Source organism: Pleurodeles waltl, chromosome 8 (genome assembly GCF_031143425.1).
Source record: "Pleurodeles waltl isolate 20211129_DDA chromosome 8, aPleWal1.hap1.20221129, whole genome shotgun sequence".
Lineage (NCBI taxonomy): Eukaryota > Metazoa > Chordata > Amphibia > Caudata > Salamandridae > Pleurodeles > Pleurodeles waltl.
This window is the reverse complement of record NC_090447.1, coordinates 764599291-764743469: the sequence shown is the minus strand read 5'-3', so window position 1 is coordinate 764743469 and position 144179 is coordinate 764599291.

The window sequence follows — 144179 nt, the reverse complement described above, 5'->3', positions numbered from 1 at the left end:
GGTCATTGTGCAGGAGTAGATATATCAAGAAAAATAAGAATAACAAAAGACAAATTGTAAACACTGCCCTGAGCAAACACTTCTTCAAATGATAGACAGTAGGTGGCATAGTAGCACTACATTTCTGGTCCCCTAGGGACGTTGGAATTTGATGTGGTTATTTATGATTAGGAGAGACACAGGACTAACATTTTATTTGTTTACCTACACATGCCTCACATAAGGAGAACTAACTGTCTGATAGGAAAGAATTAAGGGAGAATAAGACCAGAATAAAAAACAGTTATTTCATTTTTTTCTTTTAAAGGCTATTCTAGTAACTACACAGACTCATTTAGTGGGAAAATAAAAAGGAATTACCTCTCATTATGACGAGTAAGGCATTATGCACTATGGAGTACACGTTATTGTACCAAATAATTGGAGGCATGCTAGCCAGCTCTTCAAAACTTTGTTACTCTCTGCAGCTTGGGCAGCTGTAGCTGAAAATGATCTATCTTTAATTCAAAGGTCCTGCTCTTCTCCACATGCCTTTCACTTAGTTTAGTTTCTACCCTGACTCCAAAGAGGGAGATGAATAAATAAGATATGTCACACATGTCAATATGTAAAATATGAATATATATTTTACCCTGTCTGCCGTAAGTAAACGGGGAATATGGTGCACTGCACTGCAGGGAATTAATTGTTTTGGCATGTTTGTCACAGAGTATCCCCTACGCCAAACTTGAAATCAAATTGGGCACATTCTAGTCCCACTTTACTCACTGGTCTCGCCCGCCATCACAAATTCTTTTTTGATTCGCTGGGCAGTAAGGGAAGTGATGAAACGTGACTTACTGTACTGCAGAGTAAGGAAGATGGATTAGGCAGGTAGGTAGAGCTTTTGCTATAGAAGAATAGGGGGGCGTCACTGATCTTTCTACAAAAGAAGACCTCCCTTCCTTATTAATCAAAGCAATTATTCAATCGTCCTTCCCTTCTTCCCCCATGTACACCCATTGCCACCTTGATTTAAGCTTGACTTTTTCTCACCCATTCTTTCACCAAAATTCACAATCCTTTACCCATCCATTCAGTACCCCGACTATTCACCCTTTCTTTCAATCATTCTTTCACCCATCCATCCATTTACCCTATACCAATACTGATCCACCCACGCATCCTTTCCTTTCAGTCTTTTCACTCATCCTCTTTTTTTAACCTTCGGTTCTTTCATGTTTCCATCAAGTCATCATTTTTAGAGTATATTATGTGTACTTTTGCTGTGTTGCAGATAGAAATGATCATAGGTAACTCCACCACCACTGTAGCTATAATGCGGGGGGGGGTTTATGAATCTGATCACGACAACACCCTTGTAGCTAGTGAATAAGAGTGATTGTCAATAAGCAAGCAATGTGACTTACCAGCACCCATCCCTGACACTGCATCACCCCCTGCTCCATCTGCTCATGCAGCGGTCGAACTTGAAGCTGGCTTTACTGGTTGGTGTGACTATAAAGAAACAGTATACAGTTTTTAGATGCCAGGTCCCGTTGTTAATTTTTGAAACCGAAAAAATACAACCGCAATTGTTACAGTTTGTTTAGCACTGTAGTATCTTCCATTAAAAATATCAATTTAGGCATTTTGATAGAATGTTAGAAAAGTCAGGTAGTCAATCCAACCAAAAGCTTTGCATAATAGAGGGGCAGAGCTATAGGCTATGATTGATGTTGACTTGGAGTCATTGAAGAGCAATGAAGTGGTGGAATAGAAAATGATCAATGAAAGATCGTAAAAAAAGATGATGCAGGGATAACAGGAATTAAACAAAACTTGGAAAGGGTACGTGGAAATAAAGGGAGACTGTAAAAAAAAAAGGCAAAATTTAAAGTAGTATAAAAGTAGAGAGAGGTAACGTTAGGGAAAAAAACAATAATAACATAAATAGTAGGACTTACTGGGATGCGCACAGCCATCAGCATCACCGCTGGTGGTCGGCGGCTCCCCAGCTCCTGCCTGTCCTGTTGGTGCAGTACCCCTATTTTTGCCCTTGGGTGCTGATGTAAGATTAGGAAGAAGATAAAAAATACATTAGTGGTACTGTTAATCTCCACAAAATTATTATATTACAGGCAAATGCAATAACATTGTACTTCAATCAGATCGCCTATGGTACAATACTAGAATGATCAACTATCGTTGAGTTAGCTAAGCTCCTAAAATCCCTATTCCAAATGTGTTTAACAAAAACTACATTTGGCACAAATACATTGCATTTGCAATGAATGATCTTTCATTCTATTATCATTTCTCAAGCCCATTGATGGACCAACATAGTCTCCCTTTTTTTGGCAATGCATGCATACTTGCATCACTGTGAAATTGCTTGGGACTGTATGAGCTGCATAAAGTCACAGAGAACACTAACTCATTAATATCACTAATTCACTATGGAGATAGGAGGACAGAAGAGTCTGCGTTGCACTGACTTCTTAAATAATCAGCATAAGCGAGGGCCTACCTATGAGTACTATGAAGTAGCGCCAACATCTGCCTAGCTGCAACTGGATCACATAATACATAATATTCTTAACGTAAACTAAATGTAACTTACCTCTGAGTGGAAGCTGCATGCTATTTGGAAAACACAATAAAAATATAATACTCACAAAGCCACAGGATCTCAGCGCCTAGCAGGTAGAGCAAGTCCTGCTCGTGGTCGATTATATCTACCCAGCGGTGTGTGGACTGCTGGGTGGTGGGCTGGACCTGGGTGGCGGCCAAAACGAACAAAAATACAAAAAGGCACAAAAAATACAAAAAAATGAAAAAACTGTAAAAACAATGAGACACCAAAAGGCACACTAATACAATAAATAAAAAAAATAGGGGTAGATCAAGTGAGGGGTGTATGATTACAAATATTGAAGAAAGATTGAAGTTGAAGGTCCAGCACCATAAACAGAGTCAAAAACAAGATGGACACACCCATGCAAACCACATGTTGCCGTTCTTGCACGATTTTGAACGCAAGTACGTACTTCGCATTGTGTTTGATGTCAAATGCAATGCAAACTGGTACAGAGGAGAACTCTGCCCACTAGCAGAACTCCGCATAGTGTGGCATAGTTTTTTTGTCACTTTGCTGAGTTCCACTGTAGCACGACTCCCTGAACTTCATCCAGGCCTATTCTTTACATCTCACATGGACACTCAGATATTGACTGATAATAACAATGTCTATCCCAACAGGTCTCCTGCGTTCTCTCTCCCTCCAACCATGCCAGCTCAGGCCAACAGCTGTACACAAAATGGCAGATTGTACAACCCAGTACAGTAACCAGCTGAACACATTATGTTGTTTCTCTCAGTCAGAGATTCATTTTCAGACAATAAAGATCGGAAACAGTGAGCAATGATTGCCTTTTTTATTTATGAGCAGTGCAAACTAAAAATAAAGTGCTAACTCATTTCTGTTGAAATTAATTGACTTTACGTAAATTACTGTTTTTTTAAGCAGGTGGAAGACTGTGGATAGGAATACTAAAATTAGACTGTCTTTATAGTAAGCAAATAATGAAATTAAGTATAGAGAAGTAAAATATATTTGATTAAGATGACACAGTTTGGTCAAGTTAAGAAAAAAAGTTACAGTTCAGGTCACTGAGAGGCGCAATCGACATTTAAGCCACCATCACACTTTGTGGGTGGAATGATGCAACGTTCCAGGCCTTTTTCAGAAACATTCTCTAAAGTTCTTTTTTTCACAAAGCTGAATAATGGAAATAGAATTAACATCAGAACACACATTATTTGCTGCCAAAGTAATGACAGTTTTCTGTACGATTTGAAAATTTCAGATAGAATGAATGCATTTTGTCGAATAAGGTGAGTAGCTTACTTAATAGGAGGACATGCTCTTCGCGTCATTGTCTTCAGGCACAGCTCTTTTACCGATGAAAAGAAGCTTCTGCCTGTTTTGGAATTTGTCCTCGAAGAAACATAATCTCATACAATACCTTGAGAGGTTAGCTGAGTCTAAGTGACTCATTAGTCCCTGCCTTTCAGGCAGAGCAGCATGAATCCATAGTTAACAATAGCAGTAATCTACACATCTTTAATGTGATTCCAGCAAAGATGGCAGCATGAAAGCAGCACTGGGATTGGACGGCGCGCCCAGCCAGGGCGCTCCGAGGCAGAGTGGGAGCCTCTGCCTGGTGTCTCCAACCCAGCAGCACAGTGCCGGGCTGTAGAGAGCACAGTATGCATGTGTGTTTGGCCCTCCCTGAGACAGCCGGCCAAACATACATGCACACTGAGGGGGAGTGCCGTGCACTCCCCCGCCATCCCTGTCATCACCTGTGGCCCTGCCCCTTTTACGATAAAACCATAATAAACACAGTTTATTATGGTTTTATCGTAAAAGTTTTGCAGCTGCTGGTGGGATGCAACACTACTCCAGCGGAGGAGCTGCCACTCCTAGATACAGATGTAGCAAGCCTTTGCATGGTGCAAACTGTGAAAATCGCAGTTTGCGCCATGCAAACGGCCGAACGCGATGCACATTCACAAATTGCGAGTCGGTACAGACTCGCAATTTGTGAATGCGACTCGCAAATAGGAAGGGGTGTTCCCTTCCTATTTGCGACTCGCATCGCAATTCAGAATTCGCAAAGCAACTTGCAGTTACCACCAGTGTCACCCATGGGACCCTTTCCCCTTTGTGAATGTCGACAAAAATATTTTTTCAGAGGTATTTTTTATTTTTATTTAAGGAAAATGAAAAAAAGAAACTGCTTTATTGAAAAAGAAGTCACAGACATGGAGGTCTGCTGACTTCAGCAGGCCACCATCCCTGTGAGTGCAGGGACTCGCTATGGGGTCGCAAAATGCGACCCCATACCCCATGAATATTGATGAGGTGGGTCTTTGCGACCCCATAGCGAGTCGCAGACGGAGTCTGAGACACCGTTCTGCATCCGGGATTGTGACTCGGAAATTGCGAGTCGGACAGACTCGCAATTTCCGAGTCGCAATCTCGGACTTTCCTACATGTGGCCCCTACTTCCCTAATTGGAACATTTCTTGTGATTTGAGGTTTTTAATGCACAATTATCATCACTTTTCTGGAATTTTAAAGATGTGACTTGCTATTATAGCATTCCTCTCGGCTAGAGAGGTATTTGTAATTCCTGCTAGCTAAAGTTATTTTAGCGACCTATGAGGGTTTTCCATTAACCCTGGTTGAGACTGGGCATGCATGTCTCCCGAAGATGGAAAATAACAACATGTGAATGTGGTCCCATTTTGGACCTGTTTGCTAAAGTCGATGGTGGTCCCAGCCCACATGTTTAAGAAGGCCACCCAAAGAAAGACTATGTTAACAAGTGGGTGCAGGTCATGGTTGATAGAATTTCAAAATATGCAGTTCGTAAAATGAGCATAGGGTATTTGAATATTGGGAATTGTGTTTTATAGAGAAGAACTGTAAGAACAAATAATGTCATAAAGTGACTAAAGACAGACTACCATACTTGTTGGTCGTTTTTCACATGGAAGGCATCATAAGACTTTCCCAAGATCCTTGTTATGTTATGCTCAGACATGTGCACTCGCAATTTTAAAAATAGCATCGCTACACATATTAAATACAAATACGATTAGTATCAAACAAAACCCTGATGTTGCTAATCTTTTCAGTGCACTATCTGTTTTTTTCTATGAAATGTAACAAGAATGTCCAATTTCACAAGAGCAGTGAGGACTTACCCTAGTGCCAAGCATTTATTGGCAACTTGGCTAATAAACATGGACATCTATTACTCTTTATCTCATGCACAATGTAGAGAATAACTTATTTCATGTAACTATTTGATAAACAGGGTTAGAGTCTTATAACTGCGATGTATACCTGTCAGACAGTTCCACAAAAGATTCTGTTATCAAGTGTGTATAAAATAGGAATACTAGAGCTGAGTCATTTAATTAAATGAATTTGAAAGGTGGAATAGCAAGACTTATTGGGCTACAATGATGTTACATGGTACCTTAAAGATGGAGGGGAGCTTTCTTTACCTCCCTCGTTGTGTCTGGTGTATTGTATTTGGAGTTGATTTGATACAGATATTCCTATTCGATCAGCTGCAAAAGTTTGAAGTGTGTAGGACCATACTTTGCAGATTGTGCTTGGTTGGTGGAGGGTGGATTTGTAGTGTAACCTACAGATTTAGGCCCTCATTTCGAGTCTGGCGGTCCTTAGACCGCCATGTTCGAACATACATATCTACTTGCATTCACTCACTCAGGCAGACTCATTCACTTGCTTGCACTCATTCACATACACATTCACTCTCATGCATGCACTCAGAGATATACCCCCTCCCCCCTGCATTCACACAAACATTCATACACTCACAGACACACACAACACCCGCTCGTCCCCTCGGCATACAAGCCCTTACACAAACACACAGACACCCCCTCCTCCCCGCATTCACACAAACATAAATGCACTCACACAGACACCCCTCCCTCCCCCGCATTCATACACACACGCAGACACCACACACATTAACCCAACACCCCCCCTTTCGGACGATCAACTCACCTGCTTCGATGAGGTGGCCGTCCGGGAGGGGATGGGTCTCTGTGCTTTCCACCGCCGGACCATAACGCCAGGCAGGAAACCGCTGTGCCTTCTTACAGGTGATAATACAGCAGGCAGAGTCCTGTTGGCATGGCGGTACTGGTGGTGGAAACTGCCTCTATTACGACATCGGCCAGGCCTACGGTGTCGGATTCCCACTCAAAATCCGGCGGAAATCGGCACAATGTCATAACATGGCGGTCTTCAGACTGCCAGCACTGGTGGTCTTTTGGCGGTTTCAGCGGTCTTACAAAAAGACTGCCAAAGTCAAAATGAACACCTTAGTTTTTTGTGATATGCATGATGGGCAATGCATTACAGTGTGTGGGAGTGTAGTTAAACAAACATACTGAGAGATAATACACATTGCTCTGTGATTGGTCCAATTGTGCCACTGTGATCGGAGAAGAACAAGAGATACATGTGCATGTGCTGATGCCTTCCATCATTATGAGGAGGCTTTGACTCATTAAGATCCAGAGTCAGGTGTCGTCAATACTCTCCCTGTGATGAAGAATTGTTCTGTCATTTTATTTGTGTGATCCTTTGCATCTCTTGTGCAAGAGCCAAGACTTGAAGGCCTTCCTGAATTCCAGATGGTCTTGTATATTCCTTCACTTTGTCAGGAGGAAGTGCCGTTATGTTGCTGCCTCTACTGCAAATGCTCTACCTTTGTCCACCTTCATGTATGTTACACTGATGTAGGAGGCTGGCCTGGTTTGTAGTGGGTACCTAAGGTACTTACACCTTCTACCAGGTCCAGTTATCCCTTATTACTGAAATGTAGGCAGTGTCTAGCAGCTTAGGCTGTCTAGGGGTAGCTGTAGCAGAGCAGCCAAGGCTGAACTAGGAGACATGCAAAGCGCTAGCAATACCACTATAGTCACTCAGTACTTATAAACAATAAAAGAGAATACTCAATGTTACCAAAAAAAAAGGTACTTTATTTTAGTGACACAAGGCCAAAAATATCTTAGAGGCAATACTCCTACTGGAGGTAAGTATTATACACAATATATACACTAGTAGCCAAAATCAGGTAAGTAAACAGTCATAGAATAGTGCAAACAGCGAAACAGGGACAACACAAACCATATACTAAAATAGTGAAATGCGAATGTCGAATTCCCCCCTAGGCAAGTGTAGTGTGTAGAGGGGCGCTCGGAGTGTATGAAAACACCAAAGGTAAGTAAAGTACCCCACCCCAGAGCCCAGAAAAGCAGGAGTAAAGTACAGCAAGATTCCTCAGAACACACTAAAAGTCATGATGAAGAATTATGCAAGAATCAAGCAAGACTGCAAGCAACCAATGATGGATTCCTGGACCTGAAGACCTGTGGAGAGAGGAGACCAAGTCCAGAAGTTAAAGAAGAGTCCAGGAATAACAGGAGCACCTGCACACCTGGAAGAAGGTGCAAAAGTGGATTCTCTGGTTGAAAGAAAAGTACAGAAATGCATCAAAGAAGATAGCTGCGGGTTTCTGCTGGTGCAAGAGATGTCCCACGTCGAGTTGTTGGATGCAGGCTGATTGCGTTGCTAGATTCCACCAACAAGCCTTGGTTCACACAAGTATGCTGTTTGCGTCAAAGAGGAGCGGCCGGGACCCAGGAGGGACCTGGGGGTCTCAACTCAGACTGAGGAGACAGAGGTGGCACTCAGCACTTCAGAGAGCCCTCAGAAGACCAGACAGCACCCACAGGAGTCCCAGGACATGGGGACAAAGGAGTTGCAAAGTGCGGTCATTGCAACACTACACAAAAGGATGCCACACCGCCGGAGAACAACTCAGTGAACTGCGCATCACAGGATGGAGTGCTGGGGGCTGTGCATGAAGAACTCTTGGAAGAAGTGCACAGAAGCCAAGGGGCTGCAGAGGACGTGATGCATAGGGGTACGGTCTGGCAAGGGGAGGCAAGTTCTTACCTCCACAAAATTTGGACAGCTGGATCTTTGGACAGCCAGGGTCACTTCGGTCCACCACATGTGTTCTAGGGATCACGCTCGTCGACAGGAGAGGAGACACATGGTACCAGTCATCGTCGCAGAGCGGTGCCTGCTGAAGCAGGAAAGTGACTCCATCACTCCACAGGAGATTCCCTCAGTTCTTCTGGTGCAGAGTAATGACAGTCAGTCACCTTGGAAACTGTTGCAGTTGCTGGCTGGAGTTGATTTTTCAGGTCACAGGAGCCTTCCTGGATACTTTGATGCAGGTACAGAGGTTGCTGGAGCAGTCTGCGGTTGATCCGACGGTCAGAAGCTGAAGCAGAGGATGCAGAGGAGTCCTGGAAGAATCTTGCAAACTGAATCTTAGAAAACGCCCAGAGGAGAGACCCTGAATAGCCCTGAGAGGGGGATTGGCTACCTACCCAGATGTGCACCTATCAGGAGGGGTCTCTGAAGTCACCTGCTGGCACTGGCCACTCAGATGCTCCCAGAGGGTCCCTACACCTTGGAATACAAGATGGCTAACGCCAGGGACACTCTGGAGGAGCTCTGGGCCCCACCCCTGGGGTGGTGATGGACAGGGCAGTGGTCACTCCCCTTTTGTTTGTCCACTTTCACGCCAGAGCAGGGACTTGGGGTCCCTAAACCAGTGTAGACTGTATTTTGCAAGGTGGGCACCGTTTGTTCCATTCCAAGAATTTCCAGAGTCTCTGGGAGGCCACCCCTCCCATTCCTGTAATACCTATTTCCAATAGGAGAGGGTGTAATACCCCTCTCCTAAAGGAAATGCATTGCTCTGCCTTCCTGGGATTGAGCTGCTCAAGGGCAGAAAGGGCAGAAACCTGTCTGTGAGGTGGCAGTAGCTGGGGCTGCAGTGGAAACCTCTGAGACCTGGTTTGGTAGTATTGGGGGTCCATGGTGGAGCCCCCAGGGTGCATGGAATTGGCTCCCCAATACCAGATTTGGATTGGGGGGTTTAATTTCACAATCTTAGTTACCAAGTGCACCCTTATAATGATGTCCCCACACTCACGAAGTCCGGGGAATTAGCCCTGGACAATGTGGGGGCACCTTTGCTAGTGCAGGAACTGCCCTCACACACAGTAACTTGGCACCTAGCCTTCATTAAATGAAGGTTAGATATATAGGTCACTTATAAGTTACCTGGTGCAGTGAAAAATGTCTGTAAAATAGTGTGTGCACTATTTCACTCAGGTTGCGATGTCAGTCCTGAAGCAGTGTTTCTATGAGTTCCTTATGGGTGGCAAAAGAAATTCTGCAGCCCATAAGGATCTCTTGGAACCCCAATACCGTGGGTAACTAGGTTCCATATGCTAGGGACTTATAAGGGGGGTCCAGTGTGCCAATCAGAATTGGAATATTCAGTCACTAAACTATAGTGACAAATTTGGTAAACAGAGTGCATAAGCACTGGAGTTCTGGTTAGCACATATAGGCCACTAAATATGAGCACAGGGGTTCCTGACTAGCAGGATCCCAGTGAGACAGTAAAACACACTGACAAACAGGCAGAAATTGGGGGTACTTTCCTACAGCTGGTCAGCATGGATGGCAATCTAAAATGAAGAGTTCTATAATGGGATGAAATGTGCAGTTTTACTTGACTGAATGATGAGCCTATAATGTAGATGGCCCTGTGGGCAATACAGAATGCCTTACAATACCAGCATCTGGACCCAGGTGAATGGTCATGGAGGGTTAGATTGATGTGGTCCGATGTCAGTGTAGGATTTGTTTTACTGCTGAGTTGTAGATTCTTTGAAGTCTACAGAATAGCAAATGGCGGCCCTATCTAAAATCTGTTTTCACACTATGGGTGACTCAGGAAATGGGCATTGATAGTCTGTTGCTTCTGCTGGAAATAAAATTTGTGAAAATGCGTAAAGGAGTGTGCTTGGTGCATGCCTTGAATGTTCCCCCTTTTCTTTCTTTATTCTGTCTGGATGTTCCTGGATTTCAACATGCATCTGTATGGCCAGCCTTTAGTGCTTTTATGTCATTTCTTGATCTCACAAAACCAATCACGTTATCATTTACTTTACTTTACTTTATTGTTGGTAGATTTGTTAAGTACACACCAAAACAAAAATGTTCAATTGGTGAGAATTTCAGCGTGTGCATTTGTGCGTGTTGTAGGAGGCTGGCCTGGCTTATAGTCGGTACCTTGTGGTACTTACACCATGTGCCAGGTCCAGTTATCCCTTATTAGTAGAATATAGGTGTTTCTAGCAGCTTAGGCTGTTAAAGGTAGCTATGGCAAAGCAGCTTAGGCTGAACTAGGAGACATGCAAAGCTCCTACTATACCACTTATATCATATAGCACAATATCATAAGAAAACACAATACTCAGAGTTACTAAAATTAAAGGTACTTTATTTTAGTGACAATATGCCAAAAGTATCTCAGAGAATACCCTCACTTAGGAGGTAAGTAATATACACAAGTTATATGTACGCAAACCCAAAACAGGTAAGTAATAGTAAGAAAAGGAGTGCAAACAATGTATAATCACAATAGGATGCAATAGGTAAACATAGGTCTAGGGGCAACACAAACCATATACTCCAATAGCGGAATGCGAATCACGAATGGATCCCAGACCTATGGGAGATGGTAGAGGGTCGCTGGGACTGTGAGAAAACAGTAAGGGTGTCCAAAATACTCCACCCCAAGACCCTAGAAAGTAGGAGTAAACTTACCCTACTACCCCAGAAAGACACAATAGTCGTGACAGGGGGATTCTGCAAGAACCACAAGCACCAGCAAAACACTGAAGATGGACTCCTGGACCTGAGGACCTGAAAAGGAAGGGGACCAAGTCCAAGAGTCGCGATAGTGTCCGGGGGGGGGGCAGGAACCCATAAAACCCCGGATGAAGGTGCAAAAGGGCTGCCTCTGGGTGGAAGAAGCTGAAGATTCTGCAACAACGAAAAGGGCTAGGAACTTCTCCTTTGGATGGAAGATGTCCTACGGCGTGCTGGATGTTGCAGAAGTGTTTCCACGCAGAAATACCGCAAACAAGCCTGGCTAGCTGCAAGAATCACGGTAGAGGTAGAGGTTTTTTGGTGCTGCTGGGGAACAGGAAGGATGTCCCCCCTTGGAGGAGGAGACAGAGGGGGCGCTCAGCAACTCAGAGAGCACCCACATAAGCAGGCAGCACCCACAGAAGTACCAGAGCAGGCACTTAGAAGATCTGTGAACTCAGAGTCACAAAAGGAGGGTCCCACGACGTCGGAGTCCAACTCAGCGGGTTGAGCACTGCAGGATGGAGTGCTGGGGACCCAGGCTAGGCTGTGTACAAAGGAATCCTTGGAGAAGTGCACAGAAGCCGGAGCAGCTGCAAATCACGCAGTACACAGGTTTGCTGTCTGGGGTGGGGAGGCAAGGACTTACCTCCACCAAATTTGGACAGAAGGGCCACTCGACTGTGGGAGACACTTGGACCCTTCTCCTGTGTCCCAGGGACCACGCTCTTCAGGATAAGAGGGGACCCAGAGGACCGGTGATGCAGTCTTTTGGTGCCTGTGTTAGCAGGGGGAAGATTCCGTTGACCCACGGGAGATTTATTCTTGGCTTCTAGTGCAGGGTGAAGGCAGACAGCCCTGAGAGCATGCACCACCAGGAAACAGTCGAGAAGGCCAGCAGGATGAGGCGCTACAATGTTGCTGGTAGTCGTCTTGCTACTTTGTTACGGTTTTGCAGGCATCCTGGAGCAGTCAGCTGTCGATCCTTGGCAGAAGTCGAAGAGGGAAGTGCAGAGGAACTCTGGTGAGTTCTTGCATTCGTTATCTGAGGAATAGCCCAGAGGAGAGACCCTAAATAGCCAGAAAAGGAGGTTTGACTACCAAGAAAGGAGGTTTGGCTACCAAGAGAGGTAAGCACTTATCAGGAGGGGTCTCTGACGTCACCTGCTGGCACTGGCCACTCAGAGCAGTCCAGTGTGCCCCCAACACCTCTGAATCCAAGATGGCAGAGGTCTGGGACACACTGGAGGAGTTCTGGGCACCTTCCTTTGGGAGGTACTGGTCAGGGGAGTGGTCACTCCCCTTTCCTTTGACCAGTTTCACATCAGAGCAGGGATGGGGGATTCCTGAACTGGTGTAGACTGGCTTATGCAGAGATGGGCACCATCTGTGCCCATCAAAGCATTTCCAGAGGCTGGGGGAGGTTCCTCCTCCCCAGCCCTTCACACCTATTTCCAAAGGGAGAGGGTGTAACATCCTCTCTCAGAGGAAATCCTTTGTTCTGCCTTCCTGGGACTGGGCTGCCCAGACCCCAGGAGGGCACAATCCTGTCTGAGGGGTTGGCAGCAGCAGCAGCTGCAGTGGAAACCCCGGAAAGGCAGCTTGGCAGTACCTGGGTTCTGTGCTAGAGACCCAGGGGATCATGGAATTCCATGATCTTAGACATGTTACATGGCCATGTTCGGAGTTACCATTGTGACGCTACACATAGGTAGTGACCTATGTGCAGTGCACGCGTGTAATGGTGTCCCCGCACTCACAAAGTGGGGACACCTTGGCTAGTGCCAGGGTGCCCACACACTAAGTAACTTGCCACCTAACCTTCACCAAGTGAGGGTTAGACATATTGGTGACTTATAAGTCACTTATGTGCAGTGAAAAATGGCTGTGAAATAACGTGGAAGTTATTTCACTCAGGCTACGGTGGCAGTCTTGTGTAAGAATTGTTTGAGCTCCCTATGGGTGGCAAAAGAAATGCTGCAGCCCATAGGGATCTCCTGGAACCCCAATACCCTGGGTACCTAAGTACCATATACAAGGGAATTATATGGGTGTACCAGTGTGCCAATGAGAATTGGTAAAATTAGTCACTAGCCTGCAGTGACAATTTTAGAAAGCAGAGAGAGCATAAACACTGAGGTTCTGGTTAGCAGAGCCTCAGTGATACAGTTAGGCACCACACAGGGAACACATACAGGGCATACACTATGAGCACTGGGGTCCTGCCTAGCAGGATCCCAGTGACACAAGGGAAAAACAAACATACATACAGTGAAAATGGGGGTAACATGCCAGGCAAGATGGTACTTTCCTATACGTGTATGCTTATCTGACTCAGCATGTGTAACTGTTTCTATATTTTATCTATTTGCATTTAATATTGAGATATGATTCCATTTTCTCTTGCTGTAGTTCACCCAATGACTGTTTAGCAATGTTCACTGTCATCAGTCATTCCCTTTTGTTATCATGAATCGCCCTAAGATTTTCAGAGAATTGTTGTTGTTTCCTTCTTCTAACATAGCACAATCGTTGTATCTAGCACCAACCAGTTAATTCCAGTCTGGTTTCCCAAACCTGACATGAATATGAAGGGGAAACAATTCCACCAGATCAATTTTGTTTGATGTCTGAAGAAAATGATTCTTTATTTTACTGTTTTGCTTAGGAAATTCATGAATATTTTCTTAGTATTTTAAGGATTACCTAGATATTTTAGTTATAATTTTGAACTTGGGTATTCGTGATGTGTAGCCGACCCCTGAAAAGCAGTCTTGTGCTTTACAGACACATGATTTAGGTGGACAGGAAGACAGGTTTTGCACGGGTGTTGTGCACAGTGTCATTTTTGTATGTTGGATTTCCAGGGTGGCTCTGATCAATCTTCCTTTTTCTCAACTTCCATCAATTACATTTTGTTTGCAGTTTCTGCTTTCACAACCTTAAACGTGCTGACATGCGAAGGTTTTGCTGCTGATGCCTGAACACTCAAAACCGAAGTCCTTGAACAAGTAAAGGGAAGCATGGAGCAAATCCTGCATGCCAGACTGATGAAGAAGTCAGAGCTTGGTATTCTTTAACACAAGCTCAGTTTTATGTTATGGGCCAGTAGGCACTTTCCCTAGTTAGCAAAACACTAAGGGGGTCATTACGAGTTTGGCGGATGGAAAACTCTGTCCGCTAAACTCCAGACTGGGTGGCCACGGCCTACGCAGCAACCTCTCTGCCAGAGTTATTATGGGTTTCCCGCTATGTCGGTGGGCGGAAACCTACATTCCCGCTCGCTGGCCTAGCGGGAAAAAGGCATTGTTTCTGGCTCATAATCGGGCTGGTGGCAATGCTGTAGCCTGCAGGGTGCACCAGCACCCTTGCAATGTTCACTGTCTGCAAAGCATTATAATGGTGCTGGGCAGAGGGACCCCTGCACTGCCCATACAAGTGCATGGGCAGTGAAGGGGCTCCCCTATGGCCCCCTGCCCCTGTTCTCAGCCAGCCTTTTCATGGTGGTGTTACCAACATGAAAAGGCTGGTGGAGAATGAGATCGTAATCTCCAGGGCAGCGCCACCTCTAGACTGCTGAGATCCAAGATTATTGTAGGGTTGTAATGTGGCAGTGGGACCACCACACTGGTGACGGTCCAGATCGCCACCACGAGTGTGGCGGTCTATAGACCACCACACTTGTAATGACCTCCTAAATGCCAAGTTTTCAATTTGCTTATGTGTGACATTTTCATGGTTTTTGTATGTTTATGTGTGACATTTCAAGCCTTAATTTATGACACTTTGAGAGACACTTTATTTGAAGCGGAACAAAGCAGTTATGTTCCTGTAATGGAATAGAATGAAAGAATGAGTGATTGTTGACTTATATACTGTAGCGTGGACACGTCACACCATAATTAAGAAGGGCTCTGCAAAACCTTCCTCACACAACTATACACAACAAACATTTATGCAACACACAATCTCTTTGATCAACATAGCGCAAGTCCTAATCCATTATTAGCAGTTGTTTTCAGTGCTCTTACCAGCACAGAGCACCTTTGTGGAACTTGCAAGTTCCAGATGTACATAAAAAATAAACTGGGATTTGTTGGTGACTTGAAGTTAGTAGGACCTAAGGAATGGAGAATGAGGCCACTACAAAGCTATTATAATTTTTCATTTGTTGCTTGATGTCAAACAAGGTTCATTATGCTGGTGTTGAGATACTTGAAGTGGCCATGACACGAACAGTGCTTGATCTGTTTAAGTCTAGGAACACATTTTATATTATACTTCTTTTTTATATCAGGAGTCCGATTAAAATTGATATGTGAACTCCTAATCAACAGCAAAGTGAAACCTTTTTTTTCTGCAGTTTTATGTTGTATGAACTCAACCCAAAACCACTGGAGCATTTTACATGAGCTGCAGTTAAATTACAAAAAGCTACAATCATTTTGTTTCTTTTGAACACCAGGAGATTAAGGCCCTCATTACAACCCTGGCGGTCGGTGTTAAAGTGGCGGTAACACAGCCAACAGGCCGCCGGTAAAAAAAAATTGGATTACGACCACGGCGGAAACAGCCAACACAGACAGCCACTTTAACACACTGACCACCACAGCGGTACCAAGAAGATCGCAGCGGTAACCACCAACAGACAGGCGGAAGGCAATGTACCACCCACCACATCACAACCCGCCTATCCGCCAGCTTTTCCGGGGCGGTACCAACGCCATCAAAAGCACGGCAGAAACAGTCTTTGGAAGGGAAACCACCCACCTCTCGACAGTCAACGAAGAACCAGGACGCCATGGTGCCCGAACTAGAGGTCCTGCCGATGCTGGTCTATGTCCTCATCTACCAGGAACATCAAAGACGCTGGCGATGACGACAGTGAGTACAGCACCTAGTACACAGGGAGGGGGGGAGGAAAAACAGAGTGACACACATGCAACACGCAACACCCCCACCCACAACACTATAAACACAAACAGATCCAACTACATTACAGATACACCCCGTCACCCCCTGGAAGAACGCAAGGACAAAAGGAATTGAGTCAAATTAGTGATATTTCAGAAATAGGAAGATATACTATAGTTTTTGAAAAACAGTATTTACACTAATATATAATATGTACAGAAGTTTGTACATTGTCCATTCACAAATGTCTGTGGGCCACTGGGCCAATATTCTTGGGCCAAGCCCACACTTGACTCCTGCCTCAATATGGAGAGAACACTGCAGGCACATCAGGTCGCAAACACACAGGCACCTCAGGGGGATGGGGAAGGAGGGGCACCTCAGCCGGAAGATGGGACAACGCCACTTCTCCTCGTGGGGGCTCCATGCCCACAGCAATGTCCTGGGGAGTGCAAGGCCACAGTTTCACAAGTGGGTGGTTTGCCAACTGCTTGGTCCTGGGGAGTGCAAAGCCACAGTCTCTCAAGTCTCTCAAGTGGGTGGTTTCCCCACTGCTTGGTCCTGGGGAGTGCAAAGCCACAGTCTCACAAGTCTCTCAAGTGGGTGGGTTGCCCACTGCTTGGTCCTGGGGAGTCCAAAGCCACAGTCTCACAAGTCTCTCAAGCGGGTGGTTCGCCCACTGCTTGCTCCTGTGGAGTGCAAAGCCACAGTCTCTATAGTGGATGCCTTTCTAAACTGGTTCTGAAGGGGGCTTTGTGCCCAGAGTGCTTCATCCTGCCAAGGATAGAGTGAGTAGATGCATCTCTCCACTGGTTCTGGAGTGGCCGCATCTCTCCACCGGTTCTGGAGGGGGCATGGTGCCCAGAGTGCGTCATCCTGCCAAGGATAGAGTGAGTGGATGCATCTCTCCACTGGTTCTGGAGGGGGCTTTGTGCCCAGAGTGCTTCATCCTGCCAAGGATAGAGTTAGTGGATGCATCTCTCCACTGGTTCTGGAGGGGGCATGGTGCTCAGTGATGCAGTAATTGGGGTGTGCCAATACACATTCGCCCACCTGGGTGTCTGAGGCATGAGATTTGCATGGAACAGGTAGCATGATAGCTCATGGAGGCAGGGCTAGACTCCATCCTGCAGCGGCTAAGGCTGCTAAGTGGTGGTAGTTACGGTGCACGTGGGGGTGCTGCCAGTGGTGGTGGGGGGCTCCAGCCTGTCTCCTGTAGCCTTGGACGGCCGCCCACTGGGGCTACTGGTGCTGGTAGTGGTGCTACTATCAGCGGTGCAGGTGGCGGTGCTTGCGGCGGGGCTGCTGGCGGTGCTGGCCATGGTGCAGCTGGCGGTGCTGCCAGTGGTGGAGGGAGGCTCCAGCCCTTCTCCTTCAGCCTCGGACGGCTGCCCACTGGGGATGCTGCTGCTGATAGTAGTGGTGACAGCGGTGGTGCAGGTGGAGGTGCAGGTGGAGGTGCTTGTGGCGGGGCGGCTGGCCGTTCTGCTGGTGGGCATCAGGGCTTCACCTGTATCCTCCGTCGGCTGAAGTGCCTTGCCTTCGGTTATCTGCCCCTTCCTCGCCTTGGCTGATGCTGTTTTGCCCTTGGCTCTATCAGCTGGAGGTTTGGAGGAGGCCTTGCTGTGTGGGTCATGATCCTTGTCCCTGCTGCATGCTGCCCCTTCTTCCCCTTGGCAGGTGGAGGTATGGTTTGGTCCTTTGCAGGGGTTGGTGGTACACTGGCTTTGCTGACAGGTGCCCCCTTTGAGCCTCTGGGAGCTGCATGTTCCACATTGGACGGCAACTTGGTGGCTGAGGTGATGGGCTGTGTTCTGGACACCCTGGCCCGAGGGGAATGACGGGGGGAAGATAGGGAACAGGTCAATGTTAGCTAGAAAAGGATTTTAGACACACTGGGTCGGGAAGAGGGAGAGGGTTTGGGAGTGGAAGAAGAGGGAGTGGTTTTAGGAGGTGTCTGTCTGCTGAGTTTGGGTGAAGGTACATGTGCTGGATGCTGTTGTGAGGTGGATGGCTGTTGGGTGGGTGGGTGCTTGCGTTTGTGTACTTTGGGAGGAGGGGTCACAGACTCACTGGGAGAGGACACAGGGGACGTGTGTATGGTTGTGGGGGTGGTGATTGCTCGTGAGAGGTGTGTTGTGATGGGCATGCTGGTGATTGAGGTAGTAGATGAGGATCTAGTGCATGCAGGTGTGAGTGGAGACAATGCTGGGAGGGAGGTGTACGGCGAGGATGAGGGGGACGCAATGCAGGCAGTGGATGTTGGTGTGATTGCATGGGGATGGTGCGTGTGTGAGTGCCTGTGGGATGATGTGTGGTGCTTGTGTTTGCCTGAACCACTCCTGTGTGTTGTCTTGTGTGCGTGCTGGTCTGAAGATGTGCTTGGGATAGACTGAGGTTGAGGGGATTGGGAATGGGTAGAGGAAGTTGGAGGGGGGAGGCTAGACACAGGGACAATGGCTGCCATCACGGCTGAGGCCAGAGCCTGAAATGCTGTCTGTTGGGCTGCCATGCCAGAGTGAATGCCCTCCAGGTATGCATTTGTTTGTTGCAAATGCCTCTCAATACCCTGGGTGGCATTCAGAATGGTTGACTTTCCAACAGTGAGAGATCTCAGGAGGTCAATAGCCTCCTCACTGAGGGCAGCAGGGTTGACTGGGGCAGGGCCTGAGGTGCCTGGGGCGAAGGAGAGGCCCACCCTCCTGGGTGAGCAGGCACGGGAAAAACGCTGAGGGGCTGCTGGGAGGGCAGTGCTGGTAGGGGGTGGTGGCTGTACCTGTTGTTGGGGTGGGCACAGAGGTGTTCGCCACCGCCAGGGAGCTTCCATCGGAGGAGGAGTCGTTGTCTGTGGTCTCCCCTCCTGTCCCTGTCATGGTGCTCCCCTCGCCCTCCATCCCACTGGTGCCCTCACTCTCGGGGGATTCGGCCGATCTGGGATGCAGCTCCCTCCCTCGCCGGGGCCTCTGCTCCTCCGCCAGGTGATGCTAATGCACATAAGGACAGGGCGACAAAACAAAAAGGGTGGTGAAGAGACAGAGGATACACTTGGTCAATGCCAGCAACACCAATACTGTTCGGGTACACGACACACAGGGAGCAGCCCTATGCACAATGCCTTGCCCAGCCTGTTACTAAGATAGTCACCAGCCCATGGGGTACAATGCCTAACCCCATTAGCTGCACCCCAGACTCCCAAAGGACCTTGCCCAGTAGTAGATGCCCACTGACACTACAGTATTGGTGTAGGTGTGCCTCAGAGCCTGCCCAACAAGGGACCTATCCTGCCATCTTTGCCCTGGCCTAGGGGCACCCATAGCCCCCACCGCCACCCAGGTAACTCTTAACACGCGCACAGCAGGAGTCACATTCAGTACTCAACCCCTTGTGGCTGCTGTGATGCCCTCAAGCGCCCATCCAACTCCGAATAGGCCACTGCCAGGATGCAGAACATCAGGGGGGTCATCGTGCGACGGGCACCCCTTCCTCATTGGGAGGCCAGCCCCAGCTGGACCTCCGCCATCTTCTTTACCCAGCGGCGCAGGTCCTCCCACCTTTTCCGGCAGTGGGTGCTCCGCCTGTCAAAGACCCCCAGGGTCCGCACCTCCTTAGTGATGACGCGCCAAATACCCTTTTTCTGGTGGGCGCTGACATGCAGGGAAAATACAGCAGAAAAGGGAATTAGTCACCCGTCCGGACCGTCACACTCATTGCCCACCAGATGCCACACATCCCCTGAATCACATACATTGACCACCTTACATGCTGCACTCTGCCCAGGACCCTTCAGCCCCCCCTACATGTGGCTTACACACACAGCACTACAGACATTCACTGCCCACGCATCATGCTCACAGTGTACTCACCTGTTTGTCTGGAGGACCGTAGAGTAACGTGTACTGGGGGAGGACCCCATCCACTAGTTTCTCAAACTCCTTCACAGTGAAGGCAGGGTCCCTTTCCCCAGACACTCGAGCCATAGTCACTTCCAGACACGGGTCACAGCGGCACTTGCAGTGTAGGTCCTCTCCTGTTGATGGCCAGGTAGCAAGTGAGTGGATAGATAGAAAATGGCGGTAACGTCCGCACTGGTGTGTACCTTCACCGCCGGCGTACATCGCCATTGGCTCCTGGAACCCATAGGGCCCAATGACATCCAATGCAAAGTTGTGCGGTGGTCAGCGACCGCCTATCGCAACGGCGCACAACGCCGGCACAATTACCTAATTTCCACTTGTCACTCCTCACAGGTCAGGCATCTGCCATTTCAGGAGGCCACAGGGCATGGCACCTAACTGCGTCACAGCAGACATTGGCACGGCAACCGATTTTCGGATTCAGATTTTGTTTCTGTAAAGTAAAAAAAATCACCATTAGTGCAATAGATGTGGAAATGTGACCCTCTGATCACCATTCTCTTCAATAGGCTTCAACCGATGAGGCGGAATATGAGATGGCGGCATCCTCCGGTGTACAGACCCCTGGTGGACCCTGCAACAATGGAGGACAGACATTATCATTACCTACAGACTTGATCATGCCACAATCCAGGAATTATGTGCCAAGTTGGAGCTAGACCTGATCTCAGCTATCTGGCTGCCCATTGGTATCCCCTCTCTATGCAAGTCCTGTCAGTGCTCCATTTCCTGGCAAGTGGTTCCTTCCAAACAACAGTGGCCATGGCGTCAGGGATGTCTCAGCCAATGTTCTCTAATGTGTTGACCAGAGTGTTGTCTGCTCTGCTGAAACACATGTGCAGCTACATCGTGTTCCACCAGGTGGAGGCTTTTGCCACAGTGAAAGCTGACTTTTATGCCCTGGGACATATCCCCAACATCATAGGGGCCATTGATGGTACACATGTGGCATTTGTCCCCCCCCCCCCACCGGAGAAATGAGCAAGTTTTCAAAAACCGAAAAAGCTATCACTCTATGAATGTGCAGATGGTGTGTTTGGCGGACCAGTGGATCTCCCATGTGAATGCCAAATACCCTGGCTCTGTGCATGATGCCTTTATCTTGAGGAATAGCAACATCACATATGTGATGGCCCAACTCCAGAGGTACCGGGTGTGGCTAATAAGTGAGCCCAAGGTCCCCACCCAGTATATACTGGTGTATGAGTATGGAGTTGTCCCTAAGGGTGAGTGTGTGTCTAACAGGTATCCCTCGATAATTACAAGTGACTCTGGTTACCCCAACCTATCATGGCTACTGACCCCAGTGAGGAATGCCAGGACAAGGGCAGAGGAACGTTAGAATGAGGCACATGGGCGTACAAGGAGGATTATAGAACGGACCTTCGGCCTCCTGAAGGCCAGATTCCGGTGCCTCCATCTGAGAGGTGGCTCCCTGTACTACTCACCCAAGAAGGTGTGCCAGATCATCATTGCATGTTGCATGTTGCACAACTTGGCCTTGAGACGCCACATGCCTTTGCTGCAGGAGGATGTGCCTGGAGATAGTCTTGTGGCAGTGGTGGAGCCTGTCGATAGTGAGCAAGAGGAGGCAGAGGAAGAAGAGGTTGACAACCGGAGCAAAATTATTCAGCAATACTTCCAGTGACACACAGGTAAGACATTGTACGTTCAATTTACATTTCAGTTAGTTTTTGGACATGGTACACAACAGCCTCTTACCCTATGTCTCTGGCCACTGACTTTACCCTTTGCCATCTCTATTTTCAGATCCCTGATCCCCACTCTGGCTCCTGCTATGTGTACTGCTGCCCACTACAGGTCATACCAATGTTATTATAAATGGACATATGGACTGAAATGTTTACAGCTTGTTAACCTAATACATATTGCAATCAATTGACAGACTCAGTACTTGAATTTGATCCAAGGGTGTTTATTTCAGTGCTCATAAGTAGAGGGGTATGTGCAATGGGCAGGGGTGATGGTGGAGGAAGGTCCAGTTTGAGTCCAGTCTCTTGGTATCACAGGTGCATTGTCCAAGAGGGCATAGGAAGGGGAGTAATGGCATTTCAAAGGGGACAGGTTGACATAGTGGGACAAAAGGGTGACAATCAGGAGAGTCTTATTTCCTTGCGGGGGTCTTGGCAATGTTCTCTGTCTTCTGCCTGGATCGCAGGGACCGTTTGCATGGTGGTTCTCCTTCTGCAGGGGGTGAGGTGCTGGTGGCCTGTTGGTCCTGTGGCAGTGCCTCCTGTCTATTAGCACCGGTGGAGGTGGAAGGCTGTTCATCTGTGTAGCTAGTGTCAGGGGCCCGTTGTTGTACCACTGCCTCCCTCATGGTCTTTCCCATGTCTGCCAGCAACCCTGCAATGGTGACCAGGATGGTGTATATTTTTGTAAGGTCCTCCCAGATCCCCAGGTACTGTCCCTCCTGCAGCCTCTGGGTCTCCTGCAGCTTAGCCAGTATCTGGCCCATGGTCTCCTGGGAATGGTGGTTTTGAATTGTCCAATGTGATGGTGTCCTGTAAGTGTGTGTGTATTTTGAGCACAGCTGTGTGTACCGCCAACGGTTTACTGCGTTTGAAAACCGCCGCTTTGATTCGTGGGTCGTGATACTGTGGGCTTATCCCTGTTGGTGTAATGGTGTGGGTTTTGGTACCGCCAGTTTATCACTGTCCCTTGGTGTGGCGGAATTGTTGTGTTTCTGTATAGTGGCGGATTTCTCTGTGTGGGTCATAATACCCATAGCGGATTACCGCCACGGTCACGGTATGTTGGCAGCCGTCAGCACAGCGGTAGGCGGCATTTACCACCAGGGTTGTAATGAGAGCCTAAGTGATTTGCACAGAACCATAGGATATTGAGCTGACATCGAGACTCAAACCTGTTTCCCCAGTTCTAAAGTCAGCAGATCAAAACCTAACATATCCTCTCTTATATGTTAACAGCAAAAACACAGGGATATATAGTTTTCTAATGAACATTTCTATTCAAATATTCACTGCATGAAACAACAGGGGTACCAAAATGCATGTTTTAGAAAAACATATTGGCCCTCATTAGGACCTTGGTGGTAAAAACCGCCTACCGACGTGCCGAAGGCTGTCAAGAGACCATCGCTGCGGCTCCCAGCCGTCTGCCATATTATGACGACAGACGGATTTCTGCCAGAAGGATGGAGGAAATCTGGCTGTGGTCATGCCGGCGGACGGCGGTAAGGTGGCGCTGCTGCCAGCAGCTGCACCACGCCATTAGTCTGCCGCCGGCTGTTTTATGAGAATCAACAGAGCCTGTTGGTGTTCTGCTGGCGGATGCTGCTGCTCGCAGCAGGGCCCCGTCTCCTGCCAGAGGACACCCTGGACACAGGTAAGTCTGTGCTCCGACAGGAGAGGGAGGGGTTGTGTGTGTGTGGGGGGGGGGTGTATGTCTGTGCGTGCGTGCATGCGGGTGTGTGTTGCATGTTGTAAGTGTGTGCATGTTTGGGGTGTGAGTGCATGTATGTTGAGTAGTGTGAATGCGTGTATGTATGTAAGTGTGTGCGGATGTGTGTGTGAATGTATGTATGCATGCATGGATGAATGTGGGAATGGGTGTGTGTATGCGTGTGTGCATGTGTGAAGGGAGGGGCATGTATGACGGGAGGGTCTGGAGAGGAAGAGGGGGTGGAGGGAAGCTGTGGTGGGGGAGGAGATGGGGAAGACCCCTATCAGTGACAGGGAAGGGATTCCCTGTCTCTGATAGTGCCTACCGCCATGGTTTTTGTGGTGGTAAGGAAGCCACAAAAACCATGGCACTAGGCGGGGTCATAATCCCGCAGGCGGTCAAGTGATGGCCGCTGGACTTGAGATTGATGTCTCCAGCCCGGCAGCCGTTACGGTCGGTGTGGTACATTGGCGGTTTGGCTTCAGCCAATGTCATATTATGGAGAAAAGTACCGCCAGCCTGTTTCCAGTACTTTCCTCCATATTACCTCTGACCGCCAAGGTCGTAATGACCCCCATTGTCTTCTTTTAAATGTACCCCTATGTACCCAGAGCCAATAACTGAGCTGCACCTTGCAATGGTTTTTTATTGTGAACCGGGTGTACAGTAATTAATTTGAAAATATAAAGAGTGAAAAAGAGATATAAAGGAAGCCAATGTATTTCCGAAATGGGCACAAGATATGGAGTTTAGAAGCAGTGGTTGGTTGCACATCTCTGAATTTGGGGTTAACCATCCTAGAATGTGAATTAGAGAGCATTGCTCAAAACGACTTCTTTCTTACAGAGTGACTTACATTTGGAATGAACAAATGCAGAGAAAGACAATTGGTAATAACACTTATTCTACCATTCTAAGTCGCCTAACAAAAATGGTACCTCACTTGTGTGGTTAGGCCTATTGCCTGCAACAGAAAATGGCCCAAAATGCAACATGGGTACATTACATTTTTAGGTAGCTTGTGTTTTTTGGGGTCCTACGTCAGCTGACACCTAGGAAAACCTAGCAAACCTGTACATTATTTAAACCTAGACACCGCAGGGAATTTAGGATTGGGTGACTTGTGTGGGTCGTACCAGGTTGTTTCACCAAAAATCGCTTGCAAACCTCATACTTTGTCTAAAAAACACATTCTCCTCACATTTCTGTGATGGAAAGTTCTGAAATCTGCACGGCGCCACAAGCTTCCTACCACCCAGCATTCTCCTAATTCTTCTGATGAAAATGGTACCTCACTTGTGTGGGTAGGCTTAGTACCTTTGACAGTAAATGGCTCAAAACACAACATACATACATCACATTTTGCCATGCAAAACTGACCAGTTTTTTGCAAAGTGGGTAGCTGTGGTTTGTGGACCCTACCTCTGCTGACACCTAGGGAAAACTAGCACACCTGTACATTTTTCAAAACTAGACACCTAAGGGAAACCAGGTTAGGGTGAAGTATGTGTCTCTCACCAAAATCCCTTGCAAACCTCAAACTTTGACTGAAAAAGCACATTTACCTCACATTTCTGTGATCAAAAGTTCTGGAATCTGAGGGGAGCCATAAACTTTCTACCACCCAGCATTCCCCTCGGTCTCCCAATAAAAGTGATTCCTCACTTTCACAGGTGGGCCAAGTGCCTGCGACATGGAAGGGCCAGAAACATGTAGAAATTGAGAGGGAAACAAAGCGGGTCCAAAAGAGCAGTTTTTTCATATGTTTTTAGGATGATTCTGCTTTAAGCACCCACACAAGTGGAGCAGAGTCTTTATCAGTACAGATGGAGCAATGCCGGGTGGTAGGAATTTTGTGGATTCATGAGGATTCCAGAAGTTTCCATCACAGAAATGTAGGGAAAATGCATGATTTTACGCAAATTGAAGGTTTGCAGGGCATTATGGGTAAGAACATGGTGCAGGGTGCATGTGATGCACACCACCCTTTACTCCTCTAGATGTTTAATTTTCAGAAGTGTCTGGGTATGGGAGGTTTTTCCAGATGTCAGCATACCCAAGTCCAAAAGGTGCAGCCGTTCACCATTGTAAATAGGACAATTTTGGGAGTAGCAAAGCTCTCTTGGTCTATGTGTAAAATCAAAACCCAAAAGAGTCAAATGTCCTCTTGCTTGCCTTTAGGGTGAGATGCTTTAGTCTGCGGGGGGAGCAAAAAGACTGTGCCTATTTCTGGGAGGGGTGAGGGTTTATAATACCCTTTCAGGGCAGCCCCAAACCAAAATTTACATAAAAAATGTATCCCTGGTTCCTAGTGGGCTTTAAGCCCCTTATGGGGGCAGATTGGGGGCTGTTGCACCCCTCTGCCTGGGGTGGGGGCAGAAAGACTGTACCTATTTCTGAAAGGCTGAGATAATACCCTGAACACAAGGCAGTGAAAGTCAATTGAGCCGATCTGCCCATTTCACTTTCAGTTTCATTAATTCATGTCATTCATACATTGATTGTCATTTCTCTGAAACGAAAGAAACAGCCCCAAGGGATGGAGAAGCTCTCCCCATCTCCTGAGGCTGTTTTTTTCTTTCAAAAAGAAATCCCTCTGGTGCCTGCACCAGAGCGATTTCAAGTGCCATGTGCGTGGACTGCGTGGAGCAATCCGACACACATTAGCACTGTAGTGTCAGATGGCTCCCGGCCGTCTGACACATGGAAACTGTTAACTACTTCTTGCTGGTGCAATCTAGATTTGGCAGGGGGCAAACATGCAATGCAATTGTTGGTTGTTATAGCAGGAGTTCCACAACAGTACCATCCATCGTGCCAGAAGACTCAGGTGGATTCAGATTTCACATGCTGTGTAGACGGGGTCCGCACTAACTACATAAGACACGTTCAGATCAAATCACACCAGATAAACAACAAGAGGAAGGGCCAGACAACCCTCACCAAAAGACAGAGAGAGTGCTCAGCCATGCTTTATACTTAATAGTTAGTCATCGGGAAATAAAACCAAATACCTCAGCTGTTGCCCCACTTAGCCACAGCTGCTAGTGCCGTAACAAGAGAACTGGTGCAGACTGCAGCAAACCATGACCCAGCAGGCACATTCTCAGCTGTATTATTTAAATTGTACATCCTGTGCAGCCCTGCCAAGAGGCAAACATTGCATGACATCCTCACACCTTGCAGCAATGCTGACAATTTATTAAAAAAGCGTTGTCTAACCCAAGATGCAAGGCACTTGGCAGGGCTACATTTCAAAGATTGCTCAATCCCCACTATGCCCCAGTACACATTGCTTCTGTTCTCCATTCTCTTTTCTGCTCTCTTGTACTCCCTCTTTTCTCCCCCAGTTCCTCCCATTAAGTTTCAGAATTCCCTCTTTTTGGCTTGCTTGTCTCTTTATAATTACAGGACTATGTCTGATCTCATGTCCCAGGAGCACATGGCATCACCAGCCCTTCTGGTTACCCTTCAGACATACAACAGATCTCACTAGCTGAATGTGTTTTCCTCCAGGGGTCTGTGGCTCCAGTTGGCCATTTCCAATATTTAAACTGCAGTTTCCTGTTCTGTTTCCTGGATACAACTTTTTGTATTTTCAGGAAACATGACGACATGGTGAAAACTGGTTCCAGACACCCTGCACCATCGCCCACTCTTTGCCTCTTCACCACAAGCCCTATCTGTAATGTGACATGCGTAAGGTATTTTCCTGGTGACTTAACGAGGACTGAGGAGTATCCAGTGTTAATATTGTTGATTATCATTGTTGTCCAAGTACCACAATACTGCTGCATGCCAATCACAGGTGGAAGTTACACTCTTTAGACACAACATTTTTAAGATAACAATGAGCAATCAAGACTTACTTTCTAAGGTGGTAAGGATTAGGACATTCAATATAGTATGATAAAGTAAATAAGACTCATTACCATTAATGTCCAAGCAAATGTTTTAGCTTTTAAGAAGAGAAGTACTTTTATTAAAAGATAGATAACTATAAAAGTTAACAATTGCACACACAGAAAACCAAAAGTTGTGAACTTGTTAAGGCTATGGTAGGTCATATGCACTAAGCTCAACATTGTCTACAACTTTGGCTCTAGCAGAATGATATCCTATGCAATCACAATCAAATTGCTTTGGGGAATTTCTGTGCCTGTGTTTCTAGTAATGTTTTAGAGCTTTTCACATGCTGTGGAGTTTGGTTTGTGTATGGAATGCAGCTGGTGAGACTCTGAATCCTACTTTTGTACTAGGCCAATGCAAGATACCGCATTGGGCAACTCAGGTAGCTGTGACCTTGGTAGTTGAGTTTCCAGAACCCAGGGTAAAAATAAAAAATGCAGCCCAAAAATGTCATGAACCCCAATAAAAGTACACCCATAGAAAAAAGGCATCACCTCAACGAACTCACTGGTGCTCTTGAAGATTGAATGATGAAGCTATTTGCACTCAGCCGTCCAGTCACTGGAGTCTGATTAGAGACACAGACCAAAATTCACTGAAGTCCCATTGTCAGTTTATAACCAAACTGGCTGTGATGTTTGCTCAGTAGGACAGAAGTAGTAGTTGGGCCAGCATGATCAATGAAGTTCCAATGGCACCCACAGCATTAGATGCCTGTGTCCTATGACCTACCAGTTTTAGGGAACATTTTCTGATTGTGGAGGCATCCAATGACCATAGCACCACCTGTTGTCACTATCTTCACCAGTTCAAAGATGGAAGCAGACCTCTGGGTTGGGCTTGACCACATGGATTGGGAAGATGGCTCGAATTGTACTCTCTCCTTCTCTCCACTCTCACAGCAACAATGAGTATTTCCTGGCTCCATCCACAAAGTCAGGTCTTGAAGGTGAGTGATAACCAAATAGAGTTTACAATCCTGGCCCGATGTCTTCTTCTTAGATTGTTGTGCAAGTCACTGTGGTGCAAAAATGATTCGTAACAACCAAGTATTCCCTGACGAGGTCTGTAATATTTTTCCTGATGGCCACAGCAGGAGGCCAAAGAAAGCCAGATGTTCTGCTTTGTTTAAAGTTCATCAAGAAACAGAGTGATGGATGGAATGATTTAATTAAGCCGCATCCCAAGCCACTGTTTTTTGCCCACCATGCCACCTTAGTTTGGGCCCAGCAATAAGCAAATCACCCTTGACCCTGCTCCAATGGGAATAGTCCAGCCTGAACTGCCAGGTAGGGTCCTCTGTGAACTCGAACAGAAACAATGCAGGACCAGGGTTTCCCCTATTATGGGCTTATCAGCCAGGTATAACCTGATTCCAGTAGCACAGTGAGCACAGGGTCCATGTCTGGGCATACCTGTCACACTTAGTACACAAAAAAACAAAGTGATGGTGGATTGCTTGAATTAAAGTTCAAGTAGCCCTCCATTTTGGGGAAGTACTTTCTTGTTGATGTCCAGTTTCCAGGGCTCTGAAGCTAAGAGATCCTAGTTAGATCACTTTGATCTGGTTCTTGTGGTCTTGTGGAATGACCACAGAGAGAGCCCAGAGTCATCTTTTTCTTCTATCAGTAAAACCATCAATAACACAGCAAATAGGGATTAGACAGGTTCCACTCAGCCAGAGACAACCTACTCTGAACATCCAACAGTTATAACGGTTTCTAGGAAGGGAGATACTGAAAGAAATAAAGATAGTCCAACAAGGTCCTATGCATATCTTGTGCTACACACACAAGGGGTCTAAATGGACAACACTATTTAACAAGCCATCTGTGAACAATAAGACAATATAGACAGAAACACTGTTTCATGCATATCTGATACATGATTTAGCCCTGGTCCTCACCCACAGAGCCATTGCAATGCATTGACGATCTTCCCAATGCCTGCCCCACCGCAGATGGGATAAGAGGTTAAAAAATTAGCAATAGTGTAAGAACGGTGTAGGATCTCTTTGAACTTCTGGATCTGACTAGCATGCCAGGTAGATATGCGCTTGACTCTCTATAGCAGGACAGGATCAGATGACACCCCTATTACAACTAATTTGCTCTTCATCTAGCAACAAGGCAACTAATGGTAGTGATAGGCCTCTGCTCTGGCATGCTGAAGAGGCTGAAGGGTAAGCATATGTTCAAGGTTTAATAAAAGAAACAACTGCAGAGTAAGAAAGTGCATGTTCTCCATGTAAAGATACTACTTAGCCAAAGAGCACTTGCAGTTGCTTGATTTTTAGTCAGGCTTTTTTAGTCCCTAGTGAGGGCTGCTTGATGCACTGTGTTGATACCTCTGGATGTTTTGGATTGACTGGAGACTTCCACACAGGCAAGGTAAGCAAATACACTGCCTAAGCACATTCACAAAGAGTTTCACAAGGCTTTTCTGTCCCCAGACAAGGTAAGGCCGGGGCATGGAAGTAGGAAAGTGTAGACGCATCTATATGGGGAAGGGCTCTAGAGGCTTCTCCTACTTCAAAGTAGTAACCGGGTATGAGTAGTGGACAGGCAGACCCAACTCTTCAAATCACTTCTGGGTCATTGGAAAACTCAGAAGAAAGACTGCTGTGCTGCTCTGCTTCAATGAGGACTGCCCTGCTGCCTGAGTGGGAAAGATTGGACCTGCATCTTGAACCCAGAACCACCGAGTAACTCCAAGGGCGGGTTGACTGGCATCCTGATCAGAGCTCAGGGACACAGAAGGCTCCAACTATCTTGAACCCTGCACCTGGTCTCTGCCTGCTGTGAGTCCTAACATTCCTATATATAGTTCCTCTCTAGTCCCGGAACCTTAGAATTGGGTGAAAGGTGCTCTGCCAACTCAGCTGGGATCTCAGCAGAACCTAAGCAGCGTGAATCAAACCCAACACAGCTCTTCACAGCACCTCATCAGAACTGACACAGTGGGAAGCAGCTTTGATGCAAGCCTGCATCACCACCTGCCCAGCTCATCAGAAACGGTGTTGCCAGATGCATCCTTGACATTGGCTTTGCAGCTTCTCATCGGAACTGACAGTGCTATTCATCCTTGATGTAAGCCTACATTGCTGCCCTCGCAGTTTATCAGAACCACCACTATGCAACTCATCTTTGATGTGGACTTTGCATTACTTCTCAGCACCGCCACTAAGTGGCACAATGCTCCAAAACCAGGATTCAGGGTACATTTCTCTGCTGGACTAACTCGGTCCACATATCCAGCGTGTGCTCCATTGCAGTTGGCCTGAACTTGTGACTTTGTACCGGTCCGGTGCGACCAGATAACCAAAGGTGTCACTTTGTGCTTTCAAGCACTATTTTTACCTAAATCTTTAAAATTGTTTATCTCCCATTCAACTAATTTTGGTGTCAAAAAATATATTTAATTTTACTCTATTTTTCTACATTGGTGTGAGATTTTTCTTATGTTGTGTTTTCATTGTATTACTGTTTGCGTTGTGCATTAATACTTGTCATACATGTTGCCTCTAAGTTAAGTCTGCCTGCTTGTGTACCAATCTACCAGAGGATTAAGCACAGGTTAATTTGGGTTTTGCTTGTTTTTCACCCTGACCGACTGTGGTAGCTGCTTAAGAAGTGTTCCATCCCCCTCAGTCAGTAACCTCATTTCCTGCATGTGAGAGATTTTGTGTGAAACTGGCCCCAAAGTATCCAATGCGGTGCAGGTCTTTCAGTGGTTTACTGTCTACTCTCATGGCCTCAACATGATGTAGTGCTGCTTTAGAATGCCATTATTCCTCCAAGCCCATAATGTCCAAGTAAATGGTCTCAGTATTCCCCTAATAAATGGTCATGCAAGAATGCTTCATAATGTATGGGATTCATTTGGTTAGATGAGGGATGTAGAGAAGTTGTCTACATATTATAATGTAATTTTTTCAAATTGTAATTTGGATGGAGTTTTGTGCTGCCCAGTGGGGTTGGCCTATGCACCATGTAGAATCTTTGATAAGCTTATCAAATGGAAGATTTACAGCTACAATGTTACGGAATTACTTATCCAATTTTTGATAAAACCACTCCTTGCATAATATTTGGATCAGAGAATTTAATTTCTGCTTTTTTTTATTTCTGATCATATGTTTTTGCTAGAATTGGCACATGTTTCACCCTGTGGCCTGTAGGCCTTAGCTGTTTAGCTCAAAGCTGTTCAGTCTGTGTATTAGAAGCTTTTAATTTAAGTAGCTCTGGTGTTGGTATTAAGTTACAAAGTTGGTCGACCTTGGTGGTCCTGCCCCGCCATGCCTCTGGTCATGGTAGGACCGCCGACAGCGTGGCGATGCAGGACCCCCAAATAATGTCCACCTCAGTAAACTGGCTGCATTGCAGTCAGTTCACTGCCTGTACCGCCAGGTGGGTGGAACCGCCTGGCGAAAGGTTGACCACCTTCGGCCCAGCAGTCCACCTAACACCACCCCCAGTATAATTATCCTTACCGCCAGGGATTCCGTGGTGACACCCCCACCACAAAATCCCTGGTAGTAAGGATATTGGTGACAGGAATACTCATTCCTGTTGCCACAAAAGGACTCCCCAAACCCCCATCTATGTAGGAGCCCCCCAACTCCCTGACCCCATCAGAAGCCCCACACCCCCAAACAGTGACACACCCCTCCCCTGTCCCCCGTTCTGACCCCCTCAGTCCCCCGATCCCTGATCGGGCCCCCCTTCCACGCATGCACACATCCACACATACATATCCACACTCACTCATTCACACACGGCCACAACACCCCCCCACCCCTCTGCATGCCGGCATTCACACAAGCACAGAGACATTTGCACAGACGTACACAAACACACACAACACCCCCCCACCCCCTCTATTCACACACCCCCGTCAGACGATCACCTTACATGGTGGATGCAGTGGTTGTCTGGGAGGGAACGGGGTCAATGGAGCTTGCTCCACCACCAGCCCCCTGCCAACACAACACCACCACGCCGTTTACAATGTTGTAATACAGCGGGCGGTGTTGTGGTGACGTGGAGGTGGCGATGGAGCAAGCTCCACTAGACCGCTGACTGCTAGTATGGCTGCTGGCTGCTTCCTTGTCAAATAGTGGTGGAGAGCAGCTAGCAGCCATAATATGGCGGTCTGAAGACTGCCAACACTGGGGGTCATATGGCGGGCATGACTTCGGCTGTCTACTAAATAGACCGCCAAAGTCATAATGAGGGCCAAAATGGGGTAGACTAATGTTGTCCCAATACCAATCTGCCATTTGATGGTATGTTGATGCTTTATCACACTGCGGTCTGGAAAAAATCTGTTGCTGTTTTTAGACTTCTTAAAGGATCGCTTGACAACATCTGGAGATTTACAGCTGTGCTGAATTATGAAAAACTGTGGGTGACATTGAGTAAGTTTAACAGGTTTAAATGATGTTATCCAACATGGACACAGTGCATGCTATTCCCTTGTGCACTTCTGTGTCTGCTTCATTTGTAAAAAGTACTAAGCAGAAATTCAGATCTTAGTCAACAAATAATAGTTATTTGCGCTGTTTATAATTTATTGTTGGTTCATGAGCTCATCGAACATCACTTCAATGTATACAATTGACCATATCTCCATGTCTCATTTACTGTACTTCTGCAAATCTTATTGGTCATTTTTTTCATTAACCTAATCCATGTTCCTTCCAAACCCTCTGAGATTATGTTTATTAAGAAGGTGAATTAACCATAGATAAGAAACTGCACAAATTACCATTATTTAACACAATGAGGTTTTCGTTTGCATTATTGAGAGGTTAACATACTCTAAGTGAATGAATATATCCAAAGACAAAGGATACTCCTTTACAGCAAGTTCATAAACTGATCAAAAGCGTAAGGAGTTTTCAGTACATGACTGTGGCTACCTGTCTTCCAGTCAAAAGTGTGAAAAAGTTTGAAGAAGAATCAGTGACTTACTGCAAGAGCAGGGAGTTAAAATTGAACTTCAAGAGCAATCAGTCACTTTGAGTCATGCTGCTTGTAGGGATCCGTACACTGTTCCGGATATGTGTGAAATGGGTTTGCGTTACTTTTTTAAAGCAACCTAATGCAAAGTTTTCTACTGGGATGTACAAACCAATGCAAATCACTATTTGCATTAATTTTCAACCCTAAGTAATGCAACTCATTGAATGCACTTTACATCTAGGGGTTATTCCATGGGTGATGCTTGGGCATTACCATGCAACCACGCTTGGGTTTTGAGGCAAACCCCTACCTACAAAGAAATGTTGACAGGGAATTCTGTCAAAATCTTGCACCTCCCTGAGGCAGGCATAACAGGAAAAAATGTTTTAATTTCTCCTTTTTTTTTAATCTCTTTGAGCTTGTGCTGCATTCTGAACACCACATACAAAAAGAGAAAAAGGTCTTAAAGCATATGCCTTAAAGGGGTCCCTTCCTGCACAAAAACTATGCTAAGTACAATGAAGACATCCTTGCACCACAGAGCAAGAGTGGCTGTGTTTGTGCATACCAGCTACAAGTGCTCCAGCATGAGGAGAAAGCAGAACTGCTCTTTCCTGCACAAAAACTATGCTAATACAATGCTGACATCTTTGCACCATAGGGCAAGGGTGGCTGCATTGGCCCATGGCCTCCACAAGTTCTCCAGGTCAGGAAGAAAGCAGAACTGCTCAAGTTCTAAGTAGATATGGTGCCGTTCTGCTATCTCCAATTCATGCAATGGAGCACAGCAACTGTACTTTCTGCGCTGTACTGCGTTGCGTGAATGTTTTATAATGTGGCCCATTTCTACATAATTCTAAATCTATTGTCACAAATGACATTACAAAGTTACCCGACAGTCATGCAACCTTTACAATTCAGCCCCTGAGGATAGAGTAAAAATTATTTTATCAATTTAACTTACGAATGTATGGGATGAATGGATCTTTCATATTGGGGAGGCAACTGAAAAGTCGCAAGCGAAGGCTTCTCTTGCAGGTGGTCACAAAATATAAATCTTGTTAGAAACCTAGGCCCTCATTCTGACCTTGGCGATCTTTTCGCGAGACCGCCGAGTTACCGCCGCGGTGAAGCCCGCCGACCACGGCGGTATGCCGCTGTGCGCATTCCGACCGCTGGGAGCGTTCCGCCGGGAAACCGCCAGCAGCCACACTGGAGGTCGGCGGAAAAGTGGAGACTGGTCAACCTCCACTGCCACGCCAGCAGAACACCGCCCACAGAATTACGACCCACATATCTGTGTGGCGGTCTTCTGTTGGCGGTGTTCTGTTGGCGGTCACCTCCCCATGGCTCCCGTCGCCTCCCGGAGGACCAACGCACAAGGTAAGTTGACCATCCGTGAGGGGAGGAGGAGGGGGGGTGTTGTGTGATGTGGGCATGCATGGGGGTGTGCGTGTGAGTGTGTAGAGGGGGTGTGTGAGTGCGTGTATGCGGGCGGGGGGTGCTGCTGTGTCTATGGGTAATGTGTGCTGTTCGGCAGGTGCGCATGTCTGCATGTATGTGTGCGGGTATGTGTCCCCGTTGTGTATGTGTGTGTAGGGGGTGTGTATATGTGCATGTTGGGGGTGTGTGCATGTCGGGTGCATGTATGTGCATGTCGGGGTGGGGGTGGGGAGGGGGTTCGTACCACCTCTGGGGGGTGGCAGGGGGGTGGAGGGTGTGGGGGGAAGACTCGGTTGGGTAGTGGGGGGTGGGGGAGACCCCGATCAGTGCCAGGGAAGGAATTCCCTGGCCCCGATAGTGCCTACCGCCATGGTTCGCATGGCGGTTCCCGACCGCCAGAAACCGCGGCGGTAGGCAGGGTCATGATACCGTTGGCGGTCTTGGGACGACCGCCGGGCCGGAGTGCGCAAACTCCAGCCCGGCGGTCATGACCGCCGTGGCGGTCGGAGTGGGGAAGTGGCGGTCGATCGCGGCGGTGACCGCCGTGGTCAGAATGCCATTTTTCTGACCGCCGGTCTGTTCGCGGTCCGACCGCCGCCTCTCCGCCGACCGCCAAGGTGTCTGCATAGATTACAGTTGGCAACAATTTGCTGTTTTTGTGACAAAGTAGCTTATTTGATAAGGTTTCTATGTCAATGATCTAATAAAACCACATGGAATGTCTGAAAAACCTTCAACTACTACATATAGAAAACGGCTGGTAGTAACCATGTGGGTAGAAATGAACAAATTATCATGGTAATTGGACTACTGTCCACTATGTCCCATTTCTGTCTGAAAAGTGTTAACTAACTAAAAAAACTGGAGCGGAAACAACACATCTGCTGTTGCGGTTACCTCACAAATTAGTGTGGGGGTTCCAGTGACCAGGCAAACCAGTTTGATGATTTGATATTTTAGATAACCTTGTAGCCTAGAAGATACCAAACTGGATAAACAAGATGGTTCTTAGCTTTTTTTGTTGTTCTGGTGGTACATTGTCCTAGTAATTCACTTTCTTTAAAAAATCACAACTTAGTGAATATTTGTGATACAGACTGTTACATGTTAAATCTGCTGGTGAGCTACAAGCTCCATGAAGCTCTGCATTGTGCCCTACATAGTGGTTAGTAAGGTCTCCGTCAAGGTAGGACAACTGTTAGAAATGGGGTTTCTACACCCTTGTCCAAATAGGGACCACAATCCTAGTCAAGGTAAGTCACGCACAATCCCAATTATCCTGTGCCCACCCTCTGGTAGTTTGGCACTGAGCAGTCATGCTTAACTTAGAAAGCAATGTGTAAAGTATTTGTGCAATAAATCATACAGTACCACAGTGAAAAGTAGTACTATAAACTATCCTACATACAGAGGTCTCTGTCTCGGGTATAATGCTATGCAGAGAATTCTGCCTCGACTGTGGACATCTTAACACATGTATGCCTATGTTTTAGTAGTAAAAGTATGAAGAATGGGCGAGTGGCTGGAAAATGGGGCATAATTAGGTGCAGTTTAGAGACTATTATGACAGGCCAATCTGCCACGTTTTCTGGGGCGGATTCAACACGAATAAAAACACGGCGGAAGCAGGACTTGGAAGGGAAAACATTCACCTCTACACAACCCATAAAGAACCAGAACGCCATGGAGCCTGAACTCCAAATACTCCTTGCGATAGTATTCCTGCTCCTCTACCAGGAGCACGAAAGACGGCGGCGACGACCACGGTGAGTACTGCACCTACAACACAGGGGAGGGGGAAGGGAAAAGACAGTGACACACACATGCAACACGCAACACCCCCACCCACACCCTCACCCACAACAACATACACACCAATACATGCTGCAACATTACATTTACACACCCCCCACCCCCCTTTCAAGAACGCAAGGACAAAAGGAAATGAGTTGAACGATTGTAATCAATAAAAATCCATTAGTCAAAACTTTATATACAGTATAAACAATTATGTACACCAACCAATCAAGTCCGGGTAGTGCACCATTCATAGTCCGTGGACCACTGGGCCCAAAATGTATGGGCGAGGCCCACACTCGATACCAGACTTGAAACGGAGAGAACACTGCTGGGGCATCAGATTGAAATGAAACAGGTACCGCAGGGGGAAGGGAAGGGGGGCACCTCAGCCAGATGAGTGCACAATGCCAGCTCCACGAGGGGGCTCCATGCCCATTGATGTATCCTGGGGAGTGCAAAGCCACAGTCTCTTAAGTCTCTCCAGTGGGTGGGTTGCCCACTGCTTTATCCTGGGGAGTGCAAAGCCACAGTCTCTCAAGTCTCTCCAGTAGGTGGGTTGCCCACTGCTTTATCCTGGGGAGTACAAAGCCACAGTCTCTCAAGTCTCTCCAGTGGGTGGGTTGCCCACTGCTTTATCCTGGGGAGTGCAAAGCCACAGTCTCTCAAGTTGATAACAGTCTCCACTGGTTCTGGAGGGGGCCTGGTGCCCAGAGTGCTTCATCCTGCCAAGGACTGAGGTAGTGGATGCCTTTCTCCACTGGTTCTGGAGGGGTCTTTGTGCCCAGAGTGCTTCATCCTGCCAAGGACTGAGGTAGCGGATGTGATACTCCACTGGTTCTGGAGGGGGCTTTGTGTCCAGAGTGCTTCATCCTGCCAAGGACTGAGGAAGTGGATGCCTTTCTCCACTGGTTCTGGGGGGGGGGCTTGGTGCCCAGAGTGCTTCATCCTGCCAAGGACTGAGGTAGTGGATGCCTTTCTCCACTGGTTCTGGAAGGGGCTTGGTGCCCAGAGTACTTCATCCTGCCAAGGACTAAGGTAGTGGATGTGAATCTCCACTGGTTCTGGAGGGGGCGTTGTGCCCAGAGTGCTTCATCCTGCCAAGGACTGAGGTAGAGGATGTGAATCTCCACTGGTTCTGTAGGGTGCTTTGTGCCCAGAGTGCTTCATCCTGCCAAGGACTGAGGTAGTCGATGTGAATCTCCACTGGTTCTGGAGGGGGCTTTTTGCCCAGAGTGCTTCATCCTGCCAAGGACTGAGGTAGTGGATGCCTTTCTCCACTGGTTCTGGAGGGGGCTTTGTCCCCAGAGTGCTTCATCCTGCCAAGGACTGAGGTAGTGAATGTGAATCTCCACTGACAGTGGTGCAACATGCAAGCTACCCAGGCCCCTGGAACTGACCACCAGCCTCAAACAAATGACCACTGGGGATGACAGCCATGTCTGCAGTGGTGCCACTGGTTCAGGATGTTGCGGGTCCGCTGGCGGTGCTGGCGGCGGGGTCAGTAGCGGCCGTGCTTGTGGCGGGCTCTGTGGCATCGGTGCTGGCGGCAGTCATTGTGGCGGCCTCACTGACTGTGGTGCTGGTGGCGGGCTCACTGACTGCGGTGCTGGGAGCGGTGTCAGTAGCGGCAGTGCTGGTGACGGGCTCACTGACTACGGTGCTGGTGGCTGGCTCACTGACTGCGGTGCTGGTGAAGGGCACAGTGTCTGCAGTGCTGGTGAAGGGCTCAGTATCTGGGATGTTGGCGGCGGTGCAGGTGGCGGTGCCGGTGGCAGTCTTGTCCGCCGTGCAGGTTGGCGTCGACGTGGACTTGCCTTTCATTTTAAGGCCCTTCCCCACCTTGGATGGTAGCGCAGCTGTCTTGCCACTTTCAACTTTTGTCTTGCTTGAGCCCTTGGTGGCAGTTGTTTCCGCTTTCTCCCTCCGGGATGTGGGCAACTTTTTCTGCTTTGGAGGTGGTGGAATGTCCTTGCCCTCGCTCCTTGGGACACTGGCAGCCTTGTTGCTTGGTGCACTCCAAAATCCCGCTATTGCTGGCAGCACTGTGCCCAGTGATGTGGTGTCTGAGGTGCTGGGTTGGGACCTGGAAAGGTGGGCCCTAGGGGAAGGATGGGGGGGAGGTGTAGGGAAGAGGTCAACATTTGATAAGAAAAGCTTTTTAGACACAGTGGGACGGGTAGATGGAGGGGGTTTGGGAGTGGTGTAAGAGGTAGTGGTTGTAGGAGGTGTTCGTTTGGTGACTTTGGGTGAAGGTGCATGGGCTGTAGGCTGTTGTGAGGTGGATGCCTGTTGGGTGGGTGTGTGACTGCGTTTGTGTACTTTGGGAGGAGGGCTCACAGACACACTGGGAGAGGACACAGGGGATGTGTGAATGGTAGTGAGGGTGGTGAGTGCACATGAGCGGTGTGTGGTGAAAGGCGTGCTGGTGATGGAGGTAGTGGCTGAGGATGTGGTGCATGCAGGTGTGAGTGGAGACGTGATAGGGAGGGAGGAGGGAGACGTGGAGGAGGGGGACACAGTGGAGGCAGTGGATGTTGGTATGTGTGCATGGGTATGATGCTTATGTGAATGCCTGTGGGATGTGTGGTTCCACGTTTGCCAGGGCCACCCTTGTGTGTTGAGATGTGTGCATGCTGGTCTGATGGTGTGCTTGGGATAGGCTGAGGTACTGGCGATTGGGTCTGGGTGGAGGAAGTTGGAGGGGGGAGGCTGGACACGGGTAAAATGGCTGCCATCAGTGCTGAGGCCAGAGCCTGAAATGCTTGCTGTTGGGCTGCCTGGCCAGAATGAATGCCATCCAGGTATGCATTTGTTTGTTGCAACTGTCTCTCTACACCCTGGATGGCATCCAGAATGGTAGACTGCCCAACAGTGAGGGATCTCAGGAGGTCAATGGCCTCCTCACTGAGGGCAGCAGGGCTAACTGGGGCAGAGCCTAAGGTGCCTGGGACGAAGGAGATGCTCACCCTCCTGGGTGAGCGGGCACGGGACACACGCTGAGGGGCTGCTGGGAGGGCGGTTCTGGTAGGGGGGGTGGCAGCTGTACCTGTAGATGCGATGGGCACAGAGGGGCCCGCCACCGCAAGGGAGCTCCCATCAGAGGAGGAGTCGGTGCGGCTGGTCTCTGCTCCTGTCCCCGCCGTGGAGCTCCCCTCACCCTCCGTCCCACTGGTGACTTCAGACTCTGTTGTCTCGCCCTCCAGAGCCATGTGGGATGCAGCTCCCTCCTGCTCCGGTGGCAATGCTCCTCCGCCTGATGATGCTAATGCACACAAGAACAGGGAGGCCACAAAAAGGAGGGGGGAGAAGAAAGACATGTTTAGTGCATGCAATACCGCTACCGTTGGTGGACACTACAGACACAGCAGCCCTCTGCACTACGCCATGCACTTAGAGTTCCCTAATTAATAACAGGGACATGGGGAACATGGCCAATGCCAGATTGCTGCACACATGGAAGTCAAAGGAGCCTGACTAGGTGTAGATGGCTCTTACCACTGGTGAGGTTGGGGTGCCACTTAGCCTGCCTCACAAAGGGTCCTTGCCTACAAAGCCCGCCCTCGCCTAGGGGAACCCACTGCCCACCATCCCCAACCAGACACCTCCTAATGCGCACAGAGTCAGATGGATGTAACGGTACTCACCCCCTTGTGGCTGCTGTGATGCCCTCAAGCGCCCATCCAACTCTGGGTACACCACCGCCAGGATCCGGAACATCAGGGGGGTCATGGTGAGACAGGCACCCCTCCCATATTGGGAGGTCATCCCCAGCTGGGCCTCCGCCGTCTTCTTGCTCCAGCTGTGAATTGCGTCCCATCTTTTACGGCAGTGGGTACTCTGTCTGTGGTGGACCCCCAGGGTCCGGACGTCCTTGGCGATGGCACGCCATATATCCTTCTTCTGGTGGGCGCTGACCTAGAGGAATAGTACAGGGGAAAAGGAAAAACTTTAACCGTCCAGACCGTCACAGTCATTGTCCCACATTCCCACCCTTGCCCTGACGCACATACACTCACCGTCCACTCATGCAGGCCTTATCCCCCCCGTATCTTCCATCCACATTACTGCAAACAGGCATTGCCCATACAGCATGCTCACAGTGAACTCACCTGTTTGTCAGGAGGACCGTAGAGTACCGTGTACTGGGGGAGGACCCCATCCACTAGTTTCTCCAACTCCTCCAATGTGAAGGCAGGGGCCCTTTCCCCAGACACATGAGCCATTGTCGCGTCCAGACTGAGGTCACAGCAGCACTTGCAGTGTAGGTCCTTTCCTGTCGAAGGTCAGGTATCAAGTGAGTGAACAGACAGAAAATGGTGGTCACATCCGTGGCAGTGCGTACCATCACCGCCGGCGTACATCGTCATTGGCTCCTGGGACCCATAGGGTCCAATGTTAACCAATGTAGGATTGCGCCGCGGTCTTTGATCGCCTACCGCGACGGTGTAGAACGCCAGCGCAGTTACCTCATATCCCCTTGTCCCACCTTAGAGGTCAGGCAGCCGCCATTTCAGGGGGCCACATGGCATTATTTTTAAATGCATCACGCATATCTAGGCCTTGCATACACACAGAGACAGGCACATAGCAGAGTGACAAATGTGTGCAATAAATTCTTTTTTCACTACCTCAGTGTTGGCTGACTCTGTGCTCGCTGTTCTCGTCCATAGGGCACGTCCGCTGGGGCAGGTGAGGAGATGGCGGCATCCTCCGGTGTACAGACCGCTGGTGGACCTGTCGACAATGGAAGAGAGACATGTAATAGTCAGACAGACTTGATCGTGCCACAATCCAGGAACTGTGTGCCCAGTTGGAGCCAGACCTGATATCAGCTATCCGCCATCCCACAGGAATCCCCCCTCTAGTGCAGGTCCTGTCAGTACTCCATTTCCTGGCAAGTGGGTCTTTTCAAACTACAGTGGCCATTGCATCAGGGATGTCCCAGCCTATGTTCTCAAACGTGCTGTCCAGAGTGTTGTCTGCCCTACTGAAACACATGCGCAGCTACATCGTTTTCCCTCAGGTGGAGGATTTGCCTACAGTGAAAGGTGACTTCTATGCCCTGGGACATATCCCCAACATCATAGGTGCCACTGATGGGACACATGTGGTCTTGGTACCCCCCGCAGGAGTGAACAGGTGTACAGAAACCAGAAGAGCTATCATTCAATGAATGTGCAGATGGTGTGTTTGGCCGATCAGTACATCTCCCATGTGAACGCCAAGTTTCCTTGCTCAGTGCATGACACTTACATTCTGAGGGATAGCAGCATCCCTTATGTGATGGGGCAACTCCAGAGACACCGTGTGTGGCTAATAGGTGAGGACAAGGACCCTATACCCTGTGAATAGTTGTCTGGGTCTGGGGTTGTCCCTAAGGGTTAGTGTGTGTCTAACAGTTGTCCCTCGACATTTGCAGGTGACTCTGGGTACCCCAACCTGTCATGGCTACTGACCCCAGTGAAAAATCACAGGACAAGGGCAGAGGAACGCTACAATGAGGCACATGGGCAAACTAGGAGGATTATAGAAAGAACCTTCGGCCTCCTGAAGGCAAGGTTCCGGTGCCTCCATATGACAGGCGGTTCTCTGTACTTCTCACCAAAGAAGGTGTGCCAGATCATCGTGGCCTGCTGTATGCTACACAATTTGGCTTTGCGACGACAGGTGCCTTTTCTGCAGGAGGATGGTCCAGAAGGAGGTCTTATGGCAGCTGTGGAGCCTGTGGGCAGTGAAGAAGAGGAGGCAGAAGAAGAGGATATCGACAACAGAAACAACGTGATCCAGCAATACTTCCAGTGAGACACAGGTAAGAAGACATCAGTGCCTCCAACATCTCATTGGATTGTTAGACCTGTCATATGTCTGTCACTTTCACCCAGTGTATGGCCCCTGACCTGTCACTTTGCCTTTCCATTTCACAGATGTGGGTCCAACTGTGTGACCTCTGCTATGTTACCTCATGGACTAGAGCTGTGTGACGTAGGTATGTTGACAATAAAATGGACATTGCTATTTTCCTCAGTTATTGCAAATACACATTTGTGAAAGCACAGACTGACTCCAGATTGTTTTGTGATTCAAGGGTGTTTATTTAAGTGCAAAATACTGGAGGGGGTTGCAAAATGGTCAGGGGTGATGGTGAAGGAATGTCCATGGCAGAGTCCAGTTATTTGTCTCACAGGTGCTTTGTCCAAAGGGGCATAGGAAGTGGAGCTAGGGCAGTTTAAGGATGGACAGGGTGACGAAGTGGGACAGTAGGATGACATTCAGGGTGGTCTCATTTCTTGGTGGGGGTCTTGGCATTGTTCTCTGTCTTTGTCCTGGATCTCAGGGACCGTTTATGAGGTGGTTCTCCATCTGCAGGGGTTGGGGTGCTGGTGTTGTGGTCCTGTGGCGGTGCCTCCTGTCCACTAGCGCCGGCGGAGGTGGTGGGCAGTTCATCATCCAGATTAGTGTCAGGGGCCCCTTGTTGTGCCACAGTGTCCCTCCTGGTGTTCACAAGGTCCTTCAGGACCCCTACAATGGTGACCAGGGTGGTGTTGATGGACTTGAGTTCCTCCCTGATCCCCAAATACTGTTCCTCCTGCAGCTGCTGGGTCTCCTGAAACTTGGCCAGTACCGTTGTCATTGTCTCCTGGAAATGGTGGTACGTTCTCATGATGTTGGATAGGGCCTCGTGGAGAGTGGGTTCCCTGGGCCTGTCTTCCTCCTGTCGCACAGCAGTCCTCCCAGTTCCCCGGATTTCCTGTTCCTCTGTCCCATGAACCGTGTGCCCACTGCCACTGCCCCTAGGTCCCTGCTGTTCTTGGGTTTGTGGGTTTGCCTGGGTTCCCTGTAGTGGTGGACACACTGCTGCTTGACGTGTCCTGGGGACAGAGGTATGGGCCCGATGGGTTGGTGCTGTGCTGGTGTTTCCTGAGGGCGGAGGCTCTGTGGTGGCATGTGCCAGTGTGTGGGGAACCGACTGTCCCGAGGTCCCAGATGGGCCTGGCTGGTCATCTTGTTTTAGTTGGACAGAGCTGCTGTCATCACTGTGGGCCTCTTCTGTGGGGGGGGTGGACATGTCTGGAACTTACTGTCCGGAGACGTTGGGTAGGTGTCCTGCAGGGGTGTAAAGGCATGATTATTGCATCTGTGTGTGCCATTGTGGGAAATGGGTGGGTGACCCTGTACCCCAGTGCTTGCATTCACGTCTAGGTCCTTGTGTGATATTTGGTTTGGGGTCTGTGTGGGTATCTGTAGTGGACATGCTTTGGTGATGGGTGTCCATGCTTTGTTGTTGCATGCAGGGCTTGGTGTTGGGATGGTTGGTTTGTGATAGTGGGACATATGTGAGGTGTTGGAGTGATGGGGGTGAGGGTGAGGGCGGGGGTATATGATAGCATGCAGGTAGGTTGGGGGATATGGTGGTAAAGAGTTGACTTACCAGAGTCCATTCCTCCTGCTACCCCAGCGAGGCCCTCAGGATGCAGGATAGCCAAGACCTGCTCCTCCCATGTTGTTAGTTGTGGGGGAGGAGTTGGGAGTCCGCCGCCATTCCTCTGAACTGCAATCTGGTGTCTTGAGACCACGGAATGCACCTTCCCCTGTAGGTCGTTACACCTCTTCCGGATGTCATCCCTAGTTCTTCGATGCTGTCCCACTGCATTGACCCTGTCGACGATTCTGCGCCATAGCTCCATCTTCCTAGCAATGGAGGTGTGCTGCACCTGTGATCCGAATAGCTGTGGCTCTACCCGGATGATTTCCTCCACCATGACCCTGAGCTCCTCCTCAGAGAACCTGGGGTGTCTTTGCGGTGCCATGGGGTGGGGTCGGTGATGTGTGAGGTGGTGTGTGTTGTGATGTGTGACGGGATGTGTTTGTGTGTGTTGTGTGAGGTGTGTAGATGTTGTGTGAGTGATGGTGTTGTGTGCCTGTGGATGCTAGTTTGTTGATGGTGGTGTCTCTCTCTGGCCTTCTCTCGCAATTGTGGTCGTAAGGGTTTGTGGGTGATGTGGATGTGTGTTTTATATTGTATTGGGTGTGTGGGAGTGGTGTGTGTATGTGTATCAGGTGTGTGTATTTGGAATTGTCCAATGTGGTTGTGTTTAGAAAATGTGTGTATATTTTGAGCACAGCGGTGTGTACCGCCAATGGAATACCGCGGTTTAAAGACCGCTGCGTGGATTTGTGGGTCGTGATAGTGTGGGCATATTCCTGTTGGCTTGACGGTGGAGGTTTTGTTATCGCCAGTTTATCACTGACCTTTGGTGTGGCGGACTTGTGTGGGTGTCTAGATTTTGGCAGATTCCGAGCTGTGGGTCATAATAGCTGTAGCGGAATTCCGCGGCCGCAGCGGTGTGTTGGCGGTCTGCTGCACGGCAGTAAGCGGGATTTACTGCCAATGTTGTAACGAGGGCCATAATGTTAAAATGAATTCTTTTATTCTGACTTTTAAAAAATAAGTATACTTTAAATGTTAAAAATTAGATACAAGTAATAAATTAATGCATTTATTTAAAAAAAAAATCATAACCTTTTGCATTTAAAAACAAATGTAACTTTAAGAAGTGAAATCATTCTAAATTAGTTCTATATATAACATTTAGGCCCTCATTCTGACCCTGGCGGTCGGCGGAGAGACGGCGGTCGGACCGCGAACAGACCGGCGGTATTAAAAATGGCATTCTGACCGCGGCGGTCCCCGCCGCGACCGACCGCCACTTCTCCACTCCGACCGCCACGGCGGTCATGACCGCGGGGCTGGAGTTTGCGCACTCCGGCCCGGCGGTCGTCCCAAGACCGCCAAGGGTATTATGACCCTGCCTACCGCCGCGGTTTCTTGCGGGCGGGACCCGCTGTGCGAACCATGGCGGTAAGCACTATCGGGGCCAGGGAATTCCTTCCCTGGCACTGATAGGGGTCTCCCCCACCCCCCACTACCCACCCGAGTCCTCCCCCCACACCCTCCACCCCCCTGCCACCCCCCAGAGGTGGTACGAACCCCCTCCCCACCCCCACCCCGACATGCACATACATGCACCCCGACATGCACACACCCCCAACATGCACATATACACACCCCCTACACACACATACACAACGGGGACACATACCCGCACACATACATGCAGACATGCGCACCTGCCGAACAGCACACATTACCCATAGACACAGCAGCACCCCCCTCCCACATACACGCACTCACACACCCCCTCTACACACTCACACGCACACCCCCATGCACGCCCACATCACACAACACCCCCCCACCCCCTCCCCTCACGGACGGTCAACTTACCTTGTGCGTTGGTCCTCCGGGAGGCGACGGGAGCCATGGGGAGGTGACCGCCAACAGAAGACCGCCAACAGAAGACCGCCACACAGAAATGTGGGTCGTAATTCTGTGGGCGGTGTTCTGCTGGCGTGGCGGTGGAGGTTGACCAGTCTCCACTTTCCCGCCGACCGCCAGTGTGGCTGCTGGCGGTTTTCCGGCGGAACGCTCCCAGCGGTCAGAATGCGCACAGCGGCATACCGCCGCGGTCGGCGGTCTTCACCGCGGCGGTAACTCGGCGGTCTTGCGAAAAGACCGCCAAGGTCAGAATGAGGGCCTTAGTAATTTTTAATACTTAGTAAATTAATACATACATTTTACTGAATGTGGGTATTGTTTTTAATCTTTAAAGTATTTAATTTAATATTTTAAAATTAAGTATTTACTACAAAATTAAGTTAATAGAGCTGTAGCAGTTTTTGTATTTAGTTCTACATTAAAAATATACACATACATAAGCCTACCTTTGAAAAGTTACTAGTAACTTTACACCCATAAATTAGGCTACCATCCCTGATTCCAGATGGTGGAGACATGTAAATCTACACTATGTAGTACCTTTACACACTGAAATGGTGAAAAACCAAAAGTAGTAAAGTTACTGCAAAGTGTTTGTGTAAATTTATATGTGTAACTCTGGCAGACTGCCTCAATGCCAGCACCAAAAGAAGCAAAGAAATCTTTGCCATTGTAAAAAACTTCACCTAACCATTGGCAGCTTCCAAGTCGATCACTCCTTTGTAGGACCTCAGCTACAGTCTCTCTCAAATCTTCAGCAACAAAATCCCCATCATTTACAGCAACTTCAGCCCACAACCAAATCTGACAGACCATGGCAAACACCTTCCGATCTTATTCAAAGAACCAATGCTACCTCATGGACCACTATCACCCCAGAAGAAACGGCCACCTGCATGAAGTCCATCGAATCAGGGGCCCCATCTGACACAAGTCCCCACCAGCGCTACTCCAGAGTAGGCGGTGGGAGACTGTGTCAAATGCTGTGGAGAGCGCCAGGAGCATGAGGGCCACACTGTTTTCTCTGCCCAGAATTATGCAGACAGCAACAGTGGTAGAGATGAGGGCCATTCCTGTGCTGTGGTTAGGTGTGAAACCAGACTGAATAGTGTCAAGTAGTAGTCACTGAGGTATTCAGTGAGGTGTCAGTTGATGATTTTCTTTCGGACATTGGCTGAGAATGGTAGCAGGGAGATTGGTCTGTAGATGATGAACACTGAAGGGTCAGCAGATGATTTCTTCAGTAATGGGAGGACACTTGTGTGTCTCCAGGCATTTAGGAAGGTTGCGGAAAAGATGGAGGTATTCAGAATTGGTGCGAGCATGGTGCTGATGAGTTTCAGTCCTCTAGAGTACAGATGATCCATCTAGCCAGCATTGCCCACTTTCATGATATTAATGCCCTCTCTTATGTCAAAGACACTCATTCTCTCCCTCACGACAAGACGCCCAGTATCCAGGTCAAGCTTATTGCTGCTTGACTAAAATCAGTCAGTGGATGAAGACTGTCTAAAGTTGAACACCGACACAACCTAAATCATGATCTTTAGAAGGAGCATCTCACAGTGGGACTCCACCTGGTGGACAAAAGAGCTAGCACCAACATCCACCCTACCAACGCGCCAAGAACCTCAGGATCACCATCTACAGCAAACTCAACATGACTGCCCAGGTCAATGCAGTCACCCCCTCATGTTTCCATACCCTGAAGATGCTGAGGAAAATTTTCAAATTGCTCCCAATCAGCACTCTGAAAACTGTCACACACTCCCTGATCACAGGCAAGTTAGACCATGAGGATACCCTGTATGCCGGGATCAACAAAACACTCACCAAAAGGCTGCAGACCATTAAGAACTTTGTGGCCAGAATTAATCTCAACCTCCCATTCCACACTGCACTCACATCACACCACGCCTGAAGGGCTGGCTCCCCATTCACAAACAACCACAATTGAACCTCCTCACCCACACTTTCAAGGCACTACATGACATTGGCCCAGCTAACCACAAAAATAGCACCTGCTTTCACAACCCTTCCATGCTCCTTTGCTTGTCCAGACTCCTCATTACACAAATTCCATGCATGCTGAAAACCAGATCTGGGGGTCAAGCCTTCTTCTTCATCACTCCTAAAGCAAGGAACAACTTGCTGCTGCATATTAGAGCCTTCTCCTCGCTTATTGAATTCTGCAAGTACCTGAAGACATGGCTTTTTGAGTAGTCACACAAGGCCCCTATGTGTGCCTAGACTCACACGTTCTTGGTGCCAGGAAAGTGTACTCTACAAATATGCATAATGAAACATAACATATTTACTTACATGTAAATGTGCCTTTGTGATTAGTTCCCTGTGACGGGCCGGACTGGGCCGACCCGCACACCGCACCGACTTGTTCTGCCGCTGCCTCTCGTGAACCGGATGCACTTTCCTCTTCCTCCAATCACGATATCACAGAGCCATCCCAGCGGGAACCCAGGTGTTTAAAGGGACCACAGACTCTTCCTGGGAGGCTGGCGTTCGGGAGCGATGTAGAAGAGAGGAAGATGACCGATGGGAAAAAGAAGGAAGGCGTGGACGACAGGGAGTCCCGAGACGTATCCAGAGGATCCCCGAGCTGGGCGGAGCCGGCCGCACCGTCAGCAGATTACAGGCCGAAGGAGAACACGAAGAAGCCGGTGATCCCATCCAGGGACGAAGGAGACAGACTCCGGGAAGCAGGACGCGAGTGCCAGCCACACTTCAGGAGAAGCGTGGCAGGCGCAGGTGCGTGGGTTTTTCTGGGGTAGGGTTAGGGAGGACGGGAGGAGACGAAATTACTGTGGAAACAAAAGGGCGAAGGGCACACGTAAACCGATAACGCACGAGGGAGGGTGAATTGGGAGAGAGAGACAGAAAAGGACAAGAGGGAAAGTGAGTGAGCACAAAAGACGGAAAACAGGAAAAAGAGAAGAGATACATAGAAAAGAAAGGAGAAAAATACATGTACTAAAAGTAACAAATAAATGAGCACAGCAGTCAGACAATAGGACAACGAAGTAACGAGACAGAAGAAGGAAAAAAGTAAGGATAGTGAAGAGATCAGGAAATCCCCTCTCATATGAAAAGCAGAGGAAAACAGAGATAGTGGCGAACAAACAAACACAGGAAAGAGAAAGGAAGCACAAAGACCAAGAGATAGCAGAGTGAGACCCAGGGAAAGACAGGGGAAGGAAGAGATAGGAAAGAAAACACGAAATACTTACCAGGCTTATTCTTCTTCTTTCCACATGTGCTTCCCGAGAGACCTAGAGGAAAAGGAAAGAAGAAGACGAAGTCCATAAAGACCGGCCAGAAGAAAAGACACGGAGAGCACGAATACAACAAACAAAACCCCACCAACCATCACAAACCTTTCCATACAGTCAATAAAAAGACCACTTACTTATAGATCTGACGAGTACCGAGTGATCATTGACGTCCATCCTGTAACATTCCCACAGTGTCTTATTCAGACTGTCAAATATAAGGCACAATGAAGTAATTAATTTAGGGGAGCACTACATAAAAATATATGTCTGTCTGGTTTAATACACAATAATATTGCCTCACATACAATACCAATATTGGTCATGTGCATGGAGTGCATTACAAACTAATATCATAGGACATATAATAAACAGGTGTGCTGGTTCACTGTGCAGCTGAATGCCTGATTTTTCCATTTCAGTAATCTGAAGTTCCTCCATATACATCGGAATTTCTCAAGCTTAACACATTAGCTTTAGGCAGATCGGAAGTAAAACACTGAGCGGGGATCGCCTTTCTGCTTCCGATTTATACTGAGTGAAGTTCATGCAGTAACTCATAGAAATTCATAGAAAGTCTGAGTTACGTGTGTGAACGTTATACACTTCAAACAAAAAAAATTGGTTTATAAACTTATAACACTCTAAAGTGACAGAAAAGCATACAATATGTTTGCCAAACGAGTCTTTATCATGTTTGTTCTTGACATCTGCATTACCATTTACGTGCCAGTGAGCGTGTCATGAAAAGCAACTGGGTTTTCGTGATAGGAAAACTAAAGGGAGTACTCAAAAATAATTTTACAGTTCAACCAGCAGCTATGGGGCCTAATTTCCATGCTTGCACTGGGGCCCATGGGCCATGACACACTTGATTAGTGCCCGTCCGCTGCTCCCAACGTGATCGAGGCTTAGAGGAGAGTGTCAAAGATCGTGAGGCAGGATCAGATGGGTGAAGGCTGGAACATGATCATTAACCACAAGAGAAATCTTTACATTTTTGTTGTGTTTGAAAGTCGGACACAAAAGGTTCTGTGCAGCAGGTGCTTTTAAATCTTCAGTTATTGCTAAACACAGTCCCCCCTGAGGTCAATGCCCTCCTACAGGTCAGCGCCCAGTGTGGCCGCACCAGTAGATTTTTCCTCCCAGGAGAAGGAGTTTAGGGGAGCACTCAACAGAGACAGGATCAGTGAGCGGGCATATTTAGAGGCGGGGCAACATGCAGCGAACGCAGCAACCAGGACGAAGGACACCGGAGCGTGATGCACATTCTACTGCCTTCTGACCACAGATCTGAAAGCTCCGACCCCTCATGCAGTGACTGAGGACCACTGTCAGAGAGCCAGGTGCCGGGAGCCAGGTGCCGCTTGTTCCCAAAGTGTGTGGAACGAATGTGGGGAAGTGGAGAGCGCACTGAGCTGAGCCATGTGAATCGGGCAGCATGGTGGCAACCACGTGAAGCGACGGTGAAGTGAGGGTGCCCTCAGAGCCCCAGTGAGACGCAGTGAGTTCCTGTTGTCCATGCACATTTCTGCACATTCTTGCCTACCTACCTACATCCTTGTGGTTCTGTCTGTCTGCCTGCCTACCTCTGAAAGAGATTAAAGAGACTGAAACATTGGTTAAGCAGGGGACCGGTTAGAGCTCAATAGCCTGGCACCACCTAATGGTTTTGAGAAGGGACACCACCTAGTCCCCCAGCAAACGCAATATCTCAAAGGTCATCACAAGGGGCAAGGGGGAGCAGCTGCCAGCGACAACAGATCTTAGCACCTGTGACTAATGTCCAAGACCGAGACTGAGACTGTGGCTGAGATTGCGTCCCAAGCAAAGGGCAAAGGACATAAAAGTTTGAGAAAACAGAAAGCAATAACAGGCCGCGGAGGGTAGCATGCTCATGCCCCTCCACCACAAGTGCAGGTGTGGCAGTGCTCAGTACGCTCAGTCATTGCAGCCCAACCAAGTGGCACCCCACCTGAAGTTCCCGAAGGTTCTACTAGGTTAATTGCAAATGCCCAAGGACCAATAGGAATGAAGGACCAAGAGGGAGATGACAACTAACTAGGCGCCACGGCAGTTCAGCCACCAGTAGTTCAGAACAGAGCACTGAAGGATTGCAAGATTACCCTTAAGCGGAAGGTTCCAAGCTCTAAGAAAATGTATATCCACAATTACTTCACAACAGCATGGCACGGGGTAGGAGAAGGAGAAACCGCTACACTTATGGGGGACCTCGCACCACAGCCGTCCCCGATATTGGAGCTTGACCCAGTACCAAGGCCAACACGAACAGAACAGAAACGAGAACATAGACAAGAAAAAGAACAAGATTCAGCCTGCTGTGTGATAAGCTTTGGTATGGACTCCTCAATAATTGGAGAGTTAGTAGAATTGCCAAACACTGCACTGAAAGAGAATTGGAACAGTCCCAATGATAAAAACAAGATTTGCGAGAGAGCTAATGGAAGCAACATTTGTCCTGGGAGCACCGAGCACGAACTTGAGGTAGCAGGACCAGCACCCACCATAGCGAGAGTCAAACTGGAAAGGAGGCAGCTGGAACCTCCAAGTAATAACAACTGGGAAACAGTGGAAGCGATCCACCAGCAGGCGCAATCACAAATAGAGGAGGTTCCGGCATATGAATTTACAGATAATAGACAATTTTGCTCCACTCCACTACAAGGTATAATAGAAGCTCCATGGGAGGCGGTCGTCCACTGTGAGAAGCAAATATGGGGGTACCAGTTATTGGGAAAGGGACCAAGGGGGCCCAGGAGGAGGCTGCGAGAGAAGAAAATCCCCCCAAAGTCCCCCAACAAGGAAATGGGAGAAGTGGGCAGATCAGATTACATCATAGAGACCATCAATGCTTCCCTCCTAGCTGCTGATAAAGCATTAACCTGGCAGTCACACAAAATGGAGATCCATCTAAAATTAACCCACAAGTTGGCCCAAAGTGTACTAACACTAGACAGCAAACGGAACTCACTTTGTGGGAAATTAGATAACTGGGATAATAGATGGAAAGAGGATAAGACAGTGGAGGGGTCACGAAATGACGAAATAATAGATAAACTAGCGACCCTGCCAGACTTACTAACCAGTATTATCCAGCACTGTAAAACAGCCACCGGAAACAACAACAAAAAAACTGGAAAATGGGCAGTGGAAAACCAGCAGGAGACATTGTCTACTGAACCATCCTACAAAGGGGATTCCACCATTCTTCCAGAAGGGGAGGATGGAAGCAGGGATGCGGAACCAAATAATATGCAACAAACAGCGAAACTCCCAACATTGCATCCCTCTATAGCTACAAACGCTCCTTGGAAACAGTATAGAAGAGCAAGACCCCGATGTAAACCACAAGTTACCGTGTGAGCATGATCCCAGGATTAAGCATCAACCGCAACTAACAAGACAACAGAAAAAGAAGTTTAAAAAAAACAGTTAAAGCCGCAAAAAATACAATAGACAGAGCTACACAGGGAATCACCTTATCTAGGCAGATTGAGACCTACCCAATCTTCCTGCAGAGACCGCAATCAAGTTGACACAGGAAACCTGCGCTCAGGCACACATTAGTATAGCAATCAATCAGGCTGGGGAAGGGAAGCAAAAGTCTCATGAGGACAAAAACATGGAAGACAGCCATAACGCTGGGCCGAAAGAATACAAAGCAGACACTGATCAAGTGCTCTCCAATGGCAAAGACTGCGAAACAGGAAAGGACAACTCAATCCCAGCAGGAGAAGAAGCAGCTTCACTGACCAGTGAAACAGAATCCACGATGGGACTAGAGCAATCAGCCATGGTTGAGCGAGGTGACGTCCCCTGGACTTATCATCTGGATCCATATGGTAGGAGGAGCATCTCATGGGCCAAGCGAGTAGGGACCCGACTACACGTAAACAACAATGCTCCTAAACCACACAAAAGATATAATAGAGAGGTCATGACGAGCCCTGCAACCTGGCACCAAATCCAGGATGTATCCATACAAGGCCCCAGCAACCAACTGATCGGAATGGAACAGGAAGGGAGAGAGGAGGAATATCTCGGGGAATATAGCCAGGAAAAAAAGTCGACAGGAAGACCAACAAAACCGCAGAAGAAATAACTGTATTCATAGAAGCATTGGAGTTCCCTCAGATGAATGCTTGGAGCAGTGAGCACAGACAGCAAATACCTGTACATACCACTATACAAGAACATCCTACTACACATAGGCTAGGGAATGAGTGGGACCACCAAGGGTCTTCAAATACAAACAGTGCCAATCGGAAGGAAACCGATGAACAGCTGACAATAATATTCTCTCTTCTGTATGTATCCCAGGGTCCTCGGGATATACTTAATAGGTCAAACATCTTGAGATTACTGCATAACATACCATCACTCTCGAACCTTACATCAGGGGACCTCTTAACACAAAATTTCAACAAATATGCATGGATTTGCCCAAGAAAGTCTACATTACCATCTTGGTCAAACCAGGGCATGGTTAATAAAATATTCCACAATGGGGGACTCCTGGAAGACTGGGGCATAAAAATCAGCAAACCAGGAAAAGAGCGCTACCCACCTGTGCTGACCATGGGAAACCAAGCTACACACCTGTCTAAAAGATCATTCAGAACTTTGAGGGGCACCCCGGTGGTAAAACCCCTGATAAGAGATAAGAAAATCTCCGTGCAGTTGACAAGGTACATCAGAGAGCCCCAACCACAGAACGCAAGAATTGACCACGGGAAGGCAGGCCTGAGATTGGCTTCCCACAGCCTTGAACACCAAAAGGAAAACTTATTTTTAACACTAGAGGACCCCTACCAACTAACTCAGATAAAGTGATCAAGGTTATCAGTTGGAAACCAGGAAAAGAGTGCTGACCATGGGAAACCAAGCTACACACCTGTCTAAAAGATCATTCAGCACTTTGAGGGGCACCCAGTGGTAAAACCCCTGATAAGAGATAAGAAAATCTCCATGCAGTTGACAGGGTACGTCAGAGAGCCCCAACCAGAGAATGCAAGAATTGATCACGGGAAGGCAGGCCTGGGATTGGCTTCCCACAGCCCTGAACACCAAAAAGAAAACTAATTTTTAACACTATAGGACCCCTACCAACTAACTCAGATAAAGTGATCAAGGTTATCAGTTGGAATGTGGTTAGGCTGGCCTCTCTTATTGCCAGCCCTAACATTGAGGGCTTTCTAAAAAAACGCAGATATCTTGTGCTTCCAGGAAACTTGAATGAAGGAACCACAATCTATACTTGGTTTTGTAACCACTCAGACTCCAGCAAAAAAGAAAAATCTGTTCGGAAGACATACGGGCGGTCTTGCAACATTTGTCAAATTAGATCTAGCAGTTAAACTAGTCCCTTGGGAGAAATCAACCAGTGATGTCCACGTAATAACCATATACGGATAAGCTCTAACCAAAAAACTAACACCAATACCTATCTTAAACTTACATATAATTCCAAATCGAGAAACCAAACAGACAAAGATTAAGTCATTTTTGTCCACACTAAAGGAATACTTATATGAGTATCTTGATCATGAACATTTAATCGCTGGAGATTTCAATACCCAACAACTTGGACAGGTGGCAAGACTCCGTGGAGACTCCTTAAGATCCTCCCTGGAAACCTTCTTTAAAGAATACAAACTGAGATCGTCACATTCCAAGACCACGATGCCAAGCCAACCCATTCCAACATTTAAAAATATTTCCACACTAGACTATATTTTTTAGCCTAGTTTTATGGAACAGATGTCTAAACTATGCGGTGACCGAAAGATCTGAGAGTGAGCACAGCACTGTCACAATGGAAATAGACCTCAAAGGAGCAAGACAACCGTCCTATATGGCCAGCGGCCAGCAGTCCGCAACTAGTTTATGCCCACTGACAAACAGGATCAAATGGAGTGAGAAGGACAAGGTAAAATATGATCTTTGGAAGTAGGTCTATGGACCATCAATTTTTGAAGGCGAGACAAGCAACATCGGCAACAGTGGGCACACACGATAAAGAACTTACATGCTTCACTAAGCTGCCCAGAGCAGCAAGGGTCCACAGAAAACAAAAGACAAAAGGCATGGTGGTTCACCGCAACAAGGGAATGCATACCGAACAAAAGTAAGTGCAGGCAACTAGAAAGAAGATATAGAAGGAACAAATCCACTGCAGAAGAAACCCTTAGGAGACAGGCGAGTAAAGACCACAAGGGAATGACATGGAAACTGAAGCAAAAGGAGACTAAAGAACGCTGGATCCGTCCACATGCATTGCTGCCTCCAAACAAAAGTAGAGTTTTTGGATTATATTACCTTGGAACACGCGTCAGCATGTAAGGCCAATGCAATAGCTGCCAGCGTCTGGGAAAAACATGTGGGTTACCTTTATGTGGATCCAGGATGCACCGAAGTCCAGAGCACTATGGGGTGGCAATTCAATCTAGACGGCCTAGAAAACGCTATGCTAATGGTCACCTCTAAATCTACCAAAATGGTCCTTAGCAGCATCAGGCAGGATGGAGCTCCAGGACCAAATGGCCTTCCTGGGAGCATATTCAGAGAAGACAAAGACTTCTGGGCCGCCCCCTTGACCACTCCTTTTAACAACTGCCTACACCACTCAGTTGTCCCAGAAGCCTGGAAAGGCTCAATATTGCATTACATTTTCAAAAAAGGAGACTCCACCCTCCTGGGAAACTTTAGGTTAATAGCTCTACTGGATGTCGACGGTATGGCCCATGCAAGGGTCCTGCTTCAAGAACTGGAATACTGGACTACTGAAAATAACATTATACCAGCGTATCAAACTGGCTTTAGACAATGCTCATCCACACAAGACAATGTTCTTGCGCTCGCATATTTAAGTATGAAAACATTGAAACCAGCTGCTCAACCCCTTTTTGCGTGCTTCGTCGACTACAGTGCGGCCTTTGACGGTGTAGTACATCACATACTCTGGAAGAAGTTGGCTTCCTGAGGAATACCTGGGAACTTGTTAGTGGCGATAATGGCACCTTACACTGACACATGGGTGAGAGTCAAGATCACGAATACGCATGTGACCAACAGAATACACACCAATAAAGGCCTAAAACAAGGATGTGTCATCTCTCATATCCTTTTTAATCTGTATACGGCTGACCTTGGCAAGGATCTACTTAGAGGAAATACATTTCCTCCGAAACTGAGAAAGACAGTGCTTCCCATAATCCAATATGCAGACAATTTAGTCCAGCTTGCCCAGACTCAGTTAGGGTTGAAAAGGGGTCTGGCCATTGTTAGACCTGACATGCCTTATGGTGGTCACCCCTAACTTTTTGCCTGCCTCCCTCCACTTTTTGGACCTGTTTTTGCTGGCTTTTAGACTCTGCACACTGTACCACTGCTAACCAGTGCTAAAGTGCATATGCTCTCTCCCTTTAAACATGGTAACTTTGGATCATACCCAATTGGAATATTTAATATACTTATAAGTCCCTAGTAATGTGCACTGTATGTGCCTAGGGCCTGTAGATTAAATGCTACTAGTGGGCCTGCAGCACTGGTTGTGCCACCCACTCAAGTAGCCCCTTTACCTTGTCCCAGGCCTGCCATGGCAAGGCCTGTGTGTGCAGTTTCACTGCCACTTCGACTTGGCATTTAAAAGTACTTGCCAAGCCTAAAGCTCCCCTTTTTCTACACATAAGACACCTCTAATGTGTGCCCTAGGTAACCCCTAGAGCAGGGTGCTGTGTGGGTAAAAGGCAGGACATGTGCCTGTGTAGTTTACATGTCCTGGTAGTGTAAAACTCCTAAATTCGTTTTTACACTACTGTGAGGCCTGCTCCCTTCATAGGCTAACATTGGGGCCGCCCTCATACATTGTTGAGGTGGCAGCTGCTGATCTGAGGGGATTAGGCAGGTCATATTTAGTATGGCCAGAATGGTAATACAAAATCCTGCTGACTGGTGAAGTTGGATTTGATATTACTATTTTAGAAATGCCACTTTTAGAAAGTGAGCATTTCTGTGCCTTACAATCCACGTCTGGCTAGGTTTACTTGACAGCTCCTTGTGCATTCACTCAGACACACCCCAAACACAGGGTACTCAGCCTCACTTGCATACATTTGCATTTTGAATGGGTCTTCCTGGGCTGGCAGAGTGGAGGGCCTTCTCTGACACAAAAGACTGCCACACCCCCTACTGGGACCCTGGCAGACAGGATTGAACTGAAAGGGGACCTTTTGCACTTCTAAGCCACTCTTTGAAGTCTCCCCCACTTCAAAGGCACATTTGGGTATAAAACAGGGCCTCTGCCCTACCACCTCAGACACTTGCTGCAGAAGAAACCTGAACCAGAACCTGCATCCTGCCAAAAAGAACTGCCTGGCTGCTCAAAGGACTCACCTGTCTGCTTTCTACAAAGGACTGCTGCCTTGCTGTTCTCCTGCTGCCTTGCTGAACTCTTGTCTGGCTGCAAAAGTGCTCTCCAAGGGCTTGGATAGAGCTTGCCTCCTGTTCCCTGAAGTCTCAGGACCAAAAAGACTTCTCTTTTTCATTTGGACTCCTCGTGCGCCGAAAATTTAGATGCACAGCTTGCTCCGCTGTGAGAAAATCGCTGCACGCCGACTGCCCGACGCGACACCTACGGTGCAACCAGAACTTCGACACACGGCCTCGCATGGACAATGCCGCCCGACTTCCAGAGAGGAAATCGACGCAACGCCTGCCGTGAGAAAGGAAATTCCACGCACAGCCTCCCGGAACGACGCGCAGCCAGATAACAAGCCGAGGAATCCATGCACAGACCCTGGGACATCTGATAATCCCGCGAACCATAGAAGGAGTCGGCCCGCGTGCCAGAAAACGACACACGTCTTCCCCGAGTGAAAAATAACGACGCAAGTCCGTGTGTGAAGGGGCGAAACCGACGCACACACCATTTTTCTTCCCGCAGAACGACGCACGTCTCCCCGCATGGAAAATAACGACACAAGTCCGTGTGTGAAGGGGCGAAACCGACGCACACACCATTTTCCACGCATCTCCTCCTCTGCGGCCCTCTGCCGAGATTTTCCACTCCAAACCAGGTACTTTGTGCTTGAAAGAGACTTTGGGGGTCATTCTGACCTTGCCGGTAAAAGGCCCATACCGCCGGTCAGAACTCCGCCATACTACCGCCGCCGCCGCGGTAAACCGCCACGGTCATTCTGACCACCAACTGTGAATCCGCCAAAAACCCGACATCCAAGGAAGGCCGCCTCATCAGCGGGCCGCGGAAAACTGGAGATGACCAAACCTCCACCGCCATGCCAACACAAACACGCCCATGCCATTCTGACCCACCAATCCACGCGGCGGTCTTTCACCCGCGGTATTCCATTGGCGGTACACACCGCCGCGCTCAAAATACACACACACCTCCAAAACACTGCCACATTGGGCAATTTGAAATACACACACCTGACACACATACCAACAACACTCCCACACATCCATACAACTATAAAACACACACCCACATCACCCACAAACCCCTACGACCGAAGATCAGAGACGAAGGAGAGAGAGACACATCACAGAATAGAGAGCTACATCACACAGAGGCACACTACACCATCACACACACCACATAGAAGCACAAATCACCACACACCAACACACTCATCACCATATACACCACCCCACACCTCATCCACACCACCCCATGGCACCCCAAAGGCACCCACGCTTTTCGGACCAAGAACTCCGGGTCATGGTGGAGGAAATCATAAGAGTTGAACCGCAGCTCTTCGGCTCACAGGCGCAGCACACCACTATAGCCAGGAAGGCGGAGCTATGGCAGCGGATCGTGGACAGGGTCAACGCGGTGGGACAGCATCCCAGAAATCGAGACGACATCCGCAAACGCTGGAACGACTTAAGGGGAAAGGTGCGTTCGATGGTCTCGCGACACAACATCGCAGTGCAGAAGACTGGCGGGGGACCCCCACCCACTCCACCCGAATTCACAGCATGGGAGCAAGAGGTACTAAACATCCTGCATCCTGATGGCCTCGTTGGAGTACACGGAGGAATGGACTCTGGTAAGTACAATCTCAACTACTTCACCACCCCCCCAGCATGCTAACCCCCACCACCACCCTCACCCCCAACCCCCCATCACACATCCTCCCTGAGAATGTCTCTCCAGCACAACCCACCCAACACCAACCCCTGCATGCCACCACAAACTATGGACACCCATCACCCAAGCATGACCACTGCACATACCCCCCCCAAAACACCCCCACAACACCTCCCCCAAGGGAATGGCAGCACTGGGGGACAAGGGCACCAATCAATGGCACGCAATAGCACACACAGAAACAATAACCATACTCTCTTACCCCATGCAGGACCCGAACGCCAACACACCGGCCAGGAGGGTCCAGAAATGTCCATCCCCCCCGGAAGAGGCCCCCAGTGATGACAGCAGCTCTGTCGACCTGGAACCTGATGACCAGCCCGGACCATCGGGGACCTCTGGACAGTCGGTTCCCCACACACAGGCCACAGCAGACCCAACCCCCTCTGGGACCAACAGCACAGCTCCCACCCAGCGGGCCCATGCCTCTGTCTCTAGGACAGGTCAATCAGCGGTGTGTCTGCCACTACAGGGCACCCAGGGTAACCCACCACCCCAACAACAACAGGGACCTGGGGGCAGTGGTAGTGGGCACACCGTCCAGGGGACAGAGGCCGGGGGAAACAGGGCAACTCGGAGGGCTGCTGTGCGACAGGGGGGGGAGGAGAGGCCCAGGGAACCCACTCTCCAAGAGGCCCTCACCACCATCATGGCAGCCTACCACCACTCCCAAGAGACGATGGCGACGGTACTGGCCAGGTTCCAGGAGATCCAGGCACAGCAGGAGGAACGCTACATGGGGTTCACCAATCAACTCACCAACATCTCTACCGCTATGGGGAGCATAGTCCAGGCCCTCATCCGGATAGAAGACACGTTGCGGGACCATGTGGCACCACACAGGGCCCCTGTCACTAGCCAGGAACAGCCTACCACCTCCGCCGGCGCTAGTGGACAGGAGGCCCCACCACAACGACAGGCCACCAGAACCCCACCTCCTGCTGAAGAACAACCACCCCGCAAGAGGAGCCTGAGATCCAAAAAATCGACAGAGTAGGATGTCAAGACCCCCGCCAGCATGAGACACCCCCGGAACTCATCCCACTGTCCCACATTGCCACCCTGTCCAACCTTGAACTGCCCCTGCTCCATCCTTCCACAGGTATATGGACAATGCACCTGTGAGACTGAGAACTGGACTCTGCCATGGCCATTACTCCACCCCCACCCATCACCGTGTTTATATCATGTACCATTATCTAGCACAAAAAATAAATCACTCAATGCACTGAAATCAAACAGGAGTCAGGCTGTATTATTTACAAATGTATAACACATTACCGATCAATTATGTTCTGTTCACTTTGTGCTGAACACATACCGAGATCAATAAGCATTAGTCCATGGGCTAACCAAGCAGTAGTCATGGAGTGGGTCATACAGCACTGAAAAGGGAAGGGAAAATCAAACATCAGTTTAAAAGAACTGGGGGGTCATAGACAAAGTTGAGAAGCAGGAGGCTTGCAGGAAAAGTAAAATGGCGTGGGTGATTCTTACCTGTGTGCTACTGAAAATACTGTTGGATAACTCTGTCCCTGTTGTCTGTGTCCTCCTCTGAGTCTTCCTCCTCTTCACTCTCCGCAGGCTCCACAGCTGCTTCAACACCACCATCTGGACCATCCTCCTGCAGGAAAGGCACCTGACGTCGCAATGCCAGATTGTGAAGCATACAGCAGGCCACGATGATCTGGCACACCTTCTTTGGTGAGTACATCAGGGATCCCCCTGTCATATGCAGGCACCTAAATCTGGCCTTCAGGAGCCCAAAGGTCCTTTCTATGATCCTCCTAGTTCGCCCATGGGCCTCATTGTACCGTTCCTCAGCCCTGGTCCGGGGATTCCTCACTGGGGTCAATAGCCAAGGCAGGTTGGGGTAACCAGAGTCACCTATTAGCCACACACGTTGTCTCTGTAGCTGTTCCATCACATAAGGGATGCTGCTATTACGCATCACATACGCGTCATGCACTGACCCAGGGAACATGGCATTCACATGGGAGATGTACTGGTCAGCCAAACAGACCACCTGGACGTTCATAGAATGGTAACTTTTCCTGTTTCTGTACACCTGCTCATCGTCTTTTGGGGGGACTAAGGCTACATGGGTCCCATCAATGGCACCAATGATGTTGGGAATATGTCCAAGGGTATAAAAATCACCCTTCACAGTGGCCAAATCAACCTCCTCAGGGAATATAATGTAACTCCGCATGTGTTTCGTCAGGGCAGACAACACTCTAGACAAAACTTTGGAAAACATAGGCTGAGACATTCCAGATGACAAGGCCACTGTTGTCTGGAATGAGCCACTTGCAAGAAAATGGAGGACTGACAGAACCTGCACCAGAGGGGGAATTCCTGTGGGTTGGCGGATGGGGGACATCAGGGCTGGCTCCAGCTGGGCACACAGTTCATGGATAGTGGCACGGTCAAGTCGGTATCGTAGTATGATGTGGCGTTCTTCCATTGTCGACAGGTCCACCAGCGGTCGGTACACGCGAGGATTCATCCTTCTCCTCGCAAGTCCCAGCGGACGGTGCCTAGGAATGACAACATGGAGCACAGAGTCAAGCCAATCACTGGTACGTTCACCACAGCTTGCATAGCACACGGTTATCTATGTTTTGAAAGGCGTGTATGTGTGGCAATGCAAGGCCTAGGCCTGTGTGTCGCAGTAGAAATGATGCCATGTGGGCCCTTGAAATGGCGGCTGCCTGACCTGTGAAGTGGGACAATGGGATGTGAGGTCAATGCGCTGGCGGAGCACACCGTGGCGGTAGGCGGTCGAAGACCGCTACACGGAGCCGCATTGGTTAACATTGAAGCCTATGGGTTTCAGGAGCCAATGACGAGGTGCGCCGGCAGTAGCCTTACGCACCGCCACGGTACGCACCGCCGCGGGCGTGACCGCCATTTTCTATCTGCCTAATCACTCGAGACCTGATCATCCACAGGAGAGGACCTATACTGCAAATGCTGCTGTGACCTCGGTCTGGAAGTGACAATGGCTGCTGCGACTGGGGAAAGGGCCCCTGCCTTCACGTCTGAAGAGTTGGAGAAGCTCGTGGATGGGGTCCTCCCCCAGTATGCGTTACTCTACGGTCCTCCAGACCAACAGGTAAGTACACCGGGTGCACATGGAATGGGCGATGCCTGTGTGGAGTGGGGTGGATGTAAGTTGGTGGGGTGGGGGGCGAATGAGGAGTGCAACGCACGACAGATGAGAGCATGTGCTATATGGCAAGGTTGGGGAGGGGGGGGCCAATCACATCTAACATGCAGTAAGTTGATGAATGTTTCCTTCCCACCCTGTACATGTCACATAGGTCAGCGCTCATCAGAAAGTCGAGATTTGGCGTGCCATCGCCAAGGAAGTCCGGCCCCTGGGGGTCCACGTCAGACTGGGCACCCACTGCCGCAAGAGGTGGGAGGACATCCGCCGCGGAACCAGGAAGACCGCCGAGTCACTGCTGGGGATGGCCTCCCAACCTAGGAGGGATGCCAGTCGTACCCTGACCCCCCTGATGTCCCGGATCCTGGCGGTGGCCTACCCTGATTTGGATGGGCGCTTGAGAGCATCACAGCAGACACAAGGGGGTGAGTATCAGCACATTCTGCTATCTTTCTGCGCAGTGGAGGTGTCTGGGTGGGGGAGGAGGGTTGTGGGTGACATTAGGCCAGGGCGCTTTCTGTAGTGTAGTCCTCTCCCTTAGGCATGGCCCTGTGCTCCCAGCCCCCACCTCTGTAGGGTGACAAGTACAGCTATTGATGGTCCAGCCTCACACATCTGCGCGTTTGTCCTCTCTTGACCTGTTGTCTTAGTCAGAAGTACTGAGTAGTGTACCCCGAATGCGCGGCTTAGTGCATGAGGCTCCTGTGTCTGTCCTCTCCGCCAACGGTGTTGACATTGCATGCACTCAACCTGGTCTTCTTTTTTCTCCCCCCACCATTCTTCTTCATCTTCTTGTGCATGTGTGCATTAGCATCATCAGGCGGAGGAGATTTGGCATCGGAGCACGAGGGAGCTGCAAGTCACAAGGCCCCGGTGGGCCCAGGAACAGACACCAAGGGCACCAGTGATCCGGAGGGCGAGGGGAGCACCACAACGGGGACCGGTGGTGAGAGCAGCGACACAGACACGTCCTCGGATGGGTGCTCCCTAGCGGTGGCGGAAACATCCGGGACCCCTGCCTCTACAGGTACAGCCGCCACCCAGCGCACCAGCCCGCCCTCCCTGCAGCCCCTCAGCCTACGCTCCGTGCCCGCTCGCCCAGGAAGGCGGGCGTCTCCTTCGCCCCAGGCACCTCAGCCCCTGCCCCTGTCACCCCTGCTGCCCTCAGTGCGGAGCTCATTGACCTTGTGAGGACGCTCATTGTTGGGCAGACTACCCTTTTGAATGCCATCCAGGGGGTAGAAAGGGAGGTGCATCGGAGCAATGCCTACCTGGAGGGCATTCATTCGGGTCAGGCTGCCCATCAACGATCGTTCACTGCTCTGGCCTCAGCACTGACGGCAGCCATTGTCCCTGTTTCCAGCCTCCCTCTTCTGACTGCCTCCAGCCTGTCTCTGTCTCCTGTTCCTCAGCCTATCCCATCCACACCATCTGACCAGCCTGCACACACCTCAACACCCAAGGGCAGCTCATCCAGACACAAGCACCACAGATCCCACAAACACTCACCCAAGCAACACCCAGATGCAGACATTCCAACAGTCACTGCCAGCCCTTTGTCCCCCTCCTCCTCGTCTCCCTCCTCCCTCCCTGTGACGTCTACACTCACACCTGCATGCACACCAACATCAGCCAGTGCTTCCATCACCACCACACCCTCCTGTACAGTCCGCACGCGTGCAGTCACCACCTCACTGCCATTTACACGTCCCCTGTGTCCTCTTCCAAGACACACAAACGCAGGCAGCCACCCACCCAACAGACATCCACCTCACGACAGCCTACAGCACCAGCACCTTCACCCAATGACAGCACACCTGACTCTCCTACAACCACATCCTCTTCCTCCACTCCCATCACCACTTCTCCTACCCTTTACCTTGGCCCTAAAAAACCTTTCCTGGCTAATCTTAACCTCTTTCCCTCCGATGACCTACCCCCTCCATCTGCAAAGAGTCCCAAGAGCACCACAGCCACCACCAGCCCAGCTTCGGGTGTCACTGTTGTGCATGGGTTCTGGAGTCCACCCTTTGCCAGCAGTGACACCTCAATCAGCAGCAAGGACACATCCAGCCCCCCCCCCCCGGCAAGAGGACCAGGAAACACAAGGGCCGCCATGCGAGGACTGACACGGCTGCCCCCAAGGAGCAAACTTCGCCCACTTCACCAGCCACATCATCTAGGGGAGGCAAGGGCCCGAGAGCCCCATCTAAGGAGCGTAAGGGCAGCAGGGCGGAGAAGTCAGGCAGCAGGAGCGCGGAGCAGGTGGGCCCCACATGCCACATCCCAGCTGGAAAGGAGGACACCAAAGGGCCCAGGACTCCGTCCCCGAAGGGTCCAGAAGCATCACGGTCGGAGGGCGACTGAGCAGGGAGTCCAGGCCAGGTCTGGCTCCCTTGACCTACTGGATGTGCACCGCTGAACAGGGCCCGCCGTGCAGAAGAGCACCGCCGAACAGGGCCCGCCGTGGAGAAGAGCACCGCTGAACAGGGCCCGCCGTGGAGAAGAGCACCGCTGAACAGGGCCCGCCGTGGAGAAGAGCAACGCTGAACAGGGCCCGCCGTGAAGATAGGCACCGCTGAACAGGGCCCGCCGTGAAGATAGGCACCGCTGAACATAGCCCCGCCGTGCAGAAGAGCACCGCTGAACAGGGCCCGCCGTGGAGAAGAGCACCGCTGAACAGGGCCCGCCGTGGAGAAGAGCACCGCTGAACAGGGCCCGCCGTGGAGAAGAGCACCGCTGAACAGGGCCCGCCGTGGAGAAGAGCACCGCTGAACAGGGCCCGCCGTGAAGATAGGCACCGCTGAACAGGGCCCGCCGTGAAGATAGGCACCGCTGAACAGGGCCCCGCCGTGCAGAAGAGCACCGCTGAACAGGGCCCGCCGTGCAGAAGAGCACCGCTGAACAGGGCCCGCCGTGGAGAAGAGCACCGCTGAACAGGGCCCGCCGTGAAGATAGGCACCGCTGAACAGGGCCCCGCCGTGCAGAAGAGCACCGCTGAACAGGGCCCGCCGAGGAGAAGAGCACCGCTGAACAGGGCCCGCCGTGAAGATAGGCACCGCTGAACAGGGCCCCGCCGTGCAGAAGAGCACCGCTGAACAGGGCCCGCCGTGGAGAAGAGCACCGCTGAACAGGGCCCGCCGTGGAGAAGAGCACCGCTGAACAGGGCCCCGCCGTGGAGAAGAGCACCGCTGAACAGGGCCCCGCCGTGCAGAAGAGCACCGCTCCGCTGGGCCCCGCAGTCTCAAGCACCGCTCCGCTGGGCCCCACCGTCTCAAGCACCGCTCCGCTGGGCCCTTCCTCTCAAGCACCGCTCCGCTGGGCCCTTCCTCTCAAGGACCGCTCCGCTGGGCCCCGCCGTCTCAAGCACCGCTCCGCCCTTCCTCTCAAGCACCGCTCCGCTGGGCCCCGCCGTCTCAAGCACCGTTCCGCTGGGCCCCGCCGTCTCAAGCACCGCTCCGCTGGGCCCCGCCGTCTCAAGCACTGCTCCGCTGGGCCCTTCCTCTCAAGCACCGCTCCGCTGGGCCCCGCCGTCTCGAGCACCGCTCCGCTGGGCCCTTCCTCTCAAGCACCGCTCCGCTGGGCCCCGCCGTCTCAAGCACCGCTCCGCTGGGCCCCGCCGTCTCAAGCACCGCTCCGCTGGGCCCTTCCTCTCAAGCACCGCTCCGCTGGGCCCCGCCGTCTCAAGCACCGTTCCGCTGGGCCCCGCCATCTCAAGCACCGCTCCGCTGGGCCCCGCCGTCTCAAGCACCGCTCTGCTGGGCCCTTCCTCTCAAGCACCGCTCCGCTGGGCCCTTCCTCTCAAGCACCGCTCCGCTGGGCCCCGCCGTCTCAAGCACCGCTCCGCTGGGCCCCGCCGTCTCAAGCACCGCTCCGCTGGGCCCTTCCTCTCAAGCACCGCTCCGCTGGGCCCTTCCTCTCAAGCACCGCTCCGCTGGGCCCCGCCGTCTCAAGCACCGCTCCGCTGGGCCCCGCCGTCTCAAGCACCGCTCCGCTGGGCCCCGCTGTCTCAAGCATCGCTCCGCTGGGCCCTTCCTCTCAAGCACCGCTCCGCTGGGCCCCGCCGTCTCAAGCACCGCTCCGCTGGGCCCTTCCTCTCAAGCACCGCTCCGCTGGGCCCCGCCGTCTCAAGTACCGCTCCGCTGGGCCCTTCCTCTCAAGCACTGTTTATGGTTCACTGTGCCCACCATGCCTCCTCCTTGAGCAGTGGACACTGTCATCCACCAGATGGACTGTGGCTTTGCACTCCCCAGGATGGTGAAGTGGGCAACCCACCCACTGTAGAGACTTGAGAGACTGTGGCTTTGCACTCCCCAGGATGGTGAAGTGGGCAACCCACCCACTGTAGAGACTTGAGAGACTGTGGCTTTGCACTCCCCAGGATGGTGAAGTGGGCAACCCACCCACTGTAGAGACTTGAGAGACTGTGGCTTTGCACTCCCCAGGATGGTGAAGTGGGCAACCCACCCACTGTAGAGACTTGAGAGACTGTGGCTTTGCACTCCCCAGGATACATCAATGGGCATGGTGGCCCCTTCGTGGATCTGGCGTCGTGGACTCATGTGGCTGTGGTGCCTCCCCCTTCCCTTCCCCCTGAGGTGCCTGTAATTTTTTCATCAGATGCCCCTGCAGTGTTCTCTCCAAAGAACTCAGGTCTCCTGTGTGGGCTTTGCCCTTGTGTCGCTACACTGTAGCCCACGGACTGTTCAATTTAACTTTCATGTACAGGACTAATTGCCTCGGTTCTCCATGGCAGTGTATATAGTATCATTTTGTTATGGATATTTTGCATAGTTGACCGCTCCATATCAGAGTCTATTTTTTATATAAATGTTTCCTCCCAATTTATTTCTGTCTTTGCATTCTTAAGGGGGGTTTGGGTGGTGTCACTGTGCATTGTTGCTCTGCATTAGTGTGTACATAGTTTGGGGGGGGGTCGCATATGTGTGTGCCGTAAGCTTCCCTCCTCCCCCCTCCCGTGTGTCGTAGGTGCAGTACTCACCGTTGTCGTCTGCGCCGGAGTTCGTACTCGTGGTAGATGAGAAGGTAGACGAGAGCAGGTAGGATGTTTAATTCGGGTTCCATGCTGTCCTCCTTCCTCGTGGAGTGTGTTTTGGTGCGCGTTTTCCCGTTCGTAGTCTGTTTCCGCCGTGTTTTTATCGGCGGGGCTCCCGCCCCGGAAAAGGTGGCGGATTGGTGAGTTGTGATAGTGTGGGCGGTACATTGTCTGCCGCCTGCCTGTTGGCGGTGACCGCCACGCTGTTTGTCTGCACCGCCGCGGCGGTCGGAGTGTTAATGTGGCGGGCTGTGGTGGCGGTTCCCGCCAGGGTCAGAATTCCATTTTTTCGACCGCCGGCCTGTTGGCGGGTTGGCCGCCGCTTTATCACCGACCGCCAGGGTTAGAATCACCCCCTTTGTTTGCTTTTTAAAGGCTTAAGACACTTTATATCACTTTTCAGTGATACTTTTACAAATTCTTATTGCATCTTTTATTGTGTTGATCTACAAATATCCAGATAAATAGTCTATATTTTTCTAAACACTGTGTAGTGCATTTTTGGGGTGCTATATGGTGTTATTGTATGATTTATTGCACAAATACTTTACACATTGCCTTCTAAGTTAAGCCTGACTGCTCGTGCCAAGCTACCAGAGGGTGGGCACAGGATAATTTGGATTGTGTGTGACTTACCCTGACTAGAGTGAGGGTTGTTGCTTGGACAGAGGGTAACCTGACTGCCAACCAAAACCCCCATTTCTAACATTGGTGATCAGCGGTGAGGATAGGACTTGTATTTGTGCAGTGACATACAGTAGCTAAGTATTTCACTACCTACCCACAGTTGAAGGTCAACTTGATTTTTATCTCTTTTTTGCAAATTCGTTTTTCCTGACAATTTTCAAAAACTAAATCCTCAAGTGGGTCTCAAGTGGGAGATTTGGACCTAGACCTGTTGGAGTCATATACTGTCAAACAGCTAAAAGGGTTCTGCAGGGTGATGAGAGTACCCACCCAAGGGGCCTCCAAAAAGGAGGACTTTCAAGTGGCACTGAGGACCTGGGCAGAAGCCCATTTAGAGGAAAGTGAGGAAAAGGAGCCAGAAAATGGCCTCTCAGAGGATTTATTGCCATCAGTGGGTAATGTTACCACTGCAATTGTGCCCCCTTCCAGACCAGGGATCAGTGTCTCTGAGCAAAGCCTGACTGCAGAGTAAAGGAGAGAAGAAAGGGAGTTCCAATTGCAAATGGCAAAACTGAAAATTGAGGCCCAACAGGAGGAAAGGAGGGCAGAGAGAGAAGCCAAACAAGCTGAGGCTGAAAGAGCAGCCAAACAGGTGGAAGCTGAAAGAGCAGCCAAACAGATGGAAGCTGAAAGAGCTGAAGCTGCAGCTGAGAGAGCTTTGGCTGAAAAGAAACTATTGTTGGCTCATGAACTGAGTCTCAAAGAGCTGGAGATCAAGGCAAGACAGTTTGAATCCAGCAGTAATGGTGGCAGCATACAGACAGGACCTGCTGGAGAAAAGAAGGTTTGTATACCCAAAAATGTGGTGCCCAGTTTTGTGGTGGGAGATGACATAGATAAATGGTTAGCTGCTTATGAAGTTGCACTAAGGGCTCATGAGGTTCCTGAAGGGCAATGGGGTACAGCTATGTGGGGTTATGTGCCGCCATTGGGGAGGGACACACTTCTCACATTGGATCAACCTGATCAAAACATATACCCACTTCAGAAAGCCACTTTACTTGCCAAGTTTGGGCTGACCCCTGAGGGATACCGCCAGAGGTTCAGGGACAGCATCAAACAAACCACACAAACATGGGTAGATTTCTTTGACTTTTCCAGTAAGGCACTGAATAGATGGGTGCGGGGCAACAAAGTAGATGATTATAAAGGGTTATATGACTTAATTCTGAGAGAGCATATGCTCAATACTACTTTTACGGAGTTGCGCCAGCACTTGGTAGATAGTAAGCTGACTGATCCCAGGAAGCTTGCTGAGGAGGCGGACCTCTGGGTTAGCACCAGAGTGTCCAAAAAGGTACTTGGGGTGGACACCAACAAAGGTGGTCAGGGTTCCCAACAGAAGAAAGAGGGGGGAGATAAGCTTACAGATAAGGAACTCTCAAAAGGCCCCCAAAAGAATTCCCAGGGAGGGGGTGGCAACCATTCCTTTTCCAGATTTGGGAAAAAGCCAGGGACTTATGATAAATCAGGGAGATCCAACCCCAAATGCTTAGAGTGATACCAGTATGGTCACTATAAAGGCAACCCCCAGTGCTCCAAGAGGGCACCGTCCACTACTGGACAGACCCCTGGGTTGACTAGTGTAGCGCTCGGGGGAGAGATGGACCCAGATAGCTTTGGGGAGCAGGTAGAGATTTCCCATGTGTCCCTGGGAGAAAAAGAAATGGTGCCCAAAGCCCACATGCCCCAAAATACTTCCAAGTACAGGCAGTGGGTCACCATTGATGGGCAAAAGGGAGAGGCTCTGCGTGACACAGGAGCCAGTATGACTACTATCAAGAGTCAGCTGGTGTCAACAGAGCATATAGTCCTTAATACATTCCACCAGGTCATAGTCGCTGACAATCGTGAGAGTCAGCTACCGGTGGCTCTGGTTCCCTTTGAGTGTGGGGGGGGTCTCTGGTACTCTGAAAGTAGCTGTGAGTCCTGCCATGCCTGTAGATTGTCTGTTAGGCAATGATCTTGAGCATACTGCTTGGAAAGAAGTAGAGCTCAGATCTCACCTGGAGATGTTAGGGTTACCTGAGTGGGTCTGCATGACCACACGGTCCATGGCTGCCCGGGAAGGGAGTCAAGGACGTCTGGAGCCTGGAAAAATGTCCCAGACGTCTGCAAAGAGGAAGGGCAAGAGGCGCGGGAAACCCGCCTCAAATGTTCCCACGGTGGTGGACGAGGCCCCTGAGGAGGAGGAGGCCCCTGAGCCCACTGGGTAGGACATAGCTGACCTGGGTAACCTACTTGAACTTGCTGGCTAGCAAGTAGAGGGGGGGCCAACCAGAGCGGAATTCTGCAAGGCGCAGAAGGAATGCCCCGCCCTTGAGGGTCTGAGGAAATAGGCCACAGCCCAAGCAGCAGGTGACGCCTCTGGCACTCACCACATTTACTGGGAGAATGATCTCCTTTACAGTGAGCGTAAGGTTCCAGGTCCTGGGGCAGCCCGTGTGCTGGTGGTCCCCCAGTGTTACCGGAACTTCCTACTGGGTCTGGCTCATGACATCCCCCGGCAGGACACCTGGGCCAAGACAAGACCTTTAACAGGCTTGACACCCACTTCCATTGGCCCAGAATGAGTACAGCGTCAGATAACTTCTGCAGCTTGCCCCACCTGCAAAGCTAGTGGGAAGATAGGGAAACGGCTTAAAGCTCCCCTGCTCCCACTCCCAGTCGTGGCACCCCCTTTGAAAGGGTGGGTATTGACATTGTTGGTCCCTTGGACCCCAAAACTGCCTTGGGCAACCGGTTTATCCTGGTTTTGGTGGACCATGCCACCCGCTATCCAGAGGCAATCCCTCTGAGAACCGTGACTGCGCCAGTGGTGACCAGAGCCCTGTTGGGAATATTTACCCGTGTGGGATTCCCTAAGGAGGTCGTGTCTGACAGGGGCACAAACTTCATGTCTGCATACATGAAGTCCATGTGGGATGAGTGTGGGGTGACCTACCGGTTTACCACCCCTTACCATCCTCAATCAAATGGGCTTGTTGAGAGATTCAACAAGATCCTGAAAGGCATGATTAGTTGCCTGATTGAGGCCATGAGGCGTAAGTGGGACGTCCTCTTACCCTGCCTGTTGTTTGCTTACAGAGAGGTGCCCCAGAAAAGGGTGGGGTTCAGCCCCTTTGAGCTTCTCTATGGTCACCCTGTCAGGGGACCCCTAAGCATTGTGAAGGAGGGCTGGGAGAAAACTCCCAAGTCACCTCCCCAGGATGTGGTCAGCTACATGCTGGCCCTCCGCAACCATACCCAACGCTTCTGGAAGCAGGCCCAGAGTAACCTCGAGGCCAGTCAAGAGGTGATGAAGGAGTGGTATGACCGGAAGACCACTCTGGTTGAGTTCTCACCTGGAGACAAAGTTTGGGTGATGGAGCCAGTAGAGCCCAGGGCTCTCCAGGACTGCTGGACTGGCCCCTTTGAGATCAAGGAGAATAAAGGGGGGGCCACTTACCTAGTGGACCTCAAGACCCCTAGGCACCCCCTAAGGGTGCTCCATCACAACCGGCTCAAACCTCACTTTGAGAGGTCTGAGGTCAGCATGCTCCTGGTCACAGATGAGAGCATGGAAGAGGAGAGTGAACCTCTCCCCGACCTCCTCTCTGTCAAAGAAGGGGATGGGTCAGTAGGGGGTGTCATTCTCTCTGACTCCCTGACTATAACCCAGAGAGGAGACTGCTATGAGCTGTTAGAGCAGTTCTCCCCCCTGTTCTCCCTTACTCCTGGACTGACCCACCTCTGTGTTCATGACATTGACACAGGTGATAGTCCCCCTGTGAAGAACAAAATGTACAGGTTGTCAGATAAGGTGAAGGCCAGCATCAAGGAGGAGGTCTTCAAGATGTTGACTTTAGGGGTTATTGAGAAATCCAGTAGTCCCTGGGCCAGCCCGGTGGTATTGGTTCCTAAGGCTAGTGCCCCAGGTGCGAAGCCAGAACTACGGTTCTGTGTGGACTACCGGGGTTCACAACTCAGTCACCCGGACTGATGCTTACCCCATCCCCCGAGCTGATGAGCTCGTTGACTAACTCAGCGCTGCCAAGTTCCTGAGTACGTTCGATCTTACTTCAGGGTACTGGCAGATCGGCCTGACTGAGGAAGCTAAAGAAAGATCAGCATTTTCCACCCCTGATGGCCAGTACCAATTCCGGGTGATGCCATTTGGACTGAAAAGTGCCCCCGCTACCGCCCAACGGTTGGTTAACGGGGTCCTAGCTGGTAAAGATGCCTACTGTGCAGCTTACCTGGACGACATAGCTGTCTACAGTTCCAGCTGGGAAGAACACCTGCTCCACCTCAAGGAGGTGATTCAGGCTCTGCAACAGGCAGGCCTGACTATCAAGGCTAGTAAGTGCCAAATTGGGCAGGGTTCCGTGGTGTACTTGGGACACCTAGTAGGTGGTGGCAAGGTGCAGCCACTCCAGGCCAAGATTGAAACTATCAAGGCCTGGCAACCACCTAGAACACAGACTGAGGTGAGAGCCTTTTTAGGCCTCACTGGATACTACCGCAGATTTGTCTAGGGCTATGGTACCATTGTGTCCCCCTTGACAGAACTCACTTCCAAGAAACAACCTAGGTTGGTGAATTGGACAGAGGCTTGTCAGAAAGCCTTTGATTCTCTGAAGGAAGCCATGTGCACGGCCCCCGTGCTCAAGGTCCCTGACTACTCCCGGGAATTTATTGTGCAGACAGACGCTTCAGAGCATGGCATAGGGGCTGTTCTAGCACAGCTAAATGAGTAGGGCTCAGACCAACCAGTAGTCTTTATTAGCAGAAGACTATTACCACGGGAACAAAGGTGGAGTGCTATTAAGAGAGAAGCATTTGCTGTGGTCTGGGCACTGAGAAGCTAAGACCCTACCTGTTTGGGACTCACTTCCGGGTCAGACAGACCACAGGCCCCTCAGATGGTTCATGCAGATGAGGGGTGAGAATCCAAAACTCTTGAGGTGGTCCATTTCCCTACAGGGGATGGACTTTATGGTGGAGCATCGCCCAGGGGTTGACCAAGCCAATGCTGATGGTCTCTCCAGATACTTCCGCCTTAGCGATGAGAGCTCCCAGGAGGTCGGGTAGCTCTCCCCACTCTCAGCTGGGGGGGACACATTTAGACCTGACATGCCTTAGGGTGGTCACCCCTAACTTTTTGCCTGCCTCCCTCCACTTTTTGGACCTGTTTTTGCTGGCTTTTAGACTCTGAGCACTTTACCACTGCTAACCAGTGCTAAAGTGCATATGCTCGCTTCCTTTAAACATGGTAACTTTGGATCATACCCAATTGGAATATTTAATATACTTATAAGTCCCTAGTAATGTGCACTGTATGTGCCTAGGGCCTGTAGATTAAATGCTACTAGTGGGCCTTCAGCACTGGTTGTGCCACCCACTCAAGTAGCCCCTTTACCTTGTCCCAGGCCTGCCATGGCAAGGCCTGTGTGTGCAGTTTCACTGCCACTTCGACTTGGCATTTAAAAGTACTTGCCAAACATAAAGCTCCCCTTTTTCTACACATAAGACACCTCTAATGTGTGCCCTAGGTAACCCCTAGAGCAGGGTGCTGTGTGGGTAAAAGGCAGGACATGTACCTATGTAGTTTACATGTCCTGGTAGTGTAAAACTCCTAAATTCGTTTTTACACTACTGTGAGGCCTGCTCCCTTCATAGGCTAACATTGGGGCTGCCCTCATACATTGTTGAGGTGGCAGCTGCTGATTGCACGATTACAACGAAAAAAACACACTGAAGGTAAACGCGGCAAAAACCAAGGTTCTGGTGTTCTGACTTAAGACACATAAACATCAAGGGGTCTGGAAACTTGGCCCACCAAGAATAGATACAGAAGAAAAGTACCATTACCTTGGAGTGTGGATATCCAACACCGGGAAAATAGTACACCTGGCAACAGCACTGAGAACTAAGGCAGAGAGAACCACTTATGCTCTAGCCAGACTCCACCTCCACCTCCGGCTCCAATCACCCACATCAGAATCAATTAGGTGAGTCATAAAAGCGAAACTTCTACCTGTCCTTACTCATGGCCATCTTGCATATCCCGGCAGGCTAACCAGGATACAGGAGAAATGTCAAATGAGAGCATACAAAAGGATATTTCAAATCTCCAAATTCACCAGACATGCAGGGATGCGCCTAGAATTCAATATACCAAGCATGGATATAAACTGTAAAATGGAGATAATTAAGCAATTTCATGGTGTATGTAGGGCCAATACCGATAGTTAGAGGGGGTCGTTGAAAGCTTCTAGTAGCTGGGCCAACTATCTTAGGCTAGCTGAGGAATTCTTTGACCTAGTCCCAGAGTATTAATTGGATCCTGAATATCGAAGGACCACCTGAAAAAGATATTGAAAGATCATGGCTTACAAATCTCCTGAGAAAAGACATCACCATAATTAGAGAAATTAGTGGGGCAGAGGTCTTAGCTGAGTCGTATAGATACGCCAACATCCAGCTGTGTATGAAAGCCTCCCTGGGAGCCCGAGCTTTTCAGAGCATTCTGCACATGCGGCTCCTAACACTACCTGCCTGGGAACTCAGACGCAGCTGGAAGCCAACGTGGGAATATTCTCAGGAATGCATCCTATGGAGCTATCACATTAAATCTATTAGTCACTTAATATGCTGCTGCCTGGGCCTGGCCACAGAGAGACACCGATTTTTAAAAACTCTTTTTTTAACCATGTCTTAAGAACATGTAAAGATGCCATCAAATACCTATTCACTGCTGAGATTCTCATGGAATTGGCCCGCTTTTGAAAAAATGTTACCATCATGAGAAAGACCCTACTGCTAGCACGTGCCTACCAACGTGCAGAAACCAAAAAAGGGGAGGTGGCACCCAAAGCAACATTGCTAACGAAGTGGGTCACTCATCACCCCAAATGCTGACCCCGATCAAGATCAAAGAGGATAACTATCCGTTGCACTTGCATTTACCCATCCGTTCTTACAAGCATTCTTGCGATGATAGAATGTATTATGACACCGGACGGAGCGCCAGATTTTTAGGACAGTGCCACAGGTGAAGGCTCTGATCGGTGGGAGACACTGCACTGCAGGACACTTGCATTTATATTGTAAAGCCTCAGAAAATGTTATAATATTTTATACATTTTGTTTTTCATATTGTCTTACTTTACCTACCTGTGTATGTCTATCGCACCTTTTGAATGCAATAATTATTAGTAATTATGCAATAAAAAATTATTCATTCTTTCACTGGCTACGCTACTGGGTGGGTGGTTCTCGTTTAAAAAGAAAAAAGTAAAACATATCTATTTTACTCTAATGTATGGATACACAGGCCGCAGTTTCATCGTCAGTGCTCAGCTGATTGGTACAGCGCCATTCAAGCTCCGCTGATCTGCTTCCTCCGCGTAGGAGGACATCGTGAAAGCCAATTTAGACGCATTTCTGCAAACGTTTCTGTAGAGTGTTCCCCGATTGCCTCATCATAAACGTGGACCTTTATCATGAATACAGGTGAAGAAAGAACATGTGCAGGTGATCGGCAGAGAGCGCTCCCACCAGCTTCTCCCGGGTGACTCAGCGGAGCTGTGGGCAGCACATTGTACCAGAGCCCCATTAGTCATTGCACTTGCTTTTGAAAGGAAAGATGGCGAGATTACACGGATTCTTCGGCGGCCCATGTATTATTGCGCTTCCGCTGTTTAGCTGATAATATGTTTCTGCCGTTGTGAGCTCAGAGGAGGCCTGAGTGAAAGTAGATTGCCGTGGCCTAACTCCGTGAAAATAACTTACTTTCATCTATATGCACACGATACTGTTTTTTTTATTTACGGAACAATATGTTACAGAGTCCATTACCAGTCAGTCCAGAGATGTCCTCTGCGGGCCTGGCGCCATCGGTGAAAGTAATTCAGTGCCTTCGTTGTTGCTGGTGAATAAAATGAGGCAGCATCAAGTCCTTTTAAAATGTTCAAAAGTCAATCCTTGGTTGAACAGTGATTGGTATCTGAATACGTATATCTCCATTTCTCCCCCAACTCACCAGACTCACTCACAGCTTAGCTCCATCACGCTGGTGCCAACTTGTTGGTTATCAGTGCTTAATTTGAGCTGGTGGCTGCCGGTGTGGCCACTGGCACTTATTTTTGGGGACCAGCACTTATTTTATTTCATTAAACATTTACCTAGAGCAAGAATACAGAAAAGAGGAGGAAAGGAAAGACGGAAAAATTGCCTCAAAGTTAGTAGAAAGCAGGACCCTGCAAGAGTGAGATATTGAGGCAGGGAGTGTTTGGTAACGGATTAAAGAGTTATGCAACAAATTCTAGACTATGCAGCTTTGGTATGTGGCACAACAACCTTTAATAGCATCTGCTACTGGCTTTTGAGCAGAGCTTTGGGCACCAGAGTTAGGCCCTCATTATGACCCTGGCAGTAAATCCCCCTTACCGCCATGCTGACGGCCGCCAACTTACCGCCACAGTGGCGGATATCCGTTCACCATATTATGACACACACACAACAATCCGACAGAATACATCCACAGACACAAATCCGCCAGCCCAAAGGTCAGTGATAAAGTGGCGATATCAAAACCCACACCGTTAAGCCAACAGAACAACGCCCACCACATTATGACCCACGAATCACCACGGTGAATATTCAAGGGCGGTAAACCATTGGTGGTACATGCCACTGCGCTCACAAGGGACACCCACAGACAAAACAACACCACATTGGATAATTCAAACAACACACACCTGACACCCATACACACACCACACCCACACCACTATAAAACACCCACCCACATTACCCACAACACTTTACAATTACAGTTCATTGGCTCAAGACTGACACCAAGACCACTGCCACAACTACATACACATACCACATACAACCATACATCCCTCACGCACCCCACTTCACACACCCCAACACATTACCAAACACACCCTCACCAACACACATCAACTAACACCCATGGCACCACAAAGGCACCCCTGTTTAACTGAGGAGGAGTTAAGGGTCATGGTGGAGGAAATTTTCAGGATAGAGCCACAGCTCTTTGGACCACAGGTGCAGCAGATATCAATAGCCAGGGTGATGGAGCTATGGCGGAGAATTGTGGACAGGGTCAACGCCGTGGGACAGCACCCCAGAACAAGGGACGACATCAGGAAGAGGTGGAACGACCTATGGGGGAAGGTACGTTCCATAGCAGCAAGACACCAGCTCGCTATCCAGAGGGCTGGCGGTGGACCTCCACCTCCTCCCCCACAACTCACAGCATGGGAGGAGCAAGTCTTGGCAATACTGCATCCTGAGGGCCTGGCCAGAGTCGGAGGAGGACTGGACTCTGGTAAGTCAACTTTCAACAATTATCACCCCCCCACCTGCATGCCATCACATACCCTCACCCTCACTCCCATCACTCCACTACATCCCACACACTCCACCATCACATCTCTCAAATCCCAATGCCAAGCACTGCATGCTGTACCAATGCAAGGACACCCCTCAAAGCCCTGCATGGACACTCATCACTAAAGCATGCACAGCATAGGGAAACTAACAGTCCCACCATACACCAACATACACAAGTAAAAGCTGGCAGGGCAACACCAATCATAAAGGGGAAGCCAGGGATGTACAATATGTCATACACATGAATCATAATACATCATTTATGTCCCCACTGGTACCCCAGGCAATGTCACTGGAGATGAGGTGCCAGCACTATCCAGTCCCTCAACTGAAGAGGCCCACAGTGATGACAGTAACTCTGGTCTTCAGGATCTGGACGATATACCTGGCCCATCAGCGACCACAGGACAGCCAGTTACCCAAGCCCAGTCACAGACCACCACACAGCCTCCCCATCAGGAAACAACACCACAGCACCCACCCAGCGTACCCAAAACTCTGTCCCCAGGACACGTCAATCATCAGTGTGCCCATCTGTACAGGGACCCCAGGCCACACCTCACACACAAGACAATCAGGGACCTGGGGTCAGTGGCATTGGGCACACGGTTCAGGGGACAGAGGCACAGGCCAATAGGGACACTGGGAGGACTGCTGTGTGCCAGGGGGAGGACAGGACCAGAGAACCGACTCTCCAGGAGGCGCTCTCTGAGATGCTGGGAGACTCTCAACATTCCCAGCACACGATGGGCCATATCCTAGACAACGTGGAGGAGAACAGGCAGCTGCAGGAGGGACAGTATAAGGGGATCAGGGAGGACTTGCAGGCCATCAACAACACCCTTATCTCCATAGCAGGGGTGCTGGCAGACATGGGCAACATTATGAGGGAGGCAGTGTCACATCAGCGGGCCCCTGCCACTAGCCAGTCCTCTGAACAGCCTTCCACTTCCGCTGCAGCTAGTGGCCAGGAGGCCCCACCACAGGACTCACAGGCCACCAGCAACCCTCCCCCTGCAGAAGGTGAACCACCCTGCAAATGTTCCCTACAATCCAGACAGAAGCCAGAGACACTTGCCAAGACCTCAACCAGGAAATGAGACTCTGCTGATTGTCCCCATTGAGTCCCACTTTGTCACCCTGTCCACCTTGAACTGCCATTGCTCCCCTTCCTACGTCCCCTTGGACAATGCATCTGTGCTACGAACAGACTGAAACAATACCCTGGACTTTCCTCCTTCATCACCCCATCCCATTGCACCTCCCCCTCCATATATTAGCACTACAATAAACACACTTTGATATAAATCGATTTCAAGTATGTCATGTACTTCAAATATGTATTGATTGAAACAGGTATAACCATTGCAAATGAACTGTACATAGAATGAGCATAGCTTCAATGACCTGTAGCTGGCTATTGTGATCACACCAGGAGTATATGTAAAATCACCAACATCTGCAAAATGAATAGCCAGAGGGAACAGTAAGTGGGCATAGAAGTGGGAAATACCAGCATGCCAATGCCACACAGAATACAACCAAAGTCATTGAAATCTAAAGTTGCACTGTCTCACTTGTGTGTCATTGGAAGTACTGACGGATTACAGATTTCCTTTTGCCCACATACTCATCCTCTGCCTCCTGATCCTCACTGTCCACAGGGTCCACTGCTGCCACAGGGGCATCTCCAGTCTCCTCCTCCTGCAGAAAAGGGACATGGCGTCTGAGGGCCAGGTTGTGCAACATGCAGCATGCCACCATTATCTGGCAGACCTTATTGGGTGAGTAGCACAGGGATCCACCTGTCAGGTGGAGGCACCAGAACCTGGCCTTCAGGAGGCCAAAGGTCCTTTCAATGATCCTTCTGGTTCACTCATGTGCCTCATTATAACATTCTTCTGCCCTTATCCTGGCATTCCTCACAGGGGTCAGCAGCCATTATAGGTATCGGTAACCAGAGTCACCTGCAAATATTGAGGGACAACATTTAGCCACACACTATCTTATATGGCCAACACCATAGGCATGCACCATCATATACTGCGTGGGAACCAAGGCTCAACTATCAGCCACACCCTGTGCCTCTGTAGTTGGGACATCACATTTGGGATGCTGCTATTCCTCAGGACAAAGGCATCATGCACCGACCCAGGATACTTAGCATTGATGTGGGAGATGTAGTGGTCCGCCAAGCACACCATCCTCACATTCATAGAGTGGTAACTCTTACAATTCCTGAACACCTGTTCATTCTGGCGGGGCGGGACTAATGCAATATGTGTTCCGTCAATCGCCCCAATTATATTGGGGATATGTCCCATTGCATAAAACCTGGCCTTCACAGTGGACAAATCCTCAACCTGGGAGAATGCAATGTAGCTGCACATGTGTTTTATCAGGGCAGACAACACTCTTGTCAGCACTGTAGAGAACATTGGCCATAACATTTCCACTGTCACTTGGAAAGAACCAGTTGCCTGGAAATGGAAAATTGCTAACACTTGCATAAGTCGGGGTATCCCAGAGGGATGACGGCTAGCAGATATCAGGTCAGGCTCCAATTGGGCACACAGCTCTGTGCTTGTGGCCCTGTCCAGTATATAGGTGAGGATAATGTGCCTGTCCTCCAGTGTAGCCAAATCCACCAGGGGTCTGTACACAGGGGTATGTCTCCATCTCCTATTCATCTGCAACAGTAGGTATCTAAGGGACAAAAGAATGAGGAGGCTGTCACAAACTGAACAATGGAGCCACAACAGTAGTCCGCAATCTGTAAACATGTCAAGGGACAGTGTAATTTGTCAAGTGTGTGTCTATTTATCCTGTGACGCAGCATTATTCCATAGGCCTGCCACCCCCGAAATGGCGTCCGCCTGTCCTGTGTGGAGGGACAAGTGGAAGTGAGGTAATGCTGCTGACGTTGCGCGCGGGGTGGTAGGCAGTTGGGACTGCAGTGCAACTCCTCATTGGGTATAATTGGGCCCTATGGGATACAGTGGCCAATGGTGATTTACGCCAGCAGTGACGGTATACACCACCACGGACGTGACCGTCATTTTCTATCTGATCCCTCACTTGTTTCCTGACCTTCTATAGGAGAGGACCTACACTACATGTGCTGATGCGACCTGTTTCTGGAACTTATTATGTCCCATGTGACAGGGGAAAGGGCCCCAGCCTTCACTTCGGAGGAATTGGAGAGACTGGTGGATGGGGTCCTACCCCAGTACAGACTGCTGTATGGGCCTCCAGACCAACAGATGAGTACACTGTGGGCACGATGCATATGGCATGATTGCATGGAGGTGTCTGTGAAGGCATTGTATAAAGGGGAAGGGATGTCCTCTTGGCTGGGTACACGTTCAGTGGTGGGCTATGTGTGTGCCAATAGTGATGGAAACAGGTATGGTGGGCCATTCGTGTTATTGGCTGGACTGTTTGTCTAATGGTGTTCTCCTGTCTGTATTGCCTCTGCAGGTCAGCGCCCATCAAAAGAAGGGTATATGGTGTGCCATCGCCAAGGAAGTGCACTCCCTGGGGGTCTATGATAGGCAGAGCACCCACTGTCACAAACGGTGGGAGGACCTGAGATGCTGGGCACGGAAGACTGCAGAGGCCCAGCTGGGGATGGCCTCCCAACAAGGAAGAGGTTCCTGTTGGACCCTGACCCCCCTGATGGCCCACATACTGGCGGTGGCCTATCCAGAACTGGGTGGGCATGTGAGGGCATCACAGGAGCCTCAAGAGGGTGACTACAGTGGCCATCATTGAAGGACACGGCTGGAGGGGTAGTATCCGGATAGTGGTTGTGTGTCAGTGGGTGCTCCTAGGCCAGGCCAGATATAGCAGCGTAGGTCCTCTGGTGGCTAAGGGTCTGAAGGGGAAATACTGCCTAGCTAGCTTGTTAGCATCCACTACTGGTCAGGGCTGCATGGGTCCCAGGTGTGCTGCAGTTGGCGGTGTTTGCTCCTCCTCATGCCTTTGTGGCTATCAACATCACTGGTTGTGCAATGCATAGTGGGTAGGCCTGTTCCCTGTGTGTGAGGGTACTGTGTATGCCAACAGTGGTGTTGGTGCAGTCATTGACCCAATGTATCCTTTGTCTCTCTCCACCCCTTTCTTGTTTTGTCATCCTGTCCTTATGTGCATTAGCATCATCTGGCGGAGGAGCAGAGGCACCGGCGATGGCGGGAGGTGCATCCCACAGGACCCTGGAGGCAGAGTCCATCGACGCTGAGGTCACCAGTTGGATGAAGGGCGAGGGGAGCACCATGGCAGAGACTGGAGGGGACAACACAGACTCTGATACCTCCTCCGATCGGAGCACCCTGGTTGCGGTGGTGGACACTTCTGTGACCACCCCAGGTACAGCCGCCAACCCCCATACCAGCACGCCCTTCCAGTAGACCCTTAGTGAGTTGCCCGTGCCCGCTCACCCAGGAGGGTAGGCATCTCCTTCGCCCCAGCCATCTTAGGCCCTGCCCCAGTGAGCCCCGCTGCCCTGAGTGAGGAGGCTATTGACCTCCTGAGATCCATCTCTGTAGGGTGGTCAACCATTGTGAATGCCATCCAGGGGCTGGCAGCCCAGATGCAGCAATCTAATGCATTCCTGGAGGGCATTCACACTGGATTGGCTCTGGCCTCTTCTCTGATGGCAGCCATTGTCCCTGTTTCTACCGTCCCCCCTCCAACTTCCACTTTCCAATTCCATTCTCCTCAACCCTAACCCATCCCAAGCACACAGCCAGACGATCATGCACACAAGACAACACCCAAGAGAGTCACAGGCAAACACAAGCACCACACTTCATTCCACAGGCACTCACACAAACACCATTCAGTTGCAGACACAACAACATGCACTATTTCCACTGTCTCACCCTCCTCCTCCACCTCCCACCCAGTTACGTCCACACTCACACCTGCATGCACTACATCATCATCTACTACCTGCATCATCACCACACCAAGTAGAACACACACCTCAATGGCAGACACCCCCACAACATCCATGCACACGTCCCCTGTGTCCTCTCCCACTGTGTCTGTCCCCCCTCCTAAAGTACACAAACACAAGCACTCAGACATCCAACAGCCATCCACCTCACAACAGCATACAACCCATGTACCTGCACCCAAATCCAGCAAACACCTCCAACAACCACTACCTCATCGTCCACTTCTATTACTTCTTTGTTTTCCCACCCCAATGTCCCTAAAAAGCTTTTCCTTTCCCAGATTGCCCTCTTCCCTAGCCCTCCCCCCTCCTCCTGCACGTATGGCCAGGGTATCAAGAACCCAGCCAAGCAGCTCAGCCAAACAGTCCACGGGCCCAGTTTCAGCAGCACCTACTTGTGGTGGAAAGGATTCCAGGCCACAAATACTGAAGGGGAAGGAGCCTGAACCAGCCACCAAGAAGGGGAAGGAGCCTGCATCAGCCCCCAAGAAGGGGAAGGAGCCTGCACCAGCCACCAAGAAGGGGAAGGAGCCTGCATCAGCCACCAAGAAGGGGAAGGAGCCTGCACCAGCCACCAAGAAGGAGAAGGAGCCTGCATCAGCCAGCAAGAATGGGAAGGAGCCTGCACCAGCCACCAAGAAGGGGAAGGAGCCTGCACCACCCACAAAGAGGGGGAAGGAGCCTGCACCAGCAGCTGTCACAGAGCCCCCACTGCCAGCCGTGGTTGTGCAGTCATTAGAGAATGCAGGGGTTGAGCGGAGCCTCCCACAACCACCACCACAGTGCAGTCATCGGGGGGTGCAGGGGCTGAGCAGGAGCCTCCCACGACCTCCACCACAGTGCAGCCATCGGAAGGTGAAGGGGCTGAGCAGGAGCCTCCCATGACCACCACCACAGTGCAGTCATCGGAGGGTGCAGGGGCTGAGCAGGAGCCTCCCACAACCACCACCACAGTGCAGCCCAAAGAGGGTGCAGGGACTGAGCAGGAACTGAGCAGGAACCTCCCACAGCCACCACCACAGTGTAGCCAACACCGCCAGCAGACACCATATGATCCAGCCTCCATGGGCTGCTGCGTGGCCTGCCCCCACCAGAACCAGTGGGAAAGACACCCACTCCAGAGACTGTGGCCTTGCACTCCCCAGGACCAAGCACAGGGCATGTTGCCCCCTCCAGAACCAGTGGAAAAGACACTCACTCCAGAGACTGTGGCCTTGCACTCCCTAGGACCAAGCACATGGCATGTTGCCCCCTTCAGAACCAGTGGGAAAGACACCCACTTGAGAGACTGTGGCCTTGCACTCTCCAGGACCAAGCACAGGGCATGTTGCCCCCTCCAGAACCAGTGGTCTTGTTTCCGCATCTGGCTGAGATGCACCCCCACCCCTGAGGTGACTGCATATTTGCCAACTGATGCCCCTGCAGTGTTCTCTCCATATTGGTGCAGGGAGTTTGCCCTGTGGCCATGTGGCCCCTGTGAACTATGGACTGGGCAGTGTCTCTTTTTTGTACCTTTGTACAAATCTGTTGCATTGCCACATCGACTTATTATTTTTGATGTTGATCTAATAACAATCACTTTAGTCAATTCCTGTTGTTCTTGCATTATTCATCCAATTATTGTGGACAAATTGTATTCATGTGCAGCTGGTTGTGTGTATGGCGTGTGTGTGTGTGAGGTTTTTGTTGTGCATGTGTCACTCTCGTTTTCCTCCTCCCCACCTTGTGTTCTAAGCGGCTGTACTCACCATTGTTGTCTTCGCCGGCGTTGTTGTTCGTGGTGGAGCACGACGTACAAGATCATTGGGAAAGACTTGCAGTTCTGGATCCATGGCAGTGGTGTTCTTCCCATTGTCTCCAATGGTGAGTACTTTGACTTCTGTGCTCTGTTTCCGCCAGCCTTTTGATGGTGTTGGTACCGCCCCGGAAAAGGTGGCAGTTTATGTTGTCATAATATGGTATGTGGAATTTTGTCTTCTGCCTGGCTGTAGGCGGCTACCGCCGTGGTGGCTGTTGTTTCCGCCCTGGCAGTGGGTGTGGTACATTGGCCGTCTTTTGTAGATATCACTGCCATGGTCCTTATTTGGCGGTACTTACCGCCAGCCTGTTGGCGGTGTTACCGTCACTTTATCACCAACCGCCAGGCTTGTAATGAGGTCCTTAGTCTTTTACAAATTAAGCACTGTTGGTTGGGTCAGATGGTGGGTTTTGGTGAATGGTGGCTGGTGGTGAGAGAGGGAGGGAAGTGGTCTTAAAAAGCGCATCTATGGCATGTGAAAGTGATTAAAAGCAGTTTAAACTGGGACACAAGTGTCCTGCTGCTGTTTGCATGACCTTAATGGCGACAGCTCCTTGCTCCTGTCTAAAGTTTGGGGCCTAGGCATGGGCCTAGCTTGCCCATGCCAAAGTCCAACCCTGGTTTTCTCCCACCTGTTCTCATACCCTACATCTCGTGCATAGAAAACGTAGCTTTTAAGCACATAAAATATTTTTCAGTCAAAGTTTAATGTCAAATGGATGGTTCTGCTGACACCCCCCAGAGTTGGGAGGGTGAGACTGCCCTGGGGGTGGAATGGAGTGACAGCATGGAGACTGAGAGTGACTGAGTGAATACATAGCTAGGGGTCATGAGGAGATGAAGTTAACATGAGAGAGTCTGAACTCTGTGTCCTGCCCCATCCCCGAGCCTACCCAACGTGCCTTTCTTTTGTGTTCTGTGTCCTCCCTCCCCTCTGGCATACACTCCGAACCCCACAAGTGGAGTGGATATGTGGGACCACACCCTTGGCAACATAATGTGCTGACTGCTTGCTTCTGTTCATACATATATATGTTTTTGAAGGTTCTTTGTTGAGTTGTAGTTGTATCATGATAACATACAACTGGACAGCTTATGCAGTCATCCCCATCTTGGGTGTACAGAACTGGATGTGGACATGGATGCTTTGAGTCAACTGTTTTGCCTTATAACGCCTTGATTCTGTAATGCCTTATAATGTCTTGGGTTTTTCACCAATTGCAACAACAAAAAAAGTTTAATGTTAAGTCTGTTCCATATTAGTACAGTCTGACTTGCCTTCCAATGGTGGGTTGTGTTTTCTTCCAAATGCTCCCCAACAGCCATGACTCAGACCTGCCACCCTTGAAAATATTTTAACGTTGTGAGAGAAGTAGCAGAGGCACTGGAAGCACTGGAAGAGTAGGGGCCCAAGAATAAGAGTTGTGGCTTGAATCCTGGCAGTCCAGGGGAAACAGTCTTACACTGCCCCAAAATACTATGAAAGCTTCCAATGATAGTGTCCTGATTGATATTAGCAGCACAGAGCCTCCATGGACAAGCTTAAACCTTATCTATGAAGGGGTTTCCGGCTAACTTTGGGAACACCATATGATATTGGCTCTTTACTGGGAATCCATATGAATAGAGCTGATAATGTGTGACACATAGTGGCACTGTGTGTGTTAATAGGTCTGTACAGTGTATGGGATCAATATCATGAAGATGTGAGTTCACACAGGGTAACACTGTGCACTTCAGTTTTTGCAATTTCTTTCTCTAAAGTGCATATACTTAACATTGAATTTCTCTAATGTGTGTACTGCAAACGGGATGAGCTCCAAAACAGAAAGGACAATGACTGATCACTGGTTGTGAGCTGTGCTGTCTGCAGCTCATGCACTAACTTGATGAAATTCTGAGTTTAGTGTAAGTGCTTAAGAAAATGGAATGCTCTGCCATGTGTTAAGAACACCTTCATGATAGGGCCCATGTTGAGCACAACTTGAAGCTGTTACAGGTCAGGAAGTGCACAATGATCTAAGAGGGTGGACCAATAATACCATCCAGACTTTTTAAGGATGTAATCAATCTTGTGAGCATCCCAGGGGCGTCTCCTCCGCTATGATGGAGGAGCGTTGCTCACTGCCAGCAGCTGCTGCGCAGCAGCTGTAAAATTTTACAAGAAAACAATAATAAACTTTTTTATTATTGTTTTCTTCTAAAAGGGGTGGGGATGCAGGCTGTGATGAGCATGGAGGGGCAGTACATATCACTCCCCCCAATGTGCATGTATGTTTGTCCAGCCTTCTTGGGCCGGCCAGACACGCATGTACACTATGCGCTCTACAACCCAGCAATGCAGGCACCGGAGCAGATGTGGAGTGTGTCGTGGCTAGTCCCTGTTGAGTGTAGTTGAGAAGTCTGGCAGAGAAGTAGAAGGTTATTATGGTGGTTTAGGTAGGCAGATGCTTGGTAGTGGAGAGCCTTGTATGTGTGGATGAGGAGTTTGGAGTTGATCCTTTTCTCGACGGGAAGCCAGTGGAGGTCTCTTAGGTGTTTGGTGATGTGTTCACGGCGGGGGACGTCCAGGATGAGTCTGGTGGAGGCATTTTGGAGGTGCTGTAGTCTCTTCAGGTTTTTCTGGGTAGAGCTGGCATAGAGGGCATTGCCATAGTCAAGTCTCCTGGTTACTAGTGCGTGGGTTACGGTTTTGCGGCAGTCATCAGAGATCCATTTGAAGATCTTCCGGAGAAATCAGAGAGTATGAAAACAGGAGGATGCGGCGGCGTAGAATTGGTGGGTCATGGTGAGCGATGAATCTGGGATGGAGCTGTGGTTGCGTGCATGGTCTGTTGAGGCAGGGTGGTGCCAAGGGTAGCGGGCCACCAGGATTCATCCCAGGCTGATCTGGAGAGTCCCAGGATGAGGATCTCAATCTTGTCAGAGTTGAGCTTGAGGCAGCTCTCTTTCATCCAGGCGGTGACTGCTTCCATTCTGTTGTGGAAATTCTTCTTGGCAATTGTGGGTTTTTCAGTCAGTGAGATGATAAGCTGGTTATCGTCGGCATAGGAGATGATGTTCAGTCTATGGTTCCTGACAATGGATGGGAGCAGGGCTGTTTACATTTTGAAGAGTGTGGGGCTCAGGGAGGAGCGCTATGGAACTCCCCAGTCAATCTCTGTGGGTTCTGATAGGTAAGGTGGTAGTCTGGCTTTGTGTTATGCCAGTCAGGAAGGAGCAAATCCATTGTAGGGCCTTTCCACGATATCAGCTGCGTGGAGCCTGGTGCAGAGGGTGTGATGTGAGACCGTGTTGAAGGTGGCTGATAGGTCCAGTAGGATGATGGCTGCTGTTTGGCTGCGGTCAAGGAGCGAGCGGATGTCATCTGTGGCAGGGAAGAGGGTGGTCTGCGGGCTGTGGTTGCTCCTGAAACCTGATTGGGAGATGTCCAGGATGTTGTTGCCCTTGATGTGTTTGCAGAGCTGTGCCTTGATGGCCTTCTCGAGGCTTGGAAAGGTGGCAGAGAGAAGAGGTGGTAGTTCTTGAGGTCACTGGGGTCAGCTGTGGGTTTCTTCAGGAGTGGGCAGATATCACTGTGCTTCCAGTCCTCGGCAAAGGTAGCCATCTCCATAGAGCATTTGAGAGTGTGAACGAGCTCTGGTGCGAATGAGGTGTTGAATTTGTTGAAAATGTGGGAGGAACTTCAGAGTGGATGACACTCATGATGGAGTGGGTCTCGTCCGTGGTGAGGGTGGTCCAGCAATGCAGGATCTGTGAAGGTTTAGAGGGTCTAAGCTGGAGGGTTGTTGGTGGGCTTGGATGGTCTTGGGGACCGAAACTATCAAAGATGTCTTTGATGGTTCTATGGGAGAAGGTGGCTAGCTGTCACAGAGGTTCTGAGATGGAGGGATGTTTGGCGTCTCCGACTGGGGTTTGGCAAACTCTTTGACCACAGTAAAGAGCTCTTTGGTGTTGTGTGCGGTGGCGCTGATATGGTCCTGTAGGGCGGCTTTCCTGGTGGACCTGATGAGGTGATGGTGAGATTTGATGGTGGATTTGAAAGCCACGGGTCTTCCACGGACTTGCTGTTACTCCATCTTTTTCTAGCCGTCTGCAGGTGCACCTGGAGTCCTTCAGTATGAAGCAGAACAAGCTGGCCTTCTTGAGGTTATGTTTTACTGAGGTCTTTCAGATTGGTGCTAGGGTGTTGGCGCATTTGGAGATCCATTGGTGGAAGTTCCATGCCAAGGTTTTTGCGTCTGTGGTGAGGGGAGGAAGTGACTTTCGGAGGGGGTTAGCAAGCAGAGTTTGAAGAGATAGAAGGTTGGTGTGATGATGGAGAAGTAAATGCAGTGGTGGTCGATCCAGTGTAGTGTGGAGGTGTTGTCGATGGCAATGTTGTTGCAGGTGGAAAAGATGGGGTCGAATGTGTGTCCAGAGATGTGTGCTGGCAAGGTGACCAGTTGCTTCAGGCCTATTGTGGTGAGGTTCTCGAGCAGGAAAGCGGTGTTGATGTTGTTGCAGTTGTAGGCCTGGGCGGAGTTCACGGAGTCTGACTCTGCAGAATTCCGTGGAGTTGATTAAAAACTCTGGGGAGACGGAGTTCCATGACCCATGGAGTTGTGAATGCGCCAGATCTCGGAATCACTAAGTTTAGAACTTCCGAGATTGGGTGCATTCAGGAGAGGGCCATAGGCAGTGAAAGCTGCAGTTTCAGGCATCTTCTGCATCGGCCTGTCCTGTGTGCAGTGCACACAGTGCAGGCCGGTGCACAAGAGCCAGAAACATCGGCTTTCTTCACTGCCTACAGCCCTGGCCTGAATTTAGGCCAGGGCCAAAGGCAGTGAAAACTGCCTGGCATCTTGTGCACCAGCCTGCCCTGTGTGCAGTGCACATGGGACAGGCCGGTGCACAAGAGGCCTGAAACGGCAGCTTTCACTGCCTACGACCCAGGCCTGAATTCAGGCTAGGACCGTAGGCAACGAAAGCTGCCATTTCAGTTCTTGCATGTGCATCAGTGTGCACATGCAATGAAAAAGAAGAGACAAGGACTTACCTGGGTCTTCCAGGGGGTCCTCCTCCCCTTGTTCTATGACAAGTCTGCAGTGGCTGCCTCCCTCTGGCCTCTGCTCCCCAGCTCTGGTGTGCACTGCAGCACAGTTATGAACTGCAGAGCGCAAGGGCAGACTGCCTGCACTTGCGCTGTGCAGATCATAACTGGGCTGCAGTGCACACCGGGTGAGCTCCGCTCCACTGTTGAGGCTAGCAGAGTTTGTGGACTAACTCTGCACTCTAAGTGGAGCCCGGAGTTGCAAAAACTCTGTTAACTCCGCCAATGGAGCAGAGCTCCCCACACATCCCTATGCAGTTGTTGATGTGGTAGTTGAGGTCGCCGAGGAGAAAGTAGTTCCTGGAGGCCAGTGTGTGAGGAGATATAATGTTGACGATGGAGTTACTGAAGGCTGTTTGGGGGCTGGATGGCCTGTAGATGAGGGTTTCATGGAAGGTGGACTTATGGGTAATGTGGATCTGGAAATGTAGGTGCTCTATGAGAGGGGAGTTTTCTTCTGTGTTGGTTGTCCGGAGGAGGGTGGATTTGTGTACAATGGCCAGGCCACTGCCTGGTTGTCTTTGCAGAGCAGTTGTAGTCGCTGGGAATGGTGATGGCAATGTCCAATGCTGATGCTGGGTTTGTCCATGTTTCGGTGAGAAAGGTGATGTCCGGGCCGGATGGAGTCTAGTAGGTCCCAGAGATCTACAGCATACTTGTGGCGGGAGCGTATGTTGAGGAGGATGCAGTTGAGGCACTGCGGGTAGGTGTTTGATGGTCCAATGGTGAGAGGGTCAGGCATTTGTTGTAGGGTGAAGATGCAGTGGCATTACAAGCAGGAGAATGGTCCATGGGTGTCCATGGGTATGTCTGGTTGATGCAAGACTACAGGCAGTAGAGCATCCTGTGTTCAGTGTGCGGAAGGTCTCCGCATTGTAGGGATGGATGGTTGGAGGACCAGGGTTTGTGGTGCTAGGTGTGGTCCAGGCATGGACGGGCTTAGATAGGCTTGCTTTTGGAGTGCCAGTGGCGCGGCTGTGCAGCAGCTGCCATTAGGAAGGGGAGGGAGGTGGGAGGGTCCGGTCAGCTGGGAAGTGGAAGAGTGTGAAACTGCTTTGCAGGGAGGTAGGAAGGTGGGGCTGTAGGGTCCGCAGCCGCTACAGCGGCAGGTAACGGAGTGCAGGGAGAGGGAAAAGCGCTAAGAAATGAGGAAAAAGGGCAGTACAAGAAAAGAGGAGAAAAGGAGAAAAGCGAGTCAAAATGAGAAAGACAGGAAAAATAAAGATGACAGAGCGAAAACACACACACAGAGTTGGCCACTAGCCCTCCAGGGATGAGGCAGAAGTGGGTGCCTGTGGGTAGAGGTAGGCCTTGAACTGAAAGTCAGGCAGGCTCTCAGTTTGCTCACAGCAGAAGCAGAAGCAGCAGCAACAGGTTGAACTGCGCAGAGGACAGCGAGCTGACGCTGGCCAGGAGGTCAGAGGAATGAGGTGATTTTCCACCTAAAGGATTATTTTTGCACATAAATGTCTTTTTTACCCTGAAATGTGTTTTTGCACTTAAATTGTCTACCCATTTTTTCTGACATTGCAGCTAAATATGATTTTGCTCCTCTATGTGACACCACTAGGCTACTTACCTTAAACCAAGGCCATTGTTACATAGATATGATTTTAAACCTAAAATACGAAAACAAACAAATACAATCAGTAGAATAAAAAAAAAAAATTCAAATTGTTAATTAAAAATAGCACAAAAAAGCATAAAGCAGGAGCCACTGTTATCTGGTCGCACTTGACCAGGTCAAAGTCAGAAGTTAAGGCCAACCGCTATGGCGTACGAGTCAGATACGTGGACATGTTTGATCCCGGTGAAAAATGTACCATCTGATTTAAACATTTTTATGGAGAAAAAGTGACTTTTGGTGAGTCATCAGCAGTCCATGCTGCAAACTCGATCCATAGCAAGGCTCGATGACGGTGGCTTGCTGAAAAGTGGGGTTACAATACGGTTGCTGATGAAGGTGGGAAAGGACAAAGGTGTAACGCAAACTACAACAACAGGTTGGGTTTGTTTTTAGAAAAAATAAATACTAACTAAACAATTCCGAGGCCATAGGCCAGTCCAATCATGGAAGGGCCAAAAGGCACCATCCAGGCCCCAAGACTCAACTCCTGACTGCCAAATAACCTCCACAGGTAGGGGCATTAAGGGGGTGGGCAGGCACCTGAGGGATTATCGGGGTGGGGGATGGGAGCGGGGGTTGGGTCCTGGGGGTGGGCTTGGGTGTCAGAGGGGATGTTTTCTGGTTTGGCCTTAGGAGGCGGGTTCTTCTTTGGTTGGTAGACTTCTTGGCTGGGGGAGGGGCATGGGTGCCTGCTGAGGGGGCAGAGGAGGACTCGGAGGTTGAACGGATGGCCTTGGGGAGGGTAACTGAATGTTTGGGGTGGTAACGGGGGCAGGAAGAACAGGAGTAGCGTTAAGAGCACAGAGGAACAAACCGGGACTGTCATCAGAAGGGGAATGGGATTTGGAGGTTGAGGGAGTGGTTGTATGACATGTCGGGGTCTTGGGTGCGTGTTTGTGGGAGGTGTGCTTGTGTGCGGTGGGTGTCTGGTGGATGGGTGAGTGAGTGTGGGTATTTATGGGCTTGGGACTGAGAGACGGAGGTGCTGGAGGATGCAGAGGTGGGTGGGAGTGTGTCTGTTGGGGTGGTGACTGCAGTTATGGTGTATATGCTGCATGTAGGTGTCTCTGTGATCCGGGTGTCTGTGAGTATGACAGGTGTGGTGGCTGGATCTGTGACTGTTGGTGCAGTGTCTGCAGGTGTGCCAGATGTTGTGTGTGTGATGCTGGCGGTGTCAGGGGAAGTTGTGACTCTTGATGTGTCTGCAGGTGGATGTTATTTGTGTGCGTGCTGGTGGTGTGTCTTGTGGTGCTTGTGTTTTTGTGCACTATCAGTGTCTATTCACGTGGGTGTGTGCAAGTCTGTCTGTGTGCTTTGGGTGGATTGGGGAAGTGGGGATTTGGACTGGGAAGAGGAAGGTGGAGGGGGGACAGAAGACAAGGGGTAACTGGATGTCATCAGTGTGGAGGCCAGAGCCTGAAATTATATCTGTAGGCCAGAGATTGCACCATGAATGCCCTCCAGGAATGCATTGCTTTGTTGGATCGGGCTTGCCAGTTCCTGGATGGCATTCACAATGGCTGTCTGACCTACAGAGATCGACCTCAGGAGGTCCATAGCCTTCTCACTGAGAGCAGCAGGGCTAACAGGTGCCAGTGGCAAAGGAGACACCCACCCTCTTGAGTGAGTATGCACGGCCAACTGGGTGAGGAGCAACAGATTGGGTGGTGAGAGGATGGGTGTGGGCGGACAAAGATGGTACAGGGGTGGTCCCCGATGGGTCAGCCACCACTAGGGAGTAGCCACTGGAGAAAGAATCCATGGATAAAGATGTTGATCCAGTATCCCCGTGGCACTCCCCTCACCCTTCCGGCCACTGGGTCCCTCCCACAAGTGCTGATGCTGCCAGAAAAAAGAAAAGTAAGGTTATGACATCAACATGAAGACAGTGCAATTACAAATCAGAGAGGGAAAAAATACCATCATGTCAACTGACCTGCCTCATGAAGTGACAGCAAAGTGCCACTATCATGTGACAATACAAAACATGTATGCCATCTGGAATCCCAAATGAAAAACATTAGCAATGTCTGGTGTCATATGACTACAATAGCATGGATGAAGTCTAGCTAGTACACCAACCATACCACAGCTAGGAGACCACTCCACAGCAAACTTGTGAAACATCCAGCACACCACATGGAACCAGTAGCCAAACTAAGGTATCCTTACCATTACACTGACAGAAGACTATACACACTTCTAAATTGCACTGATATGATGTCTCATGGACAACTGATGGTGCTAAGGAAAGGCAACCAACAATGCTTAAATCATGCATGACTGGATTAGGTGACATGGAAACATTGATTTCACTAGGAACACAACACAACAGCGTACAGCTCCACAAGTATGTACCAAGGCTGGTATTTGTAAGGCCAACTCAGACATGGTACACATCTGAAGTTTCAACAAACTGAATGGAAGTCAGGTCCCATAGCTCATGGAGAGATGTCTCCTGAATACACACATGTATGGTCTAGTAAGGCACAGGATAGGCCCCACAAATGTCTTCCCCCCATAACCATCTGTACTTCTGAGTGGGTCTGTAGTATATAACTGTACATTACAGGAAGGAGGGACACAGACCTTGCAATCACTATCAGGAGGGCACTATGCCTTCATTATGGCATTGGCGGTAAATCCCGCTTACCGCCGCAGTGACGGGCGCCAACATACCGCAGCAGTGGCAAATATCCGTTCACCATATTATGACACACACACCAATCCGACAGAATACAGTCACATACACAAATCCACTAGCCCAAAGGTCAGTGGAAAAGTGGCGATCCCAACACCCATACCGTTAGGCCAACAAAACAACACCCATCATATTATGACCCACGAATCACCACTGCAGATATTCAACGGCGGTAAACCATTGGTGGTACATACCGCCGCGCTCAGAATGGACACCCACATACAAAACAACACTACATTGGCCAATACTAAAAACACACAACTAACAGAAGCCAGAGACACTTGCCAAGACCACCGTCAGGAAATGAGACTCTCCTGATTGTCCCACTTGTGTCCCACACAGTCACCTTGTCCACTTTGAACTGCCTTTGCTCTCCTTCCCTGACCACTTGGACAATGGACCTGTGCTACAGACAGACTGGAACAATACCCTGGACTCTCCTCCATCATCACCCCATTCCATTGCACTTTCCCCTGAATTTCTTAGCACTACAATAAACACCCCTGAACACAACGTGACTACTAGTGTTTTATGTTTTTAAAATGTGCATTTATGGAAAAAGTCACATCTAGTGCAAATGACCTGAACACTGTGAGAGCATACAAATAATGACCTGTAGAGGTCTGTAGTCAGCACATCAGCACACAGTTGTTATATCACCAACATCTGTAAAATGACAAGCCATAGGTGACAGTAAGATTAGATGCAAAGGAAGTTAATGCCATCATGCGACAGCCATGCAGAATACACCAATAGTCATAGGAATGGTCAGTTGCTCTGTCTCGCCTGTGTGTCATTGGAAGTATTAACTGACAACTGATGTTCTGTTGTCCTCATCCTCATCCTCACCCTCTTCATCCTCACTGTCCTCAGGGTCTACTGCTGCCACAGGGGCAACTCCAGTCTCCTCCTCCTGCAGAAAAGGTACATGGTGTCTGGGGGCCAGATTGTGCAACATGCAGCATGCCACTACTATGTGGCTGACCTTCTCGCATGAGTAGGGCAGGGATCCACCTGTCAGATGGAGGCAGCTGAATCTGGCCTTCAGGAGCCCGAAGGTCTTCTCGAATGATCCGTCTGGTTCGTCCATATGGCTCATTATAACGTTCCTTATCCCCTGTCCTGGCATTCCTCACAGGGGTCAGCAGCCACAATAGGTTTGGGTAGCCAGAGTCACCTGCAAGTACTGAGGGACCACATTTAGCCTCACACAATCCTATGAGGGAACACCTGAAGGCGTACACTGACATACAGTGGGTGGCGACCAAGGCTCACCTATTAGCCACACCATGTGCCTCTGTAGTTAGGCCATCACATTTGGGATGCTGCTATTCCTCAAAACAAAGGCATCATGCACTGACCCAGGATACTTAGCATTGACGTGGGAGATGTACTGGTCCGCCGGGCACACCATCGGTACATTCAGTGAGTGGAAACTCTTACGATTCCTGAACACCTGTTCATTCTGGCGGGGGGAACAAACGCAATATGTGTCCCGTCAATCGCCCCAATAATATTGGAGATATGTCCCATTGCATAGAATCTGGCCTTCACAGTGGCCAAATCTTCCAACCGGGGAAAGAAATCTAGCTGCACATGTGTCTTACCAGGGCAGAAAAACACTCTTGCCAGCACAATTGACACAATTGGCTGTTATATTCACTTGGAAAGAACCAGTTGCCAAGAAATGGAGCACTGATAGCACTTGCACAAGAGGGGGGATCCTAGTCGGATGACGGATAGATGAGATCAGGTCTGGCTCCAATTGGGCACACAGCTCTGTGATTGTGGCCCTGTCCAGCCTATAGGTGAGTATAATGTGCCTGTCCTCCAGTGTAGCCAAGTCCACGAGGGGTCTGTACACGGGGGTATGCCTCCACCTCCTATTCATCCACTGCATTAGGTATCTAAGAGATACAAGAGTGAGTAGACTGTCACAATTGGAACAATGGAAACACAACTTCAGTGCTCATGGTGCATTTATGTAATGGGACAGGTTTAATGGCGGGGTATGTGCCAATCTAATCTGTGACGCAGTTAATGCCAATATGACCGCTGCCCCCCCCAAAATGGTGACCGCCTGTCCTGTGTGTAGGGACAGGTGGAAGTGAGGTGACTGCTGACATTGGGCTTTGTAGCGGAAGGCGGTTTTGCACCGCCGTGCAATTCCTCATTGAATAATATGGGTCTCTATGGAGTACAGTGGCCAATGGGGATCTGCACAGACGGTGACGGTGTACACCGTCGTGGACTTGACTGCCATTTTCTCTCTGATTCCTCACTTGTTTCCTGACCTTCAACAAGAGAACACCTACACTACGTGTGCTGCTGTGACCTGTGTCTGGAACCCACCAAGGCCCGTGTGACCGGGGAAAGGGCCCCTGCCTTCACTTCGGAGGAGGTGGAGCGACTGGTGGATCGCATCCTACCCCAGTACAGACTGCTATATGGGCCTCCAGATCAACTTGCGAGTACACATTGAGCACGATGCATGTGGGAAGGATGCATGGAGATGTGTGTGCAAGCATTGTGTCATCGGGGGCAGGGGGAATGTCTTGTGGTGGTGTACATGGTGTGCGCCGGGCAATGTGTGTGCCAATGCTGATAGAAACAGGAATGGTGGGACATTTGTGTGACAGGCTGGACTGTTTGTTTAATGGTGTTCTCCTGTCTGTATTGCCTCTGCAGTTCAGCGCCCATCAAAAGAAGGGATTATGGCGTGCCATCGCAAGGACGTGTGGACCCTGGGGGTCTATGGCAGGCAGAGCACCCACTGTCGGAAACGGTGGGAGGACCTTAGACACTAGGCATGGAAGACCGCAGAGGTCCAGCTGGGGATGGCTTCCCAAGGAGGAAGGGGTGCCCGTTGGAACTCGACCCCCCTGATGGCATGCACACAGGCAGTGGCCTACCCAGAGCTGGATGGACGCTTGAGGGAATCACAGCAGCCACAAGGGGGTTAGTACAGTGGGTATTATCCCAAAAATTGGCAGGTGGGGTGGGATCCGGGTGGTAGATGTGAGTTAGTGGGTGCTCCTAGGGCCAGGCCAGACATTGCAGCCTGGGTCAACTCTAGGGTAGTGGGTGTATGGCAAATGCAGGTAACCTAGCTTGTTAGCATTCCATTTCAGGCAGGGCTTTGTGGGTACCAGAAGGAGTGCAGTTTGCGGTGTGTGGCCCTCATCTTGCCTTAACATCTATCCATAGCATAGGTCTTAAGCCTGATCCCTGTGTGTGATGTTGCTGTGTATGCCAACTGTGGTGTTGGTGTAGACAATGACCCAATGTTTCCTTTTTCTCTCCCTCCCCTTTTTTGTTCTGTCATCCTGTCCTTGTGTGCATTAGCATCATCTGGTGGAGGAGTAGGGGCACCAGTGACAGAGGGAGCTGCATCCCACAGGATCGAGGTGGCAGAGTCCACCGATGCCGAGGGAACCAGTGGGACGGAGGACGATGGGAGCACCATGGCAGAGACAGGAGGTGACAACACAGACTCAGATACCTCCTCCGATGGGAGCTCCCATGTGGTGGTGGACACCTCTGTGACCACCCCACCTGCAGGTACAGCTGCCACCCCCATACCAGCACCACCCTCCCAGTAGCCCCTCAGAGATTTGCCCGTGCCCGTTCACCCAGGAGGGTGGGCATCTCCTTCGCCCCATGCAACTCAGGCCCTGCACCAGTGAGCCCTGCTGCCCTGAGTGAGGAGGCTATTGACCTCCTGAGATCCATCTCTGTAGGGCAGTCAACCATTGCTAGTATCCCAGATGCAGCAATGCAATGCATTCCTGGAGGGCATCCACTGTGGATTGGCGAGCCAACAGAGATCGAATCACGCTCTGGCCTCCTCTCTGATGGCGGCCATTGTCCCTGTTTCTACCATCCCCCTTCCAACTACCACTTCCCAGTCCCAGTCTCCTCAACCCCAACCCATCCCATGCACACATATTGATGATCATGCACACAAGACAACACATACGAGTGGCACAGGCAAACACAGGCACCACACTTCATCCCAAAAGCACTCGCGCAAACACCAGACAGTTGCAAACACAACAACATCCACTGCCTCCACTGTCTCCTCCTCCTCCATCTCCCTCCCAGTCATGTCCACACTCACACCTGCATGCACAGTACCAACACCCACCACCAGCATCACCACACCAAGCAGCACCCACACCTCATTAGCAGACACCTCCACTGTTGGAGGCTCCCCTCTATGTAGTGTACAAAACCAAGTACACTATGCAGAGGGTCCGGAGAACCACATGATAGTTTTCAGGGGGAAAAATCAGACCACTTAATGCTCTAATTTTCTAAGGTAGCTGGTCAAGCAGTGAGGCTAATCTAGGAGATGTGCTAAGTATTTGCTGTACTCACAAATCCAATCATGCACCACACACACTTAATGAATAATTCGAGACCAGATTTTATAAAAAATACTTCAGACTTTTATATAATTTTTAAGACCAAAATCTTTAGAATAGGTTAAGTACTTTTCTTGTTATGACTTTTTAAAGTTTGCGCAAAGTTAATCTTTCTATGCGTTATTACGCACCATTGGAATCAATAGGCAGTCACTTAAAAAAATGTATTAAAAATCGTACGGTTGAATTACCAGTCTCTTCTTTTGCAGAATGGTCGCCGAGGTCGGTGGCCACCTTGTGCCAGCTGGAGAGTTCCAGGCAGCACCCGGTTTGGGCAGGAGCAGCGTTGGCAAAGTTCTTGGAACAGGTACAGGGCCACCTGGATGGGCCACTTAGAAAAGGAGCTGGTTTGCAAATTCAAAGTGGTGCCTGGGGTTCCCCTTTGGCTGTTGAGGTCACAAGGGGTTGGGAACCTGGGGCCCACAGCATAATACACGATGCAAGGCCCAGGGCGGCCAGGTGCAGGGAGGTTTGGAGGTCTTGGATTCTATGCGCAACGGAGTCCCCTGGAGCTGGAGGTAAGTCTCTTTGGGGCTCGCTTGCAGGAAAACAGGGGCACTCTGGTTGGAAATCTGGAGTGTTCCTGAAGTCCCTCGACTGGGGCTTCCTCCTGATCCTTTGTTAGCTCTGAGGGAGCTGGTTTTCTCCTGATCTAATGTCAGCTTACTAGGACTCAGGGTATTGCTCTATCTCGGCCACCAGTGGTCACAGTGCCACCAAACTCGGTACAGCTGGGGGGCACCTCTGGACTGTTGTCTGTGTGTTGTTCGGTGCAGCTGTGACTTCAGGTTGTAGAGATTTCAGTGATTCAGTTAAGTGTCCTTCACTGGTTTCTTGGTCTTTTGAAGTTTACTTGTTTTTCTTGAGTGGTGCCTCCACTCAGGAGGTAGATCATGGGTAATCCTTGAAGCCTGGAGGTCCCTTGGGTTTCTTGGGGTCAGTCAGGTGTTCAGCTCCTCCACTGTCACAACTGTCTGCACTCTGGTGTAGCAAGCAGGGGTCTTGGCGCCTCTTCTGGTGCAGCAGGTTCTCTATTCTCATTCTGGCGGTTTCTCTGGTACTGGTTTTATTGTCTTATTGGAACCCTTTTCAAATTGTTTTCAAATCTAAAAACTTGGTCTAGGGGTGCCCCCTAAATACTGAATTTAGTGGGTGTTTTAGGGGGAACCTGGTAGTGTCCAATGGGGCACTTACCTTTGGGTGGCTACACCCACTATAGTGACCACTTCCCGTGGTAAGGGTCACTTCCCTAAACCTCATTGGCTGTTCCCCTCCATTCCAAGATGGAGAAATCTGAATCAGAGGGTCCACTTCACATGCAAGCCCTTAGGGGTGGTGCATGCTCAGTGAGGCCACTCCTTCTACCCTTTGTCTGATTTACCGCCTTTGCTCCCGCCAAAAGTGGGGGGTTGCAAAGGGGGAAGCCCTCTGCTGCTAGCAGCAGGCCTGGGGCTCGAGTTTCAGGGGCTGTAGCCCTTTGAAGCTCACCGCCAGGGTGTTGTACGTTCCTGAGGGAGGGGGTGTAAGCTCCTCCACCCAGGAAGGGCATTGTCTTACAGACCAGAGAGCCAGGGCCCTCCAGCAGGTTTGGATATTGGCTGTCTGGAGTGGCAGCTGGATGGAACCAGCCAGCAACTCTGCCAGTTAGGGTTATCTTTTGCAGGGGGGTCCTCTAAGGTAGCCCCTGGGTACATTTAAGGTTAAATCCAATACTGGCATCAGTTGGATTTAATATTCTGAGTTGTTTGATACCAAACAACCCTGGGTGCAGAGTGGTCATTATGTAGCTGGGGAACTTGTGTTTGACCAGTGCTCAGTACATACTATAACATGGCTGCCCTGTTCACTCACTATGTCCTAGGTTTAGCAAGGACACAGCGGGGGCACATTGCTCATGCAGCTATGCCCTCACATATAGTATGGTGCACCCTGCCTTAGGGCTGAAAGGCCTGCTAGAGGGGTTTCTTACCCATAAAATATGTAGTGTATGGGGTACAGGGCACACAGAGAGTGTGCCATGTCGAGTTTATCTTTTTAGGGTGTCCCAGTACACTCAGCCTGCAATAGCAATGCTGGGTGCACTGGGTGCAGGGCCCTTGGGGGTGGCACAATCAGCGCTGCTGCCCCCAGGGGCCTACTCTTAATATCTCTGACCCTGGGTACTGGGGTACCCATTTACTAGGGACTTACAGGGGTATTTAAGAGTATAACCAATTGTGCCAAGCATCACAACAGTTTTAGGGAAAGGGATCTGGCCCAGGGAACCTGTAAAGCAGGTGCCCTGGGCACTCCCAACTTCTAGAACACATCAACATCAGGCAAAAAAGTGGGGCCAACCATGCAAAAAGAGGTCTCCTATCACACTACCCCCCCCCAACGAAAGAGGATGAGACTACCATTTCCCTAGTGAGTCTTCATCTTCTGAGAGGAAGAACCTGGAGAGGCCATCTGTATTGGCATGGGCAGTCCCAGGTCTGTGTTTCGCTATAAAGTCCATTCCCTGTAGGGAGATGGACCACCTAAGCAGTTTGAGATTTTCACCTTTTGTTTGTTGGAGCCACCTGAGAGGCCTGTGGTCAGTCTGAACAGTGAAGTGAGGGCCAAACATGTATGGCCTCACCTTCTTCAGAGTCCAAACCACAGGAAAGCCTCTCCTCTCTATGACACTCCATTTTTGTTCCCTAGGGAGTAGCTAAGGACTGCTCCCATCCCCAACTCTGAAGCATCTGTCTGGACTATGAATTCCCTTGAGTAGTCTGGTGCTCAAAGTACTGGAGCAGGGCACATTGCTTTCTTCAGAGTGTGAAAGGTCTCTTGACAACTCACTGTCCAGTTGAATTTTCTGGGCATCTTCTTGGAGGTGAGCTCTGTGAGGGGGGCAACTATGGTGCCATAATCCTTCACAAATCTCCTATAATATCGAGTCAAGCCAAGGAATGCCCTGATTTGAGTCTGGGTTGTCAGAGCTTTCCAAGCCAGAATAGTCTGAATCTTGGGTTGTAGAGGTTGTACTTGGCCTCCACCAACCAGGTGCCCAGGTACACAACATTTCCCTGCCATATCTGGCACTTATTGGCCTTAATAGCGAAGTCTGCCTTCTGCAGGGCCTCAAGGACCTTTCCCAGGTAGATTAGGTGATTGTGCCAAGTGGAGATGTAGACAGCTATATTGTCTAAGTAAGCTGCACTAAACATTTCCATCCCAGCAAGGACTTGGTTCACCAACCTCTGGAAGCAGGTGCAGGTGCATTCTTGAGTCCAAAGGGTTTAACAGTGAACTGATAATTCTCACTAGGAGTAGAGAATGCTGGCCTCTCTTTTGCTCCTGGGCTCAGGCCAATCTGCCAATACCCTGATGTTAAATCAAAAGGGCTTAGGTATTTGGCTGTCCCTAGTCTGTCTATGAGCTCATCAGCTCTTGGAATTGGGTGTGCATCAGTTTTGGTTACTGAATTGAGGCCCTTGTAGTCCACACAAAACCTTATCTCTTTCTTGTCACCCTCCCTTGGAATGAGGTTTGGGGGCTAACACTACTGGGCTGGCCCAGGGGCTCTCTGAGGGTTCAATGACACCCAAATTCAGCATTTTCTTGATTTCAGCTTCTGCGCTTTCTCTGACATGGTCAGTTTAGGAGGCTGGCCTGGTTTGTAGTGGGTGCCTTGGGTACTTACACCTTATACCAGGTCGAGTTATCCCTTATTAGTGAAGTAGTAGTGTTCTAGCAGCTGAGGGTGATAGAGGTGGCAATAGCAGAGCAGCTTAGGCTGAACTAGGAGACATGCAAAGCTCATGCAATACCACTTATAGTTACACAGTACTTATACACAAGTAGAGACAATAGTAAATGTTACCAAAAAAGAAAGGTAGTTTATTTGGGTGACACAGTACCAAAAATATCTTAGAGGCAATACTCCTTCTGGAGGTAAGTATTATATACAATGTATACACTAGACACCAAAATTAGACAAGTAAATAGACATAGAACAGTGCAAACAATAGAACATGCTATAGAATGCAGTGGAAGAAAATAGGTCTAGGAGCAACAAAAACCAAATACTAAGAAAGTGGAATGTAAATCACAAATTCCCCCCTGACAAGTGTAGCGTGTGCAGAATCGCTGGAAGAGTAAGAATACAGTACAGGTAAGTAAATTACCCCACCCCAGAGCCCAGAAAAACAGGAGTAAAGTCCTGCAAGTTTCCTTAGGACACACTACACCTTGTGATTGGGATTTTGCAGTAACCAACCAAGTCTGAAAACAACGACTGCTGGATTCCTGGACCTGAAGACCTGCAAAAGAAGGGGACCAAGTCCAGAAGTCGAAAGAAGTTCCAGGAAGGACAGGAGCCCCTGCCAACCCAGAAAAGGGTGCAAAAGAAGAGTCCCTGGTTAGTTGAAGACTACAGAAATGCACCCTAGGATGACCCCAGCAGGTTCCTGCATAATGCAAAGGATGTCCCACAACATGAAGATGGATGCAGATGTGATTTCGTGTTGGAAGACGCCAACAAGCCTTGGTTACGACAAAAGTGCGTTTTGTGTCAAAATAGCATTGGCTGGACCCAGGAGGGACCTGGGGGCCTCAACTCTGTGTGAGGAGAAAGAGGGAGCTCTCAGTACTTTAGAGAGCCCTCAGGATGACAGACAGCACCCAAGGGAGTCCCAGGACACGTGGACAAAGGAGGTGCAAAATGCGGTTGGTGCAGCACAACAAAGGAAGGTCCCACGCCGCCAGAGAACAAGTAAGCGAGTTGAGCGTCGCAGGATGGAGTTCTGGGGATCTGGGCCAGGCAGTGCACGAAGGAATTTTGCAAATAGTGTACAGAGGCCTCAGGAGGTGAAGAAGATGCAGTACACAGTGGTACCGTCGCTCTCTGGGAAGGCAAGGTCTTACCTCCTCCAAATTGCGTCAGCAGGATCTCAGGAAAGTCTATGTCAATGATGTCCACCCTCTGTGTCCTTAAGAGCATGCTCATTGCTGTGAGAGGAGTCCAAGGGTACTGGTCGTCATCTTGGAAGGTACCTGCTGGAGCAGGGGAGTGACTCCGTCAACCCATGGGAGATTTCTTTGGTCCTTCTGGTGCAGGATGAAGACAGGGAGGGCCTTATTTATACTTTTTGGTGCAAAACTGCACTAAGGCAGTTTTGCCCCAAAAAGTTTTGCACCGGCTTGCACCATTTTTTAGCACCAGCTGGGCACCATATTTATGGAATGGTGCAAGCCGGTGCAAAGGGTAGGCTAGCTTAAAAAAAAGAATTACGTTAGGCAGTTTTGAGTCAAAATAAATGATTCTGACCAGATTAGCATCATTTTTTGACGCTAAGGGGCGTATTTATACTCTTTTTGCAATGAATTAGCGTCATTTTTTTTGTACTCTAATTCAGTGCAAAACTAACTCCATATTTATACTTTGGTGCTAGACCCATCTAGCACCACATTTATGGAGTTAAAGTCATTTTTTGGAAGTGGAATCCTACCTTGCCTTAATGAGATGCAAGGTAGGCGTTCCCGTGCAAAAAAATGACTCTATGGCCTTAACACCATATTTATACTCCCATGTAAAAATGGTGCGAGGGAGGAAAGGTCAAAAAATGGGGCAAAGCTTGCTTTGCCCCATTTTTTAAGACCTGGGTCAGGGCAGGTCTTAGGGGACCTGTGGCCCTATTTCCATGGTGGAACACCATGGAATAAGCCCAGAGGTGCCCTCCCTAGGCCCTAGGGGCACCCCCACCCACACTAGAGGGACTGCGAGGATGGGGGACCCCATCCCAGGTAAGTACAGGTAAGTGCATTTTATTTTTTAAAGTGCCATAGGGGGCCCTGAAATGGGCCCCCATATATGGCACCGGGTGCAATGGCCATGCCCAGGGGACCCCTGTACTCTGTGCTGGCCACTGGGGTTGTGGGCATGACTCCTGCCTTTCCTAAGGCAGGAGTCATGTGGCATGGTAGGTTTAGCACCATAAAATGACGCTAATCTGGTTAGAGTCATTTCTTTTTACTCTAACCTGCCTAAAGCCATTTTTTGGTGCTAAACCCTCTTCTTCTATACTGCCAGCCCCACCGACTAAAGTCATTTTTTTAAACTCTAGCCTACCCTTTGCACCGGCTTGCACCATTCCATAAATATGGTGCCCGGCTGGTGCACAGAAATGGTGCAAGCCGGTGCTCAACTTTTTGGTGCAAAACTGAGTTAGCGCAGTTTTGCAGCAAAAAGTATAAATAAGGGCCAATATTTTGTAAGTTTGCGCCACTTTTGTGTCATAAAATGACGTTAATGCGGTGCAAAAAAAGTTTAAATCAGGGCCTTGGTGCTAGATGGGTCTAGCACCAAAGTCTAAATATGGAGTTAGTTTTGCACCGAATTAGAGTAAAAAAAAATGACACTTATTCGGTGCAAACAGAGTATAAATACGCCGCAGAGTATAAATATGCCCCTAAATATGGTGTTAAGGCCATAGAGTCATTTTTTGCATGGGAACGCCTACCTTGCATCTCATTAGGGCAAAGTAGGACTCCACTTTCAAAAAATGACTTTAACTCCATAAATTTGGTGCTAGAGGGGTCTAGCACCAAAGTATAAATATGGAGTTAGTTTTGCACCGAATTAGAGTAAAAAAAAATGACACTAATTTGGTGCAAACAGAGTATAAATATGCCCCGGAGTCCTCAGAGCGTGCACACTGTGGAAACACCTGCAGTTGATGGCTGGAGCAAAAGTTGCAGAGGAAAAGTATCCATTGTGGATACTTTGTTGCTGTTACAGTGGTTCCTGAAGCTGGCTGCGGTTGATCCGAGGTCAGAGGATGAAGTAGTGGTTGCAGAGGATTCCTGAAGGAAACTTGCAAGTAGAATCTGAAGAGAACCCACAGGAGAGACTCTAAATAGCCCTGAGACCCTGAGAGGGGGATTGGCTACCTTATCAGGTAAGGACCTATCAGGAGGGGTCTCTGACATCACCTGCTGGCACTGGCCACTCAGAGCCCTCCAGAGTGTCCCCACACCTTGCAAAGCAAGATGGCTGAAGTCTTGGGACACACTGGAGGAGCTCTGGGCACCACCCCTAGGGTGGTGATTGGAAGGGACAAGGGGTCCCTGAACCGGTGTAGATTGGCTTATGCAAGGAGGGCACTATCTGTGCCCTTCATAGCATTTCCAGAGGCTAGGGGAGTCTACCCCTCCTCAGCCTGTAACACCTATTTCCAAAGGGAGAGGATGTAACATCCTGCTCTCAGAGGAAATGCTTTGTTCTGCCTTCCTGGGACTGAGCTGCTCAGACCCCAGGAGAGCAGAACCCTGTCTGTGAGGTGGCAGCAGCTGTAGCTGCAGTGCAAGCCTCAGAGAGCTAGTTTGGCAGTACTGGGTGCCCATAGTGGAGCCCCCAGGATGCATGGAATTAGCTCCCCAATACCAGATATGGAATGGGAGGACAATTCCATGATCTTAGACATGTTACATGGCCATATTCGGAGTTACCATTGTGAAGCTACATATCGGTATTGACCTATATGTAGTGCACTCGTGCAATGGCGTCCCTGAAATCACAAAGTCACTGGAAATGGCCCTGAACTTTGTGGGGGCACCTTTGCTAGTGCAAGGGTGCATTCACACTTAGTAACTTTGCACCTAACCTTCAGCAAGTGAAGGTTAGACATATAGGTGACTTATAAGTTACTCAAGTGCAGTGTAAATGGCTGTGAAATAACGGGTGCGTTATTTCACGCAGGCTGCAATGGCAGGCCTGTGCAAGGGTTTGTCTGAACTCCCTATGGGTGGCAAAAGAAATGCTGCAGCCCATATGGATCTCCTGGAACCCCAATGCCCTGGATACCTTGGTACCATTTACTAGGAACTTATAAGGGGGGTCCAGTGTGCCAATTGAAATTGGTAAATGAAGTCACTAGCCTACAGTGACAAGTTTAAAAGCAGAGAGAGCATACAGACTGAGGTTCTGGTTAGCAGAGCCTCAGTGACACAGTCAAGCACTATACAGACACACACATTAGGCCATAAACTATGAGCACTAGGGTCCTGACCAGCAGGATCCCTGTGAGACAGGCAAAAACATTCTGACATACAGGTAAAAATGGGGTAACATGCCAAGGAAGATGGTACTTTACTACAGTCAGACCGTCTGTAAATGTTGTTCTTGACAGGCAGGCTGTCACCAGTGTCCACATCATGGGTATACCAGTTTGTCCCAAAGCCCTCCAGAATTAGGAAACAAATTGGGGGCCTCGATCTGAGATTACAACCACCGGAATTCCATGAGCTCTCACTATGTGCTGTGAAAAAAAATGTGCTAACTGAGAGGCTCGAGGAACCTTTTTCAGAGGGATGAAATGACTCATTTTAAAAACTGTATCTACAAAAATAAGGATTGTGTCAAAACCTTGACTTGAAGGTAAATCTAGAATCAAATCCATAGTAATAATGTGTCAGGGATATGGTGCAATGGGAAGAAGCTGAAGTTCACCTTCAGGAGCTAATCATGTTGTCTTTCCCTGGATACATTTATCACAGGTTTGAAAGTATTGTCTTATTTGAGGGATCATGGCAGGCCACCAGAAATACCTTTTAATTAATTCGGTAGTCTTCAAAATTCCTTTATGGCCAGCTAAAGGACCATCATGACACGCTTGTACTGCTAGTTCTTGCAACTCACTAGTTGGCAAATATAAAGCATTTTCAACAAAAGGAAGATTTTCTAAAATCTTTCTTCCTTCTTTTTTGTTGGCCCAATCTGAAATGTCTTGGTCAGACATGGATTCTTGAACCTTCCTTTTTATTTTGGAAAATTGTAAGGTAGAAACAAACTTGTCTGCTGGAATAATTGGAAACTTTTCAGCTTCTCTGGCTCCAGGTATATTATTCATTCTTGAAGACGCATCTGCCTTGCCATTGGCAGAATTAGGTCGATAGGTAATGGTAAAATTAAAATCTGCAAAATACAAGGACCATCTCAATTTCCTTGGAGTTAATGTCTTAGTAGACTTTCAAAACTGAAGATCTTTATGATCGGTGAACACAGTAACTACATGACAAGCCCCTAATAAATAATACCGCCATTCCTAAAAGGCATCCTTCACTGCCAATAGCTCTTTGTCAGCAATTAAATAATTTATTTCAGGAAGAGTTAATTTCCTGGATTGAAATGCCACTGGGTGAAGTTGACCTGTTTCCTTTTGCCTCTGAGATAATGCACAACCAATTGCTTGGTCGGAGGCATCAACTTCCACAAAAAATGGCTACTCAGGGTTAGGATGGAAAAGGATTGCAGCTGTTGTAAAGGCTATTTTGAGTAACTCAAAAGATTCTTCAGCATCAGTTGACCAATGGGAGGGTACTCCTTTTCTCAAAAGTTTTGTATCAGGGACCACTTTTTTTAGAAAACTCTTTTATAAATCAGCGGTAGAAATTGGCAGAGCCAATAAAACTTTGCACCTCTTTCACCATTTTAGGAGAAGGCCAGTCCAGGATTATTTGAATTTTAGCAGGATCCATGGAAACTCCATTTTCCGATAAGACGAATCCCAAGAATTCTACTTCCTTCACATGAAAGGCACACTTTTTGAACTTCACACATAGGTTATTTTCCAACAATTTCTTTAGAACTGCTCTCACGTGATCTACATGATCTCGCAAATTCTGGGAGAAGATTCAAATATCATCAATGTAGACTACTACAAATTGATTTAAAAACTCTCCCAGAACATAATTCACAAATTGCTGGGAAGCGGCCGGCGCATTACATAGCTCATAAGGCATCACTTGGTACTTGTATAGGCCAAACCAGATGCAGAAGGCCGTTTTCCATTTGTCTCCCTTAGCAACTCGAATTAAATGGTACTCTCTGCGAAGATCTAGTTTAGTGTTGATTTTTGTGTCTTTTACCTGATCTAGCACTACCTAAATCAAGGGCAGGGGATATCTATTCTTCACCGTAACTTGATTTAACTCTCCATAATCGATACAAGCTCTTAACTCTTCATCCTTCTTCTTTGGGATGAAAAAAGTGGGGAGGAGACTGGGGATTGAGAGGAATGAATAAAACCGTTTGCCAAATATTTTTCCAAATATTCTTTTAGGAACTTGTTCTTCTATTCAGTATGGGCATAGATTCTACTGCAAGGTAGATTCACACCTGGCTCAAGTTCGATCCTGCAATCATAAGATCTGTGGGATGGTAATTTCTCTGCCTCTGCTTGGTCAAACACTGCAGGCAATTCTTTATATTCTGGGGGAATGACAACCTTTTCCAGAGCACAAACCACATTGGATTTAGCAGCTAAAACTTGAGCGGGAGATGGTGGTCTACTTAGCTCTTGAGGACCATAACAATGCTTCTGACAGTAACTTGAATTTATTTGGACAGTCTTCTTTTCCCAATTAATTTCAGGGTTGTCTTCCATAAGCCATGGTAAGCCCAAGATCAGAAATTTAGGAGCATCTATGAGATTGAAAGATATCTTTTCTGGGTGTCCTAGATGATCTTTCAGAACTATAGATTCAGTTTCATCTGTGACAGGACCTGAAGACAAGCTTGTTCCATCTACTGCACCAACAGGCTCTGCTATTCTTTTTTTTACAAAATGTATTCACATTTTTGTGGCATACTGGATTTCTCAGAAATTTCCCATAGCTCCTGAGTCAATCATCACTGAAACCTCCTGCAGCTTCTTTTCTCTGAAGATGAGGTCAAAAGAGATGGTAAGATGAGAGGAAGCAGACTGTAAGGTGTTTGCCACTTATTGGGATTCAAGGGCTGGTTGGTGCTGTAAGTCAACCAGGGATACTCTCTTGGTAGAATGAGTTTTCTCTTTTCCTGAATTATCTTGTTGAGGTTCTTTGGGCATTCTCTTACAAAATGCCCAGACAACCTACAATAGAGACATTGATTCTTAAATCTTCGCTTGTCCTTTTCCTCTTTAGACAGAGGACCTATAACACTGTCGATCTGCATTGGCTCTTTCGAAGAGTGTGTCTCAGAGGTCTTGATACTTTCCACTTTACTCCTATCGAAACCTGGTGGGATAGGACAAAATTCTCTATTGTGTTCAGCTTTTGGTAAAGGTTGGTAAATCTATAAAAATAGATCAATTCATTTTGACACATCAGTCGGTTGATCTGGAATTTGGGCTAGCACATCTTTTAGTTCTTCCCGTAAACTTCGGTAAAAAAACGCAGCCCTTTTGCTCTTGGGCCAACCAATCTCCACAATTAATTTGTTGAATTGGGCCAGATAAGAGATCAGATCTCTATTACCTTGCGTTAAGTCTAGTAATTCATTATCTGTGGTTTGGGAAATTGTTCTGCGGTCAAAGATTCAAAGGAATTTGGTTTTAAAGTCTACAAAATCATATGACATGTGGTCATTTCATGACACCAAAGGCATGGACCATGAAGCTGCATCTCCACTCAAATAAGACAAAATGAACAATGTTTTTGACTGATCCTTTTTTTAAAATAGCAGGATGAAAAAGGAAGTGTAAGAGGCACTGGGTTCAAAATATCTGCGCCTTGTAAAGATCTCCACTAAAACGTTCAGGTGGGGCCAAGAGAATGTTAGGGGAGATGGAATTAATGACTTGTGTGGATATTTCTGAGGTAGAGGTAGGGAAGGTTTTACCGGAAACCCCACTAGTCCCTGTGGTATTCCCAGAAGTGAAGTTATTTAATTTGTCCCTGAGCTGTTGGGTCTCAACATGGGATCTTTTTATTTCCTATCTCAAGTTTTTGTTATCATCTAGGGTAATGGTTAACTGTTTTTGTATTTCGTCCATAAGTGCCACCAATACATTAAAATCTAAACCTTCGGCCATTCGGCTCGGGTGGAAATCGTATTTTTAGGCACTTCAATCTGTCAGAAGATTACCCATTAAATCAAACTTCCACAGGAGCAGATGCCTTTTACCCACCTCCCTCCAACAGATGCATGCTCAGACTTTAACTGATTATCTGAACCCTGCATCCACTAGGGGGAAAGGGGAATGGGATTAGAAAAAGAGAGACTGCCTCCAGATACAGTTCCAGCCTGTGTTTTCCACTTGATGATAGGATAATCAGTGTGTGTCTCTAAAAACCTGCACCTTTCTTCTTATTGGGATTTCTTTAAAGGAGCGATCTGCAGTTGAGTGATAAGAGCATAGATAATTACATTACTACTGTGCATTCAACGGTTCAGCCATTCACATTCACTCAGTTCTATCGTTCTCCTAACCTGCATCTTTTGAGAGGCTAGCCTCTCTCTAAGAGAACAAAGTTAACTTAATATCTTCTTTTCTACAGGAGTCAGAGGTCTCCAAGGTTCTATGGAGAACAGTTCAAAAGTTCACAATTATTGAAACTATTAATGTATTTTACAGGAAACGAAAACTCCTTCTCAAGGTCCAGTTTTCTCAATCACAGTCTCTATGAATTAGTCTGAACACTGAGGTTTGTCTCTAAGACTGACAAGTCTGCAAAGCAAAGAGTTTTTGTATATTGGAAAGTCTGGAAATCATACAAAAGGATTCCTTACTGCAGTTGCTTGAAGTTCTGTTAAGCCAAAACGAATTCTCCTCAGAAAGCCAATAGCCAGTTGTTGGAAGAAGGAAACAAATTCAGCTTCTTCAAGAGGGAAAAAGTAGCTTGTGTGCACATCATAACAAGAAAAATAATTTATTACTCAAAACTGGAAGAATTCTCTATGAAACTAAGTGCCTCAGGAACACTGCTCATTCTCCTCAGGATAACTGTTAAAGTGCAGGGCTCCCAGAGAGAAACAGCTTGAGGGAAGCTTCAGCACAAAACTAAGGGAGAAACACTAGATCGCTGACCTCACAAGGATTTGAGGCCACCATCTCGAGTGGCAGTTAAACCTGAAGATGCTAGTTCTAAGTACAGCCTCCACAAGAGCCACCAGGAGTGAGTATGCCGCTGCAACCAACGTGGGTACAAGGAAAAGGGGAATCGTTTTTGCTGAGGGAAGAACTTAACAATGCTGGCAATAGTTTTCCTGAAAATTGCAAGGTCTATCTCTCCTGTAAGATAACATAGGGATTGCCTTGAAATATATTTTAAGCGAAATTTCCCATTGGGAGTAGATAGAGAGGGAGTTTGGGGTCTCTGAACTCACAATTTTAAAATACAAATTTTGGTAAGGTTTGTTTTCGAATTGTAAGTTTAAAAATGAAACTTTTAAGAAGTGGGCATATTCTTGCTCCTCCATTATGTGCTTCTGCTGGTCTGTGGAATGCATGTCTGGATCAGGATGACAGTTGGGCTGTTTGTGAATTCACTCTAGACAGTCACATAAAGGGAGCTGAGGTGTGCCCTGCATTTTCTGATAGGTTTTCCTGAGCTGGAGTGGTGGGAGGAGCTGACACTTGCATATGAATAGAGCTGTACCTGTCCTAATACAAAGCAGTCTCCAACACCCTGGAGTGTGTCTGTGGCCAGGTCAGGGTAAGGCAGGGTCTTGTGCACTACAAAGACTTCTCGTTGATGTTTGCCAACCTCCAAGACAGAAATGGGCATTAGTACTGGACCTCTGACAACACAAAGTTAGAATCCTTCAGGACTGAGGACATTCTTCAAAAGAGAAGAGCTGGAAGCTGTAGGAGGGACTGCCACTCTGCATGTTGCTTTGTTGTGCTGGCCTGCTGCTTGCTGCTTCTGTCCCGGGAGTGTAAGGACTGGACTTTGGTTTCTACATCCTGTTTCCAAAGGTCCTCCAAGGGCTTGGACTGAGCTTGTTCCCTGTTAATAAGTCTCAGGGATGTGTGAGCAGTGAGGAAGCAACACCCAATTGGCTCCAGCAACACCTTACCTCCCCAACTCCATGCAACATCTGTGTTCCCTCCTCGTTTTTCAAGGTACAGTACCTGGGCTCCATTTGACTCCGTGACCGGCCCGCACTCCCTCCCGAGTGGCACCTGACTGTTGGAAGTGACTCCGTCAAGACGCTGTGATAGCACCAGTTGGAGCTATTGTCTTTCTAAGCACTTTACTAAGATATGAAAGAAGGAAAAAATTCATCTTCTTCCAAAGGGAAAAAGTAGCTGGTGTGCACACTGTAACAAGAAAAATAATTAATTACTTAAAACTGGAAGAATTCTCTATGAAACGAATCGTTTCAGGAACACTGCTCATTCTCCTCAGGATGACAGTTGAAGTGCAGGGTTCCCAGAGATAAAAATCTGGAGGGTAGCTTCTGCACAAGACTAAGGTAGAAACACTAGAGAGCTGACCTCACAAGGATTTACGGCTACCATCTTGAGTGGCAGTTAAACCTGAAGAAGCAAGTTCTGAGAACAGCCTCTGCAAGAGCCACCAGGAGTGGGGACGCTGCTGCAACCAACGTGGGTACACGGAAAAGGGGAATCGTTTTTGCTGAGGGAAGAACTTTACAACGCTGGCAATAGTTTTCCTGTCAGTACACCATTCCAAAGAACCCCCTCCCATAGAAGATTTGTTGGGGAAAGTGTCGTGAAATTGCTTTATCAACCTTGGAGCATGCACATTTTGGAAGGCTTTCTTATGGGCCAAAACCTTTCCAATCAATGAGGTAATATAATGTTCCTTTTTTAAACTTTGAGTCTAAAATTCTATTCACTTCATATTCTCAATGTGGATCTACTTGGATAGGATCTGGAGGGGTTGTTGTCCCAACATTGGGAGGGCTTCTTTTAAGTAGTGGGACATGGAATACTGGATGAACCTTAGACTGAGGAGGCAAGGCGAGTTTGTCTGTTACTGAATTTACAATTTTCTTTATTTGAAAGGTTTCTACATTTAAAGGCTGGAACTTTTTGTTCCATCTTAAATGTAAATGTCGAGTGGATAGCCAGAGCTCCTCACCCTTGCAATTACCAGGGTTGCCTCTCCTCTTTTTGTAAGCATGTTTCCTGTAAGAGACCTTCGCCTTGGTCAAGTGTTCTCTAATGGATTAGTAGGTCTTTTGAATTTTCCTACTGAATTCATTCGCAGCTGGGACCGCGCCTCCCGACCTTCCTAAGGAAATGTTTGGGCGCCTACCAGAGATCAAATAGAAAGGAGAATAATCATAGGAGGCATGAATAGCATTGTTGTACGCAAATTCTGCTGTCCAAATGAAATCCGGCCAATCGTTATCTTGGTCCAGGAGATATAAGTGTAGGTACTGCTCTATCTCCTGGTTAACTTTTTCTGTCTGTCCATCCGTTTCCAGATGATAACTGGTAGGATAACGCGAGTCTATTCCAAGTTGTTCCATAAAGGCCCTGCAGAATTGGGAAACAAATTGGGGACCTCGATCTGAGATTACAACCACCGGGATGCCATGAGCTCTCACTATGTGCTGTGAGAATAACTGTGCTAACTGAGAGGCTCGAGGAACCTTCTTCAGAGGGATGAAATGACTCATTTTAAAAATGGTGTCTACAAAAACTACGATTATGTCAAAACCTTGAATTGAAGGTAAATCTACAATCAAATCCATAGTAATGGTGTGCCAGGTATATGGTGCAATGGGAAGAGGTTGAAGTTCACCTTCAGGAGCTAATCGTGTTGTCTTTCCCCGAATGCATTTACCACAGGTTTGAACGTATTTTCTTATTTGAGGGATCATGGCAGGCCACTAGAAATACCTTTTAAATTAATTCGGTATTCTTCAACATTCCTTTATGGCCAGTTAAAGGATCATCACGACACACTTGTAGCGCTAGTTCTTGCAACTCACAAGTTGGCAAATGTAAAGCATTTTAAAAAAAAAGAAGATTTTCTAAAATTCTTCTTCCTTCTTTTTTGTTGGCCCAATCTGAAATTTCTTGGTCAGACATGAATTCTCAGACCTTCCTTTTTTATTTCAGAAAATTGTAAGGTACAAACAAACTTGTCTGCTGGAATAATTTGAAACTTTTCAGCTTCTCTGGCTCTAGGTATATTATTCATTCTTGATAATCCATCTGCCTCGCCATTGACAGAACCAGGTCGATAGGTAATGGTAAAATTAAAATCTGCAAAATACAAGGACCATCTCAGTTGCCTTGGAGTTAATGTCTTAGCAGACTTTCAAAATGGAAGATCTTTATGATCGGTGAACACAGTGACTACATGACGAGCCCCTAATAAATAATTCCTGAAAGGCATCCTTCACTGCCAATAGCTCTTTGTCAGCAATTAAATAATTACTTTCAGTAGGAGTTAATTTCCTGGATTGAAATGCCACTGGATGAAGCTAACCTGTTTCCTTGTGTCTCTGAGACAATGCACCACCAATTGCTTGGCTGGAAGCGTCAGCTTCCACAAAAAATGGCTCCTCAGGTTTAGGATCGAAAAGGATCGCGGCTGTTGAAAGGCTCTTTTGAGGGACTCAAAAGATTCTTCAGCATCAGTTGACCAATGGAAGGGTACTCCTTTTCTCAAAAGTTTTGTAATGTGGACCACCTTTTTAGAAATCGGTGGTAGAAATTGGCAAAGGCAGTAACACTTTGCACCTCTTTCACCATTTTAGGAGAAGGCCAACCAGGATTGTTTGAATTTTAGCGGGATCCATGGAAACTCCATTTTCCGAAAAGTCGAATCCAAAGAATTCTACTTCAATCGCACGAAAGGCACAGTTTTCCAACTTCACATATAGGTTGTTTTCCAACAATTTCTTTAGAACTGCTCTCATGTGATCTACATGGTATAGCAAAATCTGGGAGAAAATTTAAATATCATCAATGTAGACTAGTACAAATTGATCTCAAAACTCTCTCATAACATCATTCACAAAGTGCTGGAAAGCGGCCGGTGCATTACATAGCCCATAAGGCATCACTTGGTACTCGTATAGACCAAACCGGGTGCGGAAGGCCGTTTTCCATTTGTCTACCTTAGCAACTGGAATTAAATGGTAAGCTCTCCGAAGATCTAGTTTGGTGCAGATTTGTGCATCTTTTACCTGATCTATCATTACTGAAATCCAGGGCAGGGGATATCTATTCTTCACCGTAACTTGATTTAACACTCTATAATCGATTCAAGCTCTTAACTCTTCATTCTTTTTCTTTGGGACAAAAAAAGGGGGGAAGAGACTGGGAATTGAGAGGGATGAATAAAACCCTTTGCCAAATATTTTTCCGAATATTCTTTTAGGAACATGTTCTCCTTTTCAGTAAGGCCATAGATTCTACTGCGAGGTAAATTTTCACCTGGCTCAAGTTCGATCCTGCAATCTTAAGTTCTGTGGGAAGGTAGCTTCTCTGCCTCTCCTTGGTCAAACACTGCAGGCAATTCTTTATAATCTGGGGGAATGACAAGCTTTTCCAGAGCACAAACCACATTGGATTTAGTAGCTAAAACTTGAGCGGGATATGGTGCACTACTTATCTCTTGAGGACCATAACAATGCTTCTGACAATAGCTTGAATTTAATTGGACAGTCTTCTTTACCAAATTAATTTCAGGATTGTGTTCCATAAGCCACAGTAAACCCAAGATCAGCTGAAATTGAGGAGCATCTATGGGATTGAAAGATATCTTTTCCTGGTGTCCTAGATGATCTTTCAGAACTATAGGTTCAGTTTCATCTGTGATAGGACCTGAAGACTAGTTTGTTCCATCCACTGCACGATTAGGCTCTGCTATTCTTTTTTTTTACAAAATGTATTCCCATTTTTGTGGCATACTGGATGTCGCAGAAATTTCCTGTAGCTCCTGAATCAATCATCACTGAAACCTCCTGCAGCTTCTTTTCTCTGAAGATGAGGTCAAAAGAGATGGTAAGATGAGAGAAAGCAGGCTGCAAGGTGTTTGCCACTATTTGGGATTCAGGGGCTGGTTAGTGTTATAAGTCAACCAGGGCTACTCTCTTGATAGAATGAATTTTCTCTTGTCCTGAATTATCTTGTTTAGGCTTTTTGGGGCATTCTGTTCTAAAATGCCTAGACAACCCACAATAGTGACATAGATTCTTAGATCTTTGCTTGTCCTTTTCCTCTTCAGACAGGGGACCTCTAACACTGCCGATTTGCAGTGGGCTTATTCTTGCTTATCCATTATGTGCCTCTACTGGTCTGTGGAATGCTTGTCTGGATCAGGATGCCAGTTGGGCTGTTTGTGAATTCACTGTAGACAGTCACATAAAGGTAGCTGAGGTGTGCCCTGCATTTTCTGATGGTTTTTATGAGCTAGAGTGGTGGAAGGAGCCGACACTTGCATATGAATAGAGCTGTACCTGTCATAATGCAAAGTGGTCTCCAACCCCCTGGAGTGTGTCTATGGCTAGGTCATGGTATGGCAGGGTCTTGTGCACTACAAAGACTTTGATATATGCCTACCTCAAAGACAGAAATGGGCATCAGTACTGGACCTCTGACACCACAAAGTTAGAATGCTTCTGGACTGAGGACATTCTTCCAAGAAGAAGAGCTGGATGCTGTAGGAGGGACTGCCACTCTGCATGTTGCTTTGCTGTGCTGGCCTGCTGCTTGCTGCTTGCTGTTTCTGTCCTGAGAGTGAAAGGACTGGACTTTGCTTTCTACATCCTGCTTCCAAAGGTTATCCAAGGGCTTGGACTGAACTTGCCTCCTGTTAATAAGTCTCAGGGACAAGTGAGCAGTGAGGAAGCAACGCCCAATTGGCTCTAGCGACACCTCACCTACCCAACTCCATGCAACATCTTTGTTCCCTCATCGGTTTCCAAGGTACAGTACCTGAGGTCCATTCGACTCCATGACCGGCCTGCACTCCCTCCCGAGTGGCATCTGCCTGTTAGAAGCAACTCCTTTAAGATGCTGTAATAGCCCCAGTTGGAGCTATTGTGTTTCTAAGCACTTTACTAAGATTTATTCTCTGTGAATTTATATCTTTACTTGTGTATGCTGGATTTGTGTTGTTTTGTTCCTGTTTTACTTAGATAAATATTGGCTACGTTTCTAAACTGGTGGGGAGTAATTTTGCAGTTTTTTCACTGTGTTATTGTGTGTGTGTATACAAATACTTTACACATTGCCTCCGAGATAAGCCAGACTGCTCGTACCAAGCTACCAAGTGGGTGAGCATGGGTTATCTTAGCCGTGTGGCTCCCTTACCCTGTCTAGATTGAGGGTCCGTACTTGGACAGGGTGCAAACCACACCAACTAGAGACCCCATTTTTAACAGATACAGAGTATAAGACTCTTGTTGGATTATTTGTGGAATTTCCTTTCCATGTCCATCTTCCATCATCATGTTGTCAAATCTTTTGAACATTCCTTTGGGAAAACATTTTGCAATTACAAAGATGTAAAGTGTTAACCAATTTATTCAAAGAAAACAAACTCAAGTCAGAATGTATTTGGAACACACAAATGTTGGCATTAAATCCTTTTAGAAATAGAATCTGGTTTAAAAAAAACTAGGCCTAACCCCAACAGTCTCTGCCATTCATGGTTATTTGCTATGCGACCTTGAAACCATGGAGGACTGGGAATATGCATTTGGAACCAATTAAATAGGCAAACTATCACTGATGCGTGACCTCAGTTGGAACCATACATCCTGTCCTCACAATAGAAACCCTAGATCAATAACACCAATAGTCTACATTATGGCAGTAGCAACATGTGATGGCACATGACCAATACAGGGCACTGTGGCAGTGTCTGGTGCATTGACACATTCATCATTCAGTGTTGTGCCAAAAAAGGTTCAATCACCTATGATGTAACACATTAAAAGGTACCTCCACTCTCCACAAATTAAAGATTTAGGCAATGTGAAGGAAGAACAGTATGCTAGGGCTTAACATACACTTGGTTTGACCAGCTCAAGTGGCACATATTGCCTTGATGGCAGCATCACATTGAAAACAATCTTCTGAACTTCCATACTATCAGAGTGCAAGTTGTCTCTAGAAAAGATTTGTCTATCCGAAGTGGGTGTCTGTCCTGGTATCAATACATATTCACTTTGAACTTCGAAACAGCAACATACCACAGAAAAATGTCACAACTTTGAAATCTCCAAATGAAGATGACATGGGGAAGGACTCTGAAACATAATAACAAGGGAAAATTAATTTTAACACATTTTACATTGAACTCAATTGACAAGTCAAGAGGGCACACATACTTAGCACTCGCACATTTCATCTATTTAATGACCATGTTACTCAATTTAGGGAACCTCTGATCCACTGACATCTTTGCTTTGAACTTCCCTACACTGACAATTCCTAACAAATTACCAAAGCAGACAGATATGTTCCCTAGGTCACAAGTTGTGCTGAAATTGGAGGTTAACATTTGCAAAGTTAAACTTACACTCAGATGTAGAAGTTGTCAATCACACCTCAACATAACTCAACTCCTTCTTCACCATTGTCATCTTCATTTGGGACTTCAACATCCTCACCCGGGGCCTCATCATGGTCTCCCTCCTCTGCAATTATGGGGATGCCCCTTGTCAGAATGACTTTGATTCCTCTGAGCCTACTCAATGCTCACAATGCTCACCTCCAGGCACCACCTAGTCTGAATGCCAGTATGGTGCAGATTATTGGAGTTACCTGGCAAGAGAAAGGGTGTTGGGTTAGGAACTGTGGGGAAGGAGATCTGCAAGGGTAGAAATAGAGACTCGTAACTGGTACAAATCTGATTCCCCTCCCCCTTTTGATGGCAATTAAAGAATTCTCATAATATACACTTGTACCCTTGATTGAGACACCTGGTGCATGTAGTGTTTGTTAGTGGTATACAGTGGGAAGAAAATCATAAACAACAAGTTAACCCAACAAAGCAACAACTATTACAGTACACTGTTCATTAGTTATAGTATATCAAGATACCCCCTAAACACTACTCTGCAGTTGCCTTAAACGGGTTCTTTGCTGGGTCTGTAAAACAGTTTGAGCATTCATTTTACGTTCTAATAGTTCTGGTTGCTTTAGATCAATTTACAAAATGAAACTCCTTTTATTCTCAACAGTTCCAGCAAGTGGGGATATGCAGGACCAGCCTTGCAAATGTTAGTTAAACAGTTACCCTAGTGCCTGTTCCAAAAATGACGCTTTCTTCTGCGTAAGTTACATTTTGACGCAATGAGCTCTTACCAGTGAAATTCGGGCAATCACTAATGCATATAACATTCTGCTTACTGAGTTCTCAAAATTGGCATCCACCAAAGATTACTGTCATCATTCTCCCAATCTCCCCTTCAAGACAATTTCCATCAGGCTCCTCCGCAATAGTCTTTGGGCAAGAACTAAGCATTGCTAAGCAGAGAATCGGGGACTCTCTCCAGCTGAGAACTACCTTCAGCCAAAGACAAAGAATAGTGAGTGCCCGGTCAAGTGCAGTGTTCATTTCATACTTGAACCCCTCCCAAGAAGGACACACCGCTCTGGAGTCTGGGCCATGTAGTCCCCTTGATGTGTTGTTCTTGAGTGAGCTTCTGTATGGGAAAAAAGGACATGTAAACAGTAGTTTGTTTATCAGACATCACAGGCATCATGTGCCGCTTCTGGACAGGCATCATAGAACAAAATACACCTGCTCATAGCACAAGGGGAAGCAACTGTCAAAGGTTAGGAGGGCATGTTTGATGGTGGCAGTGCAACAATGATGTGCCTGGTGAACATGCCATGTATCTTTCGAGACACACAGCACCAGGATACCTTGCTAGAGTACACTCCAAGTCCCTAGAACCTCTGGCCACAATCCTGACATCTCTCCTCATGACGATGTTATGGAGAATGCTGCAGGCAAGCATGATTTAGCACACCTCATCGGGTGAGTAGAGGAAGCTTCACCGGTCTTGTCCAGGTACCTAAACTTAGCCTTCAGGAGCCAAAAGGACTGCTCTACTAGCCTCTGTGTTCTTCCATGGGCCTCATTGAAACAGACTTCGCATGGCATTGTTGAATTTCCCAGCAGTGCCAATAACCACTGTCGGTTAGGATACGCTGAGTCTCCTAGACAGAAGCAACGCATCAACAGTTTACTCACATATCAAGCCCTTGTCCTTTACTAAACTTGGAATCAAGCAAGTCATATTGTATTTACCAACAAGCCAGACCCGCTCTGGCCCAAGTTGTGACATCTGCACAGGTATATTGCTATTTCATGGTATGAATGAATCATGTGTTGACCCAGGGGAGAGGGCACACATACTAGAGATAAATGAGTCTGGTAAGCAGACAACTTGCACATTGATGAAATAGAAGTTCTTCTGATTGCGGTACACCTGTTCCCTTGCGGACAGTGGCACAAAGCCAATGTGTGTGCCATGTATTCCTCCAACCACATGTGATATTCCACCCAAAAGCATTCTTCACAGTGGCCAAATCCTGTGGATGTGGGCCTTGGATGTAGCTGTTGATGTATTTCAACAAGGAAAAAAAGGCTTCTTGTAGCACACCACTGAAAGTTGGCTGACATGTGTCCCCAGATACCGTAACAGTGTACTGAAAGTTGCCAGTGGCTACAAAATGCAGTACTGCCATGAGTTTTACTTTTCGTGTTACGGGTGTTGGGTTCATATTGTGAGGCAGTAGATCAGACTCTAACTACTAACACAAATCCAGAATAGCTTGCCTATTTAGACAATATTGCTTAACGATGTCCTTTTCCTCCATGGTGGCAAGGCATGAAAAGGCTGAAACACCTGAGGCAGTCGCCTCCTACCCATTGCTGGGTTCAGTTGGCTGTATGTATGGAAAAGAAAAGAGTGGATGAAAAGGTCATCCAATATTTTTAATGTCAAAACACATCTGACTTCTTGGTAACAGTAAAAATGTCACTGGGTAATACATGTACACACATTGACATTAGCTATTTGGACTTCAAAAATGTAAATAAAAGTTATTTAATGTTTGTGTCATTATGTGCAAATGATACATTTGAACTGTATTAGTTGCACATAATTTCTTTGTTTTCTTTTTAAATACTGCCAAAGGAATAGTATTCCCCCCCGGCACTTTTGTTGTCAAACACAGTCAAGGTTCACATTTTATTATGTTATATCTTTCCAAGAAAAGTGTGCTTTGTATCTGACATTTAGAAATGCACTAGCATCCATTTAGAGTGGTGGTGGTGCACTTACAATTGAAAAATGCACAGCTTCACACCCTAAAATGGTAGCTGCCTGGCGTTGCCGTCAGGACATTGGCTACCCAATGGCGGTCAGCGGAAGTTGACCACATAGTACGCAGGCCCTACCACACACTAACGTGTGTCACAGCTATGCACGAAAGCCAATGGCTGTGTCTGTCTCCGTCACGGTTTGCTTCCAACGGGTACTTGTACAGCACGTTGTGAAAAAACACTCACTTGCCTCCTAGCACTGCAGCCATCAAGAACTCCTCATTTTTTGCTGCTGTTGACCTCTGGGAGCCAGAATGCCAGGCAAAGTAGGTGACAGGGCCCCTGCCCTCTCCCCTGAGGAGCTGGAGTACCTTGCCAGGGAGGTTCTGTCCCTGTACAGCCAACTCCATTGTACCCCAGAGGAACAGGTACATGTCTGATTGGGGAATGTCTCACTGAGTAACCTCTTCCTTTCTGATTCACAGGCTATTTGGTTCCCTTTTGGTAGCATAGGTAGTGTTGTGATTGGAGATGATGGAATGACATAGTTGGGACAGATTTTTTGACTAATGTCTGAAATGTCAGTGTATGGCAATGTTAAGTCACCTGGAATTAGAAGCTGTAATGTGTGTCCAAGTAACACACAAATCCTATTTCATCACACAAGCTGCAGGCCAGGGACTACCAGTGTCCGGTAAACAGTGTACCAGTAGAATGAGTGACAACATACAGCCAAAGTTGAAATGATGAAGATGTTGAGGAAAAAATGTAGAGGGTCTGAAGTCCGATGCTGTACCTTTATATGGGATTCCAGCACATACTCTGTATTAGGTTGCTCTGCATGGTTTAGATCAATCATGGAGCCACATACAGGTAAAGTTAGCTTAGGGTTATCAAGTTCAGATGACTCTGGCTCACCATCATCCATCCCAGTCTGTCGCATTTCAAAACACACTAGTTTAAACAACCCACACATCCCTGTTCTCACTGACACATAGCAGCCCTTCTATCTTGCCCTCAGTCACTCTATGTGATACAGACCATGTTTTTTGACTCTTGGGAGTTTAGTCAGGAAGCCAATGTAGATGTGAGTATGATTATGTGCAAGGATTGTACAGTTGGTTTAGCCTTTAGCAGCTCACAATGATTATGAGTAATCAGGGGTGGCTCTCTCAACAGGACAGGTTGCACAGCTCTGGCCAAGATGTTATAGGCCTGATTAGGTAACATAGGAAGCTAGAAAGTATTGATGGTGCACATGAGATCACTGCAAATCAGTATTTCCACTCTACCTGTAACAATTTGCTGATAAAAAAAATCTAGTTAACTGTTTGATGAATGTATGTGTGAATTTACAAAATGTAATGTCACAGCAGTACTGCCCAACAGTAACATTGACTGTTCTTTTCTTGTTCTTTTATGTCATCTATACAGGTCAATGTCCATCAGAAGCAGGAAATCTGGAAGGCTATAGCAAAGAAGGTGTAGATCCTGGGGTCCACAAGCGGTGTAGCCTGCACTGTCGGAAGAGGTGGAAGGACCTCCGTCGGACAACAAGAAAGTCAGCCAAGACCCTAGTTGCGCAGTTCTCCCAGCGATCGAGGTGGGTATGCCGCAACCTCCCCCCAGTAGCCTCCATCCTTGTCGCTTGTGGCAGAGCTTGATGGACAGTTGAGGGCCCAACACAAGCAACAAGGGGGTAGATATTTTCATGGTTTAACCTATTAGCTTTACAGCTATATTGTAAGTCATCTACTTTGAGGTTGACACACATCCAAAGCCCATGAGCATTTCTGGAGATGTAAGTTGATCAGACACTGTCTGATGCTGTGTGTGGTATATTGCTTTGTGCTGAGGATGCCACTAGATTCCTCCTCACAAGGAAAGTACTGTTTTGGGCAGACACATGCCTGCATGCAAACAAAGGGATTGCCAGCATTTTCACATTGACATCGGGGACAGTGTCACAAAACATGACCAATGTCATGATTGGGTCAGGTGTGACGGTACGTTATATATGTGTGTAGTGAATGTGGGCTTCATTAATGCTAACTGTGGGAAACTGCACAATTAGAATACAGCTGATATATCAGACTTGACATTGGTAAGTTGGAGCCACTACGATATAAGGCTGTGCATTTGCACTAAAAGTATTAGTATTCTGTGTACAGTGACATAATTCCTTATCCAATATATGTTTGAAAGCAGTTTGTCCAGCAATGTTCTAATGAGTTAATGTAGATAGTGGCAGGTGAACGTGAGCCCGTGTCCTTTACAAATATGCATGTAAGCCAGTCTATGACTGCCAACATAAATTTCTATGCCAAACTGTATTGTTTGCAACAGGTAGGAATGTGTCCACATTTGTGAGAGAGTTTGCGAACCACAGACAACACTTTGGTGTTCCTAGTCCTGCCCAGAGGAGAAATTTATGATGGAGAGCAATGTAATACTGAAAGGGACATTTGCATGTGGAAGGTAACATCACATACATGTTGTGGTGTCCCATCTTGAGCAGTCAATTTCCATACAAACATCTTAATCTTTGGGAGAAGTGAATTACTTTTAACTCTGTACTGCAGTGGTTCAGAGATGGAGCTAGGCCAATGTGTTTACTCATGCTGTTGAAACTCTTTGTTATGGAATGAACTACAAGTGTGTAAGTGACAACGGCATACATGATATGGAAGCTTGGAAGGATATTACTGAATTTGCTGCAAATGTTGTTTGATGTACACTGATGTCCATTTGTATTCGCAAAGATACCCTATAAATGCTGTATCAGTGTTTTCAACATCAACAGGGCACGGCGAAGGTGTCAGTGGCCACATTGGCAGGGATGAAGCTAGGCATTGGGGATCGGTTGTGGACACCACAGACACTGAGGGAACCAGTGGCATGGAGGGTGAGGGACTGGCACAGATGCCACCAGTGACTCTACATCTCCCTTGGAGGTCTCCAATGAAGACCAGTCCTTAGTGGGGGTGGACCCTGGAGAGACTGTGACATCTACGTCTTCATCTGCCTTGTGAGAAATGTCCTTTTTTTTTACATGGTTAGCCCCCACTTTTTGCCTGATATATGATGTAGCCTAGAAATTGATAGTGCCCAGTGCCCCTGCTAATCAGGTTCCCTGGGCCAGAGCTCTTTCCCTAAAACTGTTGTGATGCATTGGCAGAGTTAGATACACCTTTAGCTAGCACTATAAAACCCTAGTAAAAGGTACTTAGATAGCCAATGCATGGGGTACTATGGGTAGGCCCCTGAGGGCAGCAGTACTGATTGTGCCACCCTCTAAGACCATGCATCCAGATGCCCCCAGCACTGCCATTCCAGGCTGGATTTACTGGTGCAAACCTAAACACAAATGTGACATAGCACACTGCCTGTCCACCATACACTGCATATACTATGGGTAAGACACCCCTCTGGCAGGCCTTACACCCCTAAAGCAGGGTGCACCATATTATATGGTAGGGCATAACTGCATGATCAATATGTCCCCACTGTGTCTTGCCAAACCTGGGACATAGTGATTGAACAGAGCAGTAATTTTAATACATGTGCTGGACACTGGTCAACATGAGTTTTCCCAGCTACACGATGGCCACTCTGTACCCTGGTATGTATGGTATCAAACAAGTCAGAATGATAAATCCAAACTGGTACCAGTACTGGATTTATCCTTTAATGTACTGAGGGGTCACCTTAAAGGTTGCTGACTGGTTCTATCCAGCCTGCCACCTCCAGACACCCAATCTACAAACCTTGGGGGAGAGGTCTGTCTCTTTGGTTTGTAGAACAATGCCCTTCCTGGGTGAAGGTGCTAACACCCCCTCCCTCAGGAATGTGCACTGCTCTGACGGAGAGTTTCAAAGGGCTTAAAGCTTATGAAACTCAACCCCTAGGCCTGCTGCCGGCAGCAGATGTCAACCCCTTTGCAAACTACCACTTTTGATGGGAGCAAAGGCAGGAAACTACTTAAAGGGTAGGAGGAGTGGCCCCACCTGTCGTGCACCACCCCTAAGGTGTTAACTGCGAGCTGGACACTCCATACCATTTCCAAGGATAGGGAAGTGACCCTTCCCACAGGATGTTGTCACTGTAGTGGGTAGAGCACCCAAAGGTAGGTGACCCATTTGACACTGCCAGGTTCCCCCTAAAAGGGCCACTAAATTCAGTAGTTAGTGGGCATCCCTAGACAAGATAATCAGATTCAATGGACAAAAAGGAGACCAGCATCAAGATGATCCAAGGCACGGGAACTGTGGACCTGCTGCACAAAGAAAATGAGCCAAACCCTGCCTCCTGCATACAGGACCCAACAATCACTGCTGAGGAGCTGCTGGAAAGCTGGAAAAACTTTAAAGAATCCCAGAGGACCTCTGGGCTTTGAAAATCGCCCAAGAACTCCCGCTAGAGAAGAGGTACCACTCTGCAACAAGAAGAAACCTGCAAACAAGCGAGGGTCACTTCACTGACCAGCTGCTAACTCCTGAACCGGAAGTCACAGCTAGACCCGATGAAACAACAATGACCGTGAAGACAAACCATGCAAGTGTCCCAAGTTTGGTTGCACTGTGGCCTCCTGTGGTTGAACCGTACCAATACCCTGTGTATTGGTCAACTGAAGTCAGACACGAGGAGAACTAGCCCACCTGAGGCTGAAAAAGGACCAGAAGGAAGCCCCAGTTGAGGGATTTCAGGTACACCCTGGACCTCCCACCAGAGTGCCCCCGTTGTCCTGCAACTGACCCTTGAACCAACTTAACTATAGCTCCGAAGGACACCTTTGCCCATAGCTCCAGACTCACCAATTCACTCCCGCTGCCCTGTGCCCTTCAACAAATAACCTGCTGTGCCCTAAAGGTCCCTCACCCCTTACGACCTCGACGCTCCAAGGGGACCTCCAAAGAACCACCTCTAAACTTACCTGCACAGACCTCTGCCAAGTAGTCCCCTCACACCAGCTCCAGACTCTTTTCACCACTGCTGCGGACGGAATTGGGAGCTGCCTGAACTTCTCCAGCTGGCACAATGTTCCCACTGACAACGTCAACCAACATGAAAAAGAAGAACATAGTAAATCAACTGTGTGATTTTATATGTATTTTTAAAGATAACTTTCCATTGATTCCTGTGGTGCATAATTACACACAAAAATACTATTGTTTATTAAACTTCAAAAATCCATATCTCAAAAGGTATTTAAGTAATTTTGATAATCTTGGTATAAACAAATTACGTAAAAATCGGAAGTATTTTTATAAATTATTCTCAAGTTATTCCTTTGAGTGTGTGGATTGCAAGATTGATACTGTGAGTACAACAAATGCTTTGCACTTCTCCAAGATTGGTCTAACTGCTCGACCAAACTACCTTAAAAATTAGAGCATAAGGTGATCTAGTTTTTACCTCTGTAAACCAACATGTGCTTGCCTGGACCCCCTGCACAGTGTGCCTAGCTTTGCACACTACATAGAGGGCCAGCCTCCAACATTTGGTGGATCAGCGGTGGATTAAAGACTTTGCATTTGCTAATACTACTTTTTCAATTTAGTGAGCACACAGATAACTCTCCAAATCACCTGTAGTTTGTTAGGGCCCTGGTTAGGTCCTTACAGCTTTAGCAAAAAGTTTTCAAAAGTCCTTACTTTAGTTGGCCTCTCCAAATAGGGGATTCTAAATTTCTAAAAAGGTCCTAACTTTAGTAAAGTAAAAATGACAGATGCAGAGACCAAGGCCCAGGAGTTGAACCTGGAACCTTATGAGGCATATAGCTATGACCAATTAAGGAGACTCTTCAGGTTGTACCAAATTCGTTCTGGGAAACACCCAAGTGCAGAGAAACTTAGGGCCAGATTTAAAGAAAAGTGGCGCAGCTCCATGCTGCGTTACTTTAGGAATTCAGAGATGTGCAGTATTTAAGGGAAGACGGCGCATCCCTGTGTTTCCCCCTGCACTGGTGCTAAATGTAGCTGCCAGCGCCAATGCAGGCATCCTTGCACCATCGTGCAAGGATTTCTGTGTTGAGAGTGTGATTGTTTATGTGAGGGAAGGGACACCTTTCCACACATAAACAATCACTAATGGTGCTTTGGCACTTATGTGTGTGCTTCACAGTGCAGCACACACAGAAGTGCCAAAGCTTCATTTTCAAATGATTGTTTATGTGCAGGAAAGGACACCTTCCCGCACATAAATGATCATTGCTGGCTTTTTGCTTTTTGTATACGTGCGGCAGAATGCAGCAAGCATAGAAAAAGCAAAAAACAAGGAGGAATAAAAGTATTCCTCCTCGTTGCGCCCTGCTAATGTCACCCCTGGGGGTGGGGTTAGATTTTGGCACTGCCTCAGGTTAGCCAAATTTCATAAATTTGAGGCAGTGTCAAAATGTAATGGGTGTTGCTGTGGCAACCCACAGCAACACCCATTGCACGCCCCTTCCACGCACAGTGCTGCATGGGAGGGGCCTTATCTACAAGGTGGCGTTAAGCCACAAAAAGTGGCTTAACGCCACCTTGTAAATACTGCGCTGTGCATAGCACCACGGGAGCGTCACCAAAAGGGACGCTCCTGTGGCACTAGGGGCCTATAAATGTGGCCCTTAATTTTCTGATGGCCAGGTATGAAAAAGATAATCCCCCAGATGATTCCAATCTCTACTCTCACTCTTGCTCACCCCCATTTGGCCAGTGCTGCCTTCACTAAAGGGGCAGCATCACCTATACTACAGGCATGCCCGCCCCTGTTTCGGTGTCCCAGGCTGAACTCACTGAGAATGCTCTTGATCTTTTAAGGATGATTTCTATAGGCCAGACCGTACTATTGAATGCCACCCAGGAGCTGCCTGGCCATAATACCCAGATGCTGGCATACCTGGATGGCATTTATGGTGGATCTCTAGCTTACAGCAGTCATTCCAGGGTCTGGTCTCACATTGGCCACAGCCTCCTACCCACCCCAATCTTATGTCCAGACTCCCACCCTTTCCCCATCCCAAATCCCTCAACCCAGCCCTGTCCAAAGCACACTCAAACATATACAGACACCCACACAAACAACCACAAGCAGAATATCCCAACACCAACACAGCAAAAAACACAAGCACAGACATGCAAAAACAGATACCACACATACCATCACCACCAGCGCAAAACACACCTACAGCCAGTGCACCCACCAGGATACAACCACAAACCCCACCACCACCACACCCACAGACACACAAACACCACTACAGCAATACCCACAGACACCATAAGAACACCCCTAGTCAGTGCACCCACCACAACACTACCACATACCCCCACTACTATCACACCCACAGACACATCATCCACCACATTAGCAATACCTACACACACCATAAGCACAACACCAATCAGTACAACCACCACCACACATGCATGCACCAATACACCCTCAGACACCACACCCACACAAACCTCATCCACTACACACACATCTACACACACTCATACTCAATACAAATGCCCAAACTCACCTACCCAACAGTCAATAACAGACACAAATCTAAAATGACAGCACATACAACAGTAAGCACCCACACCTTCAACACACACACAAGAGACACAGACACTCCCTTTACCTCCCAAACCCAAATCTCTCCCAAGCACCCTACTCAGCCTACTTTTTTTCCCAGGCCCTAAGCTCTTCCACATACCAACCCACCCCTTACAAATCCCAAATCACCCCTACCAAACCCACCTATCCCAAACCCACCACTCCCAAACCGTAACCCTCCCCTTGGAAACCCAAACCTTCCCAAACCCAAGGACCGACTCACTAAAATCATTAAGTTGCCTACTCTCTGCCCCATAGATGCCCCTTCGAGAGGAGGTTTATTCTGGCAGTGAATTTAGGAGCCTGACAACCATTATGGCCCACATGGGCTACCTTTTATATAAGACGAGCATTTAAGAACAATAGTGCAAGCAGGACTACAGATAACTTTTAAGAAATCTAGATCTTTAGTGGATATTTTAACATCTACTTTCCTGGACACGAACACAAGGGTTGACAAAAAAGATCTTGGGTTTTCACGGATGCCGCCCTTGTAAAGCGTGTCATTATGGATTAGACTGCAAGAGTTCTCAAACATTTGAGGGGCAGACTATATCCATTCAGGAGAGCATTACCTGTAGTATTGATCATGTGGTCTATGCGTTGAAACGCGGATGTGACAAATTGTACATAGGCAGCACCACAAAGAAGTTAAAGGTCAGGATCCTCCAAATTATGAGAGCAATATTGAATGGTGATAGAAATTATCCTTTGGCAGTTCAGTTTGAAAAGTATCATGCTTGATTCCTGAATACCTTTGGATATTTCAGTATAAAACATATTAGGTTACATTCAAGGGGAGATAACAAGGAAAAATATTACCGCAGAAGGAATCCAGACTAATATTATTGTTGAGAACTGAAGCCCTGTATGGACATAATTTGGATGCTGAACTACATGTACATTTGCGATGATACATATTGCTGCACTTTATGGTTCTCATGCTTGATTCGGATCTCCCAAGCTATTTATTTCACTTAGAGTGTATCTGATTGTTGACACCATATCATTAATTTTGTACCATTTGGGTCATTTTAACTTTAATGCACCTGATGCTCAGCACCCTGTTGCTGATTTTGTACCAACTGGGTCATCTTGGCATGGAAGCACCTGCCATTTGGCACTTTATTGTGTGATTTGCACTATTAGGGACTCCCAGACATTGATACAATTGACCTTATGCACTTTATTGCATAATCTTCACTATCACAATTAGTTTTATATTGATGCATTTAATTTGGGGCACTTTATTGCATGATTTGCACTAATCTGGCTAACTTAACATTGACGTATCCATCTTTTTTGCAATGTACTGCACTTTATTGCCTGATTGGATTAATTGCGTAGATAGTTAATTGCGGGTATCAATATGTTGATTTGCAAAATATATAAGACTATCAATACTTTAGTTTATTCCACTGACACTAGAATTTCTATCTTGTTATGCATTGAAATTATAACTGGTGCTCGGTACCCTTGGGAGATGACCATTTTTATGAGGAAGGCATCAATGGAAGTTATTACATCTATCCACATAATGAATATAAATAATACAGAGAATTTTAAAATATGAAAATAACAACAATATGAATGTAAACTAAAATGTTTTTTTTATGCTACTTGTCATTATTAGGAGTAAAAATGGCAATCACAATTGAGATTGTAATTAGCGCTCAGTAGCCTTGGGAGATGACCATGTTCACAAAATGGGCAATATGACCAATAATGGAGGTTGTTGCAGCTATCTACATAATGAATAGAAAACATATAATGAAGACTAAAATTTAAAGATAACAATGAAATGAATGTAAATGAAATGTTAGATATTTTCTATGATATATGTCATTATCAGGAGTAAATATGGTAAATGAGCAAGTACGGGATTTCAATGGATGGTTACAGCTCTAATGTTTGGGGCTAGGGAAATCGATGAAGGACTGTGTAAATTAAGCCTATTGAAAGCTTTTGTAAGGCCCAGTTGAAGGCGTAGCAGTAACGTGTAGGCCATTTAATTTTGTTTAATACACTTCACACGTTATTTAATTTATTATGCCAATGGAGAAATAACAATAAAAATTTAAGAAATACTTGGAGTTGGACCGGGAGTCATCTGCTCTTGGGCCGCCGTGTAACCGATCCTGGGGAGTGTCCGAACAGAGACCTGTTTTTGCTGAATATATATATGTGTATATTTATATATATATATATATATATATATATATATATATATATATATATATATATATATATATATATACACCATTTGTCTAGATAGATATTTCTCTTATTTCTCATTGGGAGACTTATCTCATCCTACTATAAAGCAACTTTATTTTGTAAATACCTTTGTTCTGGCCTTATTTTTTGATTGTTACTATTTGTTTGCTGATGATGTTCTTTCTGCGAATGTGTGAGCCATGCATTTACTGTCGTTTGTGACAGTGACAAACACAAGTTGCATATTTCTGTTGTTCTAAAAAGGTGAGTTTCATATTTATATAGCTTTCAAACCGCAAACGCAGGTGTGGATGTTTAGCCACCACATTTCCATCGGTGGGACTGCACATTGTGATTGGCTCAGAGGTAAAAGGGGCTGTCTTCCCACAGCAAGCCGCTTTTGCCTATTGCACTGTCGACATAGATGAAAATTCTTGGTGGTGATGGTGGGCTGTCTGCACTCTTTCGCCTATGCTCCTGCTGACATCTAGATATGGTGGGCAGACCGTCATGGCGGCGGGCGGTTTCTCATCAAAAAGTTAGACTGTTACTGCCAACATCTAAATCAGGCCCATTTGTTTTTGGGGAGTCAACACCCACTAACATTAACAACAGGGGCGGCTCCTCTGCTGTGACGGAGGAGCATCACCCCAGCCATCAGCAGCAGCTGCAAAGCCTTTACAACAAGATCATAATAAACTATGTTTATTATCATCTTTGTGTAAAAGGAGCTGAGCCATTGGACATGACAGGGACCTAGGAGGAGTGCACAGCACTCCCCTCAGTGCCCATGTATGTTTGGCCAGCTGTCTCGGGCTGGCCAAACACACATGTGCACTAGGCTCTCTCCAACCCAGCACAGTGTTGCCTGGTTGGAGACAGCAGGCAGAGGCTTCCTCTCTGTCTCGGAGCACCCAGCCAGGGAGCTCCATCCAATCCTAATGCTGCTTTCATGCTATCAGCATCAAAGCAGCATTAGGATTGGCTGCAGGGCAGGCTGGGATCCTGTGCCTGCAACTTTTCGCAACCAGAGTAGAGGATCGGAACAGCGCAGTGAGAAAGGTAAGTTAAAAAAAATATATATTATATATATTTTTTTCCCTCCGCCACGTGCCATGCCAGGCCACCCATTTTCCCTACCGTGAGCCGCGACTGATAAATAGAACAAAAACATTTTTTCTATTACTCAAACCAGAAAAGTTCAGTTAACACCAGCATGGTAAAAAAAAACTTAGAGTGAAACCTGAAGGGCCCAAAATAAATAATGGTGTGGTGTTTCTGCTCCATAGTTCATAGACACTGGCAAAGCTGCCTTAATCTGATCAAGCTATTATGGTAGGTGTGTTTCAGATTTGTGTTTCCACATGAAGTAAAGGTTCCTGCCATTGGTCAGATAGGCAAAGACTGTGGTAAAGAGAACCATTTTGTGTTGATGTGCAGAGCGAAGGATAAAGTAAGTGTGCCACGGTGCTAAGGCAAAATGTGCACCGGAATGTATCAGATGCAACATTCGACGTCACCCACAAGGTCAAGCGGTGCCATCAAATAGGTACTAAAAGAAGTAGCTTATCATCTAAATCATTGTCAAACAGTTCTTCAGCCTCAATAATAACTGAAAGGGAAGAAAGAGGTTGTGCCAGGTCAACGCTTGTCATATTGCCCTTTTAGAGCCTGGGTTGGACACACCTATCATAGCTCAGTTTCATGGCTCATACCTTATTTTACATTAATACACATTTTTTATTGATATTTTAGCAACCCTGCTTTTAGAATTTGTGTTTGCATATGTTATATCTTTTAAAAAGACAAAGTTTACTCTGCACATTTAATCAGTCTTGTACCACATGTAATCTGTACTCCTTATCCAATGCTGGTATGCACAGTACATGATATACCAACTTGTGTTGCTAGCCCAAGAGTCAGCTTCTATCTCTGAGACACAGCATTGCACCAAAACTGCAGTCCAAACGAGATATGTGTCATTACATAAACTACACTTAGGCCCAATAGTGTTAAAGGGCATTCAGGTCATGACCATCCTGGGACACATACCATATTTAGCTTTGCAGACACTGACTTCTCAGCTTCCCAGGAGGACTGCCATCCGCTCAACAGGCAGAACCCCTGCTATTTGATTCTGGTATGGGGCTAATCCCTTAGGTCTTGCAAGGCAGAGGGTTACAACGGCTTTGTTCTCAGATCTAGACAAAGGGTTTTGGTAAGAACCTCTAGGCTCTTCAGAGACACACAATATGGTGGGGTTTTTCATCTTTTTCACTTTGGCTGTAATGCTGGTTACCGTACTTTCTTTCATAAGCCTGATTATTGCAGCACATGCTTTTTATACCAGAATGCGATTACTTCAATAAATAAACTGAAATCCGTTACGCATTTTGTGTTTCACCTTCATGTGCATGAGTAGCTGAGCAAAAGGATTCCGATCTTTTTCCACAACTGCCCTGAGGACTCAGAGTATCATGTTAAGGTTGCCGCAATCACCTTTTACCCCTACAGGTTTGGTGGTCAGGGTGAGGCACTGTGAGCTAGCCAGGAGTTAGGCTGACAGCTACCAGGCGACGTGGGGTGTACTTAGTCTCCTACACTATGTGGTGCTGCTATCCTAAACACACAGTCACAGTACCAAAATGGCAACCTCATAACATGCTTACCTCAGAAAAATGTGCACATGTTGGACTGGTTGCTTATGTGGAGAAAAGTCAGTCAAAGAAAAGTCAACATGTCAGTAGAGCAAAATCATACAACCACTGTCCAAGGATTACACTCAGAATAAAAGGTTGTTCAATACCTTTCATTATTGATAGTGGTGCTTTGATAAATATAATGCCTGAAAAAAATTACAATGAACTGTCTCTGTTACCATGGCTCATGCCGTCAAAGACCAAAGTATACATTTGGCTGCATAAACACCCATTCAGAGTAAAGGTTCATTTGTAGTGACAGTAAAACACAAGAAAACAAACGTACTAGCACTAAGCCATGTGCTTCAGGTACAGCAGAGAGTGCCTGCTTGCTCAGTTTCAACAAGGCTGCTGACCTGGGACTGATTTCAGTAAATTACACCATGAATGCTCATCATGAAATAGTAAGTCAAGTCCCTTCTTTGTTTCATGGTATAGAAAAGTTAGGGACTATGAAAGTAAAACTGCACATTAATGATGATGTCCGTCCTGTTGCTTAGAGACACAGACGAGCTGCTTTTCATTTATAAGAAGCTGTTGAAAAAGAACTTCAATCACTACTTAAGCATGATATTATTGAATGTTCCACTGGTCCAACAGCACAGGTTTCTCCTATGGTAGTAGCAATTTAGAAGAATCATGAAGGAGCTGTGCCCAAATGGGTTGCCAAGCGAACAAAGTGATTGAACGAGAGCATCATCCAGGGCCGTAAATTACAGACATGATCACGCAATTGAATGGTGCCAAAATCTTCTGTCGACTTGATTTGAATAAAGGTTATCATCAGTTAGAACTAGAAGAAAACTGCAGAAATATTACAACCTTTTCTACATATGTTGGGTTGTTTAGATACAAGAGACTTAGGGCCTGATTTAGATCTTGATGGTGTTACAGCCAAGCCACGATGACGGCGGACCCAAAAACACCGTCAAGTCAACAGTTTTCCGCCTTCCATTTTTAGATGTATGCTCCCACTGACCAGATTTAGATGTGTCAGCTGTGCAGGCGGTATCATACCAGCAGATTGATGATGGAGGGAGACCCAACCTAGAGACAATAGAAAATGGTCAATAGCATTGGCTATAGAATACAGGTAAGTCACACACACTCTACCTGAGCTATATGTGTGCCCCTGCACAACACATGACTCAACACACCATCATCCATTGCCATTCCATCACCATACAGCCCATACGTACCGAACACATCCTTTTGTTATACATTCATGACACAACATACACACTATTGACACTGCATCCACACACAACACAATCACAACAACCAACACAACTACACACTCAGCTACACAAACTCATTCACAGGAGGCAAACCTATACACTTCATGCCAATGTCCGCCCCACAACAACACTCCCCTGAATGGTGCCACACCAACACAACAAATACAACATTGATCCCACATGCTTGTGGCACACACACAAAACAAACACAACATTGATCCCACATGTTTGTGGCACAGACACAACCACAGCACACACTCCAGCTTCCTCCACCTCAACCAGACAATCAACCACACACACATACACATACTGATTCACATATACACAACAGGTAGCACAACTTTACCAGTAAAGGCCCCTTTCCAGAGCGCACACATGGACACAGTTGACAAGTGTGATTGTACCATCATTATCATGCCACCATAATGACAGCTGTATATGTGTGGGATATGTGTGTTGTGCCAGCATGTCCCCATCCATGTTTGACCCAATTGTGTTCCTGACATATGCAAGTCATTGTTATCTTAAAAAAATACTGTGACACGTATATACCTGTAGTGATCCTGAGCTCATGTGCAGTGCTCACCCAAAGTGGCAATGCGGCATCTCTACCTTTGAGTACATTTTCTGGGGTAGTCGTGTTTTCTCTGTGGGTCAGTGCCAGCAGTGACAGCACGTCTTGTCCAGTCAAGAACAGAAGTGGATTTGGGGCCAAGTATAGAGATCAGACCACCAGTTTTTGTCTGGTGGTAAGGCACATTCAAATCTGCATGGCAGGAAAGGTAGCTGGGGTCCCGCCGGCAGCCTCTTTTCTCTATGGCGCCATCGACGCAGGCGTGTTTTTGGCAGAGACTGTGGGACAAATGATGGCACTCGACTATGGACTGCCAACATCTAAATCCTGCAGGCAGACCGTCATAGCGGTGGACTGGTTTTCAGTCAAAAACTCAGCGGGAAGACTGTTACCTCTATCTACCTCTATCTAAATCAGGCCCTTAGTTTTAGAGTGTCATTGGCTTCAGAACTTTTACAAGACATCATACAACGCACCATACAACCTTTTATGAATGCATTTGACTATAGTGATGACATACTGATTTTTGGAGCTACACAGAAGGAGCACAATAGATCCCTCACACAAGTGTGTAAATTACTCAAGGATGCAAGGTTGCATCTTAAACGCAAATACGTATGAGTTCAATAACACAAAACTGAAATTCTTTGGCCATATATTCTCTGATGGGGGCATAATGCCGGAACTTGCAAAAGTACAAGCTTTGACAAATGCTGAACCCCCACAAGATGTTTGAATAGTACGTTCTTTTCTTGGAATGGCCAGATACTGTTCACGATACATAAAGGACTTTGCCGCTGTTAGTGCTCCATTATGAGAATTAACCAAGAAAAATGTTTCTTTCACATGGTCACGAGAAAGTGAAAAGAGTTTCAAAAGAATCAAATATGCCATAGAAAATGCTACTGAAATTGCATACTCCAATCCAAAACTCCATACTTGGATTGTAGTTGATAATAGTCCTGCTTGGTAAGGCGCTCTACTTGCACAGCATAGCAGACGCCCAAATGCAAGATGACACATTGTGGCCTAGGTTCAAACAGATCATGCTTACTCACGGCATAAAAAGGAAAGTTTGGCTATAGTATGGACTTGTGAACATTTCCATGTATTCCTAAATGGAAAGGCCTTTATGATGGTGACAGATCATCAAGCCTTGATGACCACCTTCTGCAATACAAAAGCCAAGACGCTTCCTCAAATTGAACGATGGGGACTACAGTTGCGAGTACGATTAAACAATTGTGCATCAAACAGGAAAAGGATCAAAATCCTGTTGACTACTTTTCTAGAGTTCCTATTCAAGGTCATGGCACTCCACCCAAAACGACTGAGGCCTACATCAATTTCATTGTCAAACCAAGTACAATTGATACAAATCATGAGAGTGACCTGCTCAAGTAAAAAGACATAATTACACATCGGTTGTGGAATAAACACGTTCAACCTCTCAGTAATTATGGTGAATATCAAAAGTGCAGGAATGTCAAAGATGAATTGTCAATAACTCAGGAAGGTGTTACTCTGTGAGGATCCTGATTGCGAAGAGTATGACAAAAGGTGATAGGAGGGGCTTACAAAGGACACTGTGGTATTGTTGCTACAAAAAGAGCCCTCTGAGATTGAGTTTGGTTTCCATACCTAGATGAAAGAGTTGAACAGAAACTCAAGGCCTGTCACATATGCAATTGCCTATCAACCAAATTTACTCAACATACTCTGAACATGTCAGAACTCTCTAAACATGCCTGGGAGAGAATAGCCATCAATTTCTTTGGTCCTCTTGACAATGGAAATCATTTAATGGTGATAATAGATAAATACTTACATTTTTCTTTGGTTGAAGATTTCTAATCTATGGTAAATGAGCAAGTAATCGAAAACGTTGATTTGCGAGCCATTGTGAAGTCTAACAATGGTTCATCCATAAACCGCAAAGAATTTAAAGAATTTCTGGATTATCTGAATGTAAATATCAAAATATCACTTCCCTGTGATGACAGACCAATGGACTTGTTGAGCGTTTTATGAGTACGCAAAAGTAATCAGTGCAGTGTGCAACTATTGAAAAGCTCAGACTAAAAGCAGTGCTGAACTCTATTTTCCAAGCTCATCGTTCAGCACCCCACTTGACCACAGGTGAAGGTCCTGCAAACTTTGATGTTCAGGAGAGCAAAGACCAACAAGATATCCCAATGGACCACAGAGAGAAATACTAATGAAAACTTAATTTGTTCTCGGGACTGAGTTCAAAAACAGAAAATGAAAGTGTATGCAGACAAGAGGCGACATGAGAAAGACCTCTCATTCAAAAAGGGAGATTTGGTGATTGCTCAACAACTACGAAAAAGAAAATCTGTTGCTCCTTACAATGTTGAACTTTTTCAAGATGCGTCTACCAAAAGACACATGATGGCTGCCCAGTGACCTGGCGAGTACCTTACCAGAGACTCATCCCACTTCAGGCCTGGGCTCCATCGGTCTTTAACTCGAGATGGTGAAAGAAAGACTGATTGTGTAGACTCAATGGCTGTTGCTGATCCCTTACTAGCATTGGTAATTTCTGGCATTGAAGATGATCGTTTACATCTTCCAGTACCCAGATCGGGTTGACAGATCAAAGCACCAGGAAGATTAATTGAAGAGATATAGTTGTACATATTTCTGTATATGTATATATTTGTGCGGTGTATACCGCCACATTATGAATGCGGCGGGTTCGCCGCAGCCAACCCGCCACATGTGCATCTCCGACCCGGCAGTCCACACATGACCACCAGCGGTATAATGAGCCAGCCTACCTCCATGGATTTTGCATCGGTACCACTGCCATAAAAACCATCGCGGTAGGGCTACCAGTGACAGGGAATTACTTCCTTGTCACCGGTAGAAGGCTCCCCCCCAAGCAATCACCTAATCCCTCCCTAGAATCACAGTGCCCCTCACCTCCACCCCCCAGAATTACAGCGTCCCACCTCCCTAGAAGCACACTGCCCCTCCAACCCCCTTACCGCAATCATGCACACACACCCACATGCACGATACATGCACCCATGCACCACCACATACATTCAAGCATTCACTCACACTCATCCATACACGCATTCACTCACACATGCTAACACGCATACACACTGACATGCAGACACGCACTCACCGTAACATTCATACACACATTAACTCACATGCATGCAACCACGCATAGACCACAGTACTCACAGACGCATACACACACAAACACACATTCATACACACACGCACACACCACACACTCACACAAAACACCCCCCACCCTCCATCCCTCTCCCCTGATGAACGCCTGACTTACCTTGTCCGGCAAGGTGCTCATCCGGCAGGGGACGGGAAGGGGTGCTGCTACCGCCAGCAGCACCTTGCCAGCAGGACACCACTAGGCTGTCTTTTTGGTCAAAATACGGCTGGCGGCGTCCTAATGGCGGGACAGTGCAGGTGATAGCGTCGCCCAGATGCCTCGACCGTCAGCATGCTACTGCCGGATTTCCGCCCTAATTGTGATGAAATCCTGCAGTAGCCATATTATGGCGGGTTGAAGACCGCAGCAATGCGCAGGTCTTCTGGCACCCTTGGCATCAGCGGTTTGTTGAGGAAACCGCTGATGTCGTGATAGGCCATAGTGCCTTGCATGATTTAGAAGCTTGCTTTAGTACGTTGGAGCTCACAGGTACAGGCAGAGGAATAAAGACATGTAATTCACAGCTCTGTGTGAGGCCTAGTCATTCAGCGGGTACTAGGCTGGGTGAAGACTCTACACCTCCCATCACCTTTTATGTGTTTTACGTGACCAAGGGTATTTCCAGACGTGGGTACCTTTCTCACTGTGTTACTGGAACCAAACTACACCCTGAAGAGACCAAAGTCACGCCAAAATCAGTCTTGGCTTGTTTGTATTCCGGTTCGGAGAGTACATAACATGACAGTTTGGGCTGAACAATTCTTACTGGAGCAGGGCCAATACTGATTTGTATATGGCTCGGTCTAATCTCAGGTGTCACGGAGGGCAAGAGATTTATGGGTTGGAATGCTATCCCAAGAAATTGCTGTGGTTAGACCTATTGCAAGCATTCTTCTCATCACCTTTTGTGTGTGTGATGCTGAAACAAAATCCTGAGATCAATTTGAGAAGACAGACTTTTGCCCTTTTTTGGAGTAGTGTGATGATCTTCAATGTTTCCTACATAAAGGATTAACACAAGATTCTTCCATTAACTTGTTGTCTGATACAACCATAATGTCTCCCTCAGATTCCAGAATCCTAACAAATTTTTGCTAATGTTTTAGTCTGAAAGGCGCCATTCATATCATATGACTGACCCATTGATCTTAAAGAGGAGATTAAGATTTCACATGGACACATTTAATCCCTTACAGTTAAGTAGGATGGAGTGCTCCATTAATATTTGCATGAAAATCTTCAAAAATATTTAATCAGGCATTCTACCTCTTCAGCTGGTCTCCCCAAATTTCTTCAATCAAAACCCATGGGGAGAGTATCGTCCATGCATCAAGCACAGTAAAGTTGGGGACACTGTTTGTGGAGGGGGGACAGGAGGACTTCAGCCCACAAAGTTCCAAGCAGCAGGAGCTGTGGTGTTTTGGCATCATCGAGTGCACTTAGCCCAGTTTTACAGACCGCTGACTGGGAAATGCTGTTTGTGGAGGGGGACCAGGAAGACTTCAGCCCCCAGAGTAAAGAGAGGCAGGAGCAGCTGTCTTTTGGCACCATTGGGCGCATGCAGCCCCGCTTTACAGCCCGCTGAACATGACATGCTGTTTGTAGAGAGGGGGACAGGAGGACTTCGGCCCCCAGAGTTCAGAGAGGCAGAAGCTGCGGTCTCATGGCTGAATCGAGCTCACTTAGCCCAGCTTTACAGCCCACTGTGTGGGATGGATTCGCTGTGTGGTGGGGGATTAGGGGGACTTCAGACCCCAGAGTTCAGAGCGGCAGGAGTTGCGGTCTTTTGGCACCATCATGCACACTTAGCCAAGCTTTACATCCTGCTGCACAAGACACACTGTTTGTGGAGGGGACCAGGAGGACTTCAGCCCCTAGAGTTCCAAGCGGCAAGAGCCACGGTCTTTTGGCACCATCGGGTGTAAGTGCTTAGCTTTACAGCCATCTGTGTGTGACATGCTGTTTGTGGAGGGGGGCAGGAGGATTTGAGCCCCCAGAGTTCCGAGTGGCAGAAGCCCAGCTTTATAGCCCATTGCATGGGATGCGCCCAGGCACAGCTGGGTGAAGACCATGCCAAGAGCAGGCTCATCTTTGCCCGTCATTGGCCGGAAGAGGCTGGGCTGGGCCACCCCCCCTGGTGTCTTCACTGACAACAATTTCTTGATACTAACAGTAAGTGGTATCTTTTTTACTGGCGAGTTACTTTGCTGTCTCTAGTTGGCTGTACTAGGTTGTGGTTGTACTCTGTCCCATTATTTACAGTACCTGTTAATAGCGCTATCCAGAGGAAATATGGGCAAACAGAAAGTAGCCGTAATACATGACAGTTTCAAGGGCAATAGCACACTAGATGGGTTCTTACAGAAGGTGGTCAGAACCTTAGGAAAGGAGATCAAATTGGCCGAATGATGGCTGTCCATCATAGCCCCTCTGGCTGCCCCTTATCGCATCCTCTGTCCTCGCTATCACCTCAAATTAATCTGAGAATCAATCAGCAGGGGGCTATTCAGGATGTTCTCCAGAAGAAGTCAGCTACTAGCTTTATAGACCTTTCCATAGCTGAGCCTCCCTGGAACAACTGGTAACTTGGCCATTAAAGGGAAAAGAAAGCATGGTGAAAAAACCCTAAGGAATAAACATGCAGTACTGCTGGTCCCTCTAGCCCTCGGACAGAAAGAGGGAGGGTAAAAAGGGCCCAGGGGGTGGTGGGGCCTGCTAGCCAAACTGGCATAACAATTGAGCATTTTGTGGAGGAGCTAGCCAAGAGACTGTGCCAGTTTATCGGCTATTAAAGAGGTTGTTTATCCATTTAAAACCAATGACTTACTGCCCAAAATCTCTTCCGTTCAGCTCCAGTACCAGATCAGCTCAACATCATCTGGACTGCGGGATGGGTCTCTGCTTTTCCCAAATGGGCCTCCATCATGCTTAGATTCACATTGTAGTATTCATCACAAATATCATTACCTCTGGACTGGTATCGAGAGAGCACATGGTTGGACCCCCTGGTCCAGTCCTGAAGGAATGTAAATCTGTTAGTGTAGTACCTAACAATATGGGAGAAAGAGGTGTTAAATCAGTGGTCAGAGGTGGCAGGGAGGTCATTAACTGCCAAGGAGTAAGTAACCGCAAAGAGGTAGGAGGTTGCGAAAGACAGCCAGGGACCTTATATCTCCCACCCGAGGCCAGTCCGTTTGTGGCAGTTATCACCAATGTTCCTAGCTTACAGCCAAATATCTCAACATTTTTCACTGCATTGAAAAACAAGATTAATCAATGGCAACATGGTAATGCTAAATTTCCATTATCACTAGTATCTTCAATACAAATGGTGAGGAGGGTGGCCTGGGTGGGCATGCTGCCTAAGTGCTGTGAATGGGATTGTATTGTCATAGATTTGAATTCTCCCACCATTGTTAACTACATTTGTTCAAATTGCTGCCAAATTGGTCCTTTGCTCAGGGGTCTTTTTGTGCAGATTTGCAGCTTTCTATCCCTGTACAGGTTTTTCTCTTACTAAGTGGTCGAAATCTGGTCCAGGAGATTTTGCAAGTACTCGTGACCAGAATGATGATCCTCCCCTCCAACAGAATGTTCATAGGTGGACTTTATTTGCACTGTCTGTTGTGGACTGACCCAAAGATTTGGTCAACCAGGGCCCATCAGATCCCTTGGGGGGGGGAGTGGTTCAGTTGATGTTCTTGGTGTACTTGATTCTGGTGATGTTTGCCCACAGGGTGAACTGATACAAACTTCAAATCTGTTGGGTGCAACTTTGGCATAATCACAAGCAATGCGTGAAAATGTAGTTAAAATCACCAGTTGGAATATAGCAGGACTAGAGCCCAAACTGTCTTTCCCAGACTGGGGAGATTTCATAGATAAGTATATGATCTGTGTTTTCCAGGAAATATGGGCCGGGGAGCCCAAGTTTAGACCAGGGTATAAACGTTTCTGGGTTCCAGCAGGCAGGGCGTCTTCTGGTAGGCCCTAGGAGGCCTAAAAATCTGGCTTAGTGGATCTCTTAAGTGTATAGCCAGAGAACTGGACATGGGCTGTGCTGATAAACAGGGCCTAGTTTTGTTCACCCACAGAGAGCACCCTCTTCTGTTGGTAAACATCTATAATAGAAGTGTTGGAAGAAGTTGTGAATCTGAAGCTCTATGTGTTTTGGAAAATTTGCTAGATAGCTGTAATAGCGCTTATCATGTCCGATTGCAGGGGATTAAAATACCACCTTTGAACCCTATCCAGTGGCCCATGAGCTCTATTGGGAAGATGAAAGTCTTTGGGTGATCCCGCAATTAGCTAAGAGTAATGGACATAGATTGACTAGGGCCACACTTTAAATTGTTAACATTACTTTAGCCCACGGCTTACGAGCATGTAATGGATGCTCTCGTTCAGATGTAAATCCCTCCCCTACATTTAGATTAGGGATATTCAGAAGACACGTAGATTATCTACTATTGGACATATGTTTGTGGGGCCGCATGGAAGACATGGTAGTGGAGGAGCATGAAGAAAGTGACCATGATCCACTGATACTTTCCATTAAGAGTTTGCTCCCCATCAATGGGGCTCCTTTCTCTGGGGATTTCGACCGTCATCTTATCATGGCAAACAATAAACTTAATGTTAAGTGGGAAATTCCTCTCCATGCACTACTGCAACTATGTACCAATTATTGGCAAGCCATATGAAATCTATGCTTCAATATGGGCAGGATGATGGAAGGATATTTGTTCAGCACTTGAAATTATTTGATTACCGTGCAGTGTTGTTTGTGAAAGAACTTAAAGGTAAAACAAGATATAAGCTAAATGTTGAATGGTACACCAGATCCTGTAGAGAAGCCAAATATAGGCTGTTGGGGGATCTCAGAGGGGGGAATAGATGTTTGATTAAACACTCTAGAACAAACTATAGGCTATAGTTGATTCATTCCCGAAGATACTGGGAAGAGAGGTGTTGGGCAGCCCTTTTAGAAGCAGCAAGGAGCAAGGACCCCAGCAAGTTGGTTTCAAGCGACAGTAACCGCAGCCTCTGACTGGGTCATCAAGTTTTCCTGACGAGTGTGTCCAACACTTCAGTTCACTCTATTCCAGGAGAGATAAATCTGAACCCAGAGAGAAGAGTGTCTTTAGGAGAGAGAGTGCCCCTCCAATTAAGTTCAC